General features: G+C 47.2%; 4 protein-coding genes across 13 annotated transcripts; 1 reads left to right on the top strand and 3 right to left on the bottom strand.

Annotated features, from left to right (window-relative positions):
- The first annotated feature begins 11,217 nt into the window (after nucleotides 1-11,217).
- Nucleotides 11,218-12,116, top strand: GTSF1L (gametocyte specific factor 1 like). The gene has a single exon (NM_001079601.2). The coding sequence runs from the start codon at nucleotides 11,562-11,564 to the stop codon at nucleotides 12,069-12,071; it is 510 nt and encodes a 169-aa protein (NP_001073069.1). The 5' UTR covers nucleotides 11,218-11,561; the 3' UTR covers nucleotides 12,072-12,116.
- An 18,038-nt stretch (nucleotides 12,117-30,154) lies between these two features.
- Nucleotides 30,155-56,708, bottom strand: MYBL2 (MYB proto-oncogene like 2). 2 transcript variants are annotated; one of them, NM_001075448.2, is given in 14 exon segments: nucleotides 30,155-30,668; nucleotides 31,260-31,409; nucleotides 32,674-32,766; nucleotides 34,148-34,261; nucleotides 35,591-35,690; nucleotides 36,993-37,132; nucleotides 37,543-37,953; nucleotides 40,764-41,051; nucleotides 45,109-45,271; nucleotides 47,601-47,821; nucleotides 47,963-48,055; nucleotides 48,872-48,943; nucleotides 52,817-52,910; nucleotides 56,441-56,708. In NM_001075448.2, coding segments are annotated over 14 exon segments (2,088 nt in total). In that variant the 5' UTR covers nucleotides 56,461-56,708; the 3' UTR covers nucleotides 30,155-30,539.
- Nucleotides 56,709-71,654: 14,946 nt separating this feature from the next.
- On the bottom strand, nucleotides 71,655-109,565 carry IFT52 (intraflagellar transport 52). 6 transcript variants are annotated; one of them, NM_001038101.2, is made up of 14 exons: nucleotides 109,505-109,565; nucleotides 107,187-107,314; nucleotides 106,432-106,519; nucleotides 105,362-105,491; nucleotides 104,993-105,068; nucleotides 103,860-103,931; nucleotides 97,411-97,537; nucleotides 93,979-94,065; nucleotides 92,804-92,872; nucleotides 88,635-88,789; nucleotides 76,872-76,959; nucleotides 75,625-75,733; nucleotides 73,624-73,769; nucleotides 71,655-71,907 (listed from the first exon to the last, which is right to left on the bottom strand). In NM_001038101.2, the coding sequence occupies exons 2-14, from the start codon at nucleotides 107,303-107,305 to the stop codon at nucleotides 71,851-71,853; spliced, it is 1,323 nt and encodes a 440-aa protein (NP_001033190.1). In that variant the 5' UTR covers nucleotides 107,306-107,314; nucleotides 109,505-109,565; the 3' UTR covers nucleotides 71,655-71,850. The 6 variants fall into 6 exon arrangements, with proteins under 6 accessions (NP_001033190.1, XP_059748543.1, XP_059748544.1 ...); XM_059892560.1 differs by lacking the exon at nucleotides 109,505-109,565 and adding an exon at nucleotides 109,203-109,438 and having other exon boundaries at nucleotides 93,979-94,068; XM_059892561.1 differs by lacking the exon at nucleotides 109,505-109,565 and adding an exon at nucleotides 109,203-109,434.
- Nucleotides 109,566-112,777: 3,212 nt separating this feature from the next.
- SGK2 (serum/glucocorticoid regulated kinase 2) lies at nucleotides 112,778-138,091 on the bottom strand. Of its 4 annotated transcripts, XM_005214702.4 has the most exons (16): nucleotides 137,878-138,091; nucleotides 132,098-132,341; nucleotides 130,718-130,777; nucleotides 130,115-130,164; nucleotides 129,589-129,646; nucleotides 129,297-129,380; nucleotides 128,065-128,196; nucleotides 126,917-127,029; nucleotides 126,710-126,746; nucleotides 125,565-125,651; nucleotides 122,637-122,699; nucleotides 121,540-121,635; nucleotides 120,646-120,801; nucleotides 117,763-117,852; nucleotides 115,381-115,587; nucleotides 112,778-113,205 (listed from the first exon to the last, which is right to left on the bottom strand). In XM_005214702.4, the coding sequence occupies exons 3-15, from the start codon at nucleotides 130,751-130,753 to the stop codon at nucleotides 115,423-115,425; spliced, it is 1,167 nt and encodes a 388-aa protein (XP_005214759.1). In that variant the 5' UTR covers nucleotides 130,754-130,777; nucleotides 132,098-132,341; nucleotides 137,878-138,091; the 3' UTR covers nucleotides 112,778-113,205; nucleotides 115,381-115,422.
- Between the last annotated feature and the right edge of the window lie 4,590 nt (nucleotides 138,092-142,681).

Here is a 142,681-nt window from a genome sequence, read left to right as displayed (position 1 = left end):
ATTGGTTGTATTCCCTGTGCTGTTCAATATGTCCTTGCAGATTATTTACTTTATACATAGCAGCTTGTACCCCTTAATTCTCGACCCCTCTCTTGCCCCTCCCCAATATCTTAATCGCAGTGGGAAGCAGAAGAGGGGCAGTGTATCTGGATTTCTGGATGTCCCCTCTGGGTCTGGTCCAGAAAGAGGCCAGAGGGGTGGTGGGGAGGCCAGTTAGGAGACTTCAGACCAGACCAGAGACAGTCGTCCCTAGAATTAGAGCACCGGTGATGGGATGAGGAAAACTGGATAGATTCAAGAGTTGCCCCAAAGTTAAGAGCGGCAGGACGTGGCGATAGATTCGACGTGGGGGTGGAAGTGAGGGAAAGGAAGGATCAGAACCGCTGTGCTGCTGAGTGGATGGAAGTGGACAGGCGGCGGTATGGTCAGTTGAGACAGAAGCTTCAACACGGGGCCTGGTAGGGCGGAAGGTGGTTTTCAGACAGTTCGGGCAGTCTAGGTGTGAGGTCCCATGAGACGTCCAAGGGGAGGCATCAGTTGGCAAAGTGGCTTCGTGGGTTTGCACTCAGCGGTGGTTTGGATCTTGAGCTGCTTATGGTGAGTTGTCCACAATACAGACAGGAAGAGAGAAGAGAAAACAGCCCAGGGGACTCGAGTTCAGTGGCCCAGTGGCAGAGAATAAGACTGAAGAATCCAGGACTTCCCTGGTGGTGCAGTGGCTAGGAATCCACCAACCGTTGCAGGGGACACGGGTTCGATCCCTGGTCTGGGAAGATCCCACATGCCTCGGCGCAACTCAGCCTGTGCACCCCAAGGACAGCACCTGTACCCTAGCGCCCACGCTCTGCAGCATGAGAAGCCACAACAATAAGAAGCACACACACCACAACGAAGAGTGGCCCCTGCTCACCACAATGAGAGAAAACCCGCATGCAGCAACACGCACTCAGTGCAACCAAAAACATATACGTGATTAAACAAAAAAAAGACTGAAGAATCCAAACAGCAGATTCAAGGGTAGGATAAAGACAGTCCAAAGAAAATAGAAACTAACAACCACAATGCAAAGATGACTATAAATATTGCTATGTTTATAGTAGGCTATAAATATGCTGACTATAAATAGTGATGCATGCAACTTATTCCCAATTATCAGAAATAAGTATTAAAGCTTAAGATATATAATATGTTAAAATAATTTATTTTGAATAACCATGATCATAATCATCTGCCTGTAAAAATCCCAAATGATTTCCCCAGAAAGTATGATATATGAGAGGAAGAAAAAGCATATGATGGGAGATCTAGATTGTTGTATTTAGAATAATGTCTTGTATTATAAAAATAAGAGGTATGACTTCTAAACCACCAAAGAAAACTAACCAGAGAAAACATGGCTCATTAGAAACAAAATGACAGAACTAAGCCAAACAAAGTAGGTGAGACATTAAATGTTCACAGGTTATATTCATCAGAGACTTAAGCTGAATCCCAAATGCAAATCCAAATTATTAGACTTCAAAGTAAGGTTTTCATGATGTTTGATGGTGCTTTGCTGGAGGACCCAGGAATACTAATTCCTATTCTGCCAACCAGCCCGTCTCATGAAGTTCCCAAGAGACAGACTCTCCAAACAAGAAAATACAAACCCAAAGTTTCCACACTATTATGATTAGGCTTGGACTGGGACAAGGGCAAGGTCACCAGTTCATGGGGTGTCAGATAGAGCAAGTAAAAATACAGGATGCCCCTGTACATTTGAATTTTAGATAAACACCAAAGAACTTCTTGTTTCTTAATTTTTTAATAAAAATATTTACTTAGCTTTGGAGAAATATGTCATGTAATAAATGACCGAAAAAATTAAAAAAATAAACCTCCCCAAACTGACATGTTATATGATAGATCATCTCCAGGCACAATAGCATTTATTAATGAATATAAAAAATTAATTTTATTATTTTTATCTGCTCTTGCATCAGCTTTAACTACTTGTTGTTGGAAGCTTGCATGTCTAAGCTTCCAGAATCTCACAGCTACCTCAGCCCCTGTGGTGTGACTGAGGCTAACATCCCATTCCCATTGTGGGGTAATAAATTTCTATCCTTGGGGATTCTGAGCTACACCTCGAAGACCTTAAAAAAAAAAAAAAAAAAAAAAAGATCCTCTCATTAGGATCCTTCTAACATGGGGAAAATTCAGCCACCATGCATTGAAACATGATCCAATTTGGACACATAAGTATATATTTTCAGCATAAGTATGTCCCATGCAATATTTGGGACTTGAAGCGAAAGTGTTAGTCGTTCAGTCGTGTCCAACTCTTCGTGACCCCACTGATTGTAGCCTGCCAGGCTTCTCTGTCTGTGGATTTCTCCAGCCAAGAATACTGGAGTGTATTGCCATTTCCTTCTCCACGGGATCTTCCCAACCTGGGGATCAAACCCAAGTCTCCTGTATTACAGGCAGATTCTTTATTGTCTGAGCCACCAGGGGAGCCCAACTTGAGCTTAAAAAGTATCATTGTTTAATTGAAATTCAGGTTTAACTGGGTGTCCTGTATTTTACTTGGCAACCCAGCACACCAGAGCAGGTGTATTAGAAAATGAGATCCAGGGACTTCCCTGGGGATCCAGTGGTTAAGAATCCACACTTCCATTGCAGGGGGCACAGGTTCCATCCCTGGTCAGGGAACTAAGATCCAGCATGCCTCACAACAAGGCCAAAAAATAAATTAAAATAAATTAAAAAGAAAATGAGGTCCAGGAAAGAGGAGATGGCATTCACCCAGTCACATGAAAGGGCACGTGGAAGAGCCGGTGACCTTCCCACTAGTAGAAGTGGACTCACCAATCTGCGGTCTCGCCAGTGAAGTTGGCATTTCCTTCTGAGAAGTCAGAGAGAGCCTTGGGCAGCAGCAACTTTTCCTCCCTGTCCTCACATCAATGCAGTTTACGAAAAGTCCACATCCATGAAATGCCACCTAAAGGTTGAAAGTGAAGAGACTTCCAGGTGACTGACAGTGGTATTCAGATGCTCACTGAAGTGATCAAAGAGAAAACCCAGGAAAATCTGTATGAGCACATAAACCAGGAAGGAACCCAAACCACATGCTCACAACCTTGCGGTGAAATGTAATACGGGAAGGAAGAACTGACGGCTGGTGAGCTGGGTGACGCTCACAAGAGCTGAAATTTGGGAGCTGGTTATTAAACCATTGGTAGCTTGAAACTGGCCTTAGCAGGAGTGTTTACACCATGGAAATTGGCAGATGCTACAAATCAGAAAAAAAATTGAGTTTGGTGGGGACCACCAGCTTACCAAGTAAGAAATAAGTCACCGAATAAGAAGAAATAAATTCCTGTGTAGGAAGTGATCACTGCCTCTTGTATATCCATGGGACTTTTCAGTGTTTTGGCCAGCTTCCACCTCAGTCTCTGCATTTACAGAGGGGAGTGGGGGACCTGGGTGTCTCTTGCTCCCAAAACTGCCCACACTTGGCAGATTGGAAGTGTCAAGGAACTTACAGTCCCTCAACAAATGAGAGTTTTGGAAGTTGGTGTACACACGTTCCAGACTCCTTACCCCTTGGCTGGGGTAATTCTGAGTTCTGTGCTTTATACCTTTTCCCATAAGTTTCCCCAAAGGCCGTCAGAGGGAGGGAGATGGCTTGATTACCCATACCGTTACTGAATGCAAGTCCATGTGCCTGACACACGGTGAGGCCAAGCAATACCAAAACGTCAGAGTTTGGAGCACAAAAACGTGTACTGCAGGACCACGCAAGGAGATTAGGGTGGCTCACGCCTTAAAAAAAAAAAAAAAAAAAAACCCCAAATCTCTGAAAACTTTCAGCAAAGCCCTTTCATAGGAAAGGTGATGGAGGGGTGTGGTTAGTTGTTGCAAACTTCTTGGTGTCAGATTCTTTGTTCTTGGAGGTCAGATCCCTATGTTCCTGGAAGCCTCCACCAAACAAATGTTATTCTCTAATCTCACAAGAAAGGGCACAGTCCCAAAGTTCAACTCTCATCCTTCAAGGTCCAGGCCTGGGCTAAAAAGACGGGGCTCCTGCGAGGGTCAATTACCCTGCCCACGAGGCTTCGTCCAGCATCCTGTCTGCATCCTCCCGTCGGTGCTCAGACATCAAGTGAGGTGACCGATCTCAGCTGACGGTGCCCTTAGGATTAGGTTCTCCAGACCCCACCCAGCCGTCATCACCGAGGAAGCCAGGCGCCCAGGACCCCACCTGCCCTCGGGCTTGCCATTTAACCTGGAGAGAGTCATTTGTACGGGACCCAGAGAAATACATGTAACAGATACCAAGCAGATTCATTCCCCACTCAGCTCATCACAATTGTCCTCCTTTGAGAACAGCCCCGACCACAGAGGTGGACCTTAAGTAATTCTGTACAGTGTCCTTGCAACTTAACCGTGACCTCTGGCCACCTCCTAGGAGTAGGCAACTGATCTATGCTGGGCCAAGTTTGGAAACTTGAGTGGAGAGACTGAAGCTGGTTGAAGCTAGTACCTTAATGGTGGTGTCCATATACTCCAACTGATGAGGCCTCTATGGACCGTGACCCACAGATACAGCCACCGCCATAAGGTCACAGAGGTGGGGATGTAGGAGGGGTTCCCTCCTGCTTCAGGGTCTGGGGGCCTGGCTGGTGGGCGGCAGTGGTGAGGTGAGGATGCAGGAGATCTGGGGGACACAACCCTCAGCGTGGCCCTGAGACCCCAGCTCATCTGCTGCCCTGAGGTTGAAGGACCTGGAGGGACCCGGGAGAAGGCTCTGATCCATCCCTCATGCATTCTGCCTCGAGGACCCATGCAAGCTGACCATTGGCAGAGCGGGACCCCGAAACTTGCACTCAGGGTCTGGCGCTAAAGGTCTCGCGATAACTCTAACTAGCAAACAGGCGCGCTGATGAGCGAATGCTAAAGATCTCACGCTAACAGCTGTGCGCTCGCCTAACCCTATTACAATACTTGTTAAAGTATTTGCAAATCTCCAGTCGTTTACATAAATGTTTTTCTAAGTATGATTTTTGCTTGGTCTCTTCTTGTTATGAAAAAAATATACTCAATGGAAGTTTTTAAAAAGTACAGAGAATAAACTGCTGTCATTTTTGTCTCAGTCTTTTATTTATATATATATATATTAATTTATTTGTTTGGCTACACTGGGTCTTAGCTGGGGCACGCAGGATCTTCAGTATTCCTTGCAGCATGCAGGATCTGTCGTCGTGGCTTGGAGGATCTGGGCTTCCCATGTGGCGCCTGCCAATCCGGGAGACTTAAGAGGGGAGACTTCAATCCCTGGGTGGGGAAGATCCCCTAGAGGAAGGGCGTGGCAACCCACTCCAGTATTCTTTCCTGGAGAATCCCACGGACGGAGGAGCCTGGTGGGCTACAGTCTGTGGGGTTGCAAAGAGTTGGACATGACTGAAGCGACTTAGCGCACATGGGGGATCTGGTTCCCTGAGTGGGGATCAGACCCCTGCATTAGGCCCCCCTGTATCAGTAGTGCAGAGTCTTACCACTGGACTGCCAGAGAAGTCCCTGTCTCATTCCGTTTTACTATCTGTAAGTGAGCATACATACAAAGGTGTCTGACTTCCCCAACCTTACCTGCACTTCCAGAGTAAACAACTTGAACTTGAATCCTTGCTTCAGGCTCTGCTTCTGGAAGAAGCCAGATGAAGACAGAGTCACATCCCTGGGAGGAAACCATAAAACTGGGGAGCTCCAAGCAGCAGGGAGCAGGGAAGCAAATCCACAGGGCAGCTGTCCTCGACTCACACTCAGAGTTGATGTGACCCCTGGGGAGCGTCAGGAGGGCTGGCTCCTAGCACCTCGGCCCCAGCCCCGTGTCACACCGATGATGGAATGAGGTCTGAGTTGTTTCTGTGTCCAGGTGTAGGAAGGGGTCTGGCTGACTTCAGGCTGCTTGAGCAAACAGAGACCCCCTTAAGCATAGAGCTTGGATGTCTCGGCTCCAGAATTATGAGAAAATGAACTTGGGCTTTTTCAGCCACCCATACATCCCTTTGTATGTATGCTCACTTACAGATAGTAAAACGGAATGAGACAGGGACTTCTCTGGCAGTCCAGTGGTAAGACTCTGCACTACTGATACAGGGGGGCCTAATGCAGGGGTCTGATCCCCACTCAGGGAACCAGATCCCCCATGTGCGCTAAGTCGCTTCAGTCATGTCCAACTCTGTGGTATTTTATTATGGCAGCCTGAGTTGACATGCATTCTCCATTGAATGCTCCAAATTAACTAGTATTATGTATTTAGTATTTATTAAATTTAGTATTTAGTAATATGTATTTAGTATTCTCTTCTAATGTGAAAACTCTTCTCTGCATCTTTGGCTACATTTCCTTTCTTTCTTCCCTTCTTCCTGTCTTTCTTTCCTCCCTTTATTCTTTCTTTCTTTCCTTCCTTCTTCTCTCCCTCTCTCCTTTTTTAATTTCCTCCCTTCCCCTCTCCCTTCTTTCTTCCTTTCTCTTTCTCCTTTCATGTTCTCTCTCTCACTTGCTTCCACCCCCTCCCTTTAGGAAGCTCTTATAAGTCTAGGGGTCTTATACCAGTTTGTAAGTAGCTGAGTCTTAGATTTACCAGTTGTACTGATTTTTATGTTTTCTGTCTCATTAATTTTTACCCTTACTTTTAATTCTCTCCCTAGGTTTATCTTGTGGCATATTTTCTAGCTTCTTGAGTTGGACGCTTCATTAACTTTCAGTCTTCCCCATGTAATAACACAAGTATTTGCGCCCTGGGACTCTTTTGTTACATTCTACGAGTTTTGCTATGCGGCGTTCCAATTGTTGTGTTCTGAATGGCCTATAATTGCAGTTTTGTTCCATTGTTTGAATTATTTAGGAATCAATTTCCAAGTGGTTTAATTTTTTTCTGTTTGTCCCTTTGTTTTTAATTTCTGTTTTGTGGTCAGATAATGTGGCCAGAAAAAGGCAGCTTGTCAGCACCTCAGAGGTTGTCTCTGTGGCCTAGGATGGTGTGTTTCTCTCAGTTCCTCACAGATGCTTGAATGAAATGTCTTTTCCGTTTGTGTTAATTTATGACACAGAGCTTGTTCTTTCCAAGCTGACATTCCTTGATGCATGGATCCTGCGAGTAGCTCCGGGGATTCTGGTGCCACCATCGGGGACCCAGGAAGCCCTCAGGCAGAGTCACTGTGGACCTTGCATCGGCTCAGTGTCTCCAGAGTGCAGCCGTTGCTCCCAACTCCTCATACAGCCTCGAGCAGCTAGTTTTCCATGGACCATGTTTCAGGAAATCCCATTTTAATGTTTTCTCTTATTTCTTGAGGGTCAACTATTTATGAAGTGTCCTGGTACAGGCATGCTTCACTTTTACGGCACTTTGCTTTATTGTGTTGTTTTGTTTGTGTTTTGGCTGTGCTGGGTCTTCCAGGTGTGCAAGGGCTTTCTCTATATAAGTGTGCAGACTTCTCATTGTGGTGGCTTCTCTTGTAGTGGGCTCAGAAGTTGTACGGACTTATTTGCCCCGAGGCATGTGGAATCTTCCTAGACAGGATCAAACTCGTGTCCCCTGCGTTGGCAGGCCTAACCACTGGGATTCCTAACCACTGGACCACCAGGGGAGCCCTTATTGTGTTTTTCACCAATTGAAAGCTTTTGGCAACCCTGCACCAAGCAAGTCTTTTGGAGTCATTTTTCCAACAGCATTTGCTCACTTCATGTCCCTGTGTCACATTTTGGCAATTCTTGCAGTGTTTTGAATTTTTAAGTTATTATTAAATATCCTTTGGTGATCTGTGTAATCAGTGATCTTTGATGTTACTGTTGTAAAGAGATTACAGTTCGCTGAAGGCTGAGATAACGATTAGAAATGTTTTAGCCGTAAAGTAATTTTAAAGTGTGTAGATTGTTGCTTTAGACATAATCGTGTAACTATTGCACATTTAGTAGACTACTGTGTGTACGTGTACTCAGTCGTGTCGAACTCTTTGCAACCCCATGGACTGTATGTCGCTACAGTGCATAGGATTGCAAAGAGTCAGACACGACTGAGTAAGTGAACACGCATGCAGGATAAAGCTAACTAGGGAATGTTTGGGCTGGGAAGGTCACAAGGAGCTCCCTGTCACTATGTGATCATCCTTCAGGGATGCCTGGGAGGGGGTGTTAGCCCTGAGAGAGAAGCTGACCTGAAGTCTCTCTGAGGCTGAAGGATTCGGATTTATGGTGACTCTGATCCTCCATCCCACCTCATAATGATGATTGCTGACTTGGCTGCCCAGGACACATAGTTTTTCTTTCTCAGGAACCACTGTTTCTGCACATTCTGTGACCTTCTCCATGCCTGCATCTCCAGCTGTCGGCAGCATCTCTCAAGATGATCAGAGTGGGGAGGGAGGGAGCAGAAGGCAGATCTGACCTCACTTGCATTATTGGTCTCTGACATGTACAGGCCTGAGAAGTGCCTGAGAAGTGCAGACAGGTGGATCTGCATCCCTCTCCCCCATCCGGTTGCTATGGTGAGTGACCTGTCAGATCCCGGACATGAAGTAGATGCTTCGAGAAGGCTGAAAGCTGGAGGACCATTCAAGAGGTCCATTAGAAGCATTAATGAGCTTGGTCTTCCCTCTCTCCGTAATGGATTAACATTAGCCTGCCCCACTAATGCGTTCTTGGCCACAAAGAAACCTACAACAGCTAATGCCCTGTTCCCTATTATGTGGATTTCAGTGACAGAAGAAATGCTTTCATTATCAATTCCATTCACAGACTTATAGATGCTTAAATCACTCGAGCCTCAGCCACCTCTGGTTTGGGCATGAAAGAGGCTATGGGAATGGGAAAAAAAAAAAAAAAACATTGTCAGCATCATCAACAAACACCATGCTGGGCTTTGGGGACACATCAGAGCATATGCTGAACCACCTGTTAACTCCCCATGGGCCCGATAGCTCCTTCAACGCTGGGTTTCAGGCTTAGAGAAAATGGACTCTCTGTTGCATAAATGGTATGGAAGTTAGTTTTCCAAGGACCCTTTCTCAGCAAAATATACCAGGAGCTGTCCTTGTGTAGAGGACGTTCCAGTGGGTGGCAGGGGTACAGTGAACAAAACTCTGCAAGCCTCTCATTCCTCACAGGGGACAGCTTAGCTGGAGGCACTAGAATTCCCACCCATGCAGTGTGAGGTCCTGCATGGAACCCGGGAAGGTCCCGGTGGGCACTGGCTGAGCATCTTCTCCCAGTCTGGGGGTTTTCTCCCTTGGGGAGGAGGTAGCATACTCTGCATGTGTAGAGAAAAGGGGGAAAAATTACTGGTGACAAAAAAAGACAGAATGGGGACATTGTCACGACTCTTGCCAAAGTTCCTATTCTCCCCCTCCTATGCATGCGAGAAGCCTGGACTTCCTTGATCCCTGAAGTTAGGTGTGGCCACGAAACTCACTTTAGACATGAAATGTCAGTAGAATGAAAATGTTGTCATTTCAGTGGAAGTAAAAGCATAAAGTAGAAGAGCTATTTGAAGAGACAATGACTGAGCATTTTCCAAACCGAATGAAAGACACTTAACCCAGAAGTGCGGCCAATAAATATAAGGAGAGAATAAGTATAAAGAAATCCACAGGTCGACAACCTAGTGAAACCGTAGGAAAATCAAAGGTAAAAGTTCTTTGAAACAGACCTATGAAAAGACACAGATGGGTTTCAAAAGAAGTGAGGTAACTGGGATTCTGAATTCTCAAACACGGAAGTTAGAAGAAATTGGGCTCTGATTCAACACGAAGAAAGAAAATAGCACCACTACCGTCAGCAAAAACACCTTCCAAGAATGAGAGTGCGAGCTTCCATGATAGCTTAGTGGTCAAGAATCTGCCTGCCAGTGCAGGAGACACAGGGTCAATCCCTGGTCTGGGAAGATCCCCCATGCTGGGGAGCAACTAAGCCCAAGCACCCCAACTACTGAGCCTGTGCTCTGGAGCCCGGGAGCTGCAGCTACTGAAGCCTGAGCACCTTAGAGCCCGTGCTTCCCAACAGGAGAAGCCTCCACAGTGAGATGGCCACGTGCTGCAACTAGAGCGTGGTCCTGGCTCTCGGCAACTAGAGAAAAGCCCGTGCAGCAGTGAAGACTCAGCAGAGTCAAAATAAATACAAAGGCAAAAAAGAATGAGGGTGAGATAAAGATGGTTTCAGACAAATGAAATCAGAAGAGTGTGTCAAGAGGAAATTCTAAAAATAGAAAACTTCCAGCAGAAACAAAGTGATCCCACATAGTGAGTCGAGGTGCAAAAGGAGAGAGAAATAAATGTGAACACAAGTGTAATCAAACTTTGATAATAGCAATACTGTCTTGCGAAGTTTTTTAAAAAATTAGGCTTAAAATACAGGCAACAGGGACTTCCCTGGTGGTGCAGAGGTTAAAGACTCTGTGCTTCCACTGCCGGGGGCACAGGTTTGATCTCTGGTCAGGGAAGGAAGATCCCACATGCCATGTGGTACGGCCACAAAAAAAAAAAAAAAAAAAAAAAACGGGGAACAAAACATAATAAATCACGACGGAAGTAAATGAAGAAAAAGCTCTGTATTACCCAGAAAGAAGCTAATACTTATTAACTTTAAGCCTTGATAAATTATCTTTGTTTTCACTTGTAGAGTAACCATGAAACGATTAGTTCTACAATGTATAACTTACAAACTAGTGAAAGAAATGGAGCTTTTAAAAGTCTATTTAAAGGAAGATAGAAGAAAATGAACCAAGCATAAAAGACGGTAGATTTAAACCCAACTATATCACAAATGATATTAAACATGTACGTTTAAAGACAGGTAAATGATAAATTAGGAGTTTGGGATTAGCAGAAACAAACTATTCTATGTAAAATAAACAACAAGGTTCTACTTTACAGCACAGGGAACTATATTCATCACCTTGTAATAAGCCATAATGATAAAGAATATGAAAAAGGATATATGTGTGTGTATAGCTGAATCACTTGGCTGTATGCCAGAAACTAACATAAACTTCAATTGAAAAAAAAAACAAACAGAAAGACAGGTAAATGATGACGGGTCACCAGTAGTTGCGCATGGCAGCTTTCCCCAAGCCCAGCTCATGCCTTGAAAATAAAGGACAACAAGACTTCGGCTGATGACTCACAAGCCCATTGTGACCGTCCACAGCTGCCTGGCAGCATCACATAAGTGAGAGTTAAAGGCAAGGGCTGGCTGGCACGTCCCTTCTTCAGCTCCCTGCGGGGCCACTGTGGTTTGGGCTCTGGCATCTGCTTTGTGTGGTCCTTCCGTCTCACATGCCGCTTGATGACCGCCTGTTGTCTGTACAGATGCTCCTATCAGCCCCTTGTCCCTCCTCCGACCCACCGCTCGTGGTCCTGAGAATAGGCAGCCCGAGTTGTTCAGACCTGCGGCTCCAGAGTTCCAAGGGGCAGCACTGGCACGGAGGACCGCTCCATCCTTCTCGCCAAAGGCCTTTTCCATGAAGGGCATTTCATCGTGACTCTGGGCAGCAGGCTACCCTGCTTCAACAACTAGTTCCCATGGAGCCAGAAGCCTTAGAAACTTGCCCTTACAACCCTCACCACCGAATCCCACTCAGCAGATTTCAGTACCACCTGGCATCATGTCGGAGAAAGAACCCCAAGAAAGCCAAAAAGATGGCCAGCTGTAAATACAACGCCTGCCACGTGGTCCCCATCAAGAAGCTGGAGGAGCACGAGGCTGCCTGTGTCAACAAAAGCACCATGGAGGAAGAGGACAGCCTGAGTCCCCTGAAGGTCAGCCTCCCAAATGCAGGGCAGAAGGGCAACAGAAACGCCTCTCCAGTGTCCCCCCGTCTCCCCAACCCCGACCTCTGGAATGTTGATAGCACAAATTGCCACCCCATGTTTGTCCTTAAGTCTTTCATTCCCCAGAAGCTTGTTTGTGAAAGCGACACCAGAGAGTCAGAGACCGACGACCACAACCCCATCCCTGACTGCCCCCGCAGAAGATCATCAGACCGGGAGAGTGAACCGCCAGCAGAAGATACAAGCCTCTTAAAAGCATGACGGGAGATGCAATTCACCGGAATAAAAGGCATACAAAGCAAACTACACTGGGGTGCTTTTTTTGTTTGTTTTTAACCTACCTAACAGATTCACTTTATTTTTTGGCTGCACTGGGTCTTCCTTGTTGGACACGGGCTTTTTCTAGTTGCGGCGAGCCGGGGCTACTTTTCATTGCTGTGCCCAGCCTTCTCACTGCAGTGGCTTTTCTCGTGGAGCACAGGCTCTAGGGGCTTCAGCAGTTGTGGTGCACAGGCTTATTTGCTCTACGGCATGTGTGATCTTCTGGGACCAGGGATCAAACATGCAGCCCCTGCACTGGCAGGTGGATTCTTAACCACTGGCCCACCAGGGAAGTACAAGACTTTAAATGTGCATACAAACTACACAATATTAAAACGGCTTTAAAATATACTATGTAATGGCATCCTCACAAGAATTCAATGAGGTAGATTAAGTATCCACACTTTGTAAATTAGGAGATTGGGGTTTAAACCAAAGAAATGGCATGGCCAGGGGAACTTGACCAAAAGCAAAGGACACAGATGAGTCAGTCCCCAGGCCACGTGTCCTAACCTATGGTGCTAAATTGTTTTCATTTTTTTTAAGTACTTGTAACTTTGCCACCCCTGGCCCCTTCAACTGTTTATACAAAGTGTTATGTAAAGATTTCTTTTTGGAAAAAAAAGAGAAATTCCCAGTGTTGGCCCTAGAAACTCTATGGTTAATAAAATACTTGGACTAGAGAATTGCCACATAAGAAGTAGGTAAAATAAGAAAGTGGTGTGTAAGGCATACATCTATGAAATTCAGGTCGACAAGATCAGGAAAAAAAAATTGGTTTGGAGTATGAAACAAATTGGTCATGAGTTAGTTATTCTTGAAGCTGAGTAAAGGATAAATTTTAATTCTCTCTACTTTTATTTAAATGTTTATTTTACTATTTTATTATTCTCTATTTTTGTATAAACTTGAAATCTTACATAATAAAAATAGTTTAAATGTATTTTAATATATTCACAATATATTTTAACATAAATATATTATACAATCATATATTTTATATAAATTAGATGTCATATTTTAATAAAAATGGTTTTTAAAATATGTATTATATATAAATTTGAAGGCTTCCATAATAAAAATAGCTTTAAATATATTTTATGATATACTTAATATATTATAAATATATATATTAGTGGGTGAAGTGAAGGTCACTCAGTCGTGTCTACTCTTTGCAACCCCATGGACTATACAGTCCGTGGAATTCTCCAGGCCAGAATACTGGAGTGGGTAGCCTTTCCCTTCTCCAGGGGAGTCTTCCCAACCCAGGGATCAAACCCAGGTCTCCCACATCACAGGCAGATTCTTTACCAGCTGAGCCACAAGGGAAGGCTAAAGTCAATTGCCCTCTCTGAGGTAGCAGGGATAAATTAGAGACTTGGAATTAGCATATACAAGCCGCTATATATAAAATAGGTAAACAATAAGGTCCTATTAGTGCAGGGAACTATATTTGATATCTTGTACTAATATATATATAAATACATTAGTGATATAAATATAATAGTGTTATTCAATATCTTATAATAATATATATAATATATACAATAATATAAATATATAATAATGTAAGTAATATAATTATATACTATATAACAATCAATTTGCTGTTACAACAGAAATTAACACAATATTGCAATTTAACTATACTTCAATTTTTTAATTTAAAAACTATTATATATTACATATAAATGTGTATTATATATTACATTTTTAATTAAAAAGTTTAAATATATAAATAAATTTATATGCACTATTTTAAGTATATATTATGAATATTTCAAGTTTGTATAAAAATAGAGAATAAGATAGAGATATATATACACACACATCAAATGCAATATAGTATTTTGGGTTGGCTTCTGGAACAGAAAAAGATATTAGTGGAAACATGGTGAAATACAATTAAAGTCTGTAGTTTAGTTAACAGCATTCTGCTGACGTGAATTTTCATTTTATTGAGTGCACCATGGTCTTTCAAGATGTTAACATTAGGGAAAGCTGGTTGGAGGGTATAGGGTAACTCTTTGTACCACCCATGCAAATTTTCTGTAAACCTAAAATGATTTCAAAATAATAAAATTTAAAGACAGAGCAAAGAGCAACACCATGAGCAGAACTCTGGACTCTCCTCTACCCCGTCGGCCTTGGGCAGCTGCCTTGCTGTGGTCGTGTTAGTCGCTCAGTCATGTCCAACTCCTGCCTGCCTCTGTGCTTGCTCATCCGCAGAGCAGAGATGATAAGCTCATAGGATGTTGTGGAGGACTAGGACTTAACACACACAGGATTACCAGGACAGTGTCTGGTACAAAGGAAGCCCTGCATTAATGTTAACCGCTAGTACTGGTAATGGTGGAGGTATTCAGCAAAAAGAAAATGTCATGTGGTAAGGGAAAAAATGATGAGCAAGTCAATTTATAAAATATATAAACAAATTTAATCAACTCAGAAAAATCATCAATGTTGCATTTAACATGATAAAAATCAGCTAGGAAAGGGCATTGTTCAGAAGGAAAGAAACACTGAATAGCAAATACGTATATTAAAAATGTTTGCTGCTGCTGCTAAGTCGTTTCAGTCATGTCCAACTCTGTGCGACCCCATAGACGGCAGCCCACCAGGCTCCCCCGTCACTAAGATTCTCCAGGCAAGAACACTGGAGTGGGTTGCCCTTTCCTTTGTTTATGTAGTCCCCAAAACAAGTTTTATATGTTACAAACCAGCCAAGAGGAGGAAAGAGACCAGGATATTACAGAAACTTCACAAATTCAATGAAGAAAAGAAAAGGAAAAAAGGTATAGATGGTAAAGAGAAAACACAACTTTAAATGGCAGAAATTAACCCAAATATATCAATATTCATATAAATGTAAAGGGATTTAACTTACCTATTTAAAAGTCCTATTTATCTTTCTAAATCAAATATATGTCCATTTTGATCATACTAACAGACTGTAGGAAATACATGCCGCCACCACCTCCCATCCCCTGGAGAAGGAAATGGAAACCCACTCCAGTATTCTTGCCTGGAGAAGCCCATGGCCAGAGGAGCCTGGCAGGCTACAGTCCATGGGCTCACAAAGAGTCGGACACGACTTAGTGACTAAACCACCACCACCTCCACCACCTCCCATACACGTAACAGACATAACCATCGATCATGGCATTCTTTCCTGAGCCTGGACAATTCTTTCGGAATCCTCAACACAAGGCTCCAGGCAGAGGAGGTCACACAGAGGTCGGCTCTGTCTTGACAGCGTCCACCCCTAGGCAGGTTCCCCACTTGATCCTTTCTGACCCTCACGTCCCAACTCATGTTCCAGAAGGAACAAAGAAATACAGGAACCTAAGAAAACATCCTAGCTGGAAATCTAGAGGAAAGACCAGGCAAGAGAGGGATGCCTGTTCTAAACACCAGAGTTACATCTCAGCCAACTCTTCCGTCTTCTCCTCATCCCTTACCTCTGCTGGGCCTATCTCTGGGGAGACATCCCGGCAAGCCAGCCTCTAGCAGGGACCATCATTAAAACACATGTTAGCAGTGACAGTGAGCACAGTAAGCCAGTGCTGGGCTGGGTGCCAGCAACTGGATCACAGAGGAGAATGGGCTGGGGGTAATGGCAGCCCCAGGACCCCTGGGCAGCAGGTGAACTTCCGAAGTTCCTGGAGAGGATTCCTGGCAGAGGAGGAGCCTGGCATGAAAAGCCATATGCTCAGGCAGAGGGGGTTCTGGCATAACAGAGGAAGGAAAAAAGAAAGGGGCGCTAGAGATTTCCCTGGTGGTCTAGTGGTTAAGAATCCACCTTCCACTATAGGGAATGTGGGTTCGATCCCTGGTCAGGGAATTAAGGTCTCACATGCAGTGAGGCAGCCAAGTCCACACACCATAACTAGAGAGGCCTGTGTGAGGTAACAAGGACTCAGCATAGCTGGAGAAAAAAAGTGGGGGGAGCTACCTTGGGGCCAGTTGCCTTGCAGATACCAAGCCCCAGCCACAATCCTGAGGGGAAAGTATTTTTGTTTCCAATATACAGATATGAAAAGTGAGTCTTAGAGAAGCTAAATAATTTGCCTTGGTTCATAAAGTTAATAAGTGATGAGTAGCCTAATGAATCCATCTCCAGAAATTCCACTCCTAAATTTGTACAAACCAGAAATGTGTACATGAGTTTGCCAAAAGATGAGGACAGCTATTCTCAACAGCACTATTTGTAATGTTGTTGTTCAGTCACTAAGTCGTGTTTGACTCTGTGATCCCATGGTCTACAGCACGCCAGGCTTCCTTGAGCAAATTCCTGGAGTTTGCTCAAGTTCATGTCCATTGAGTCGGTGATGCTATCCAACCATTTCATCCTCTGCTGCCATCTTTTGCTTTAGCCTTCAATCTTTCCCAGCATCAGGGTCTTTTCAAATGAGTTGGCTCTTCTCATCAGGTGGCCAAAATATTGGAGCTTCAGCTTCAGCATCAGTCCTCCAACAAATATTCAATGAATGTTACTATTAATAAACCTTATTTTTTTTCTTTTCTTTTTTTTAAATTTTATTTTATTTTTAAACTTTACAATATTGTATTAGTTTTGCCAAATGTTGAAATGAATCCACCACAGGTATACATGTGTTCCCCATCCTGAAACCTCCTCCCTCCCCATACCATCCCTCTGGGTCGTCCCAGCGCACCAGCCCCAAGCATCCAGCATCGTGCATTGAACCTGGACTGGCGACTTGTTTCATACATGATATTATACATGTTTCAATGCCATTCTCTCAAATCTTCCCACCCTCTCCCTCTTCCACAGAGTCCATAAGACTGATCTATACATCAGTGTCTCTTTTGCTATCTCGTACACAGGGTTATTGTTACCATCTTTCTAAATTCCATATATATGTGTTAGTATACTGTATTGGTGTTTTTCTTTCTGGCTTACTTCACTCTGTATAATAGGCTCCAGTTTCATCCATCTCATTAGAACTGATTCAAATGTATTCTTTTTAATGGCTGAGTAATACTCCATTGTGTATATGTACCACAGCTTTCTTATCCATTCATCTGCTGATGGGCATCTAGGTTGCTTCCATGTCCTGGCTATTATAAACAGTGCTGCGATGAACATTGGGGTACACGTGTCTCTTTCCCTTCTGGTTTCCTCAGTGTGTATGCCCAGCAGTGGGATTGCTGGATCATAAGGCAGTTCTATTTCCAGTTTTTTAAGGAATCTCCACACTGTTCTCCATAGTGGCTGTACTAGTTTGCATTCCCACCAACAGTGTAAGAGGGTTCCCTTTTCTCCATACCCTCTCCAGCATTTATTTCTTGTAGACTTTTGGATCGCAGCCATTCTGACTGGTGTGAAATGGTACCTCATAGTGGTTTTGATTTGCATTTCTCTGATAATGAGTGATGTTGAGCATCTTTTCATGTGTTTGTTAGCCATCTGTATGTCTTCTTTGGAGAAATGTCTATTTAGTTCTTTGGCCCATTTTTTGATTGGGTCATTTATTTTTCTGGAGTTGAGCTGTAGGAGTTGCTTGTATATTTTTGAGATTAGTTCTTTGTCAGTTGCTTCATTTGTTATTATTTTCTCCCATTCTGAAGGCTGCCTTTTCACCTTGCTAATAGTTTCCTTTGATGTGCAGAAGCTTTTAAGTTTAATTAGGTCCCATTTGTTTATTTTTGCTTTTACTTCCAATATTCTGGGAGGTGGGTCATAGAGGATCCTGTTGTGATGCATGTCGGAGAGTGTTTTGCTTGTGTTCTCCTCTAGGAGTTTTATAGTTTCTGGTCTTACATTGAGATCTTTAATCCATTTTGAGTTTATTTTTGTGTATGGTGTTAGAAAGTTTTCTAGTTTCATTTTTTTATAAGTGGTTGGCCAGTTTTCCCAGCACCACTTGTTAAAGAGATTGTCTTTAATCCATTGTATATTCTTGCCTCCTTTGTCAAAGATAAGGTGTCCATATGTGCATGGATTTATCTCTGGGCTTTCTATTTTGTTCCATTGATCCATATTTCTGTCTTTGTGCCAGTACCATACTGTCTTGATAAATGTGGCTTTGTAGTAGAGCCTGAAGTCAGGTAGGTTGATTCCTCCAGTTCCATTCTTCTTTCTCAAGATAGCTTTGGCTATTTGAGGTTTTTTGTATTTCCATACAAATTGTGAAATTATTTGTTCTAGCTCTGTGAAGAATACCGTTGGTAGCTTGATAGGGATTGCATTGAATCTATAAATTGTTTTGGGTAGTATACTCATTTTCACTATACTGATTCTTCCAATCCATGAACATGGTATATTTCTCCATCTATTAGTGTCCTCTTTGATTTCTTTCACCAGTGTTTTATAGTTTTCTATATATAGGTCTTTAGTTTCTTTAGGTAGATATATTCCTAAGTATTTTATTCTTTCCATTGCAATGGTGAATGGAATTGTTTCCTTAATTTCTCTTTCTGTTTTCTCATTATTAGTGTATAGGAATGCAAGGGATTTCTGTGTGTTGATTTTATATCCTGCAACTTTACTATAATCATTGATTAGTTCTAGTAATTTTCTGGTGGAGTCTTTAGGGTTTTCTATGTAGAGGATCATGTCATCTGCAAACAGTGAGAGTTTTACTTCTTCTTTTCCAATTTGGATTCCTTTTATTTCTTTTTCTGCTCTGATTGCTGTGGCCAAAACTTCCAAAACTATGTTGAATAGTAATGGTGAAAGTGGGCACCCTTGTCTTGTTCCTGACTTTAGAGGAAATGCTTTCAATTTTTCACCATTGAGGATAATGTTTGCTGTGGGTTTGTCATATATAGCTTTTATTATGTTGAGGTATGTTCCTTCTATTCCTGCTTTCTGGAGAGTTTTTTATCATAAATGGATGTTGAATTTTGTCAAAGGCTTTCTCTGCATCTATTGAGATAATCATATGGTTTTTATTTTTCAATTTGTTAATGTGGTGTATTACATTGATTGATTTGTGGATATTGAAGAATCCTTGCATCCCTGGGATAAAGCCCACTTGGTCATGGTCTATGATCTTTTTAATGTGTTGTTGGATTCTGATTGCTAGAATTTTGTTAAGGATTTTTGCATCTATGTTCATCAGTGATATTGGCCTGTAGTTTTCTTTTTTTGTGGGATCTTTGTCAGGTTTTGGTATTAGGGTGATGGTGGCCTCATAGAATGAGTTTGGAAATTTACCTTCCTCCGCAATTTTCTGGAAGAGTTTGAGCAGGATAGGTGTTAGCTCTTCTCTAAATTTTTGGTAGAATTCAGCTGTGAAGCCATCTGAACCTGGGCTTTTGTTTGCTGGAAGAGTTTTGATTACAGTTTCAATTTCCATGCTTGTGATGGGTCTGTTAAGATTTTCTATTTCTTCCTGGTCCAGTTTTGGAAAGTTGTACTTTTCTAAGAATTTGTCCATTTCTTCCACGTTGTCCATTTTATTGGCATATAATTGTTGATAGTAGTCTCTTATGATCCTTTGTATTTCTGTGTTGTCTGTTGTGATCTCTCCATTTTCATTTCTAATTTTATTGATTTGATTTTTCTCCCTTTGTTTCTTGATGAGTCTGGCTAATGGTTTGTCAATTTTATTTATCCTTTCAAAGAACCAGCTTTTGGCTTTGTTGATTTTTGCTATGGTCTCTTTTGTTTCTTTTGCATTTATTTCTGCCCTAATTTTTAAGATTTCTTTCCTTCTACTAACCCTGGGGTTCTTCATTTCTTCCTTTTCTAGTTGCTTTAGGTGTAGAGTTAGGTTATTTATTTGACTTTTTTCTTGTTTCTTGAGGTATGCCTGTATTGCTATGAACTTTCCCCTTAGCACTGCTTTTAAAGTGTCCCACAGGTTTTGGGTTGTTGTGTTTTCATTTTCATTCATTTCTATGCAAATTTTGATTTCTTTTTTGATTTCTTCTGTGATTTGTTGGTTATTCAGCAGCGTGTTGTTCAGCCTCCATATGTTGGAATTTTTAATAGTTTTTCTCCTGTAATTGAGATCTAATCTTACTGCATTGTGGTCAGAAAAGATGCTTGGAATGATTTCTATTTTTTTGAATTTACCAAGGCTAGATTTATGGCCCAGGATGTGATCTATCCTGGAGAGGGTTCCATGTGCGCTTGAGAAAAAGGTGAAATTCGTTGTTTTGGGATGAAATGTCCTATAGATATCAATTAGGTCTAACTGGTCTATTGTATTGTTTAAAGTTTGTGTTTCCTTGTTAATTTTCTGTTTAGGTGATCTATCCATAGGTGTGAGTGGGGTATTAAAGTCTCCCACTATTATTGTGTTATTGTTAATTTCTCCTTTCATACTTGTTAGCATTTGTCTTACATACTGCAGTGCTCCTGTGTTGGGTGCATATATATTTATAATTGTTATATCTTCTTCTTGGATTGATCCTTTGATCATTAGCTAGTGACCATCTTTGTCTCTTTTCACAGCCTTTGTTTTAAAGTCTATTTTATCTGATATGAGTATTGCTACTCCTGCTTTCTTTTGGTCCCTATTTGCATGGAAAATCTTTTTCCAGCCCTTCACTTTCAGTCTGTATGTGTCCCCTGTTTTGAGGTGGGTCTCTTGTAGACAACATATGTAGGGGTCTTGTTTTTGTATCCATTCAGCCAGTCTTTGTCTTTTGGTTGGGGCATTCAACCCATTTACGTTTAAGGTAATTACTGATAAGTATGATCCCGTTGCCATTTACTTTATTGTTTTGGGTTCGAATTTATACACGGTTTTTGTGTTTCCTGTCTAGAGAATATCCTTTAGTATTTGTTGGAGAGCTGGTTTGATGGTGCTGAATTCTCTCAGCTTTTGCTTGTCTGAGAAGCTTTTGGTTTCTCCTTCATATTTGAATGAGATCCTTGCTGGGTACAATAATCTGGGCTGTAGGTTATTTTCTTTCATCATTTTAAGTATGTCTTGCCATTCCCTCCTGGCTTGAAGAGTTTCTATTGAAAGATCAGCTGTTATCCTTATGGGAATTCCCTTGTGTGTTATTTGTTGTTTTTCCCTTGCTGCTTTTAATATTTGTTCTTTGTGTTTGATCTTTGTTAATTTGATTAATATGTGTCTTGGGGTGTTTTGCCTTGGGTTTATCCTGTTTGGGACTCTCTGGGTTTCTTGGACTTGGGTGATTATTTCCTTCCCCATTTTAGGGAAGTTTTCAACTATTATCTCCTCAAGTATTTTCTCATGGTCTTTCTTTTTGTCTTCTTCTTCTGGGACCCCTATGATTCGAATGTTGTAGCGTTTAATATTGTCCTGGAGGTCTCTGAGATTGTCCTCATTTCTTTTAATTCGTTTTTCTTTTATCCTCTCTGATTCATTTTTTTCTACCATTCTATCTTCTAATTCACTAATCCTATCTTCTGCCTCTGTTATTCTACTATTTGTTGCCTCCAGAGTGTTTTTGATCTCATTTATTGCATTATTCATTATATATTGACTCTTTTTTATTTCTTCTAGGTCCTTGTTAAACCTTTCTTGCATCTTCTCAATCCTTGTCTCCAGGCTATTTATCTGTGATTCCATTTTGATTTCAAGATTTTGGATCAATTTCACTATCATTATTCGGAATTCTTTATCAGGTAGATTCCCTATCTCTTCCTCTTTTGTTTGGTTTGGTGGGCATTTATCCTGTTCCTTTACCTGCTGGGTATTCCTCTGTCTCTTCATCTTGTTTAAATTGCTGAGTTTGGGGTGTCCTTTCTGTATTCTGGCAGTTTGTGGAGTTCTCTTTATTGTGGTGTTTCCTCGCTTTGTGTGGGTTTGTACAGGTGGCTTGTCAAGGTTTCTTGGTTAGGGAAGCTTGTGTCGGTGTTCTGGTGGGTGGAGCTGTATTTCTTCTTTCTGGAGTGCAATGAAGTGTCCAGTAATGAGTTATGAGATGTCTATGGTTTTGGGGTGACTTTGGGCAGCCTGTATCTTGGAGCTCAGGGCTGTGTTCCTTTGTTGCTGGAGAATTTGCTTGGTATGTCTTGCCCTGGAACTTGTTGGCCCTTGTGTGGTGCTTGGTTTCAGTGTAGGTATGGAGGCATTTGATGAGCTCCTGTCAATTAATGTTCCTTGGAGTCAGGAGTTCCCTGGAGTCAGGGTTTGGACTTAAGCCTCCTGCTTCCAGTTATCGGTCTTATTTTTACAGTAGTTTCAAAACTTCTCCTTCTATACAGCACCATTGATAAAACATCTACGTTAAAGATGAAAAGTTTCTCTACCGTGAGGGTCACCCAGAGAGGTTCACAGCATTACATGGAGAAGAGAAGAGGGAGGAGGGAGTTAGACGTGACCCGAATGAGATGAGGTGGGATCAATAGAGGAGAGAGTGGGCTAGCCAGTAATCACTTCCTTATGTGCACTCCACAACTGGACCGCTCAGAGATGTTCACCGAGTTATACAGAGAAGAGAAGGAGGAGGAAGGAGACAGAGGTGGCCAGGAGGATAAAAGGGGGGAATGAAAAGGAGGGAGACAGATCCAGCCAGTAATCAGTTCCCTAAGTGTTCTCCACCGTCTGGAACACACAGAAATTCACAGAGTTGGGTAGAGTAGAGAGGGGTTAGGGAGGAGACACAGGAGACCTGATGGAGAAAAAGGAGAGTCCAAAGGGAGAGAGAGCAGTCAAGCCAGTAATCTCGCTCCCTAGTGAAAAATGGGTACTGAAGATTGGGTTCTTAAAGGTACAAAATTGGTAACAAATACATAAAAGCAAAAATTAAAAATCTAGAGTAGAGTTTGGGATTTCAAAAATACTATGTTAAAGAAGGAAAAGAAAGAGAGAAAAAACGAACAAACAAAAACAAACAAGGTCGCGAAAATTATAAAGAAAATATAGGTACAAAATTGGTAACTAATACCAAAAAGCAAAAGTTAAAAATCTAGAGTAGAGTTTGGAATTTCAAAAATACAATGTTAAAAAATAGAAGAGGAAAAAGAAAGAGAGAGAGAAAAAAACAAACAAAAACAAACAAAGTCACAAAAATTATAAAGAAAATACAAGTACAAAATTGATAACAAATACCAAAAAGCATAAATTAAAAATCTAGAGTAGAATTTGGAATTTCAGATACACAATGTTATATAAAAGAAGAAGAGAAAGAAACAGAAAAAAAAAAAGTCACAGAAATTATAAAAAAAACTATAGGTACAAAATTGATTACAAATACCAAAAAGCTAAAATTAAAAATCTAGAGTAGAGTTTGGAATTTCAAAAATACAATGTTAAAGAAAAGAAGAAGAAGAAAAAAAAAACAAGGTAAAAAAATTATAAAAAATATATATATGAAGTTTGCTTTAAAAAAATAGGGTCTTTTTTTTGCAAAGTAATAGGTTATAAAAGTGAAAATTAAAGGAATAATAGAGGACTTAAAATTTTTTTAATTAAAAAAAAAAAGAATGATAGTAAAAATAGTAAAAATATATCTAGGACTTTCTCTGGTTTTGTTGTGAGTATTGTGGGTTCAGTTCATTTTTGGCTAGTTCCTTGGTCCAACTTATGTTTCTCAAGATCTATAGGCCCCTTCCTATGTAGTTGGTATTAACCACAGGGTTTTAATCTATTGCCTGTAGCTTCCAAGGCGGTTCCCTCTGTTATAGCTTCTTCTGTTTGCTGGTCTCTTCAGTGTCTGGTTTCCGCCCTGACACAAAGGGGACGGTGGAGGACACTTTTTTTTTTTTAGGCTCACTTGTTCAGTTGGGCTGTGGGGAGGGAGGGAGGGATGCTGCAAACAAATAACACTGGCGTGTGCTTGCTGTGCCTCAGCCACACTGGGTCTGCCCCAGCTCAGGGCGCGTGTAGCCTCCCTGCCCACACTGCTCAGGCTCTAGGTTGCTCTGCCGGGAACCATCCGTGGCCGGCCCTGGGCTGCCTGCACCTCCCAGGTCCAAGCCACTCAGGTTCAGGCACTTGGGTAGTCCTCAGAGGCACAGACTCGGTTGGGCCTGCGTTTTGTGCCCTTCCCAGGTCCGAGCAGCTCAGGTGATGAGGTGTTTGGCGAGCGCGATTGCTGCGACTTATCGCCTCCCCGCCACTCCGTTATCTAGGTGTACAACCGGCGCACCTTCTCAGGCAGATGCTGACCGTCCAGACCCCCAAGAAGTTTTAGTTAGCAAAGAAGCCTGCTTACAGTTTTGTAGATAATGTCTCTCTGGGGCTGCGATTGCCCCCTTCCGGCTCTGGCTGCCTGTCACCGGAGGGGGAAGGTCTGCAGCCGGCTATCTCTGTTCAGTCCTTTGTTCTGTGCGCAGGCCTGGCAGTGTCTTAGGTTAGGAGGGCTGGCTTTTCGCGTGGTAGATATCCCACAGTCTGGTTTGCTAGCCCAAGTTATTTTGCTCAGATAGCGCTCAGGGTATTCAGGCCAGATTCTTACTCTCAGCGATGCAGCCCGCGCCGCGCCTCCCTGCCCAGCCCCCGCTTGCTAATGGCGGGTGCAGGCGTCTGCGCTGCTTCTCCGCTGGGGGAGTTACCCTAGGGCTCGCAATCTGCGGGGTTTAATTGTTTATTTATTTTTCCTCCCTGTTATGTTGCCCTCTGTGCTTCCAAGGTTCGGCACAGATTTGGCAGTTAGAAGGTTTCCTGGTGTTTGGAAACTTCTCTCTTTTTAAGACTCCCTTCCCGGGACGGAACTCCGTCCCTCCCTCTTTTGTCTCTTTTTTTGTCTTTTGTATTTTTTCCTACCTCCTTTCGAAGACTTGGGTTGCTTTCCTGGGTGCCTGATGTCCTCTGCCGGCATTCAGAAGTTGTTTTGTGGAATTTACTCGGCGTTTAAATGTTCTTTTGATGAATTTGTGGGGGAGAAAGTGTTCTCCCCGTCCTACTCCTCCGCCATATTAGCTAATAATAAACCTTATTAATTACTATTAATATTCAATGAATATTACTATATGTAATGCCAGTCCCCAAATATTCCACCTGTCCTGCAGGAGAAATGGGTATAGTATAGAAAAAATCCATGATGGAACGCGATGCAGTCCTGAGAACGAACTGACTGTAACTACCTGGTCAACAAGGGTAAATCTTACATAAAGTGAAATTCAGTTTACACAGACTTTTTTTAAAAAAGCAAGATAAATCAATGATGTGTGGATTCAGGATGGTAGTTACCTTTGGCGGGGAGGAGGAGGGGTTTCCGGGGTGCTGGTCATGGTCTATCTCTTGACCTGGGTACTGTGTGGCCTGGGTACTGTGTGACCCGGGTACTGTGTGACCCGGGTAGTGTGTTCACTTTGTGAAAAATCCATCCAGCTATTCACTTGGGATCTGTGTATTGTCCTGTAGGTTGGACTTCCATGAAAAGTCCTGAAAAACTGAACTTATACCTAATGCAGATGCTTTCTCTACTGTTTCTCTCTGATTCCCTGGCTAGTCACTGAAGTGCTGGCCTTGACTGGGCTCAAGTCCTGACTCGACCACTTTCTAGTAACTTCTACTCAGAACAGTCAGCTGAAACTTGGACACTAACTTCTCCTTTGCAGGGTTCTTGCACACAAGAAAGAAATGAACAAGCGTGTTGTAATAACATCACAAGAGCCTGTGTCTTCTGAGCCCCCACGTGTGTGCCAGCGTTCTATTCAACTTCTTCAACCACTCTGGAAGGTTAAAGCTTCTCCCATTTTATAGCCAAGGACTCCAAGGCTCAGAGACAAGCTGGGATTCACATCTGGGTCTGTCTGATGCAAAGTCAGAGCTTTATCCGTGGCTACCAGGAGAGCCCTGGAAGGTTTGCCAGATGTCCTGACAATGGGTGACAATCAAGACTCAAGCATCCTCACAGGAGCTTTGGATTCCAGAATCCTTCCTCCCACTCATTTCCGCAAAGTTCTGAGTCTCCTAAGTTCCTCTTCCACCTCGTTGAGCCCACCATGAATTGTTCATTTTCCTCGGAGTTCTTCAGCAGACCTTCCTATGAGCTAGTTATTGCTGCATTAATGCTGTTTAAAAAACATCCCAGTGTTCAGTGGCTTCAAACAACATTCTTTTTCTAAAAGAGAATTATTTATTTATTTGGCTGCAGTGGGTTTTAGTTGCGGTACTTGGGATTTTTAGTTGCAGCATTCAGGCTCTTATTTGCACATGTGGGATCCAGTTCCCTGACCAGGGATTGAACCTGGGCCCCCTGCATTAGGAGCATGGAGTCTTAGCCACTGGACCACCAGGCAAGTCCCAGCAACATTTGTATCACGTGTCGTTTGGGGGTTGGCTAATCCAGGCCCACAAAAAAAAGAGCAGACAAAAATAAAAAAAGAATACTGCTGCCCATGCAAGCAAACCTCACATTTTTTCCCAATGCATAGGAAACACTGACAGAATCAATCCTATGCTTGACCAAATATCAACAAATTTCAAAGATTTAAAGTCACATGGACTATGCTCCCTGACAACAGGAGGATACAGCTAAGAATTAACACTAAAAATGATGAAGCCTTCCCTACCCTTCTAGTTCTAGCTTCCCTCGGCTTCTCTCTGTGCCACATCCCATCATGGCAGGATGAGATATTAATTAACAGCTACTGGTACCAAGCCTGCTACACTCAGAAGAACATCCCCCAACCATGCCTTTCTGCAGGGCATTTGAGACTCAGGGTCTGCACCTGTCCTTGTCAGACTGTCCCATTCATCATGGACTATAACCTTACTGCTACTGCTAAGTCGCTTCAGTCATATCCAACTCTGTGTGACCCCATAGACAGCAGCCCACCAGGCTCCACCATCCCTGGGATTCTCCAGGCAAGAACACTGGAGTGGGTTGCCATTTCCTTCTCCAGTACATGAAAGTGAAAAGTGAAAGTGAAGTCGCTCAGTCATGTCCGACTCTTAGCAACCCCATGGACTGCAGCCCACCAGGCTCCTCCGTCCATGGGATTTTCCAGGCAAGAGTACTGGAGTGGGGTGCTATTGCCTTCTCCGGGACTACTACCTAAATACCTATTAACTAGGTCAGCCCTAGTCAATATACAAGTAAAACACCTTCATCCTGCGCAGCTGAGACCATGGTCTGTATCAGTGAAAAGTTCGATTTTCCACTCATTTAGAAATTCAACTTAATTGCTTTCCAGCATATCCAGCCAAGGGTGGAAACATAAAATCCATCTTAAAGGGAGTTAAATCACTGCCATCACTATTCATCAGAGCTTTGGTGATCTCTGGAAATAGCTGGAATATAGAAATGATTCACACTGGGGTCTGCTGAGAAAGTGGCTCATTTAGACAATCTCAGTCCCAAGCTAATATGGCCCATCAATTACCTGTTCTGAGAGCCTGATTTCCCCACCACTTTTCTTTCTTTTTTAAAAGAATTAATTTATTTGGCTGCATGTGGGACATTTAGTTATGGCATGCAAGCTCTTAGTTGTGGCCTATGGGATTGTTTCCTGACCAAAGATGGAGTCCGGGTCCCTCTGCATTGGGAGCACGGAGTCTTAGCCACTGGACCACCAAGAAGTGCTCCAATCAGCTTTCCTATTACTTTGGTATTACAAGGGAGAAAATTTTTTCTCTGGATAAAGAATCATTTTCTTCACAACTGCTGTCCACCATGGAACTGACTGTTGAATAATAGAGTCACATCTCCTCATCAGTGGGAGTGTTCAAGCAAAGGCCAGACAACTGCTTGATGTAGATGTTGAAGAAAGGGTCTGAAAAATCAGAAAAATGCTTCAAGGACTTACCTATGGGCGCCCTTTGCCTGCTGCCGCAAACACATCAATGGCCACCAGGTGGCGATAGAGTTGCATCATCGTTGCAAAAGTGTTACTAACCCAGAAGTTTTTTTCAAAGTACCAAAAACCTAATTTGAACAAAATATAATTTAAAATAGGAAAAAATAGGAATACCATACTTCCAACATTCCCACTTCTGGGTATATAGATTAGCAGCTCGGCCTCTGCAGGCTTGTTCCTTCCTGGCTTGTTACTCCAGCCTGGAAAACACCAGGCTCTGGAGCAGCTGGAATAGTCAAGATCTCCAAAGCCGCAGGCCTCGCTGGAGCACTGTGGCCCAAACCTCACGGTCAAACTTCAACAGGGCCCTCAGCCTCCTTTCAGTGGAACCCAATACCCCTATTCCCGAGTGGGCTGTTTCCTCCCTGTCTACACAGTGGACACACATCTCAATCCTCCCCCTACCTTGCAGCAGACAGCCCAGCCCCCGTGCTAACACTCCTTTGCTATTTTTCCTCAAAGCCCCTATTGGCTCCAGCATGTAGCGTGTAGATTTGTCTGCCCTTGGTAGGATCTAAGACCCAGGAGAGTGAGGTTGCTTGAGGGTAGGGTCAGGTGGGGGTACTTTTTTTTTTTTTTTGCTAAGCAGCAGAACCATGCCTCACCAGGGGGTTGGTGGGAGGAGTTGAAAAGACTCCTGTGAAAACTCCATGTGTATTTCATGCAGCCGAACAACTCCTGGGCAAGCTAACAGGTCTGCAGTTACTCTGGCCACCTCCTTCAGGGGAAAGGGAAGAACCTCAGGATAAGCCAGAGTGGGTGAGTAGGACTGCGGGGAGGGGGCGCTGGGCAGAAGCCCCTGCCATGTTGCAGGCCAGGCCACTGTGAAACGCCCCCCGGGAGCTTATGATGAACCTGTGCGTGCGTGTTGTCGCTTCGGTTGTGTCCCGACTCTGTGACCCAATGGACCATAGCCCACCAGCCTCTTCTGTCCGTAAGATTCTCCAGGAAAGAATACTAGAGTGGGTTGCCATGCCCTCCTCCAGGGGATCTTCCTGACTCGGGGGTCAAACCTGCGCCTCTTACATCCGCTCCACTGGCAGGTGGGTTCTTTACCACTGGCACCACCTCCATTCCCCCCGTGATGCGCCTGGAGTAGGGGAGACGGTGTGCAAATTGTCCGAAGGCACGCCGGGTCTGCTATGGGTGTTCCAGTCACAGTAGAGATAAAGACACCCCACCCTCACCTCACTGCAGGGCAGGTCGCCCATCGAAGCCAGCAGCCCTGCTTGGGGCAGTCAGTGACTGTGCTTGGGTCCCGCAGGTCACCAGGGGCAAGAATTTGGTAGTGGGCAGAGTGGCGATCCAAGCCAAGAAAGCAGCAAAGTCACAGACGGCGTGGAAAGCAGGCATGGCCCAGCCACCGCACTGGCTGGTGTCCAGTTTAGCCATGTGAGACTGTGGGAAGCAGGTGGGAAGAGTGAAGGCCGGTCCCAGGTCTCAAACAGGGACCAGGTGCAGCTGGTCAGGGTTCCAGCCAGGCTCGACTATGTGTGAGCACATGGGGGCCACCTGGGGAAGGCTGCCAGTACCGACTGGGTGACAAGTGAGCAGCCTCGATGGAGATGGCGTGTCAGTCGGACTTGAACCCCGGTAACTCCCAATACTCCTCTTTAGAGGATGGCGACCCCAGGCAAGACGACCTGCCCTCAAGTCTCCCTGGGGAACCAGAGGCACTGAAGCAGGTTGTGGATACCAGCCTGCCCCCAACAGATTGTCCTGTGGTGAACTGAGGTCCCAGCCCCCAGGGATGGCCAAAGGCCCCATCCGAGGGATCCCACTGCTGGAAACATTGCTCCTCAATTTAGACCTTCTCAGACCTGGGACCTGCCCCTTGTCTACCCAGCCCAGGACTCTTCCCAGCTTACAAGCCAAGGGCCACAGTCTGCGCGCTGGGCCATGACGAGGGAGGGCCAGAGCCCAGGCTGGAGCTGCTACCATGGTCTTGCGAAGTTAGGACCACTGTGGCCAGGTTCCACCCAGCTGATGGTTACTCCTGCTTTACCAGCCCGATCTGGAGGTGGGGCTCATCATAGGCCAGTCCAGCCCCCTACAGCAGAGGCCCACCACTGTCCCACCTTCCCCCAACCCCACCCAACAGCCAAGAGACCTCGGAGCCTTCAGTCGCTTGGATGCAGAGAAAACTGCCTCTTGGCACCCTGGCTTCCCAGGGGCAATAGGGTCCAGAGCACCAGGCCTGGGCTGTGCAGACAAGGTGGCACTCTTAGGATGGGGGTCAGGTCCCCCCATCCCTCAGGGCCCTAAGGACAGTCACCAGGGAACCACAAGCGGGATCCAGGAGGAAGGTGGAGACCAGAGCCCAGGAAAAAGACAACTTTTATTCTTTCAAGAAAATGCACCAACAAGTTGAAGGAAGGAGCACGCTGGCAAGGTAGGTCCCCTGTCCTAAACAGAGGTCTGAGATGAGGCCAGGCCTGACCAGGGCTCAGGACTGTGGCACTCAGGGAGGGCCAGGCCAGCTCAGAGGTGGGACTTTGTTCTGTTAGCACCAGGAACTGCCCGCAGCTGCAGCCGGGCTCGGAGACAGGACAGCAGGTGGGCCTGCCTGTCCCCCCTGAGCAGTCTGGGAGGGGCTGGTGGCAGCAGGCTCCCTGCAGGCGGTCTGAGTGTGATTCTCACTCACAGCCCAGAATCGGCCCCCAGCCCCCTGTAAACATGAGAACGGGCTCGTGACTGCCAAGCCCCTAAGACAAGATGAGGGTCCGAGACGTGTGGCTGGGCTTCAGGCGACCCAGGAGCTGCCGGGCTTTCTCCTGCATGAAGAGCTGGTCCCTGGTGCCCCCGCAGGCCACCGTCTTCCAGGCGCTGGTCATCTGGGAGGAGGAAAGGGGGTTACCATCAAGGCAGCGGCCAGGGCTCCTAGGGAAGCCTGGAGACCCTGGTTGGGGAGGGGTGGGGACGTTTTCTATCATGCTCCCTGCCTGTAGAAGTCACAATCTGTGCTCACTGCACCTTCCTGGTGGACCTGGGGAGTTAGTGCCATCCCTAGGCATCCTCAGGGATAGAGCAAGGAGACTGGACCAGAGCATGAGCCCCCACCCTCCCCTGTGCCCACCATGTGGACAGCACCCGCGGGAGGAAAAAAGCTATAACTCTGCAGGCTGGAGAGCAGCAGAGAGGGGCTGACACCTGCAGATGGCTGGGGAAACAGGCAGGGGATCCCTGCCTTCAAAGACAAAGTCACGGAGATCTGTCTTAATTACGAGTGAGACCACATCATGAAGGAGCGGCTTTGCGGAGCGGGATCCCTGGTACCCAGGTCCCCCGCGGGAGCGGCATCTGGACAGAGACGTGAAGCCCATGTTCATCAGTCAGCAGAGCCACTGGAGGGCATCAGGCAGAAGCCGGTGCAAGGCCCTGGGGTGTGGAGGGTGCGGAGCGAGGCCCCGAGGGGCAGCACTCACGGGGGCAGGGGTAGCAAAGTGGCCCCGGGGCTTCGGGGCCGCTGGCTTCTCGGGCTTGGCCTGCAGGAAGCCCTCGTTCAGCAGGCTGCTGTCCTCTCTGCTGCCCGATGGGGTGAGGCCCGAGGAGCCCGCTGCGAGGATGCTGGTTGGCTGAAAGCAAAACCAAGTCAGAGGCTCAGCGTTTTGCCACAGGCTTTCTGTGGGAGGGAGAACACAGAAGAGCAGGCACATCCCAGCACCACCACCTCCAGGAGATCTGGGCAGGAGGTGATACTTCTCTGAGCCTCAGCTTCCGCTTCATTTAAAGATGAAGTAGGAAAACAGCTGGCAAGTGCCTGTTTCAGAGCCTGGCACCTGATGAACACTCAGGAACCCGGGTTCCTTTTACATGAAGCTGGTTCTTCCCCATCTCAGGTGGAGATGAAGGTGTTCCGGCTTCTCCAGGGACCAGAAGCACCCATGGGGACACAGGTGCCTGAGTCAACCAGCACTCACGGGGGACCTAGTCAAGGCAGCCCCAGGCCTGGGCAGCCTCCCAGACAGGCCTTTACTCTCGAAACAGCCTGCTGGGCTCAGCGTCCTTGTTATAGGCAAGAACCTGAGGCACAGGCAGCTCAAGAGACGCCAGAGACTAGGCCCTCCGCTCCACATCCTCTGCATTTAACCACTTGACCTGGTTTTTTTCCTTCCCGCTAGTTATTTCACTCGCCCAAGGGTCTGTCTGGAGGGCACCAAGTTTCCAGCCTGGCGTGGATGCCTCATTAGATGGAGCTTTCTCTGCCAGGACTTGAGAGTGGCAGGTGGTCCTGTAGGAGCTGCCAGGCAATTATCTGTCTCGTGGGCCTTTCCACAGCCCTCACTGTCTGCTACCAGCCACCAGCGAAAAAAGAGCTCACCTCACTGCCTGCTGCAAGGGATCGACTGCCTGGCATGGTTTTTGGGGCCCAGGCTCTGTGGAAGCAGCAGCCCCCTCTGGAGGTTGGCCTGGGAATAGGGCAGCATCCATGCCAGGGTAGAGGTGCCCCGATCACCTGGCAGGGCCCCAAGGCACCTCATTGATCGTCTCCGGGGTCTTCCCTAGCAGTTCAATACAAGGGAAGGTGCTGGGGACTCAGAAAACACACATGCCCAACAAGTTCTAGCAATCAGCTCTTGCCAACCGAACCTTCTGTGAAGGACCAGAGCAGGGCCGCCTGGATCGACCAGTGGGGAATGCCCAGTGCCACCTGCCCCCTTCCTCCCCGCTGAGCCCTGCACAGGGAAGCCCTGCTGACTCCACCCCCAGGGCTCCCCAGGCTGAAGGGCTCCAGAGGCGCAGGCCCCCCAGGGAGACTCCATACTCTCAGCCTCCTGCAGCTGGATGGGGCGTAGGGGCTGGCCTCACAGGATGGCTTCTCTCCCAGACCCGACCAACCTTGGGCAGCGTGGACATCATCAGCTTCACGTCCTCATCCACAATGTCGAGAGCCAGGGACTTGCGAACTTTCTTAATGGGGCTTCGCCGCATCTGGGGGAGGTGGTGGTCAGGGCACACGCCTGAATTCCCGTCACCCCAGTGCCCGATGACCCTGGCCTCGGCTGCCCTGGGCCAGAGCCAGGCCCTGGTGCAGGGAGCCCTTGAGCAGGCCCGGCAGGAGAGAATCTTCTGGGGGAGCCGCGGGGCCCAGGACACTGGCCCCGTCGTAGACTCTGTCCCCAGGGCAGACTGTCCTGCCAGATGCTCACCAGGTATGGAGGATACCAATGCCACCTCCACCCAACCTCACCCCCAAGGGGACCAAGCGCAGCCCAAGTCTCTACCACACTAAACACTCACCCACACAGCCAAGTCACAACTAGAACACCCACCAGCCGGGGAGCTACACACAACCCCGTGGGACACAGGCTGTTATGGGCATGTCCAGCCCCCAAGTCCTGTGCCCTGCGCCTCCTATAAGCAGATCAGGGGGCGGCTCCGACCCCAAGGAGGGCCTCTGAGACTGACACCTGTCCCCCAACTCAGCCCTGTGCCCCCAACAGGTGACACCCCTGCTGGGAACCACCCTGAGACACAGAGAGGCGGGGAGGGCCCCAGTCACACGCTGCCCACACACCCGGGGCCCAGCTGGAGGGTCCCCTCCCAGCCTTGCCGCCCACCCTCCCCACCCACCACCACTCTGGCCCACTCCCGCCTTCCCTTCTCCCTAGAGGAGAGCCCCTGGGAAGAAAGGGGCTTCAAAACAGGGGACACAGAGCCGCCTGCGGTCAGGAAACCACGTGGGCTGGGGGCGGGACGGGCTGTCCAGCGCAGCCCGGCCTCCGCACCCGGGCGTCGAGCAGTATCCCCACCCGCTCCCCACCTCACCTGAGCCGGCTGACCCCACCTCCTCACGCTGCACCAACATCCGGATGGTGAAATCCTCTTTGCCTTTTCTGTCCCCAAATGCTGCCTGTACTGAGTCACTGGGGGTGCCTGCCATTTCCGCCCACTGAACTCCAGGAGTGAGCCCTCTGGGTCTTAACCACCACTCTACACACCCCGCCTGGCCCAGAGCCCGCTTCAGGAGGGTCCAAACAACGCGGAATAACTGAGGCACCAGTTCAAGGGGACAGGGAAGGGTGGCAGGCAGCTGCGCCGGCCAGTTTCATGGACGCCCAGGCTACAGGAATGGACGGCCGCCCCTGCCCTGCTGCCCCCTGGTGCCTGTTCCCCAGCAGCCCCCTGCCCGCTGCCTGTTCCCCGGCCACCCCCCATCCCACTGCCTGTTCCCCGGCTGCCCCCCGCTCCCCTGTGCCTGTTCCCTGGCCGCCCCCCACCCCGCTGCCTGTTCCCTGGCCGCCCCCGCCCCCCTGCCCCTAGTGCCTGTTCCCCAGCCCTGCCACCCGCAGTGCGTTCCCCAGCTGCTCACCCCGGCCTTCCTCTTCTGCTTCTCGGGCCTCACTTCATCCTCAATGATGAGCTCGATGCCAGCCTCGGAGCGCAGCACCTCCTTCAAGTCCTCCTCCAGGTGGGGGGTCTGGGGCTGCGGGTGGGGATGGCTAGGGTGAGGCTCCGCGCCCAGGCCAGAGGAGTCGCACTGAGCCTGCTCATGGGGGCGGCGGGGCAGACCCGGCTGCACCTCTGCTGCCCTGGGTGATGCAGGAGGCGGCCTGGAGCCGGGACGCTGGCCTCACACACGGTGTTCATGGCCATTAACCGTCCTGCCTGGGACACTGGCCTCAGCTCCCTGAGGGCTGAGGGCACTCCACTTCATCACAGCCACCCTCACTCAGCCCGAGGAACCAGCTGGCATCCTCCACTGGGTACAAACGGAGGCTGAGAGCACGAGAGCCCAGCCCAGGGCCACACAGCTGTGAGCTTAGAACCTGGACGCACTCAGAGCCCAAACTCCTCCACGCCTTGGCCCCACACTAACAGAGGTGTTGGTTCCACGTCCCTTTCTTGGGCCTGGGCGCTCAGGTGGCAGAGGCCAGAGGGTGTAGGGCACAGTGAACCCAGAGAAGTCACTCTAAAAGCCCCCGTGTACTTGAACTGTCGCTGCCAAGGTCGGACTTGCCCTCTTGGATGTCCCAAGAGCACACAGGCGTTTCAGTATCTGGGAGCTGAGTCCAAGTCAGGAAAGGGCCGGGCTGACTGTGCCTGGCCTGGGGCAACTCCGCCAGCTCCAAGCGAGGATGGGGAGACCACGGCCCCCCACCTGTGCCCCACGTGGTGAGCCAGGAGGGGAGCTCACTGCAGGGATTCTTCTCCATGGCCTGCCTTTCTCCCACCTGTGGCTGGGTTCTCAGAAACAGCCTGCTTCAGAAAACCCGGGGTGCCAGCCCTCTCTTTTGCCCTGGGGTAAAGCAGGATCTTTTCACGAACTAGGAGTTGGGGGAAAAGGGCCGTCCTCACACTGTGGGGAAAGCAACCCAGGAGATGTCTCCATACTGCCCAGCTGCCTCCAGCCCACCGATGGGCAGCTAGTCAACAGGCTTAGGCGTGACGAGCAATTCGCCACTTTCCTCAACCAGCTTGCAGCGCCCCCGTAAGTCCTTCTCCATCCCAACGCCTGCCCGCGTTCTGCCTGGTACAGCCACGAGCTGAGTATTCGGTCACTTTGGACGTCAGCCTCCACCACCCCCGGTTCCACCAGGACGCCGCCATGGCTCCAGCACCAGCCAGGACCGCCCGCATGGTGGTTGCTCTGGAGACATCTGGCAAGCTGGTAACTCACTGTAACAGGGGGCCCTGTTTATCAAACTAGGGAATTGCAACTTCTCAGGGCAGTCGGGAGACGCTAATGGGATCTCAGAAGGACAGGGCGAGTGATCATAAACAGCTGGAGGGCTGGCCCGGCCACACCACCTACCAGGGGCTTTAGTGGTCCGTACTTCTCGAGGGCGTTCTTGAACGGGGTGGGCGTGTGGGGAGTGTTGTCCATGGAGTACTTCTGATCTGGGGTTACAAACCTGCCAGGCATGGAGAAGGAGACTGGGCGATGGCACTGGGGGGCTCTGCCGTGGGCTGCCCCTGACTCCCATACCCCCAACTGACCTTTGGCCTCAGCGGCAGAAAGGCAGCCCCCAGACGTGGTCTCTTCCCATCCCATCTGCCCACCCGCCCACCCACCTCCCCATCTGCAAGGGGAGTTCCGGGGGCAGAGAGGAAGGGCCATCCTCAAAAATAGCAAAGAACAGGAAGAGCCTGAGGGAGTCCAAGAGACCCGAATGGGTGGAAGAATGGCTGAAGATGTTGCCGTCACTAGGATTTTCCATAAAACAAGGCGGCCTGTGGCCAGACCGCAACCCCAGCGGGAGAAGAGGCAGGCGAGGAAGACGAGGGGCCAGGAAGACCACACCCCTCCCGGTCTCTCCGGAGAAGCAGCTACTCCATTTGCGGTGCCAGCTGTCTGTTTAAGAGCTTAGATTTGAAGACCAAGACTTTTACTTGACTGGAGAATCATTTCTCATGAAACCTATCTATGTTAAATTTTAGATCCATTGTTGAAAGACTGATTTCTGACCAAGGGATCCATACAGCTTATCTGAAATTACCTATCATTATGAGAACTAAAATTCCTGAGCAGATCCCTGAATTACAGCTTGACTCCTGAAATATAAATAGCAATGCTTCTCCCCCACCCAGCAAATGTAATGAGCTGAAGACCAGTTAAGCAACTCTACCTGGAATTCAAGAGTCATGATGATACAAGGAAGAAAACTTATTGTGAAAGCACCTCCACAGAAGCAGGGAAGCCACCTGTACAGGCCTGAAGGTGGAACACAGCCGTCCCTCCTGAGCACCAGAAAATGGAGAGAACTGGGGGGCCTTGTGTCCTTCCCGCAGAGCTGCTCAAGCACAGTGGATCTGCACTCGGAACTTACAGAAATGATGCAAACATTACATTTTTCATGGCAAGGTGGACTCTCCACATTTCTAATCTCTGAATTTAGAAAACCATCAAATAAAAAAAATAAAAAAGAGGAATTCCCTGGTGGCCAGTGGTTAGGACTCTGCACTTTGCGGAAGGCACAGGTTTAATCCCTGGTTGGGGACTATGTTCCCGCAAGCCATGTGGCCAAAAGAACAAAATAAGAAAAAAAAAAAAAGAATTAAAACAAAAATGAAGCCCCAGACTACACTGATGAAGGAGGTGTGATGACCAGGAGGAGGCTGCCTTCATGAAACAAGAGTCCCAGGTGTTTTCCCAAGGCGTCCCTCGCCCAGGGAGCCGGTCTCTGCTGGGGGTGCAGGGGCAGGCCCGCACTCACGCAGCGTGTTTCTGGTGCAGGGGCGTCTTGTCCCGGTGCAGCGGCGTGGTGACCACCACCTTCTGGCTGCACACAGGGGTGGATGTCAGCGAAGGGCTCTCCAGTTCCAGTGTGTCCTGTTTATTCCAGAAGTTCAAAAACTGCCAGGAAGACAAAGGAAACCAGACGAGGCGATGAGCTCAGGGCCGGAGAGCAAAGGCCAGGACAGATACGCAAGTCCATGTGGACCCTTGGCTTGGCATCGCCCAATCCTCCCTTTACCAGCCTGACGGGAGGTCCATCTCCCACCCCCATGTGCTGCTGGCCGTGAACTTAAGGCAAAGCAAGCTGGCTGTCTGAGGGCAGCTTCTTTTCAGAAGGAAAAAAAAAAAGTAGCTCTGAAATGGTCTTCCTAAGCTTCATGAGGGCAGGGCCAGACCTGGTTTGGGGTCCCATGTCCCCAGCACTGGGCACACGGCCTTGCACACAGCAGACACCCAGAGGATGGCCTGTACTGGGCAGGGGGGCCGACACCCGCCCCCAGTGAGCAGTCGGGGTGGGATGCACACACCTGGGAGGGAGAGAAGGGCAGGGTCTTGACGGGGGTGCTCTTCGGGGTGAGGCTGTTGCAGGAGTCCAGGAAGGACAGGCTGGCGCTGTTCTCCGTGACGGGGGACAGGGCGACACGCCGCTTCCTCTGCCGCTTGAGCACAGAGGGCGGTGTGCCCATGCCCGAGCCCCCCACGTCAGTGCTGGGGGAGATGGGGATCAGCTCGCCCCGGCTGCTGCGGCTCAGGTCGGAGATGGTGTGGCCGTCGAGGCGGTACTCGGTCACGCTGGGCGCGGCAGCAGCAGCCGGCCGGGGCGGTGCGGGCTGCTGCTGCCAGGCTTGGGGCTGCCCCGGGCTGCCCACGAGGCTGCCCTCGGCTGACGGCTCCTCGGGGAGGTCAAACTTACTCAGGTCACACCACGCGTCAGGGTCCTGCCCGGAGACGGGGGTGGGGTTAGGAGTAACTGGCTTTCCCAGTGGTCGATAAACCACAGGGCTCATGTGCCACTGGAAAATATCAGAGTGTCAAGGATGATCCCACAGGGACCCCCTGGCGGCCCCATGGTTAAAACTCCACGCTTCCACTGCAGGGGCCACAGGTTCGATCCCTGGTCAGGGAACCAAGATCCCACATGCCATGCGGCACAACCAACAACAAAAAAACCCGATTCCACAGCCCAGGAACAATCACCCGTAACTCTTCCTTGCCTTTCCTCAAAGATTCTTCTATGTCTGCATATCTGTATTTGTAAACATAACTGAAATCCTATCATGCACACGGCTGCTTGCTGTTATTAAAAAAAAAAAAAAAATGTGCTAAGCATTTTTAAGATACACAAAAAACACCAAGAAAAATACAAAGAAAATTCATATGCCCATCAAGAAGCCTAAGAAATAAAACCTTACCACTAAAGCTCCAGGTCTATCTGGCAAACCTCTGCCTGTAGGTAGGAAACCACTGCCGAAATTAAGTACTGATCATCTTTACGCATTTCTTTATCAATTAACACGTGTCCCTAAATAGTTAGTATTTTCAATGTTCCTAACTTTAATACAAATAATTTCTACTTTGCTTCTTTTTCCATTTAAATTTTCTGTAGAGCTGGAACAATGCAGGCACCTCATTCTATTCCCAAAGTTTAGTGTTTACCATCAGTAGACTTTAGTTGTTGTTATAGCAAAAACATTAACTTTTATAATAATTCTTTACAGCCAAAAACTGTTCTATCATTTGAATATATGTTACTCAGTCCCCTTCTGTTGGACATTTGGGTTCTTCCTCTTAATTCTTAAAGATTAAAAACAGATGTTCTTTATGAACATCTTGGACATAAACCTTCTGTTTCTTGACAGACACCTGGAAGTGAAGACCTGGGCCCAAGGCCATGAGTAGGATGAAGGGTCTCCATCTGCCAGGCACGTTCCCAGACAGGAGGCAGCCCTGGGCTCCATGAGCCTGTACATCACGGCACCTCACTGGGTGCTTCAGCTAAATTGTGTCCACCCTCTAGCCACCCTGCTGAGGGAGTATGACCCTCTCCCTCTCAACCCAAGGCAGCAAACTCAGAGAGGGTAAGGTCACTAAGTTCCCAGAGTAATTCTGGGAGGAACGCTTAGGTCCTTTCTGCCTTTGCCCTAGGGCTTCTGGAGACAAAAGTCTCCACTTTGGTCCCTGGGCATCTGGCCCTGAATGGACATGGACCCCAGTGGTGATTTCTGGTCCCTAGGGCTCGCAGGAGCCTGGCAAGTTCATTCCTGAAGGTGGAGGGCAGCTCAGGGAAGTGCTGACTCCAGGGCCACCGCCCAGCATGGAACGCCAACCTTTCAGGGGCCCCTGGAATTCACGGCATCCAACAGGCCCGAGCACACGCGCCGAGGACTGGCCTGGGGGACGGATGGCAGTGTTTCTGCAGCTACTCTGACCACCCATTAGTCACTGAAGGTCATCGTGGAGACAGCCCAAGCTCAGCACTCACCAGCTGTGTCACTCTGGATAAGCCTCCTAACCTGTCTGAGTTGAGCTGAGTCCACCACCCAACCCCCTTCACAGGCTGTTAAAGGACCGAGAGCGCAGACAGGCAGGAAGTAGCGAGCCTGGCACGTGGCAGGCGTGTAGGGTTAGAAACCAGCCTCCCAGAAGGAGCCCCAGGACCGGGACGTGACAGGTGCCTGAGAGGAGTCTGAGGATGGCCCGAGGCAAGCCGGTGAGGCTCCAGCAGGGCGGGCAGCGCTCTCAGCTGGCCCTCGGTGGCCCCGGGCAGTCTGCTGAACAGACTGCCACACACAGCTAACTCTGAGATCCATTCTGGTAGAGGAGACACCAGAGATCCTGCCACTGTGGCAAGAGGGGAAACCCAGAGCCAGAGGGTCTGAGCAGGAAGCCCCCTGAGACCGACTTCACAGTCTAAGCCCTCAGTGGGCAGGCCACTGGGCAGGCCACTGGGCACGATGGTTAAGACCTCAGCACCTTACTCGCTGTACCTTGGGTACACTATCTGATCTCTCTGAGCCTCATCTACAAAAACACAGAAAAGACACCCCTCCCAAGATACCATGTGGACCACACGTGAAGCCCACAGCCTGACATTTAGCAGATGTTCAATGAACAGCATCATTATTCTCAGCTAATAAGAGGAAGCCTAAGTGGGAAGGCTTGTGTGGGCACTGCCCACTGAACCCCTCTGCCCCCCAGTCACCAGCCTCTTGCCCACCACCTCCTGAAATCCACTCCACACCTCAGGCCTGGCGGACAGAGCTGTGAAGTCACACCAAGAAGCACAGCCCCCCCAAGAGCCCCTCCCCAAGGGGCATAGCCCACAGCCAGTGTGGCTCAGGGGCGGCTCTCCCTGAGTAACCAGGACATACACACCGCCGCAGCCCCAAACCCCCGCCCTTCCCGGAGTCCTCTCCAGGAAACCCGACCGTCAGCGCTACCATGAACACCAGTGCTCTGCGGTGCTGCTGTGGACTCCACACCCTCCCCATCCCCCGAGGACTCTGTCCCTCACTTCCGCTGGGGAGCATGCCCTACCACCCCGGGCTTTACGAGTGAGTCAGGAGCTCCCTGAAGACAGGGATGTCAGCCACTCTCTTGGGGCTGCCAGACCCTGGCCAGGCGCTCAGCATTGGCTCAGCCACGTCAGCGAGACGATAAGCAGACAGAAGGACGTCTGTCTAGGGGGACAAGTGCTCCCTGACAGGGGTGCTCAGGGCCCACTGGGAAGTCCCGTGACCAACATTACCGACTCGATCAAGTCCAGGGCTTCTGAGAGGCCGGACTCTACAGCCGGGATGAGGAGGTTGGCAGCCTCCACCACCCACTTGTAGGGCAGGCTGGTCTCTGGCGAGGAGCCTTCCTGGTCTTCACGCTTGGGGAAGTCCTCCAGGGGCTCTGGGGTCCGCACTCCATCCGGCTCCGCGGGGACTGGCTCCTGCTCCTGGGCGGGGGCGGCTGCTGTGACCTCCTCCTCGCTGCTCTCCTCTTCCTTCAGGGCAGGGAATGCCGGGGGCCAGCTGGTCACGACACTTCCCTGGGGACACAGGGCATGCAGTTTGGGTTTCCCATTATGAGATACAAACTGTGTCATGTTTCAGCAAAAATGTACCACCTGAACCTTTTCGGAAGCCTATCAACCTTAGCACTTGGTAAGGAAACTCAAGTGAACCCAAACTGAAAGACGGTCTACAACACAACTAAGCAGAGACATCACTTTTCCGACAAAAGTCCGCTTAGTCAAAAACTATAGTTTTTCCAGCAGTCAGGTATGGATGTGAGAGTTGGACCATAAAGAAGGCTGAGTGCTGAAGAATTGATGCTTTTGAACTGTGGAGTTAGAGAAGACTCTTGGGAGTCCTCTGGACAGCAAGGAGATCATACTAGTCAATCCTAAAGGAAAGCAACCCTGAATTTACATTGGAAGGACTGATAGAGAAGCTGAAGCTCCAATACTTTGCCCACCTGATGCGAAGAGACAATTCACTGATGCTGGGGAAGACTGAGGGCAAGAAGAGAAGAGGGCGGCAGAGGATGAGATGGTTGGATGGCATCACCGACTCAACAGACATGAACTTGAGCAAATTCTGGGATAGTGAAGGGCAGGGAAGCCTGGCGTGCTACAGTCCATGGGGGTGTAGATTCAGATACAACTTAGCAGCTCAACAACAACAAAGCCTAACCTTGTACTTCAAAAGTATCAGTACCATGAAAGGCTAAAGGGAATGAAAGAGACAGGACAAAACAGTGTCTAATCCTTGACTGGATCATGGGCAGGAAAAAAATGGAATCTGGATGGAAGATTAGTTAAAATTCCAAGTAGTTAAATTCCAAGTGTGTACTGAAGGTACACTGGTGAATGTCCTTATTCTTAGGAAATACAACTCAGGTATTAAGGGATGAAAGGCACAATGTATGGAACCGACTCTCACATAGCTCAGGTTGAAAAATACATATGCACATAGAGAAAGATAAAGCAAATCTGACCAATGTTAAAAATTAATGAACCCAGTAAAGGGTACAGGAGAGCACTCTTCTCGCAACTTTTTTGTATGTTTAGTATTATTTCAAAACGAAGGTTTGAAAAAGGAATGGATACTAATTTTGTGACAGGAAAAGAAAAAAGAAATAGAGGAAGATCGTTTGTGGCAATAGCTCTCCTGGCAGAATCTGGAAACAAGCTTTGACATGTTGACCTGACAGCCCGAGGAGCCTTGAACACAGCACACATGAGGCTCCAGTGACTAAGACTACACTCCCAACGCAGGGGCAGAAGTTCAATTCCTGGTTGGGGAACTAAGATCTTGCAGGCTGCACAGTGTGGCTAAAATAGAATAAATAAAATAAAATATTAATTAAAAAAAGAGAAAATGGTCAACCTCACTAGTAAAAGAAATGTAAGTGAAGCAATGGTACTGCACAATTGCTCATAAAACTGGCAAAGACATTCTGTAAAATCTTAGCCAGCTGTGACCCAGTGTGGGAAAACAGGCAGCTCCACTTATTGCTACAGCAGAATGACATTGCCCTTTGAGTGGGAATTTGGCAATGCCTTATGAAAATTTGCTTCCCTTGTGGCTCAGCTGGTAAAGAATCCACTTGTAATGCAGGAGACTTGAGTTCAATCCCTGGGTTGGGAAGATCCCCTGGAGAAGGGAGAGGCTACCCACTGCAGTATTCTGGTCTGGAGAAGTCCACGGACTGTATAGTCCATGGGGTTGCAAAGAGTCGGACACGGTTGAGTGACTTTCACTTTTCACTTTATGAAAATTTCAAACGTCTACACTGTTCGACTAAGCATTCCACACACATAAAAAGGCACATGTACAAGGAATGTGAACAATGATGTTCACTGCAGCATACATGGTGACAAGACGCTCATCGATACAAGATATGACAGGTGGCATGACAGACTCAAGAATGAGGCAAAGGTCTGTACACACATGACGACAGGGGAAGATATAAGGGGGAAAAGATGTTTGTAAAACTGGTGGTTTAGTTGCTAAGTTATGTCTGATTCTGTGACCCCATGGGCTGGAGTTCACCAGGCTCCTTTGTTCATGGGATTTCCCAGGCAAGAATATTGGAGTGGGTTGCCATTTCCTCCTCCAGGGGTACCTCCTGACCCAGGGATCAAACCTACATTTCCTATGTCTCCTGTATTGCAGGTAGATTCTTTATCCACCGAGCCATCAGGGAAGCCCATTTGTAAGACACCAAGGAGATCCAACCAGTCCATCCTAAAGGAAATTAGTCCCGAATATTCAATGGAAGGACTGATGCTGAAGCTGAAACTCCAATACTTTGGCCACCGGATGCGAAGTACTGACTCATTTGAAAAGACCCTGATGCTGGGAAAGACTGAGGCAGAAGGAGAAGGGGATGACAGAGGATGAGATGGTTGGATGGCATCACTGACTCAATGGACATGAGTTTGAATAAGCTCCGGGAGCTGGTGATGGACAGGGAAGCCTGGTGTGCTGCAGTCCATGGGGTTGCAAAGAATTGGACAGGACTGAGCAACTGAACTAAACTGAAGGTCTAATCTTACACAAAACACCCCCTGATGTTTTGTGTCTGAGGGGCTGGCCCTACTGGCCCAAGGGGGTGCCTAGACCTGGATCTGGACCTCACAGGTCCAGCCTCAGCCATTCCTCTCCACTGTCATTTTAATGATTCTATTGTGCTGGTAATTTATTTAACTAAAGTTAACATCCGACTTTTTGTTGTTAGAAACAACTTTAATGACTGTCTTTGTAGCTAAAATCACTGCTCATTTGCTCACTTCTTTCTTAAGAAGTTCCTTGAGGTAGGTAGACACATTCTTTAAAAACTTGAATGCATTTTGTTAGACTGCCTGCCAGAAAATGCTCACCTTTTTCTGTGTGTATGGGATTTACCTCACTGGACAATGCTTGCAATTATAAATTTTTTCTGTGCTTCAAAAATAATACAATGATCATTGCAGGGTTAGAAACAAGCCTCTAAGGCGCAAGGCTGAGCCTATAAATCCCAACTTCTAGAGAGAACGGATATACTGTTTAATGCATATGCCAACATTTACTACCAAGGCAGGAGAAGAAGGGGGCAACAGAGGATCAGACAGTTGGATGGCATCACTGACACGATGGATATGACCCTGAGTAAACTCCAGGAGTTGGTGATGGACAGGGAGGCCTGGCGTGCTGCAGTCCATGGGGTCGCAAAGAGTTGGACACGACTGAGCAACCGAACTGAACTGAAACTTTAATTTTTTTAAAAAGTGTGCCCTAGGGTGTAGGATGTGAAAGTCGCTTAGTCGTGTCCAACTCTTTGTGACCCCACAGATCACACAGTCCATGGAATTCTCCAGGCCAGAACACTGAAGTGGGTAGCCTTTCTCCAGGGGATCTTCCCAACCCAGGGATCCAACCCAGGTCTCCCGCACTGCAGGCAGATTCTTTACCAGCTGAGCCACAAGGGATGTGAGATGTTAACAATTATAAAAGTGATACCGTATGATTTCATTTATATGACTTTTTAGAAAATTACAGATTAAAAAATCTGATGAAGGGTGCCAGGGACTAAGGATGGGAGATTCTGGGCTGAAAGGGGCACAGGAGCCTGGGGGTGATGGGGACATTCTGCATTCTGACTGTGGTGGTGGCGACATGACCTGGTGGTTTTGGTCCTGACCTCCACAAGAAATGATGAATTTTACTGTGATTGCACCCTTGACACATCTGATAGTACACATATGTTTTTACCATGAAAAAGCTGGAGAGAGTAACAGGTGGGAAGGAAGCCATTGATGACGAGAAGGAGGCTGAAGACCTCCCCGCCTGACCCTCCCTGACGCTGGCTTCTGCATCCTCTATCTGTGGGGAGGTGAGTGCCAAGCGTGGACACAGGTGTCACAGGGAAAAGGCCCTCATGAGAGACATGTGGCCACAGAGACCCTCCTGCAGGATCAAAGAACAGCCGAAGGAATGGGTGAAAAGGGAGGAGCAGGTGTTGGTGGGATAGCATCGGATATACGTGAAAACAAGCTGACCCACCCAAGCGCCCCAAGCGCAGTGGCCAAGCCCTCCCAAGCTCCACTCCCCACTGCTCACCTGGCCTTCCGAGGAGGGGGCACTCTGGCGGCCGTCCTTGTCCTCCAGCTCCAGCAGCAAGTACATGGAGGGCTTGCTGTCTCTGGACTCACTCAGGAAGCCTCCCGTGTCCACCTTCCTCTTGATAGTGGAGTTCCAGTGATTCTTCACAGCATTGTCCGTCCTGCAGGGGCCAACGGGACCTTTGACCCTAGCCCGGTGGCCCGCGCCCCACCGGGTGCATAATTAGCCTCCCTAAGCTCAGCTCCGGCTTCTGTCAAGGAGGGTTCAACCTGAGGACCTCTAAGGGCTCTCAGCTCTAAGATGAAGTCTGACATGCCTGCGGCCTGGCATGATTTACAGAGTATTTCCACACAGCTTTTCGAAGTAAGCAAACATCTTATTCAGCTGACAGGATAAAAATCCTAACACTGAAGTGTTCTGGCAACACTCAGTCCCTTCCCAGCTCACTGGGCATCTGTAGAAACTGGAAGCAAGCTGCTGGCTGCTGGCCCTGGTCCTCAAACACGAGCCCTGATCACCTCCCATAGATAGAAAACGGCCAGAGAGGGCAGAGCAAGAGGACACAGGGTCCCCTGCTGACCACTCTGAGCCTTGGCTTTTTAATCTGGAGAATCAGATCGCTTCCTCCTCCATCACTTGTTAAAGATTAAAGAGGAAACACGTATAGTCGCTTAAGTCAGAGCAGTGACACGTAGAAGCAGGGAGGGCAGCACAGCGGTACAGGAGCTCAGGAGGTGTGGACGGAGAGAGGCTGGTGGGTGCGCGGTAGAGAAGGACAGAGCAGCAGAGAAGCAGGAGTGGAGAGCAGCACAAGGCACAGAGCAGCACGGACTGTGGAAGCACACATCGGTGTCGCGTGAGCAGCCCCAGTGCACACGGGTCACAGCAGTGCACAAGCGTGGACAGAGACAGTGCCTTCTTTGGGGCTCTGAGCTGAGCGCTTTTCCACCAGAATAACAGTTTGACTAAGCCACCAGTCTCAGAGGCGGGTCTGGGCACTACGGGGAGGTGGCCAGGGACTCACCATGGTCGGGAAGGACAGACCAACCTTCCCCGAGTAAAGAACATTCCCCATCAAAAACCAAAGGATGAGAGCGAGCTGGCTACACAGTGGGCACAAGGCAGGGGGGCATCCAGGCTCCGTGTCTGTGGGTGGGAGGAGAGCTGCTGCTAAGTCGCTTCAGTTGTGTCCGACTCTGTGCGACCCCATAGACGGCAGCCCCCCTGGCTCCCCTGTCCCTGGGATTCTCCAGGCAAGAACACTGGAGTGGGCTGCCATTTTTAGTGCAAAGCCCGACGGGTGAGTGAGGGTGACTGCGGATCAAGGTGAAGCTGGTGGCATCGGCCAGGTCAGGCTGGCCACACGGGGAAGAGTCTCCAATCCAAGGGTTAGAGGAAGCACCAAAAAGGATTAACACACTTAGGTCTGACTTTGGAAACAGATGATTTCAGACTCCAGGGAAAACAGGCCATCTGGTATTCTATCTCCTTTCCCTCTGAGCCATTTACCATGGCACCACAATGCCATCGTAAAGAAAAGATTAAAAATAAAGCAAAGTAAAAATGCACATGGACAGGGCTAGTGATTAGGATGCAGCACTCCTAAGGCAGGGGGCATGGGTTTAATCCCTGGTCAGGGAACGATGATCTCGCATGCTATACGGGGTGGTCAACACACACACACACACACTAAAGTATACAGACAAGAGAGCAGGGGAGACGGTAGTGGTGAATAAGAGATTTTTATGGTTTCCAGAAGATGGAAAGGAATTGTGGGAAACAACTCGGGAGACTGGAGTTGACCCTGGAAGATCTGGCAAGATTGCAGCCCAAGTCCCAAGTTGTTCCAGTTCTCCCTGCAGAACCCCAAGAGGCCCAGTTCTTGGAGCGGCCAGGCCCAGTGAAGAGTAGAGTGAAAACAGAGCAGTGCTTTGGACATCCAGATCCTGGCCCTGATCTCACAGGCAGGAGGAAAGAGACATATTCTCTTTTATAAAAAAAAAGACCAGGCAACCCAGATCTCAGGTGTCGCCAGTGGTAAAGAACTTGCCTGCCAATGCAGGAGATCCAAGAGACATGGGTTTGATCCCTGGGTCGGGAAGATCCCCTGGAGGAGGGCATGGCAGCCCACTCCAGTATTCTTGCCTAGAGAATTCCATGGACAGAGAAACATGGTGGGCTACAGTCCATGGGCTCGTAAAGAGTCAGGACAGGACTTAAGCAACTTAGCACACATGCAACCATGGCCAGGGCACGAAGCCAAAAGTGGGACCAGATGAGAACCTGCGCAGTAAACAGGAGGCCCCCAGGCCCGCCCCACCCCGCTCCAGTCTCCCAGTAGCCAGGTCCCTGCACCGCCCGAGGCAAGAATCTGAAGGACTCTTCTTCTGGGGAAAGTGAACAACGCCAGAGAAATCGGACTAGGCCTTGAACATGCCCACAAAGGCCAGGGGACGCCCTGACCGGCCCCGGCCCAGCGGGCGGCTCACCTCCCCGGCAGCATCTTGGCGATCTCGGCCCAGCGATTGCCCAGCACCTTGTGGGCCTCGCAGATGATGCGGTCCTCCTCCTCCGTCCAGCAGGACTTCTTCACCTCGGGGTTGAGGTGGTTGTGCCAGCGCTCACGGCACTGCTTGCCCAGCCGGCCCTTCAGGTGCTTGGCAATCAGCGTCCACTGCTTCGTGCCGTACTTCTTGACCAGCTCGATGACCTTGGGGTAAAGACGCCGTGAGGCCAGCGGGACCCTCTCCACCCCGTTTCCCACCCTAGCACCCACCAGTGGGATGTCCCCTGACCCCTTCCCCGGGGTGCGTGAATGCCACGGTGTGGCAGGCCCAGGCCCAGGTGTTACCTTCTGGTCCTCCTCTTTGGTCCATGGCCCTTTGACGAGGTCTGGATTCAAGACCCTCAGCCACCGGTACTGGCACTGCTGGTCAGTGCGGTTCTGGGAAGAGGACAGGCTTCCTTGAGAACTCCTGGCCTACGGCCCTGCCTCGTTTCCAGAACCACCACACACTACACACCCACGGGCCAGGACACTGTGCTTCCCTTTGCTACAAGCGGGCCTGGATGGAAGCAGGCAAACTCAGAACCCTGTGCAGGGCCACTGCACACAACCGCCCTGTGCCAGCCTGCGGGCTACATCAGGGATTCTCGCTTGCTTCTGAGAGGGGCTACTTCCCTGAAGGTTTCAGACCCTGTAGAGGACAGGGAGTGAGGAATGCGGCCATTCACTCCTGGTCCCCGAGCTGCCCGATGAGCCAGGAAAGCCAACAGCAGCTCCTGACACATCCCCTCCCTGTCGGCCACCTGCAGAGCTGGGGGTGGGGGACCCTAGGGGGACCCGCATCACCAGGAGGCTCTAGATGCTGGACAGGGTGGCTCCGGTCAGCTCTGCGGGGGCCTCACCATGAAGCCTGCTCAAGTATCGTTTCCTCTCAGGTTCAGTTTCATGGTTGAGAAATCGAGCAGCAACTCGTCAATGACTTGCAGGAAGAAATGCAAATATGCCACTGATGTGACGCATGATCATGGAGCCTAAGGCCCCCAGGCACCCAGAGGCTGCCACGTGGGGACACTTACATCAGGGTGCCCCTGATTTCAGTTTGGGTAGAAAGGGCCTCAGGAGGCTGGAAGGTTGTTTTGTTGGGAGAGCTGGAGGGGCGCTTGGTAAGGAATTCGCCTTTCTTCTCCCTGATACCAAGTCTCTCCTCCCAGGCCCCCTGTCTGGGGGAGCGGGCGGCAGAGGGGCTGCACTCACGGGAAAGTGGCTGGCCAGGAACTTCCAGTCTTGCTGTCCAAACTGCTTCACCAGGGCCCTCAGCTGCTCGTCCTGCCAAAGCCAGGAAGACAGAGGGCTCAGCTCACACGTGTGCAGAAGGTGGCTGCTCTGGACCGAGACCCACCCTCCCTCCAACAAAGGGAGCAGCCTCCTTCATCCAGTCACGTTACGAAGTGATCATCTAACTACGCACCAGGTATGCCAGCATCAGAGCTGCTCAACTTTTGGGGACTTAAAGTCTAGAGGGAAGCACCTGCTAATCAAAGGCTCCTGCAAACAAAAGGAGGGCCACTCTGTGCTGCACGGACGGAGAAATGGACAGTGAGGCCTATGGGGGATCCAAGGGACAGGCTCCAAGGAACTCTAGTGAGGCTAGGCTGCAGGAAGCAGGAGAGAAGGAGGCAAGAGGATTTGGGGGTGGGGGCGGCGGGGACCAGACCACGCGCAGGGTTGACTCGGGCCTCTGCATCATGCAAAGCCACCGATGCACTGAAGCATCACCACTGACAGGTGGTCACAGTCCAACGTGCTTGTTGTGAACTTCACTTTGGCAGCTGCAGGAGAAAGGGCTGCAGGAGGGCAGAAGGGAGGATAGGAGGCCGTTACGGGCATCCAGGCCACAGTGACCCAGCCCTGGAGACAGGGAAACGTGGGCACTTGGAAGGGAAAAACAGTATTTGTTAGAACATTCTCCTGAACATAAACTCGTTCTCCTGAATATAAACTATTGATTCACGCAACAACATTAAAATCACAGTATCATTAGGATGAGAGAAAGAAGCCAGACATAAGAAGAGTACACATTGCTTAATATTGTGCAGAGGAACTTCTAGAAAAGGTAAACTAAGCTATAGGGACAAAAAGATCGTCGGTGGTGTCCGAGGTCAGGGTTGGTTGGGGGGGTGGGAGAAAAGAGCAGCAGGGAGCAAGAGACGCCTGGGGCGATGGAAGCGCCCTGCAGGGTGGTGTGCTCCGAGTTTCACGGCAGCACATCCACTGAAACTCACTGGATGGTACGTCAACAGTTGTATCTGATTGTGTGTAAAATAGTCCTCCAGCAAACTGACCGTTTTTACCCCCTGCAACTTGTAGGTTCTCAGTTCCCCGATCAGGGATTGAACCGAGCAAGGCCTTCACATTGAAAGCTTGGGGTCCTAACCACTAGATGGCCAGGGAATCCCCCAAACTTATTTTTTAAAACTTTATATATATAAATAAAATGTAGTATTATCCATACAGTGGAATATTATTCAGCCTTAAAACAAGGAAATTCTGTTACAAGCTACAACATGGATGAACCTTGAGGACATTATGCTAAGCAAAATAAGCCAGACACAAAAGGACAAAGACAGTCTAAGCCCACTCATATGAAGAATCGAAAGTAGTCAAAAATAAAAACCAGGACTTCTCTGGTGGTCCAGTGGCTAAGACTTTGTGCTCCCGATGCAGGGGGCCTGAGTTCAATCCCTGATCAGGAAACTAGATTCCAAATGCTGCCACTAATGATCCTGCATGTGGCACCTAAAAACTGACCCCAAGTGCTACAGCGAAGACCAGTGCAGCCAAACAAAAAAAGAAACCAAAAGCAGCAAGTCAAACAAGGTGGTTGCCAAGGGCTGGGGGGAGGGGATGGGGAAAATTAGTGTTTCATGATTCAGCTTTTTTTTTTTTGCAAGATGACAGTTCCAAAGATCTGCTGCACAGTGAGAATACACTTCATGTACTCAACATACACTTAAAAACAGTTACAATGGTTTAACATTAGGTGTTTTTTCACTCTCTCTCTCCTGGGCAGGAAAAAAAAAAAAGGCCACCAGACATCCAGACCCTCAACTGCAGCTTGGCCACCACCCAGTACCAGCTGGACAAAGTCCCCATAAATCCTCTTGCAGGGCCAGCCCACGTCCACACAGTCAGCTCCGGACACCATGCCCTCCTTTGCTGCCCATCCCATCTGGTCAGGCCAACCCCTGCCTTCTGCCCATGTCCCCTGGGTCCATCTGCAGCACCACCATCCTCCCTGACAACCAGGGTGGACAATTTCCCCCCTCTCCAAGTCCTCCTGGACCCCATGGGCCCCTCCACCTGTCGACTCCTACCTGCACTGCCCTTGTCCCGCCACAACCATCTTCTATCTGAACGAATCAGCGCCTTTCCCTGCTTGCTCAGCCTCAGGCTGCCCCCAGATCTCTTATCCACCCCACATCCAGTAGACCAGCTCCCTGAAGCCGGGCTATGGTCACATCATTCATCTGCTTTAAAAATCGTCACTGGATCCTCTCTGCCAGCTGAGCAAGCCTGTCTCTGAGCCCAACCTTCAAGGCCTTCCTGCTTGGACCCTGTTCCATCTTTCCGTCTAAATCAACCTTTTCAGAAACTCTTCAAGGACCCTTCCCTCCAGGCACACCAGGGCCCTTCTACTTGCCTTTTCCCACCTACAACCCCTTTCCTGTTCTGACTCACCCACCACTTTGCATATTTCCCTGATCACTGAATTTCCAAATCCTCACCCATGAAACGTTCCTTAACCTCTCAGACAACAGTAAACTCAACTTCTAAAGGCATTTAAGACAATGACTGGCACCTCTTAGGTCCAGGAGGCTTAGTGTAAGACAGGAGACACCATGGTGGGCATAAAGAACATCGGTCCTGCCAGCACCATGATGGCCACAGCATGTCCAAAGGACTTGCGTGGTCTTATTTCTCCATCCCAGGCAGAGAGATGCTCTGGGGTAGGGGCCCCATCTTGTCTGGTCTCCTAAGACCACAAGAGCAGAATATAGTCCCTGGTTTACAGTGGGATGAACAGAAAAGGCTGGCCTAGCACTCCTGTAAAGAAACATCTTTTATGATTTAAGAGTGTTTCATAACTCAAACAGTAAGTTAAGAGGGGGTGGGGGGGAGAGACTCACACCTAAACACATCTAGGCAAACAGAGGTAGAATGAAAAGATAAGGCCAACAGACGTTTGACATGGTATAGTCAAGTTACAAAAAGACCTGACCGTCTATAAAACTAAACATATACCTACCCCATGAGCATCCCTAAGTATCCCGCCTAGAGAAATGAAACATAATCCTCAAAAATGCTTAGGCAAGAATGTTCACAGCAGCTCGAGCCACAATAGGCAAATTCTGTAAACAGCGAAAATGCCCACCAACAAGTGAAACATACCATGGTCTATCCAAACAATGGAATACTATTCAGCAAGAAAAAATGAACAAAGTACTGAACCATGCAACATTACGTGGAACAAAAGAAGCCAGAAAGAAAAGGAGTACAGCTCTATGAATTCATTTACAGTAGAGAGCAGGCAAAAAGATCAAACAGAGACACTGACTGGATGGGCCACTGCCCGGAGCTGGGAAAGATGAACCACAAAGGGAACTTCCAGGGATAATCAAGATGGCACTTATGTAAGTAACACACACTTATTAGAAGTGATGGAACTGTCCTTTTAAATGCCTTTTAAAAGGCATTTGACTACATATATATATATATACACACACACACACACATACACACTCCATAAACACTATTAAAGAATAAAAAGAAAATCAATTCAGAGCTTGGTATTACAGACACAATACATTTATTATTTTTTTAAATGATAATAAAGTAGGGGTTGGCAGATTTGGCTAAACCTCCCAGCAGTTACAGGACAAGCAGCACAATTAAAGTTCAGGATACAGAACACACCAGCTTCTCAGAGACACATCCCTCCCAGAGTCCTCAATACTGAGAGGGTCCAGGAATGCTCTAAGAAGCATCAGAGAGAAACAGAGGGCCCACTGGCTTGTTCAACAGCGCCTCCCCTTCATCATACTGGTCGGGGCAGACATACCCCAGGTTCAGTTCTGTCTGCCCCCCGCCCCACACTGCCATCACTTCCATCTCCCGCAACTGCCCCTCAGTGTCACTCACCTCCTCCTGGGTCCATTTGACCTTGCACTTGCTGTCTCTCTGCTCTGGCACGTCTGAATCTGTGTCCTGGTAGTGCAGCTCATCCAGCTCCTCACTGCAGGGAAAAAAGCCAAAGGTCAAGGACATGCGTCTCTAAGGGCTGCCACCCGATGGACGGACAGTGTGGACAGAGGCCAGTGACCTCGAGGGAAAGGTTTCAGGGAAGCGGGCTTCTACTGTAGGCACAAATGTAGGTACTTCCACCCTCCCCCTTTCTAAAAAGTTTTTGATGAAATGGGGTTACGGGGATCTCCCTGGTGGTCCAGTGTCTAAGATTCTGAGCTCCCAATGCAGGGGGCCCAGGTTCGGTCCCTTGTCAGGGAACTAAATCCCACATGTGGCAACTAAGACCAACCACAGCCAAGGAAATAAATTAAAATAAATATTAAAAGAAGAAATAGAGTTATGGTCTATTTTTTTCTTTATTCTTGTCTTTTCACTAACACCCTTATGACTTCAAAAGCTACAAGAAAAAAGATTTCACCAAGAATATTAGGATATTCAACACCAGATACCCATTTCATGTTTCCTTTTCAGTAACAAAACTTTAACTTGCATGGGTATTTTAAGGATTAAAGCCAAAGATGTATGTAATCATTACGCACCAGGATTTTAAGAAAGATTGGTTATCTGAGAAAACCATTTAAAATACATTATCTCAGGAACTTCCTTGGTTGTCCAGTGGCTAAGGCTCCATGTTCCCAATGCAGTGAGTCTGGTTGGAGCCCTGGTCAGGGAACTAGATCTCACATACTCCAAGTGAGAGTTCTAGAGATTCCGCGTGCCACAACCAAGACCCAGGATAGCCAAATAAATATATATTAAAAAAGAAAATATATTACCTCAGTAACTATGTGCATTTTTGCATACCCCTTCTCAATCCTTGCCTTCACACAGGCCTAATTTATGGAGCAAAAAAATCAGAGTACAAGCAACTTTGAATTCTCAATGTTTTTATTTTCTAATAAGTAATTTTCCAAGTCACTCCAAAATCTTCCTATTTGCATGGTTTAATGTTAACAAAAATGAAGATGACGCTATCCACACCCAGGGATGTCGGGGACTCACTGGAGCACCCTCCCAACTCAGGTGGACCTGTCAGGGATATTCCTCATTCATGCATTTTTACGTAGGAAAAGTCTGAGTCTCCAAGCACAGGTCAGGTATCAAAAGAAGGAAGAGGACGTCCTTCTGCAGCCACACTCCTTTCCCCTTCTCAGCATCTCCCTAGTCACTCCCACATTCCCTATAGCACCTTGGAAATCCTTCTGTCTCATAACAGAGGCCCTTAGGTTGCAAATGCATATCTCCTTGACAACCGGGACAGAGGTCACCTCCACCTCTGTATCTGCCTTTGGAGGATGGCACCAAAATGCCTTAAGAAATGTTTGCTCTGGAAATGGCCAGATTTGGAATGAATGACTAATAAACATGCAAAGCTGCTGCCTCTTAGTTGATCAGAGAATGCTAACATAAGTCAACTTTTAGAATGAGGTAAGGAAGGGACAGATGCTATCTAAACCCAGCAACACCAGTCACGGGAGCTGGAATTCAACCTTGTCTCATCATTCCCAACCCAATCCATGGAGTACTCCACCATCTCAAAACAGGAGGAAAAAATGCTACAAGATACTAATAACAGAAAGAAGCTGGCTTTAACATCAACTGACCCTGGCCTCTGTTCTAACAGAAACTATCTGTGGTTCTCTGACATCCAGCTTCTAACAGAAGCTCAGCAAATGTTCCTTCAAGGACAAAGTGATTTCTGTGTGAACACTCTCTGGAGCTCCAATACTCTATTTAATGGGGACAGTACTTCAGACGGCTGGGACAATTCCGTGAGGTTTAATATATTTATATCACCATCACGGTAATGATTGTCTACTTCACATGCATTCTCATTATTCCCATTTAATAGATGTGAAAACTGAGCTCCCTGGTGGCACTAGCAATAAAGAACCCGCCTGCCAATGCAGGAGACATAAAAGACACAGGTTCAATCCCTGGGTCAGGCAGATCCCCTGGAGGGCGTGGCAACCCACTCTAGTATTCTTGCCTGGAAAATCTCATGGACAGAGGAATCTGGCAGGCTACAGCCCATAAGGTTGCAAAGAGTCAGACACAACTGAAGTGACTTAGCACGCACACACAAAGCTCACAGGGGTTAACCTGCACCTGCAGGTCCTCATCTGATAATCCCAGCAGCAAAAGCAGAGGCTAAGTCAGTAGTGGCAACCACGTGGAGGTCTCACACACCCTTTCTATGCCCTTCCATGTGCTGGGCTCTGCTCCAGTTGGGGTGAGTCAGAAGCTGAGCAGGAAGTAGGGCACTGGTGCAGAAGAGAGTTACAGCAAGTGGCCATGAATTAAACTGAATGCTGTGGGGTTCCAGGGTGCAGAACCCATCCCTCACTGGGAGCTGGGATTCCTCCACTGAGCCCCAGGGCATAGATGGTAGAAGACCTGGGGGCTGTCAGGGGCTTTGGGTTTGTTGCCTGGAGTGAACACTTCCTGAACCAGAAATTCAGGGCCTGACCAGCGCCTGCCCAGAAAATGACTCCTGGGAATTGGAGTTGCCCTGAGAAACCATGGCCTGAGGAAGACACACCCTGTGCCTGATGACTGCCCCGGGATCAGATGTTTCCTTGCTGAGAAGCCTGTGAAGGCAACCACCACCTGAAGCGGGATTTCAGGCTATCTGGGATGGATACATGAATCCTAGGAGGGAACAGGTCAGAACCCCTTGTGGTTCTGTACTGTGACTCCCAGACTGGTTGAAAAGCCTAGAACTCAGACACTGAAGGAACAGGTGTAAGACAGGGACATGGAACCCACAGACCTGATTTCTGGCTTGTCTCTGCCACTCTGGGGGGATAAGTAAAATGGAGACTGCAGTTCTTGCCTCCGCCCCAGGGGTTGCTGCCACAGATCAGTCTCTCTTCCCCTAGCATTCAACCCCAGCTGCCCCAACCCCCGCATGTAGAACAGGAAGAAGGTCTCCGGAGCGAGACCGACCTAAGGCCCCGAGCCCAGGTGGTGGGGGACCAAAATGTCCCTCCCGGCCCCAGCAGCCCTCCTAGGTCAGGGGAGAGAGCCGGGAGTGCTCCGTGCTTCCCCGAACGCTAAGAAATGCCCACCGGCAAAACCAGACCCCCCAAAGGTTCGAAAGACAAGCGTCTTCCAGGCTTTGGCCTCCCACCCACCGCGACTCCGAAAATCATTTTTCTTCTCCAGGGGTCGCCTCCCTCCCCGGTAAAGGCCCTTCCAGCTGACACCACCGTCCCACCCCCACCCCGCAATTAGGCGGGAGACAAAATGACATCATACAAGGCTTGGCCCGGGCCCCAGGAGACCCGCCCGCTCCAGCTCCGAGGCCCAGCAGGCCCGGGGGTGCCAAGTGAGGGGCTCCCGGGAGCCCCCCGGCTTCGCGCGCACCGGGACACCTGAGTTTTCCGCCGACCCCAACCGCGCCCGGCCGGGCTCGGAAGGGTCTCGGCGAGGGTGGCGGTGGGGGCAGGGGTCAGGGCTGAGGAGGATGGCGCCTGGGGAGGGGGGAAGGGCCCTCCGCCGGCCGGCTCCGCTCACCCGCGCGTCCGCCGCGACATCCCCCCGGCCCGGGCCGCGCCGCGCTCGCCCGCCCGCCGGCCGAGCCCGGAGCGGGAGCCGGGCCGGGGTCAGCGTGCGAGCTGCTCTGGCCGCTCCGGGCCCCGGGGCCGCGTGGCGAGGCGTCAGCGTGACCGCAGGTCCGGCCGCTGCTCACGGAGACTGCGGCCGCCGCCGGCGCTCGCAGAAACACTTTTCTATCTCCCGCCAAGCGCTTCGGCGCCGCCCGGGCCAGGCGCGCGGGCGGGCTGGAGCGCGGGGGCGGGGCCAGCGGGAGGGCCGTGCTCGGGGCGGGGCCTGCGCGGGGCGGGGCCTGCGGGCCCGAGGGCACCTCCCCGAAGCTCCCAGGGCAGGGAGCTTAGTGGGCGCGGCGTTGACCCCGCCACCCGGTGACTGAGGAATGGCCCCAAGAGCCTTGGGGCAGGCCTGGAAGAGGGAAGACTGAGAAAAGGGAATGAGCCGCAAGGGTGGGAGAGTGAGGCCGGGTGAAACTGCCTATGCAAAGAGCCCGGCGCTAGTCCAAGCAGCTCCTGTGTCCCTACACCGACCCCCCCCCCCCCCCCGCCACCCCAAAGCGGCCTCCTCACCTACACCTAGGCCAGGGCTGAGACTTGGAACTCACTCCCTTCTTCCTTTCCAGCCTCGAACTCAAGTGGCTCCAGCTCCTCAGCTGGACTCCTGGCAGCCCAAAGCAAGCCTCCTAAAAAGCAAACCTGATGTTGCCTCTCCAGAACTTAAAATCTCTGTCCTCTCCCTCAGGGTAAAATATTCTGCAATCAGGTTTACAGCACTCTGCTAGATCACCACCCCGCCCCTAGCGAGAGGAAACTCTTCAGCCTCCTGGCCGTTGCTGGGGCGGATACACATCCCACCTCTCCCACCGGAACTAGTTCCTGTTGATCCTTAAGAGCCCACAGCCCACAATCTACTTGCTGACTTATGCACGTCCTGATTTGAACTATTATTGGCTTACTAAAGTCCAAGGGGCCCCTCAGTTCACAGCAGTATCCCCAAGGCCCAGAATTCATCGGTTGCACTAAATTCAGTTTCAGTTCTGTCGCTCAGTCGTGTCCGACTCTCCGCGACCCCATGTATCGCAGCACGCCAGGCCTCCCTGTCCATCACCAACTCCTGGAGTTATCTGAGACTCACGTCCATCGAGTCAGTGATGCCATCCAGCCATCTCATCCTCTGTCGTCCCCTTCTCCTCCTGCTCCCAATCCCTCCCAGCATCAGAGACTTTTCCAACGGGTCCACTCTTCGCATGAGGTGGCCAAGTACTGGAGTTTCAGCTTTAGCATCATTCCTTCCAAAGAAATCCCAGGGCTGATCTCCTTCAGAATGGACTGGTTGGATCTCCTTGCAGTCCAAGGGACTCTCAAGAGTCTTCTCCAACACCACAGTTCAAAAGCATCAATTCTTCGGCACTCAGCTTTCTTCACAGTCCAACTCCCACATCCCTACATGACCACTGGAAAAACCATAGCCTTGACTGGACGGACCTTTGTTGGCAAAGTCATGTGTCTGCTTTTCAATATGCTATCTAGATTGGTCATAACTTTTCTTCCAAGGAATAAGCGTCTTTTAATTTCATGGCTGCAGTCACCATCTGCAGTGATTTTGGAGCCCCAGAAAATAAAGTCTGACACTGTTTCCCCATCTATTTCCCATGAAGTCATGGGACCAGATGCCATGATCTTTGTTTTCTGAATGTTGAGTTTAAAGCCAACTTTTTCACTCTCCTCTTTCACTTTCATCAAGAGGCTTTTTAGTTCCTCTTCACTTTCTGCCATAAGGGTGGTGTCATCTGCATATCTGAGGTTATTGATATTTCTCCCGGCAATCTTGATTCCAGCTTGTGCTTCTTCCAGCCCAGCGTTTCTCATGATGTACTCCGCATAGAAGTTAAATAAGCAGGCTGACAATATACAGCCTTGACATACTCCTTTTCCTATTTGGAACCAGTCTGTTGTTCCATGTCCAGTTCTAACTGTTGCTTCCTGACCTGCATACAGGTTTCTCAAGAGGCAGATCAGGTGATCTGGTATTCCCATCTCTTTCAGAATTTTCCACAGTTCATTGTGATCCACACAGTCAAAGGCTTTGGGATAGTCAATAAAGCAGAAATAGATGTTTTTCTGGAACTCTTGCTTTTTCCATGATCCAGCAGATATTGGCAATTTGATCTCTGGTTCCTCTGCCTTTTCTAAAACCAGCTTGAACATCAGAAAGTTCACGGTTCACATATTGCTGAAGCCTGGCTTGGAAAATTTTGAGCATTACTTTACTAGCGTGTGAGATGAGTGCAATTGTGTGGTAGTTTGAGCATTCTTTGGCATTGCCTTTCTTTGGGATTGGAATGAAAACTGACTTTTCCAGTCCTGTGGCCACTGCTGAGTTTTCCAAATTTGCTGGCATATTGAGTGCAGCACTTTCACAGCATCATCTTTCAGGATTTGAAATAGCACATAGTATTTAAGAGTCCAGGCTCTGAAGCCACACTGCCCAGGATTTGATTCCCAACTCTGTGTTTACTAATTATGGGATCACAGGAAAGTAGCTTCTCTGTGCCTCTGTTTTCTCATCTATAAAAGTGATATATTTTATCAGGTCTTGATATTTACCAAGAACTTAGACAGCTTTTACTATGTGCTAGCCACTGGTTTGTGCTTCCCTCAGCTCAGTTGGTAAAGAATCTGCCTGCAATGCAGGAGACCTGGGTTTGATCCCTGAGTTGGGAAGATCCCCTGGAGAAGGGAAAGGCTACCCATTCCAGTATTCTGGCCTGAAAAATTCCATGGACTCGCAGTCCATGGTGTCCCAAAGAGTTGGGCATGACTGAATGACTTTTCACTTTCACCTTCAGCCACTTTGTAAGACTCTTTGGACAGCAAGTTCAAACCAGTCAATTCTAAAGGAAATCAACTCTGAATATTCAATTGGAAGGACTGATGCTGAAGCCGAAGCTCCAATACTTTTGGCCCACTCACTGGAAAAGACCCTGATGCTGGGCAAGATTGAGGGCAGGAGGAGAAGGGGGCGACAGAGAATGAGATGGTTGAATGGCATTACCAAATCAATGGACATGAGTTTGAGGTAACTCTGGGAGATGGTGAAGGACAGGGAAGCCTGGTGTGCTGCAGTCCATGGGGTCACAAAAGTCAGATGTGACTTAGCGACTGAACAACAATGGATTTTAATTCATTTATTCCTATGAGCTAGTAATAGCAGTCTCTTCTTTTGGCAGATGGGGACAGACCCACAGGCCTCCCCCAGGTCACACTGCTAGTAAATGGCAAAGCAGGGAGCCAAACCTGGGCTGTCTAGTTCTAGAGTCTATGCTCTTAATCACTACACTGGTTATCTACTTTGTGAGGTGGTTGTAGGATTAAATACATTGATATATGTAAACCTCTGAGAACAATCCCTGGCATGTGATAAGCTCTACATTACTTATTGTATTATTATTATTATTACTCTTCAGCTGCTCTCATGCTTGTCCTTTCAGGTCTAGGAAGCTGCACTGCACACAGCACATTCTCTCACATGGCTAATTAGTCTCATTTTAGGAAAAAGATAGAACCTGGTGTTCTCGGTTAAAGTTCTTTGTCTCAAGAGAATTTAGAAAGGAAGCAAGGAGATTAGGAAAGTAAAGTGAGAATTTATTTAAGCAAGAATACTCCCTCAGAACCAGAGCAGGCAGACAGGTGGGGAGGTGCTGCCCTGATTTCTCTGGCAAGCTGGCTCTGAGGGGGATACAAATGAAAGGGTGGAAGATTCTCTGAGGAAGGAGGAGTATGGGGGTCATATTCCCGGATTTTCATCCCAGCTCCATTTTCCGAAGGGGAAGAGGGATTTTTGTCCTTATCTAACTTAGATCCAAAGAGTCATGGCGTTGGTGCGTGATGGGAACATTGTATCTGCCAACTTAATAAGGCTAATTTTATTGTAATGCGAGCTTAATGAGCAACAGGTTACACTCTGACCCAGGAGATTCCCGCCTTTAGTCACCCTTCTTTGCTTCCAGGACACACATCATTTAAAATGTGTGGTTTCCTGTCAGTCTGGAGGTTCCTGCTTTTCCTTGTCTGTCCATGGACCCCCACTGTTTACAACCTGCGCGATTTCCTGCCACTTGGTCCCTGGCCCGTTTCTCTGCACTTACCTACCTGCTGTAACACTGGCACCCTGGGCAAGGTATTTGCCCAATGCCAGAGATAGGAAGCAGCTGTCTCCAGTTGCCAGTTGACCAATACATTTACTGAATGAAAAACACATGTACAACCTAAAAGTCGAGAATCACATTTTATTCAGCAGACTTACTGAGGACTTAAGACTGGCATACAGCCTCTCAGATAGCTCCGAGGGGACTGTTCTGAAGAAGTAAGGGAGGAGCCAAGAAACTGTTCGCTTTTTGTTTTTGGCTACTCTTCGTGGCTTGTGGAATCTTATTTCTCCACCGAGGATTGAACCAGGGCCATGACAGTGAAAGTGCCAAGTTCTAACCACTGGACTGCCAAGGAATTTCCTATACAGGAGTTTTTATAAAACAAAAAATAAAAACAAGGGGTCAGAACATCAAATGATTATTGCTAATTAAAGAAAACATCTCAAGTTAATGAATTTAGCACTTTTCTATGTACAGCAAGATTCCAGGGTCTAGGTGTATTGAAATCATTCACCTGATTTGCACCTTAACTATCTAGGGCCAGTATCCTATTTTTCTCCACCCTGAATCTTCTCAGGGTACACTGTCAGGGGCAGCTGTAGTGGCTGAGGGCCACAACATCCTTTGTTTACTGAAGTGACTCGGGTGGCATTCTTTGTCTACACCAGAGCCTAAGAAGCCTGGAGTCAGTGAGCAGGGAGGTCACTCTGGTACCAGATGGAATCTGGTTATCTGAACAAGTGTGTCTTCTCCAGTTATCATCACGCCAACAGACACCCCTGGAGAGAGGACTCCGAGTGTCCTGGGTGCAGCCACAGCTGGGAGTGGTCCCTGGGCCCAGGACTGATAACATACAGATTACACTCTATCAGGAAACTTTTTCTGCACATGCCTCTTTGGACAGGGAGACTTCAGTCATTTGGTCATTTCACAATCTGCCCCACCTCAGGCTCCAGACCCAGAGCTTGCCCCTGCTTGGGAAGACAGCATCAAATCTACTTATCAAATGCTCCGGGTGCAGCATCAGGCTAGACACAAATCAAACACTGATTGATAATAAGTCAGTGATAAGTGGGCTTCCCTGGTGGCTTAGATGGTAAAGAATCTGCCTGCAGTACAGGAGACCTGGTTTGATCTCTGAGTCAGAAAGAGCCTCTGAAAATTCACTCCAGTATTCTTGCCTGGAGAATTCCATGGTTGGAGGAACCTGGCAGGCTACAGTCCACGGGGTCACAAATGGTAAGTAGGATCACAGTCCCTTTGCCAGGCGTCTCCCCTCCATCTACTATGTGTGTGCTAAATCGCCCCAGTCATGTTGGACTCTTTGCAATCCTACGGACTATCCAGGGAGCACCTCCTTATCGTCCTTGTCCTCCCACCCATACTTCCTCTGTCCATGATTTTACTGCTCTCCTAAGATCAGGGACAACCCCATATTCACATTTTTTTTGGCTGCACAGCAAAGCATGCCTGTGAGATCTTAGTTCCCGGACCAGGGATCAAATGTGCACCCTCTGCAGCGGAAGCTCAGTCTTAACCACTGGCCACTGGGGAAGTTCCTGCATTCACTTTTTTAGCTTTGGAGGTTGACCACGTTTGGCTCTTGGCAGGTACTCACATTAGGGCTTTTACACATTCTTAACTGAATGAATGAATGAAATATTAAAGCTAACATTTGGGCTGGAGAGTTGTTAGGAAGGCACAGAAGAGAATTGGGAGAACTTGGAATGTTAGAGTTTGAATTGTCTTATAAGGACCATCAAAAGAGATTTCGAAACAAAGTATGTTTTCCCGATACTTCTGCTCATGGAATTCCCTGACCGTGTCCAGTGGATAGGACTCTGTGCTCTCAAGGCCAAGGATCAGTGTTCAATCCCTGGTCAGGAAGGTAAGATCTCGAAAGCCTTGCGGTATGGCTAAAAAAGACAAAAATACTTCTGCCTCACCCCCAAGGGTATCACTGTAGATCACAGCAGCAGGTGGCCAGAGGCATGAGAGGTCCGGGACCAGCACTGGAAATGGGAGACTTTCCCATTTCAAGGCAGGGAAGCAATTCAATTATCTGATTCAACAAACCAGACTTCAACAGTGAAATTTCCCCATCCACTTTTCAAATTATTGAGATTTTATGGATAACTATTTGCAAAGCATCTATATTTGAGTTCTAGCAAAGGACTGGCAAAATATTCAGGTCAGAAAATAATAGCTAGATTTTACTGGGGAAGACACCATGGGCCAGGCAACATAGTAAAGGCTTTGCATCCATTTTGCATTTAATACTCATCACTATGAGAAGCAGGTGTCAATCAACAGGTCCCCATTTTAAAGATGAGGAAATTGAGGCACACAGATGTTAAGCTGCCATGATCACACAGCTTGATGCAGATAACTTGAAGCAAAGCACCCATACTTTGAAATGCAAATTTGAAGACTAGAGTTTGTGAAAACATGCCAAAACGATTGGGCTAGGCTACACCAGGGGCTAGTCATCTGGAGACAATCCAACCATCCATCTTCTCCAGAAGCTCACCAGCTGACAGAGGAGACAATGAGTAAACAAAAAATTAGATTTCTAAGGGTGAAAATAAAGGCAAAGGCTGTGGGTACCAAACGAACATGTCACTGAAGACTCTTCAAAGTTGGGTGATTTAGAAATTTGCAAGGCGGTCTGCAGGAACAGCCAGTGCATGTTAGGGACAGAACTATTAGGAAGTACTCAGGGACTGACCAGAGTTGAAGATATTTTTGACTCTTCTCTCACATCACTTATCTGATCTACCTGCAAATCCTATTGGCTTTCCCCTCCAACTTCACCTTCAAAATATATGAAGTGGCAAAGCACATGAAAGGATGCTCAATACTATTTCATTAGGGAAATGCAAATTAAAACTACAATGAGATTTACACACCTATTAGAATCCCTGACTGAGAAGACTAATCACGTCAAATGTTGATGAAAATGGGGAGTCATCAGACATCTCAAATACTGTTGGTGGAACATGAAATTGTACAATCACTTTAGAAACAGCTCAGCAGTTTCTTAAAAATATACACACCTGTTAATGCCATATGGAGCCAAGAAAAGTGAACGCACATGTCCACACAGAGCCTTTCACATAGTTTTATTTGTAAGAGCCCAAACTGGAGGCAACCTCAATGTCCACCAACAGGTAACTGGGAAAACAAATTACAGATATAAAACAAATATATCCACTCTGACAATAAAAAGGGATTACTTCTTCAATATCAATCTCAAAATAATTATGCTGAAAGAAGACAAAGGGTACAGACTGTCTGATTCCATTTACGCACAACTCTAGAAACTGCAAACCAATCAGCAGTAAGAGAACCAATCTAACGTGACAACGGTTGTAGAAAAGGGGTAACAAAGGGACACGAGTAGTTTTGGAGGAGTGATGGATATGTTCCTTCAGCGTGACTCTAGAGGTCCCTCTTCAATCACTGGGAGAAGTGTGGGGTCACTACCACAGAACACAGCAATCAATCCTGCCTGGGTTTGTCCAGGTTCATGCCAGCCCTAGCTGTGTCATTTATGCAACTGCAAAGGGTGAGAATTTGTTATTTTTAAAAAACTTTTTGTATTGGGGTATAGCTGATCAGCAAACAATGTTGGGGCAGTTTCAGGTGAACAGCTAATGGACTCAGCCACACACATGCATGCATCCATTCTCCCCCAAACTCCCCTCCCATTCAAGGTGCTACATAACATTAAGCAGAGTTCCCAGTGCTATACAGTAGGTCCAAACGGTGACAATTTGGTCTCTTAGAAACCATTTACTGCAAATCTCTCGCATGCCTGATGAGGAGGATGAGACTGAGACGAGTGCCAGGACCTGGGCTGCTTTTATACACACACGAAGTCCAGCCCACACCTCTGATCTCTTACCCTGTGCCTTCTGGGGCATCAGCTTTCGCAAACACTTAGTTCTTCCTTTTGTAACGTGGCCACTTGCAGTTCAGCAATCAAGCAGGAAGAAGTCACCGACTACGGAGCTAGAGCACACAGTCAGGGAGGGAAGGGACGACGAACACCAAGGCCTAGTCCAGAGGCACCGGCTAGCCCTGCCAGGATCCGGGGCCGCACTGGGAGGCAACATCGCTCTTCTCTGTGAAGACAGGGAAAATCAGGCCTTGGAGTCCACCTGGCAGTCCCTGGCGTCCCCGAGTGACAGGGAATTAGAAACGTGACCAGTTTTGAAGCGCCCCACCTAGTAAACAAAGGCGGAAGGCGGCAGGCAGGGTAAACCTCGCAGCCGGCGCCTGAGTCTCAGCCCGCCGGCTTTCAGGGACGCGCCCCAGATACGGCGCCGCGCGAGGCAGGGCGGGAGTCGCGCCGCTTGACGTCACTAAAGGGCGCGGGCGCTCAGGGGCCGCTTGGAGTCTGGCTGCTGGGTTGTGGGTCTTCACCGTCTTTTCTCGGCTTTCCGTTGTCGCCCGCCGATCCCTCCGGTCCTGCCCCTTCCAGAGCCGTGCTCGCTGAGAGCCTGCTGTTTCAGATCGTGGGAGGACGATGACAGAAATGCTCAGGAGGGAGCGGGAGCAAGGCAGGTACATCGCCGGCCCCCGACGCCGTGGCGGTCACGACCGAGAGCCCGGTTGATCCCCTTCTGTGGCTCAGCAAGCAGCCCTGAACGAGCCCCTAACGCTGCAGATTTCCTTCGTGTTGTTTGTCACCGTTTGCCACGTAAGAGATTAATTTCTTTCACCGTTTACATTGTGAGCTACAGGAGCACAGCCTTAGGATGAAAACTTAGTAGGCTTCAGTTCAGTTCAGTTCAGTTCAGTCGCTCAGTCGTGTCCGACTCTGCGATCCCATGAATAGCAGCACGCCAGGCCCCCCTGTCCATCACCAACTCCCGGAGTTCACTCAAACTCACGTCCATCGAGTCGGTGATGCCATCCAGCCATCTCATCCTCTGTCGTCCCCTTCTCCTCCTGTCCCCAATCCCTCCCAGCATCAGGGTCTTTTCCAGTGAGTCAACTCTTCGCATGAGGTGGCCAAAGTATTGGATTTTCGGCTTCAGCATCAGTCCTTCCAATGAACACCCAGGACTGATTTCCCTTAGGATGGACAGGTTGGATCTCCTTGCAGTCCAAGGGACTCTCAAGAGTCTTCTCCAACACCACAGTTCAAAAGCATCAATTCTTCGGCGCTCAGCCTTCTTCACAGTCCAACTCTCACATCCCTACATGACCACTGGAAAAACCATAGCCTTGACTAGACGGACCTTTGTTGGCAAAGTAATATCTCTGCTTTTTAATATGCTATCTAGGTTGCTCATAACTTTCCTTCCAAGGAGTAAGCATCTTTTAATTTCATGGCTGCAATCACCATCTGCAGTGATTTTGGAGCCCCCCAAAATAAAGTCTGACACTGTTTCCACTGTTTCCCTATCTATTTCCCATGAAGTGATGGGACGAGATACCATGATCTTCGTTTTCTGAATGTTGAGCTTTAAGCCAACTTTTTCACTCCCCTCTTTCACTTTCATCAAGAGGCTTTTTAGTTTCTCTTCACTTTCTGCCGTAAGGGTGGTGTCATCTGCATGTTAAAATTTGGTATGAGCAAGATTTATTATTCTTTTTAAAGTGTATATATTTCTTCCTGTCTCTTGAAGGCAGCGGAAGAAATTAATAGCCTTGGTTGCAGAAAGGGGAACTGAATGGCTGAAGAGGTTGAAACTCTCTCCAATATCCTTCAGTTTCATTGAGGCATAAGTAGTGTACTAGGACTTTTTACAGAAGAGTTTGAAAAGCTGTCTTACTTGATTTTATAAGTAAACAGTAACTTAGCAAAAGCCACATAGTAGATCTGTGATCTGTCATAAGATAGCACAGATTTTAATTTTCCGCCTTGCTCTTTGGGAGGGAGAGAACTTTTGTCACCCATGGGTAACTCTTTCTATGTTAACTCCTTCAGAGATGTATTTGAGTTCACTAAATAAAATCTCCAACAATTTTTTGTTGTTGTTGCTATTACCTACCAGGCCAAGTTCTATCACTTTTTTGTGGTTGCTTTGTTGTTTTGTTTTTTTAAGTGTGAAATTGAAACAACATTTATTCAAGTTAACTTTTTCATCTCAAGCGCCTTATGTGCCAGAAAAAAGTTTGTGTACATAGGTGAACAGCAATGGGGATAAAGGGCTCATGTTTGCTAGGTCGTATAGTAGCCTCTTGAGAAACCTATATGAAGGTCAGGAAGCAACAGTTAGAACTGCACATGGAACAACAGACTGGTTCCAAATAGGAAAAGGAGTTCGTCAAGGCTGTATATTGTCACCCTGCTTATTTAACTTCTATGCAGAGTACATCATGAGAAACACTGGGCTGGAAGAAGCACAAGCTGGAATCAAGATTGCCCTGAGAAATACCAATAACCTCAGATATGCAGATGACACCCTTATAGCAGAAAGTGAAGAGGAACTAAAAAGCCTCTTGATGAAAGTGAAAGAGGAGAGTGAAAAAGTTGGCTTAAAGCTCAACATTCAGAAAACAAAGATCATGGCATCCGGTCCCATCACTTCACGGGAAATAGATGGGGAAACAGTGGAAACAGTGTCAGACTTTATTTTTGGGGGGCTCCCAAATCACTGCAGATGGTGACTGCAGCCATGAAATTAAGACGCTTACTCCTTGGAAGGAAAGTTATGACCAACCTAGATAGCATATTCAAAAGCAGAGACATTACTTTGCCAACAAAGGTCCATCCAGTCAAGGCTATGGTTTTTCCAGTAGTCATGTATGGATGTGAGAGTTGGACTGTGAAGAAGGCTGAGCGCCGAAGAATTGATGCTTTTGAACTGTGGTGTTGGAGAAGACTCTTGAGAGTCCCTTGGACTGCAAGGAGATCCAACCAGTCCATCCTAAAGGAGATCAGTCCTGGGTGTTCATTGGAAGGACTGATGTTGAAGCCGAAACTCCAATCCTTTGGCCACCTCATGCTAAGAGCTGACTCATTGAAAAAGACCCTGATGCTGGGAGGGATTGGGGGCAGGAGGAGAAGGGGACGATAGAAGATGAGATGGCTGGATGGCATCACCGACTCGATGGACATGAGTTTGGGTAAACTCCGGGAGTTGGTGATGGACAAGGAGGCTTGGTGTGCTGTGATTCATGGGGTCGCAAAGAGTCGGACGTAACTGAACTGAACTGCACTGATGGTAGTTTTATTCCTAGTTTTTAAATATATCTCCATACTGTTTTCCACAGTGGCTGTAACAGTTTGCATTCACACCAACAGTGCAAGGGCGTTCCCTTTTCTCCACATCCTTTCCAGCATTTGTAGATTTTTTTGATGGTGGCCTTTCTAATTGCTGTGAAGATGATACCTCATTATAGCTTTGATTTGCATTTTCTCTAATGATGAGCATGTTGAGCCTCTTTTCATGTGTTTAAGAGCTCATGTTTCAGTTTAAAAACACCCCTACTCATACTCATTCTCTTAACCAGTTGATTAAATTTAATTTCATTAATAGGGGACCTGACATCATACATAGCATCACCTGTGAAACAGTCTCACCAAAAAAGTTTCGTTCAAAGCTAGCCTCTGTGCCTAACTTTCAGCTTGCAGGAAATAAAGGAGATAAAGGGACAATAGACATCATGGTGAAACCATCAGATTTCTAGAATGTATGACACCTAGTTTAGTCTTTTCAAAAATCCAATGTGGGGGCAACCCTGGTGGTCCAGTGCTTAAGACTCTGCACTTACTGGTTGGGGAATTTCCGTATGCTGAGAGGCATGACAAAAAAAAAAAAGAAAAAACAATGTCACTTAAAAAAGGGAAAGAGGAACACGAAGAGGTAAGGAAAGATTTTAAGAGACTAGAGACAATGAAATCCAATATGTGAAATTTGACTGGATCCTAGCTTGAAAAGATATAAAACACATTTGAATAAGTATTAAATACTCAGTTCAGTCAGTTCAGTTCAGTCACTCAGTTGTGTCTGAATCCTTGTGACCCCATGGACTGCAGCATGCCAGGCCTCCCTGTCCATCACCAACTCCTGGAGTTTACTCAAACTCATGTCCATTGTGTCAGTGATGCCATCCAGCCATCTTATCCTCTGTCATCCCTTTTTCTCCTGCCTTCAATCTTTCCCAGCATCAGGGTCTTTCCAAATGAGTCAGTTGTTCATTTCAGGTGGCCAAAGTATTGGTTTCAGCTTCAGCATCAGTTCTTCCAATGAATATTCAGGACTGATTTCCTTTAGATGGACTGGTTGTATCTTCATCTGAGTAAGTATTACATACTAGATATGATAATGGTATACTGTAGTTACACAGTGATGTATATTAAGGAGTAAAGTGTTAGAAAGACTGAAACTTAATTTCAGATGTTCAGTAAGAAAAATTATACACATACATTTAGTATATATGGCAATATGTTCACTTTAGAAAAGTAGGTTCATTGTACTTCTCTTTGCACTTTTCTGTTCCAAATTTTTCGTAAGAAGTTGGGGGAAAGCATACATTATTGCCATAAGTCATCCATAGATTAAGGGGAAAAGCCAGCTCATGGCAAGACAGGCCGTGCCCCGTCCAAGGAAACTTCTTGAGTCAGGAGTGTGATGGGAGAAGCTCCAGGTTAGCAGGCAGGCAGGTAGTCACTGCTCCTCTGCCCCTTGGTCTACAAGGCCCCTGTGTCTCTGCTGGAAAGTGAACTTGGATATGATCCAAAAAGTTCCTTCTAAAACTGTAGATATGAGCATATAGGTACAAAGCAGTGGTTACCAGAGAGAAAGGGCCTGGGGGCAGCGGGGGAAACCCTGTAGGAAATACAGAAGAAGAAATGTACACACGAAACTTACAAACCAAGGTTACCTCAAAAATAAAATTGTCGTTATCTATTGCTGCATAATAAACCACTCCAAATCAGTGGCTTAAGCTGCTCTTTTATAACGTTTATAGATTGTGTGGGTCAGGAATTCAGAAAGGTCAGAGCAGGGACAGTTTGCTGCACAGCATCTGGGACTTCAGCAAGGACAACTAGAAGGCTCGGGTGACTTGAGGTCAAGGGCAGGAAGCATTTGGAGGCCTCTTCACTCACGAGTTTAGCAGGCGATGCTCATACGGGCTGGCTGTTGGCCAGAACATCTATTCGAGGCCTATCCACATAGCCATCCAGGTAACCGCATGCTTCTTGCATGGAGGCTTGTGGCTCTAAAGATGAGTGTCCCAAGAGAACCAGGCAGAAGCTGCATAGCCTTTTATGACCTAGCCTCAGAACTCACAGTGTCACTTCCATAGTGCCAGATTCAGAGGCATGGATCACAGACCTCACCTCTCAGTGGCAGGAGCACCAGACCCAGAGTGTAAGAGCACATGGGTTGGGAGGTAATTTTTGAGCACATTTTTGGAATTCCAAATATATTTCCACAATACTCTATGCTGTTCCCTAGCTGCTTGTCCCCAGCAGGCTCCCAGATTCTGCCCTTTCATCAAAGTGGTCTCCCCCGTCCCCAACACAGTGCTCTGGCTGGGTCACTCGAGGAGGCCCTGCACAAGGGCTTGAGTGTGTGAGAGAATGGAAGCCTACAAACACAGCTTTAACATGAATAAATAAGTCTTGAAATTCAGGATGTGACTTGAGTCTCATCCCAAGGTTTTAAATTAAAAATAAAGTTCATTCCTTGACAGTGTATTCTGGCTTCAATGATCAACTCCATGTGAAAAAACTAAGGTACTGGACATCTTTTCTAAGCCTCATTTAGGGACTTCTAGCTATTGACTCGGAGAAGGGAATGGCACCCCACTCCAGTACTCTTGCCTGCAAAATCCCATGGACGGAGGAGCCTGGTAGGCTGCAGTCCATGGGGTCACTAAGAGTCAGACATGACTGAGTGACTTCATTTTCACTTTTCACTTTGATGCATTGGAGAAGGAAATGGCAACCTACTCCAGTGTTCTTGCCTGGAGAATCCCAGGGACGGGGGAGCCTGGTAGCAGAGAGTCGGACATGACTGAAGTGACAGCAGCAGCAGCAGCTATTGACTGGTTATTTATCACTTCCATGAATTACCATTGTCTCAGCCGGTTCTTACACTCCAAACAAGCTCACCCTTTAGAATCCCCATCTTCCATTAGCTTCACCACTGTTCCAGGCAGTGACACTCAAAATGTTGCCAACCTGACCTTCAACACCTGGACCAAATCTATTTCAGAATGCCAGTTTTCTTACAACAGCATCTTAGGAATCTTTTTTTTTTTTTTTGGTTGTACCACAAAGGCCTGTGATCTTAGCTTACTGGATTAGGCCTAGGGATCTTAGCTTACTGACCAGGGATCAAAGCTGTGCCTCCTGCATTGGAAGTGCCGAGTCTTTTTAATCACTGGTCGGCCAGGGAAGTCCCTACAACAGCATCTTAAATCTCTGCCCTTGTTATTTCCTCCTGGAGTTATATGACGCCCCCTAAGGGGCTTCCTTGCACGCTTCCTACCTTTACAGAACTCACCAGCTAAGCTACTCCCACTGAACCACATCCCTTACATACATGGTTGTGGATCTGCAATCTTTGTCTTTCAGGCTTTCCCTAAAGCTGGTTCCTAGTGTACCCAGCACATTGTGCATTTCTGTATTGACTGTCATGCTCAAGCAAGTACAATCTCTCCCATTGTCCGTGGGACAGATGATCACCTTTTGTCCTACAGTCTAACCTAAAATGATAAAACTGAGTGGTTCAGGAGCTCAAAGGAAGGGGACAAACTGTGGGCTAAGACAACAGCCTCCAAATGGTTGAGCCTGTGGGCAGCTGGGAGGTGAAGGAGTGAGTCATCCATGTAAGGAAGATACCTACCAACTCTTTTACCTTCCACTAGTGCCCCCTGGGAGGCCTATTCATAGGTATAGTGGGGCACACAGACTGTGGGTTAAGTTTATTTTCTATCCTTTTGAACTAGAAAAGCTGTACAGTACTCATAGGTTTGAGAATTATTTATGCTTTTGATAAAAGAAAATCACATCTAGAACTGGAAAGGAAAGATTTCAATGAAAGACTGATGCATCAATTATCAAAGTACAGACTCAAACATTTAATTTAAAAAATGGAACATATCTTACATAAGAAATGTTGTCCCTCTCTGGGAACTACAGAAGATGCACAGATCTTCCCACAGGTCAGAGAGGAAGGACTGTATAGACAGTTTTCATAAAAAACAGGGATAATTCAAAAAGTTTACAAAAAATCGGGAGGCAGAAAATGCTTCAAGAGGCTTGGTCCTCAGAAGCTGTTCTGGAATGCCGTGTGTCAATGTCATGTTCCTGGAGGAGGGAACAAGACAGAATGTTAGTATTTCAGTTCAAAACCTAAAATGTGAACTCTTTGATGAGCGGTTCTGATTGGGACACGGGTAATCTCTGGCTTTAAGGCTACATCCAGGCCAGGGATCAAGCTTTCATGACCAGATAGGGCTCTGACCACAACCCACTACCCACCATGAGTGGGGAGCAAATACAGTTGAAGGTACTGATGGAAACACCACACCAGACTTCTTACCTTGGCCCTGGGGGCCTGACCCTGCCTTGCCACCAGCGTAAGTACTGCTGGGAATTTACTTGCCTCGCCCCTGCCCCACATGTCAGTGCTGAGCAGGTTTTCAACACCTTGCCTCTGAGGTGCCTTCCCGGCACTTATCTGAAGAGCACTGTAAATGCCCATATATTCCTGCCTTGCCCACTGCATGGAGCTCAGACAGCAAGGACTGCATTCACTGCCACAACCCTGACGTCTAGCGCCATGCTAGCACACCTGAGGCCTGCAGTATGAATACCAGCACTGCCAGTGCCCACCAGCAGTGGCTCAGATCCTAATCAGTCTTTCTATTCAGCATTAGAATCTGCGTGTGTGTGAAAAACAGACTCTCTTCTACTGTTTTATAGCCCTCTCCCCCCATCCCACTGCTGTATCATGAATGTCTTCCCAAGTGCTTGAACATCCTTCTAAACATTCTTAATCTTATGCATGCACCCTAGGTACTTAACTAGTTCCCTACTGATGGTTTTCTTCTATGAAAACAATGCTTCGCTGAGCGTTCTGACTGGTAAATCTACATATATTCAGAATTGTATTATTTTTTTATTTTTTGGCTGTGTGGTGTGGTACTTGGGATGTTAGTTCCCCGACCAGGGATTGAACCTGTGCCCCCTGCAGTGGAAGTGTGGAGTCTTAACCACTGAACTGCCAGCGAAGTCCCAGGATTGTATTATTAAGACAAATTCTGAGGATTAAAATTGCTGGGTCAGAGGTATCCATGTATTTCAAGGCTTCTGAATATCCTAAAAAATATGTCCATAAAAATGGAACCAGCTTATTCTCCAATCAGTAGTATATAAATGAATATCCATTTACCAGCAGTGGTTGGGCATTTAATTTTAGAAATCCTGTCCGGGGACAGATAAGATGAAGGCCTGGCATAATAAATGTTAAGTCCTTAGTCCAGGGCAAGATGGTTTCTGTCCTCACACCCTGCTGCTCTGTCCTTGGCTAAGTTCTCGTCTGCCACACAGGCATCACTGCTGTTCCTCAAACGAGCCAAGCAGAGTCCCGCCTTAGGGACTCTGCACAGGTCTTCTCTCTGCCCGGGACACTCATCTCCCAGCTATCTCCATGGCCAGCCCCTGGACACCTTCAAGTCCTGGCTCCCATGCCAGCTCTGCAGTGTGTGTGGCCCACCCTGACCACCCCTGAATCTTGCCACGTTCAGTACACTGACCCCTCTGAGCCTGCTCTGGTTTATACCACGTTTCATCTCCTGGCATCCCGTGTGGTTTAATACTTAAGATACTGTGTTGTCTGTCTACTGTCAGTCTCCTCCAGCTAGAATACACATCCCATAAGCGCAGGGACCGTCACCTGTGTGTCCACCTAGTAGACAGTGAAATACCGACAGAATGAATGAATGGTACAGACCATGGGAAGTCTAGTTTGTGGATGATATCCCCACTTGACCACTTGAGTGGGCCTTCTGGGCTCTGTACCTGGTTCAACTTCTTGAACTCCACCACTTGGAAGAAGATGTGCTCAAGGATATGTTTGGCATCTTGCCGGTCCTTTGGGAGTTTATTGGTGACTCCAAGGATGTCACCACACTTCCTGACATAGAATTCCAGGTCTTCTTCAGTACCTGAGCACAGTTGCAGTGGTTAGATTCATCCTTGATTCTGCCCTGCCCCAAGTACAGACTTATTGTGGTCTGGGTATCCCTGTAGGGTTCCTACATCTCTCAAGATCACTCACCTCTCCCTTGGGTAATGTGACCAAAGGACTCAAACAGTGATAGACTGTAGAGATCTCTGATGTGCTGTTTTTGTAAATTAGTAGGCCAGAAGTGTGACACTCCTAGACAGAATAAAGCTGCACTGGTTCTGGCTCACTATTCCCAGATCTGGCATTCCTACATTACAAAGAGGAGGAGCAGCCAGCAGGAAATGAAATTACCATCCTCTGAATGCCGCAGGGACCATTATGAGAAGGACATATGGGTATTTTAAAGAGCATTTATTATAGCAATGTTATAGAAAAGGAATGAAAGAAAAAATCACCCATAATTCTCTGAAACGATTTCTGGCTGTATATCAAGAATGGACAGTCATTACTGCCCTTGTTATACTAGACTGTAACTTCTTTTCTTTTTCCCCTCTGACTTGCATTTTTAAAGCTATGGTATAAATGATATCTCACTCTAACCCTCACCAATATTATCTAGGATAAATAATGCTATGTATGCCTGCATATCTACATGTGTAAAAAAAATCCCTCCATGTGTAAGGATCAGACTACAATAGTTCTCTAAGTTGTCTTTATCATTTAATGGTGTAACATCATCTTTCAACAGTTTGGTCCATACTGTTTTAACCAGTCTTCCTCCTGATAGGCTGTTAGACTGTTGTCAATTTTCTGAATGATACAGTTAATAGCTCTATAGCTGTACCTTTTTTTTCGCATTTCTACAAGAAATTCTGGAAGATAGACTGCTAGAATCAGAAATGCTGCGTCAAAGCATCTAATCCTTCACAGGTCTGTTATTCCTACAGGGTACTTACTGGGTCTTACTAATATCTGATTGCCCAGCACCTGCCACAATATCTGGACTGGAACAGAAATGCAATGTCTGACATTTAACTATGTTCATTTTTGCATACTCCTTTCTGGTCTCTGAGCATATATAGATGTTTGCATAGTTGAGATCCTACCACAAGTACAGTTTTATATTTTGCTTTCTTCATTTAGGAATCTCCAATTCACTCAGTGTCACCCCCCGGGCTTTGTAAAGCTCTTTTATAATGAGTATGTTTTATCCCACTGACTGAATATGGCACAGTTTACTACCATTCCCCTATGACTGAACACTAAGGCTATTCCCAACTGTATTTTATTTATTAAATAAATAATGTAGTAGTCTCATCTGTATACCTTCATTTGTCTCCCTAGGTTAGATTCCCAGGAGTGGGGTCACTGCCTCAAAATGGACGGTTACTTTTATGTCTCTGAGCACACGTGTGCAGGCCCACGTGCTGTGCTGGAGGCAGGGCACGTCAGGAGGAGCCCAGGGCTGAGAGTCGGGAGCACCACTCACCGAGCAGCTGTGTAGCCCGGGGCCTTTCCTCACGCATGGGTCAGGGTGGGCGCACTGGACTCTCCAGGACCCCTTCCAATCTGAAGCCTCTGTAATTGGCCCTAACCGAATCTTCTTATTCAAGTGCTCCTATGACCACTGGCCTAGATTTGCTATGCGGTAGCCAAGGTCAGGATTCATCCTGGGGTCACTCAACAGGTCAGAGATAAAGACGCGCAGGAATTAAAGCTGAGCTCTTACAGTCAACATCATTTACATGAAATAAACAAAACTGTCATTTTAAATACTCCCATTCCTATTTTCTTCTCCCTAAACAAACTGTAAACTTTCTCTCATGGCAAATCTCAGAAATTCACAATTTAGTAAAACTCAGAAAAGAAAAAAAAATGTTGACCAAACTCACACTTATTGGTAATCTGAGCAAGCCGGGCCTTCTCAGAGGAGAACGTCTCATCTAAGTCAAATAGCTCCAGCGGAGGAGGTGGTAATTCCCTGAAACTAGGAGGGAAAACCTAAAAGGCAATGAGGTCTTTTATGAAAGAGCGTATCCAGAGCCATAACTGACCGGAAGGAGACAGGAGGAAAACAAGAGGATGAGACGCCCAGCGCCTGTCGCCCCTCCGCCTGTGAGGCCATAGGAAGCACGATGGCGGCCCACTGGAAGCAACCCAGCAGAGCCAGCTCCAACCGCACCACCGAACTGACCAAGCTGGGGTCCCAGCGCCCATTAACTTGTTCAAAGACACAAAGCTTGGCGCTTCTCAGGCTTTTATTTGTGTTGACCTTTTGACTTTCTCATCTAACCGTGACAGAAATTGGGGGAACGGATGTAGATTAATATAGAAAGTGCTGAACTTACAGCCAGAAATCACAGGTGTGAACCAGTAGTGTGCTGCTAAATGCTGAGCTATCATTTAAAACAAGAGGCCTGATCTGTAGCACTTGTCATTTTCTGTTCTATAAACACCTCCACCATGGCCGATTTTCAAGCTACCAAGCTGTAGCCAGTTAACTGCCTTGTAACATTCCAGAAGGTAGGAGGATAAGACCAATTTTTAAAATATTCATTTATTTATTTAGCTGCACTGGGTGTTAGTTGTGGGATTTTATTTGCAGCCTGTGAGATCTAGTTCCCTGACCAGGGATCGGACCCGGGCCCCCTGCCTTGGGAGCGTGGCGTCTTAGCCACTAAACCACCAGGGACAAGTCCAGCATAAGACAGTTCCAAAGGCAGGTGGAGCGCATGTTGAGCTGGGGTGTTTATGACCTAGAGACACATGGTTGGCCCCTGGGCTATGAGAGCTGTGCTGTGAATCTCAGTGCCTGCTGCCTGGAAAGCTCAAAGCTTTCTAGCACAAAGCTCTTCCTCCTCTTCACCCAGGAATTCTCACATATGCCCTCTAACCCAACAGGATGGGAAATGTTTAATAGCCAGAGAGGCTATTAAGCAGAATCACGCCCTTGATTCCTCAGTTGAGGACCACATCAAATGGAAGTCCCTGCAGAATACTAACAGGCTTGGTCTCTGTGCATATTTAGAGCCAGAGACACGTGACTCCACGAGGAGGCCTGTTCCACATGAGGCCAGCTAGCAAGGGAAGGGCAGACGTCGAGGCTCTGCAGCCAGATGCTCCACCCACACCTACTCACTGCTGGCTGAAGGGCTGGCAGCGGCGTCTCAAACTGAGGCTGGATGAGCTGGAGGGGTTCATGTTTCACGTTGAGCTGTTCATAAGCCCTGTGTAGAGAAGAAGATAAAAACGTGGGAATCAGGATGAGACACCAAGGCAAAGCACGTCTAATTGATCACACGATGCTCTTCTCCACAGAATCAGGCAGCGTAGCATCTTGGCAAAAAAAATTAAAATCACACAAAATGTGCTGTTACATGCAATGGAATGAGCCTTTCAGACATCTCTATTGTAGTAAGTGCAACTTTATTGAGCATTGAGAGGGAAAGTTCTGTCAACTTTCCTATCTGTCAACTTTCCTATCAGGCTTCTCCTGAACAGGCTTCTAATTTTTACCCATCGGACACTGTGAATTCTACAACTCATTGTGTTTCCTTATTTGTTTTCATCATTAAGAGACAGGAATCAAACGGGAAGTCTCAACAGAGCCGCAGGATATGCACTTCTGCGCGTTCGTTCACTCCATTTACTGAACACCTACTATGTGCCAGACAGTTTTATCCGCCAGGAGTCCAGCAGCAGGGGAAAAAAAAGAGACCAAGGCACACCCTCATGGGACTGACACTGTAGCAGAAGAGAGACACCCAATAAACAAAAGCCATGATGCTGGGGATTAATAAGCATTAGGAAGAAAAGCAGATCAGGAGAGAGACAGGGCAGGGGTGGGAGTGCCGCTGGTCCCAGCCGCCCCGAGTGAAGGCAGGGCCAGGGCGTGCGGCCACCCTCAGCGCCGTCCCGGGCAGAGGTCAGTAAGGAGAATGGGGAAGGGGGCGAGACATTTTCAGAGAACGGCAGGGCAGCCAGCGAGGCTGCAGTGCAAGGAGAGCAGTAGGAAGGGGTTTATGGAGTCGCATGCTGACCTTTCCCCAGAGATCATTTTTTTTTACTGCACTTCCCCTTTCCCTCCGTTCTCTCGAACATTCAGTTGACCTTTTGCATCATGTACAGGCTGCCAACTGGCTGACCTCCTCTGGAAACGAGGCAAATTAAAATAAACCAACTGAAACTGTATGCTTGTGTGTAGCCTTTCAAAATTCATCTAAACAAGCAAACACCAACAAGTGTGGATGAAGGTCATGCCTGTTTCTCCGCACGGGTGCTTGCAGAAAGCACACCGATCTGTGACTGCAGAAAGGAGAGTGGCTGAGCTTACTGCTGTCACCTCCTCTACTAGTCCCAGGTGTTCGGGGAGCCTCTTTCCTAGCAGTGAGCAGAAGACCCCATGGAGAGAAGAGAAATAAGGATTCTCGAGCAGGCACTGATTTCACTGAATCCTCAAAACAATCCTGGGCAGTGGGTATAATCTCATAGGAAGAGGAAACAGGTACAGAGAAGAAGTAGCTTCCCAAGGTAACAAGATTAAAAAGCCTCGGAGGCAAGATTAGAACTCAGATCCCTGCTAATCAGAAGCCCCATGACTCAGTCTACCCAGAAGGCAAAATGAAAGGCAGTTCTAAGATAAAAGTCCTACTATCCACACACAAAGAACCCTGCTACCAGTCCTCACTTTGGTCATCCTAGCCATGACATTCTGTTTTCTGTCCCCAGACAGAGCTGACGACTGAAGCCCCGTATTACTAATAAAACAAGTTCCACTAAGTCTTCCCTTTCACCACCTGCCCCAATCTTCCTCCTACAATGAGCCAACATGTACCGGTCGGAGGGCAGGGGCGGGGGGCGGCGTGTGGCGGGTGTGATTAGTGGAGAAGCTCATCTTAAAACCAAGCAAAACCTAATTCAGAAAACTGATCAGGACTTCCCTGGTGGTCCAGTGTCTGAGACTCCAAGCTCCTCATGCAGAGGGCCCATGTTGCATCCTGGTGACTGAACTAGATCCCACAGGCCTGCAACTAAAGATCTTGTGTGCCACAACTAAGACCAAAGGAATCCATTTGTATCCATTCTAATGAGGTGGGTGAAACTAGAGCCTATTATATAGAGTGAAGTAAGTCAGAAAGAGAAATATAAATATCCATATACTGACGCACATATAAATATCCATATACTGACGCATATATATGGAATCTAAAGAGATAGCTGATGAATTTATTTTCAGGGAAGCAATGGAGAAACAGACAAGAGAACAGACCTATGGACGTGGTACGAGAGGAGGGAGAAGGGGAAATGTATGGACAGAGTAACACAGACATTTATATTACCATATGTAAAATAGATAGCCAATGGGAGTTTGCTGTATGACTCAGGGAACTCAAACAGGGGCTCTGTGACAGGCTGAAGGCTGGGATGGGGAGGGAGGTAGGAGGGAGGGGACATGGGTGTGCCTACAGCTGATTCTTGTTGATGTATGACAGAAAACCACAAAATTCTGTAAGGCAATCATCCTTCAATTAAAAATTTTTTTAAAGGAATAATCTTAAAAAAACAAAGACCAGAAGGACAAATGAAGTCACCTCAGAGCAATACCAACAGTTGATATAAATATTTAACAATTAATAGAACTGTTACTCAAAAAGAGTAAAAAACTGTTCTTTTTGAATAATGCAACTTTTGAGCTGCATTCAAAAGTTGTTACGTGCAAATGAAAATACGTATGTGCTCCACAGAGAAACCATAAACCAGGAACGCCTGCCCTCTGCTGTGGTGGGAAGACAAACAATGAAAAGAGCCGTCCAGGCCTCTGAAACATCCACCGCCGGGCCCTGCAGACACTAAATGCGCAGACGGTTCCAGTGAACCCCTCACTCAACACTCAAGAGTGGCTATGACGGCCCAGTCCTCCCCGATGAGGAGAAAAGCAGGTCAAAACTGCAGAGGCCGCTTGGACTGGAAGCAGCTAGTGAGGCAGGGTGACAAACTTTTCTTCAAAGAGAAGCCCTGAGTGAGAGAGCAAACACTGGAGCTCAAAACCAAGCAAGTAAAGAGCCAGATGTGCAGCCAGAATGTCTGACTGGCTGTCAGCTGCAGGTGGCGAGGGATGCCAGAGAGGCCTGGGCAGCTCTGGGAACGTTGCTGCTGGGTTTTGTTGTTGCTCTTTGTTTTAGTTTTGGTCACACCGCATGGCATGTGAGATCTTAGTTCCCTGACCAGGGACTGAACCCATGCCCTCTGCAGTCGAAGAGCAGTCTTAACCACTGGATGACTATTTTGCTTTTTGAGAAACAATCTAATCTATGCTAACAAATCCCCAGATAATTTCTTCCTGGGTTCAGCGTTAAGATTGGCTGGATTCAATTTCAGGCCCCACCTTAGGCAAACCTCTTAACTTCTCTGTGCCTCAGTGTCCTCACAGTGTACAACAAGGAGAATGAACTACATTCTGATTTTACGTGATAAAGCAACGTACATAGAAAACTTAACATGATACTTGTTAGAAGTCAAGGCTAAATGCAGTTCAAACGGCAACTAAGGATAAGCTTCCTTGCCTGGGCACACCCTGCCTTTCCTCATAGTGACCTCCCTGCAGAAGGCTCTCTTCCAGCACCCCCAACCCTCTCCTGAAGTCCTCTCACCCCGTAAAATGCAGCATCCAGAAGACGGCCAAGCAGACTCAGGTCACCAAGAAATGTTTTTGGAAATCATCAACAGCTGGCTCAAAGGGCCCCTCTTTCTTAAAGCCTTCCTGGCGACCCCAGTCAGAATGGAATTCTCTTCCTCATTATGCCACGGCCTCTAGTTTTATGTTTCACACTTTGATAACCTTGTGGGAGAAGGCAATGGCAACTGTTAGGTAGGTAGACTAGGGAAAAGGAGTCCAAAATGGCGGTGGCTAAAAGACAAGGAAGGTCAAAGGAAGGTCCGAGGACCAGAGTGAAAACTTCAGGCAGAACAAACAGCACTCCTGGCTAAGCCCAATTTGCATAGGGCAAGCCCAGGTGGAGGAAAAAATATATAAAAGGAGGAGCCAAAGCGCTTTCTCTCGGACTCTCTCCCCCGTGTGCATGTGCGAGCTCTCTCTTTCTCTTTCTCTCTCTCTCTTTCTCCCTCCCCACGCACTCCTCCACTCTCTTCAAGTCTTGGATTCTCCTGCTATCTTATAAATAAAAATGGAGCTGTAACACTGATTTGCCTAAGAGCTGTAGCATGGTTTGTCCAAGACCCAAGAGCTGTGACGTGCAGAGGGCTTTAATGTCCGTAGCTCCAAATCTTTGTTGTGAGGAGACAAAGAACCGAGGAACATACGCTCACGTGACATCTATGGTGCCATGACTCGGATATAACCTGGCTGAAACAACCTCTGCGCAGAAGAGGCCAAGCACAGCAGGAGCCCAACTCAGGGAAGCTCCCGCGCTAGAAGCGGAAGGCGAGGAAACCCAGTGCAGGGGAAGGCCCATCGTGCTGGAAACCGGGACAGTGAAAAATGAACTCAGCAGAAAGCTCACGCAGCCCAGTCTCAGATTCCAGAAGACCTCCGGTTAAGGAAAGAGGTCCTTGCTCCTATGGCTGGAGGGACCTTTACAATCTCTCGTTTCTTGTTTCCTCAAACCTCCCACAAACAGGCAGGCGGCAGGGGCACAACTGAGGGACTCTGGAGAGGCTGCTCCTCAGCATGTCCCAAGGGCACTATCTGCTGAGCCCCAGTAGCTGTTACACAAGCCGGTGGGGGTTCTGTCCTTTCTCTTCTCTGTGCCAAAGATCAGACCAATGAAACTGAGCACCGGTCAGATATTTAGCAAATCTTCCAGTGGGCTATGAAGGGGATTCCTTGGCATGTTTTTCCCACTGCTTTTTCCTCCTGTCCTTCAGCTCTCTCCCGGGACTCAAGCCTGGCCAAAACTAACGAAACTCAGGCTCTTGATGTCTCATTGCAAAAATTCATTGTAGATTTGTTAGGATCCAGAGAGAAGCCACCCTTCAGGGTGTGAACCATTGCCGAGGGCCATATTAGGCCTGGCTAGGTTTTGTGAGGGGATGGAATTCATATGCTAATGAGTGAGAGGATCATCCCAGCCATTGGGGAACCACCTACTCCTCCCTCTTCTGACCTTGTGCCTTGGAGCTGTCCTGCCACCTCTGGGTGTGTCTGTTGGCTTATAGATTGGGGTTTACTTGAATTTGACTTGTCATCTTGGACCCAATTGATTTTAATTGGTTTACATTATTCCCTTGTGCTAATGTCATTCTTTCAAAGTTTGTGCTCTGCCCCTTCCCTCCTGTTTCATGCTCTTTTCCTGAGCCCCATCCAGACCCACAAGGTTGCCTCTACAATCTTCTGGAGAGACAACCAGAAAATAGCTGGCCTTGGGAAGGAAATACTCTATAATATCCAACCCCTAATCCTACCCAATACTGGTCACACTGGAGATCTTGGGGACGCCCAAACTCCAGTCCAGGGGGTCCCAGGAGGTCATCACACCTTGACCTGCCTAGGGATCGGTCTTCGAAAGGTTGTCACGCCTCAACCTGTTCGGGGATCCTTTAGTCCCAGGGGTCCCAGGAGGTCGTCATGCCTCGACCTGCCCAGGGACCCAATCCTCGGGAGGCCGTCACGCCTTGACCTGCCCAGGGATTCGATCTCTAGGAGGCTGTCACACCTCAGTCTGCCTGGGGATCTGCACCCTGACCCGGGGACGCCTGGCTCTCAGGTTATAACAGTTCTGGGTAGGATAAGCTTTAGAAAGACTTCACCCCTAAGGAAGTCCACCCATGGAAACATAAAGAAGCCTATTACTTGTCGGACTTTGCCCAGTCTCAGCAATAACTCAGGAGCCCAGTGAGAACCCTACTGCCTTTCTGGAGAGGCTAAAAGAGGCACTCCAAAAGTTTACCAACCTGGACTTAGACTCTTATGAGGGACGGGTGATTTTAAAGGACAAATTCCTGTCCCAATGTGCATTAGATATCAGAATTAAGTTACAGCAGCTACAACAGCAGGACCCTGCTGCCTCTTAGATGAGATGGTCCAGACAGCCACCAATACCTTTTATAACAGAGAACAGGAGGAGGAGGCCAAGGCCCAGGAGAAGGAGAGAAACAAACAGACAAGGCATGCCTAGATGCTGGCCGCCCTCCAGAGAAGCCCTATGGCAAACCCCGAGTCCTTGAAGGACAAGGCACAAGACAGATGCCTGATCTGTAGACAGGCGGGGCATTAGGCCAAAGAGTGTCCAAACCGTGACAAGTCTAGAACGGCTTGCCACAAATGCCATCAACTGGGACATTGGGCGGCACTCTGCCCTCGGGACCCAAGAGCCTCAAGGTCAAGCGCCAAGCCTACCCTCACGATGTTTCAAGAGGACTGAAGCAGCCTGCTCCCGCCAGCCCACCTGTCACAGATAACCATCACGGGGCTGGAGCCAAGGGTGCAACTGGATGTGGCAGGTAGGTCCGAGAATTTATTGGTTGACACAGGGGCTACCTACTCTGTCTTGATCTCCTACTCCGGAGTCTTCTCCTCCCAAACCTGTACCATTTTGGGTGCTACAGGAAAAGCAACTACTAAAAGATTCACCCGAGCACTTCTTTGTTGCTGGGATGGACAAATATTTTCCCACCAGTTTTTGGTGGTCCCTGAGTGTCCTACCCCCTTATTGGGAAGAGATATACTCACTAAACTGGGGACCACCCTTGTGATGGGAAGTTTTTCAGCCCCTAGAGCTCTACAGCTCCTGGCTACTACTGAAGAACCCATTACACCTTCAATAGAGAGGGACCAAAAACTATGGGAAGACAAAATTAACCCCCAAGTGTGGGATCAGGGGATTCCTGGACGAGCCCACCAAGCTGAACCATCATTGTCCTCCGAGATCCCACTTGGTTTCCTGACTGGAAACAATATCCTCTCAAAAGAGAGGCTCGGGAGGGACTACAGCCTTTAATAAATAAATTCCTTGCTTGTAGGCTACCTACCAGTTCACCATGTAACAGCCCAATCCTCTCAGTAAAGAAAAAAGATGGGACCTGGTGAATGGTTCAAGATCTCCAGATTATAAATGAAGCTGTAGTCCCCCTCCATCCCACAGTACCCAATCCCTATGTAATCTTGGGAGAAATCCCACCCAGTGCCAAGTGGTTTACTGTCTTGGGTCTCAAAGATGCATTTTTTTGCATACCACTGGCTAAAGAATCCCAATACCTTTTTGCTTTTGAGTGGGAGGCCCCAGGAGAAAAACACCAACAGATGACTTGGACAGTATTACCTCAGGGGTTCAGAGATAGCCCCCACCTGTTTGGACAGGCCCTTAGCCAGGATCTCCTAGATCTGGACCTGGGACCTAATGGGAAAATATTACAATATGTAGATGACCTACTAATCTGCTCACAAGATGAGAAAAGCGCCCAACAACATGCAATTCAGGTTCTAAACTTCTTGGCAAAAAGGGGATATAAAGTCTCCCGTACTAAGGCACAGATGGTCGAGACAAAGGTCACTTACCTGGGAATTCAGATTACACACGGGTCCAGGAGGCTGTCCTCTGATCGGGTACAAGGAATCCTCCAGTTGCCCTCCCCCACGACTCGAAAACAATTGCGAGCTTTCCTGGGGCTAACTGGTTATTGTGGAATCTGGATACCCAACTATGGTCTAATTGAAAGCTTATATGAAAGTTTATATGAAAGCTTAAAGGGACGAGATGATTCAATCCCACTGATGTGGGGAACTCCTCAAAAGGAGGCAGAGGCTACACTAAAACAGGCCTTAACTCAGGCACCTGCCTTGAGGTTGCCAGACCCAGAAAAAGCATTCCAACTTTATGTCCATGAAAGAGAGGGAATAGCCTTGGGAGTGTTAACTCAAAGGTTGGGATCTGAGCCCCAGCCTGTAGCTTACTTATCCAAGAGGCTCGATCCAACTTCCCAAGGTTGGCCCCCCTGCCTTCGAAATCTTGCAGCTATTGCAATCATGATAGAAGATGCTTTAAAACTCTCCTTTGGGGCAAACTATTTTTACCAGCCACCAAGTAAAACAACTCCTAAATGGGAGAGGCCATTTATGGATGTCTGATCAAAGAATCCTCAGACATCAAGTAATGCTGATGGAAAATCCAGGCCTCACTATATCCCCTTGTGAGGTTCTTAACCAGGCCACCCTCCTCCCTACCCCTGAGGGCTCTCTCCTCTTTCACTCTTGTCTAGAAACCTTGGACCACTAGACAAAACCCCGAGAGGGATTGTCAGAAGATCCTCTGACCAATCCTGAGGAAATCTGGTACACTGATGGAAGCAGCTTTGTCTTGAATGGAAAAAGAAGAGCCAGGTATGCAGTAATCTCCAATTTTGAGACCATAGAGGCTAAGCCTCTGCCACCAGGTACTTCAGCCCAATTAGCTGAGCTCATAGCCCTGACTCGAGCTTTAGAGCTGGGAAAAGGAAAAAGAATAGCCATTTACACTGACTCCAAGTATGCCTTTCTGGTGCTACATGCACATGCGGCTGTTTGGAAAGAAAGGGGCCACTTGATCACCCAAGGGTCCCCAATCAAATATGGTGATCAGATTCTTCGACTCTTGGAGGCAGTCCACCTGCCCACTGAGGTTTCAGTCTCCCACTGTAAAGGACACCAAAAAGGGAACATGGAAGTGGCACGAGGGAACCAAGCAGCTGATCAGGCAGCTAGGACAGCAGCATTAGAGAACCATAACCTAATAGGGATTTCCACCTTAGTTCCACAGACTAATTTGCCAGAAACTCCTTCATATACTGAAGGTAAGACTCTTAAAGCTAAGAGTGACAGCTTTCAAGAAGATCATATGGGATGGTTCCAAAAGGAAGGACTCCTTTTTCTGCCTGGAAACCTCCAATGGAAGTTGGTTAACTCCTTACATGCCACTACTCATTTAGGAGAAAAGGCCCTCCAAAGATTACTAGAAAGGTCCTTCAGAGGAACAGGCCTCCAAACAACTATAAGACAGGTTGTCTCCTCTTGTCCCACTTGCCTATTAAACAACCCGCAAGGAGCTCGAAGACCCCAGTTGGCCCAGCCCGTCCAACGACATGGGGCCTACCCAGGAGAGGACTTGCAGATGAACTTCACCCAGATGCCAGTTTCTCAAGGGTATAAATACCTATTAGTTATGATAGATACATTCACAGGATGGATTGAAGGCTTTCCCACACGGACCAAGAAGGCTGAGGCTGCCCAGGTCATTACAAAGTGACAATGGGACATCATTTACTTCTAAGGTCACCCGAGGAGTCTCGAAAGCATTGGGCATTACTTATTATCTCCATTGTGCCTGGAGGCCTCAATCTTCAGGAAAAGTATAAAGCCAATCAATTCTTAAAATCAGCAGTAAAAAAGATAACCCAGGGGACCTCCCTGGGATGGAAGGAGGCTTTACCAATAGCTCTCCTCTGCACCTGCATTGCCCCTAAGGAACAGGTTGGTCTTAGTCCTTATGAGATGCTATATGGGAGACCTTTTGTTTATGTCAATGACCTCTTCCTAGATCCAGAGGTTTAGACCCTCCAGTCTTATACCATAGCCATTGGGCAATTCCAACAGGATATACGCTTGTGGGGTATGAACCAGGACCCAAAAGATTCTAAAGAGTCACCACTATACGCTCCAGGAACTCAAGTCCTAATTAAAGTCTGGAAAGATGGGTCCCCAAAGGCTCAACTCCAACCCACATGGAAGGGCCCCTACCCTGTAATACTTTCTACCCCCACAGCAGTCAAGGTACCAGGACATGACTCCTGGATTCACTACTCACGAGTCAAGCTGTAGAAGAAAACAGAAGAGGACACTCGATACACCTGTGAGCCCCTGGGAGATCTCAAATACCTATTCAGAACTACCAGTGAGTGCCATTCTAATGAAGACCCTCGAAATCTGGTTTCTGGGGATAAGATTTCTCAGGATAACTCTAAGGAGCCAACACAGCTTGACAGAGAATGTACTCCAAGACAGGAGATAGATCTTCTGATCTCTGAACAAGGAGGGACTTGAGCTATCCTGGCGATGTGAGTTTAAAATTGACCAATGTCCCTACTAGTCCTTGTTGTGCTATATTGATGATGCCTATGATTATTCCATGTACTGTCCATTGTCTAACCTGTTTTGTCTCTGCCCAGGTCAACCAGCTACAACATGCAGTGCCAGTTCAACAAAGATATAAGACTACAGCTGACCACGGAAAATATCACACACCCTTGGACACTGCTATAAGGACTCTGAGGATTGAGACTATAGCAAGATGGGGAGGCCCAATACCCCTCGCCACCCCAGTTCAGCAGGAAGTAGCCAGAAAGACCTCAATGCCCCTATTCCCAAAGAATTGGGCCTCCCATCTCTTGAGGGGGGAATGTTAGGTAGGTAGACTAGGGAAAAGGAGTCCAAAATGGTGGTGGCTAAAAGACAAGGAAGGTCAAAGGAAGGTCCGAGGACCAGAGTGAAAACTTCAGGCAGAACAAACAGCACTCCTGGCTAAGCCCAATTTGCATAGGGCAGGCCCAGGTGGAGGAAAAAACATATAAAAGGAGGAGCCAAAGCACTTTCTCTCGGACTCTCTCTTCCATGTGCATGCGCGAGCTCTCTCTCTCTCTCTCTCTCTCTCTTTCTCCCTCCCCACGCACTCCTCCACTCTCTTCTCTTCAAGTCTTGGATTCTCCTGCTATCTTATAAATAAAAATGGAGCTGTAACACTGATTTGCCTAAGAGCTGTAGCACGGTTTGTCCAAGACCCAAGAGCTGTGACGCACCTAGGGCTTTAATGTCCGTCGCTCCAAATCTTTGTTGTGAGGAGACAAAGAACCGAGGAACATACACTTGCATGACAGCAACCCACTCCAGTACTCTTGCCTGGAAAATCCCATGGGCAGAGGAGCCTGGTAGGCTGCCGTGTATGGGGTTGCTAAGAGTCCGATATGACTGAGCAACTTCACTTTCACTTTTCACTTTCATGGATTGGAGAAGGAAATGGCAACCCACTCCAGTGTTCTTGCCTGGAGAATTCCAGGGACGGGGGAGCCTGGTGGGCTGCCGTCTATGGGGTTGCACAGAGTCGCACATGACTGAAGCGACTTAGCAGATAACCCTGCATCACAGCTTCTGTCCGTCTCCTCCATAAAACCCTACACTTGAGGTACAATGTTCAGCACAGTCGGAGCTCTAGAAGTACTTGGTGACCTTGTACCTAAGTACAGGGGACAGGACATTAGACAGGCATCTGTAGCTGTGCCTTCAGCCTTTGGTTTATTATTAGAGATGTATTGATAGATCCTGTGCCAGGCCCAAGATGCTCAAAAACGTTAGTCTCTGCCTCTGTCCTTAGGGATCCAACAGAGAAGGCAAAAAACAACAGCACAGGCAATGATATGGGGTCCAGCACTGGCCTGAAGGTCACTCGGGCCTGGCTTGAAATCCCTGCTCCCAATGTGGGAGAATCCTTCCCCAAGAAACCTCAGACTCCTCGACCAAAAATGAGGCAGGTAACTCAGAGGACCACCGAAAGCATTAAAAGAAGGCACAACGCGGTGTGCTTACAGGATGACTAACCATCTTGATTCACTGAGTGGGTCCCTGGGACGTGGGGCTCTCTGTCCTAAGACCAGGAAAGTCTCGGGCAAAGCAGGCCAAGCTGGTTCCTCTAAATGCCTGATACAGAGCCTGGAACACAGCAGAGGCTGATAACTGCAGGCAGTTTCCTCTGCATCAAGTCCCGCCCCAATCCCCCGGCTGTCCCGGCTGACCTCATCACAGGTCTGAGAACACGTTTTGTACACCACACTTATTGTGACCCTATCTCCTGGCCCCAGGCTCATGTTTGCAGACCGAACACTCAGAATGGAGTGCAGAGCAGTGGAGAGCCACAGTACTGACTTGATGACCTTCGGGAGGGAGGTCGTATCCAGCTGGTAAAGGGACAGGTCGAAGAGGCTGGTGAAGTCCCGTGGGTTCTCATCGCCCTCCTGGAGACACACTCTCAGCCGCTCGGACAGGGCGGCTGTGTCGGGTAGCATCATGTAGTCGGAAATCTGAAAGTGATAAGACGGTTCCTTTCAGCAGAGCAGGGGCTAGGATTTACTGTCTGGTCTCCAACGCCTCAGGTCTGAATCTGCAATATTTCTCTTCTCTTGCTAAAACATCTTGCTGATTACACTTACTGACAGCCAAACCTTAAATATGCCCATTTCTGTGGAAAGAAGGACCAAGGTCACCTGGGTAAACGCCAGCGCTGGAGAAATCCACGATGCAGGCTGGCACGCACACAGCTGGACACGGCTGGAGAAATGCGTGACCCTGCTGGATGGCTCTCCTCCTTTTTGTGATCTTGAGGGCTCAGTCATCAACCCAATTCTCAAGTTCATCCCCTGTTCCCATTCTCCTAGGCAGTTCTGTCTGCTACTTCCACCAACTAAAATGATTTTCCCTTTCTTAATTTTGGTGACCTTATTTTCTAGTTCAGTGAGAAATCAGAAGCAACCATAAAAGAAAATCCACAAGCTCCCATTTCAAAGTCTATCTTCTCTCCAGCCACCAGCGTATGTGCTGTATACTCTGCTTTCTCTCCTGTCCTATATATGAACCACGTGTGACCCCGGCACAGACTACCCCTCCCTGGACACTAGGCCCTAATTCTTCTCGCCTAGCTGCGGACATGCCTGCAGCCCTGCTGAGAACCTTCAGTGATGACACCTTGGTTACAGCAGAAGACCAGGAAAACCTATGTCCCTCAATAGGTATACCACAGTCAGTACACCGCAGTACAAACAATGGACAGTACAGCTTCCAAAACACAATCAAAAGAAAGCTTTTTATGAACAATATGGAAAAATCTCCCAGACATAATATTTAAAAAGCGAGGTGCTAGGCAGTATATACACATAGCATACATATAGGACCGTCTGGTAAAACAAGGGGGAAGGAGAGTATACACACACACGTTTGCTTATCTCTGTATAAACTGTCTCTGGAATAACATATGAGTAACTGCTAAGATTGTTGTCACTGGGGAGGAGAACCAGGTGGCTGGGCAAAGGCAGAAGGGAGAGCCTTCAGTGTGCCTGCTCTTGAATTTCAAATGATGGGAAGACATTACCTAGCCAGGCAATAAATTTAAGTTTAAATGAATGCATGCTGGCAACCGGAAGTTTGTGTGTTCCTAATTTCCCTTTGAACTGCGTTTAACCTGGACTTCTAACAAGGCTAACTTGGTAACAGTTTGAAAAACTGCTCTCTGAACTCACAACAAACGGCTACACATTCTCCACTGCCAGCGCTTGGGGAGAGGTGTCTGAGCTTGATGTCAGTGAGACTCTGAGTCAAACAGGAGCACTTTTTTCTATATCCCAAGCATCATAAACTTCCCCAATCCTTAAACTTTTTAGACCAGAAACAAGGGGAAGCATCAACAAATAAATGTGCTTCCTGGCCTGATCTGGCCGATGCAGAGGCTTCAACCCTCTACCAGGGAAGAGATGAAGGCAAGAGCAGGACACAGACGCGTGCCCAGCACAGGGAGGAATGCGGGCCACGCCGCCCCAGAGGGTGCTCAGTGGCGCCCCACTCTACAGCCCCACGGACCTCAGCCCGCCAGGCTCCTCTGGCCATGGGATTCTCCAGGCAAGAATACTGGAGTGGGGTGCTGTGCCCTCTTCCAGGGATCTTCCCAGGGATTGAACCCATGTTTCCGATGGCCCGCGAGTTCTTTACCACTAGCGCCACCTGGAAGATTTTCAGTATTTCTCACTGTGTCATGTTACTGGATTCAGTGTCTTACTTTTCAAAGCCTTACAAGACAAAGGACATCTTCCACCAGGTCTCCCACCTGGAAGGTATGTGAAACTGCACCGTTTTAGAGCTAAGAAGGCCTTAACAACACTCCCCTCCTCTGGCTTTGTACTGAGGCTTTGCTTTGGAACCAGCCCAGTGTCTCACACGGTAGAGAGAGAAGAACAGAACAGCAGAAAGGCACAGGCTCTGAAATCAGACTGAAGCAGGTACTAACAATGGCTTAAGTACGTGTTAGTCACTCGGTCGTGTCTGACTCTGTGACTCCATGGACTGTAGCCCACCAGGCTCCTCTGTCCATGGGATTCTCCAGGCAAGCATACTGGAGTGGGTAGCCATTCCCTTCTCCAGGGGATCTCCCAACCCAGGAACAATGGCTCGGCCAGGGATTAATCTAAGTGGGAACCTTGAAGACTTTACTCACTTCCGTTTCCTCGGTTAGAAAACAGGACTGACAGAAACTGAGCAAGAGCAAGGCGGCCACACGGAACTGGAGCAGACACAACACCTCTTAGCACTGCTTCCCTCGGCACACAACACTCTAACTAGGGCTGGCGGCTGCCAAACACATCATCCACTCAGAGCTGGGTCCTCTGAAACCTGAAAAGCCAATTCCTGGTTGGCTTTACCCCAATTCTTTGGTTTTGGGGCTTACATTACTTTTAAGGAGAAATTTAAGCACAACAGCCCCACACTTCATGTTTCCATCTGAAGCGATATTTTAGATGTGAGGCTCTCATGTTTCCGAACCTGAGTCAGCCCGAGGTTTCCCAGCCAAATCAGTCCTCAGCCAAGGGCACAGGCCATCGGTGATGGTCTCTGGCTACCTTGTGCTGCCTGCCAAGTCGCTTCAGTCGTGTCCGACCCTGTGCGACCCCATAGACGGCAGCCCACCAGGCTCCCCCATCCCTGGGATTCTCCAGGCAAGAACACTGGAGTGGGTCGCCACTTCCTTCTCTGATGCACGAAAGAGAAAAGTGAAAGTGAAGTCGCTCAGTCGTGTCCGACTCCCAGTGACCCCATGGACTACAGCCCACCAGGCTCCCCCATCCATGGGATTTTCCAGGCAAGAGTACTGGAGTGGGGTGCCATTGCCTTCTCCAGTTACCTTGTGCTACCCATAGCCAAAAAATCATTTTCCTGACAGGTCAGCAGTTAGGAAACACAGAGGTAAATGAAGAAGGAGTAGACTTTTGAGTCAGCAGCCCTGGGTTTGGTTCCTGGCTCTGTAACTGTTGGCTGGCTCTTTGGGCATATTACAGTCTTGCAGAATTTCAGTTTCATTGATAAAAAGAGAATAAGACCATCTACTTGCCAGGGCTGTAGTGCGGTTTAAACAATGATTTATGTGGACGTATATGATATATAGGGCCTGGTATTAATATATAACCAATACAAGAGGTTTTTAAAACAGTCTTGATAGATGTATAGCCCTTTTATACACTTCAGTTTAACAAGTAAATTTATGTTGATTCACTTATTATTATGATTCTCATAATTACCCTGTGAGAAAGGTACTGGTAGCCCCAAAACTAATGAGAAAATGAAGATGAAAAAAGGTCAGAAATAACCCACTTAAGGTTTCAAGGCTCATGGTGGAGTGGGACCGAGAATGCAGTTACTGGTTCCCAGTCCAGAGCTGGCCTTTTATTTATTTATTTTTTTAATATTTATTTGGCTCCACTGGGTCTTAGTTCCACACGAGGAAACTTCATTTGCGGCGTGTGGGATCTAGTTCCCTGACTGTGGACTGAACCCAGGCCCCCTGCGATAGGAGCACAGAGTCTTAGCCACCAGACTACTAGGGAAGTGGTCTTTCCACTCTCCCATGTCTGATGAAGTATTATCATAATGCCTTTAGGATTGTTCTTCCTAAAGGCAACCAAATTGGAGCTTAAAACTTAAATTCTGATGATCTTTGTTTCTTTATGAAAAAGTACTTTTATATCCTTCATAGTTTTGAAGACGTATTTCTCTACAGATACTGATTCTGAAAGTTTCAGCCAGAGAGCATATATTAAGTTCCAGTTACTACATATACAGACAGAGGCTCCCACCCCACTGAATTCTATGACTAATAATTTACTGATTTTTTTTTTAACAGCATAGGCTTCGTCTTGCCAAAAAGCATCATTTCTTGCTATCTGTCTTACAGATAAGGTAAGAGATAGATAGGTTTTTGGAACTCTTAGAAGTGGTGCTGAGAAGCTGGACCCATTTTTCATTTCAAAGTTGTTAAGTAATTTACCGCCTCCTACCTCTGGGTCCTCGGCGTCAATCTGGTTTAGGTGGATGTCTTCTGTTGTGAGCCACCGGAAAACAACATCCTAAATTAAAAAAAAAAAACACAGACTTACACACTGTGTATTTGAGAAAGCTGTAGGCAGGACTAGAGAATTTAATCAATCAAGAAAAATGATGGCAGGAAAGAGACTATACAGCAGTGATTTGAAAAAGGGCAGTCGCCCCTGTCTTGGTGAAATCATATAAAAACTTGAAAGTCTTTCTCACTCTAGTGCCATTTTTATTGTTAGAAATTTACCATTTATCTTTGGGCACTCAAGCCTTTAACCACAAGCCCAAATCTATTAAAATGTGTTCACAATTCTGAAACAATCCCTGTATAATGTGCTGATGACAGTCTGGACTTAAAAAGTAGAATACAGCAAGATGTCCCAGAATGTGACTAAAGACAATGGAACTTCATGTGGATTCTATAAAAACAAGATCTTCAATCAATCTCTCAACACAACAACAATCCTTAAGGCTGAAGGAACATCTTCTCCCTCTGGTCAGAGAGCCACCAGCATCACGCCAAAGTCCAGCTCTGGCCAGCACCCTGCCATCCTTCCCAGGGCATGTTCCCCTCACACTTGCCATGCCTTTCCTTCATTTCCCACCTCAGTCAGCAGCCAGTCCCATCACAGTCTCCTCGTGCTGGCCAGTGCCTCCCCCACTCACCCCTTCCCTGCCTTCATTCACGTCCTTGCCCCTCCTTGCCCATATGTTTCCCTCTCCCTTCCCTCTTCCACACCCAAAGACCTGACTATGCCCAAAGCTGCTGGACTCTCTACAAGGGCTCGCCGTGGCTTTTCAAAGAGAGTTTGAGTTCCAAGGCTCCACGCACGAGGCCCTGGATGGGCTTGCTCCTCCCTGCTTCCCCAGGGAGGCTCCCAGCCCGGGCAGCAAGTTTGGAGACACGCGCCGCATCCCTCTGCACTGACCTCCCTCATCTCTCAGTCTCCCTCAATGTCCTGTGCACTTGTGCAGAGCAGAGACTGTGCCTGACTCACCTTCGTGTCCTTAGTGCCTGGAACAGAATGGGCTCTGAAGAGCTGGTTTTAAATGAATAGATGAACTCAGCAGTACATTTTTTAAATGACATGAAAATCGTGTACAATATTCATTAATATGACAAAAGAAAAGAGCTTACCATGATTTTGCTGTTCTCTTCTTTATCCAAATATTGGTCACTGAACATGTGACATGAGCCAAGCACTGCCAGCTTCCCACCTTGGTTCTGCTGATGACAAAGCAGGGTCAGTGATTCAGATCCCAAATGGACCACGCGCATCCTAGTCACCAAACACTTATCCTCACAATCACATGAGCAAATGTCTTCTACACCAACATGTGTCAGTTTACATGGGTATTTTAATGGTCTAGAAATGTCAATTATGACAACAACTAAATTCCAACCTGCCTCTCAATTTAGACGCTTCTGTACCCTTCTATCTGACTTAAACAGAAAGTAATGTAAATTTGTTCGACAGTATTTTCCCAGTTAGTGAAATTATAAATGAAAATCATAATCTTAAAGGGAAATAAAAAAAAACAAATTGAAAAACAATCTGTAAAGATTTAGACATTTTAGGAGTACCATAAAAAGTGTTTAAGAGACAGAAAACTAACCCACAAGCATGAAAAATTCACAAAAGAAATGACTAGCTAATAATAAAAAACTTTAAGATTAGTAATTTAAACAAAAAACAAAGTACTTTTCCTTATAAGATTAATAAGTAAGAAAAAGTGACTGTAAACTATTGGTCAGGTTTCAGTGACAGTCTCTGACACGGTGCTGAAACTGCCAACAAAAGCAGCAACGCAGTATAAAATACAGCAGACACTCTGCACACCTCTACAGTAATAGTTACAGAAGATCAGAAATAAATCCAAACATTCACCCAGAAATACGGTTAAGAACAATGGAACCTCCCAGTTGTTAAGTTATATATCAGAAAGCATTTTCACTAACTTGGAAAAATGCATCTGCCACAACATTAGGTTAAAAAAAAAAAGTATACCATCAATTGTAGAGAGTTTAAAGCCTGTGAGGCAAACAAAAATGCAGCACCAGCAGAAGCAGGAGAAAATGACCACGATGTCCACCTGGCCTGCCTCAGAACAGTGCGAGAGCAGCATGTTTTCCCTCCATCTCTGTGTGTATTTTGTGGCTGCGCTCAGTCTTCCGTGTGGCGCATGAGCTCTGGATCAGGCGGGCTTCATTGCCCCACAGCATGTGGGATCTTAGTTCCCTCACCAGGGATCACACCCACATCCCTTGCACTGGAAGGCAGATTCTTAACCACTGAACCACCAGGGAAATCCTTCCATAGCTGTATTTTAAATTACCGAGTATATATTATTTTGTCATAAGAAAAAAAGAGTACAGAATTAAAAATACAAAATGAAATCAGACTTTCTAGCAAAGTCACATACAAGGAAGACACAGTTGTAATGGTACTGAAAAAGAATGACACCTAAGCCACAGATGTTGGGAGACAAATATACAAATTCTGCAAATAAAACAAAATTTGCAAAACAAACTCTGAAAGGTCCCACATGAAAAGCAAATGCTTCATAAGAAAAATAAAATGATTTCTACACCATAACCACTGCAAACAGATCGGTTACTGAGAATAGGAAATTAACTGGGTGGAATTCTAGAAAAAGAATGGGGAAATGACTGGATGAACTGGGTTGTGATTTGAATCCCCACAGGCTAAGTCAATACATAAACCTCTATTCACAGATTTATCTTTTCCTTAATATACAGTTGACCTTTGAATGAACATGGGTTTCAACTGCATGGTTTCACTTACAAGTGAACTTTTTCAACAGTGAATACTATTGTACAACACAGTCCACGGTCGATTGAATTCACAGAAGCAGACTGCACAGATGGAGGCCTGGCTCTATTACACACGATTTTCCACCATGCAGACGACCGGCACCTCTAACCCCCACACTGTTCATGGGTCGACTGTATTTTCTTTTCCCTACTTCATTTATTTCAAATAGACTGTAGATTGTTCTTTAATCCTTTTATTCTGTCCTGACAGATTATACCATTGTCTTCAGTGGCCTTTTCCAGCATCTGTCTATAACTTGTTCCAATTAAATAGGCATATGTTTACTCAAGGACCATTTGCTCCCTCAGTGTTAATGAGTCTGTCCCAGTAAACTGAAGACCTAGAAAGTCTTGTGATGAGCCCAGAGAAGGCAACGGCCCTGGGCAAGCAGGCAGAACCCTCCAGTGCTGGCCTGACCTTGCTCATGGGTCCAGGTGGAGCTCCTCCCTGAGATCACTGCCTCATCTCACCAACAAGAGTGACAGGCAGCAACCTCTCTGAAAGACTGTTTACAAGGCAGGACTGAAAGCCTATTAGGAGGAGAAAATGGGCTTTAAATAGCTAGGCAATGAACAGATGATAATCTCATGAGTTCCAGAGGAAACGCCGCACTTAGCACAGAACGGTATACCCACCAGATACTCCATAAAGTCCACTGATTAAGCCAGGTAACATCTCTATGCCTGGTTAAAAACAATCAAAGCTCTGGTATTACATACAATACCAGGGGCCCCTTAAGATGGTGTCTCATGACTTTTGTGTCTCTGAATAGACATTTCATGTAAACTGGTCATTTCCGCATCTTGAATCATTTAATAACACTTTAATTCTAAAACAATATTTCTCTCTGCTTAGGAGAGACTAAACTGCCATAATAGCTATACCAATTTTGTCTAAACATCATCTTTCAAGCACAGCATAGACATTTATTTACTTCCTAATAAAATGATGTCAGAAATTTTAAATATGAGAAGGAAAAGTAATACCTAGGTCCCATAAAGAAAAATAGGATCCTGCTAAACTACAGACATGTGGGTCTCTGGACAAAAACTGGGAGGTCACTGGTGAATTCCACGTCTTGGTAGACAGATGAAGGTGGGTTCAACAGACATGAATTAAAAGGCAGTGGATACATGGGGTGATGAGGACGACGACGATGCCCTCTCGAGCCACCTGAACCTGTATCTTGCATGTACTCCAGGATGATAACATTCCAGGATGAGTCTCCTGGAATGTTTTCCTGGGATGCACTAAAATACAAGCAGCACAATTCTGTGGTGCAGTTTGCTTAATCAACCTTCCTCTAAATGGATTCTCTTACAGTGAGGGTGAGAGCTGGTCAGAGGCAGCTGTACTACACGCAGCCTCATGCTGCACTGGAAAAGCTTTGGATTTATAATAAGAGCTACGTTTAGGTCTTGACTCCAAAAATGACCACTGTTTCCCCATAAGTAAAATGTAATTCAGTGCAATTCTACTTCACAGGACTATTGTGAAGACCAATGAGAAAATATAGGCATTTCCTGGTGGACCAGAGTTAGGACTCTACTGCAAGGGACCCGGGTTCAATCTCTGGTTGGGGAACTCAGATCCTGCATAGTGGTGCAGCGTTCCCCCGACCCGCCCCCCCCAAAAAAGAGACAGACAGTATATGAAACCCCTATAGAAACAGTAGTGTTCACAATTTCAGTAATAAAAATTACATACCCACCCATATCTAAGAAAGGCTGTACCTTCGAGTGATAGAAAGCCAGGATGGGCCTGTTAAGCGGGAAACAGACAGAGCCTGTGGACAGGACAGCCACTGCGGGCTTCGTGACACTCAACGTGGCACCAAAAGGATAGACAAAGGTGAGAGCCCTGAAAGAAAGAAACGTTCAAGGTGTTCAATAGCAAAGTTTTTGAAGATAATCTCAGTGTTTCTTGAGAAAGTTATGATCAAAATCTTCTATAAGCTTTGGTTTATTACCTCAAAATCAGTATAGCTCTAAGTTTAATGAAGCATTTTAGGAAATGTGAATATAAATGAAAAATGTACAATCGTATGCGTAAATGATTATAACAGAAAGAAATAAAGTAGTCCCTATGGAAGAAGTGGAAGAAGAGGAGGCTTCATCTAAGAACTGAACCAGAACTACACATGAGCCTGCTCTGGGGAACCACGTTGCAGACATAGTTTTCTCCCCCTCATAAACCTGACTGGTGTTATCGCCAGGTACGAATGTCTGCCACTGGAGGGGTGTGGAGCGGCTGAGGGCTTATACGAATACAGGCGTATATTTATCCCACGTTGGACACTTCTACACAGACCAGTCTTGGAGTACCCCCTCTACTCTACACTGTTCTAGCAAAGACTGTGAGTACCTAGAGTGAATCAGTAGTTGGGCAATGTACTCCTGGAAAAGGTGTGGGACTGAGGGGCTAAGGGTGGCGTGCACACCTGGGTGAGGCCAGGCCCTGCAGGAGGAGCTAGGGTTTCAGTGAAAGAAAAATGGAGCGAGTTCCCTGGTGATCCAGTGGTAAAAATTCTGCGTTTCCAATTCAGGGGGTGAGGGTTCCACCCCTGGTCGGGGAACTAGGATCTTGCATGCTATGTGGCCAAAAAGAAAAACGAGCTCTCCAAAGTATTTGTTTGAAAGAAGTGTTCTCAGAATGGAGAGAAACAGGAATCTTAAAAGCAGAGCATATAATTAGAAACTGGGGCAGGAGGTGGGAGGAACGGGCAGAGGGAATACCCAGGAAGAGCTGCCTATGAAGATTTTAATTTTTCTTTCTTTTAGACCACTCTTTTTAGCTTAAGTTTTCAATTATTTCCTTCCTGTGTCAGTTCTCCCTGTCCCTTCAGTAAAGCCTCACCTACAGCTATGACTTCTATGTCTCATCGTGGTTGAGAAGAGGTACCTGCCCCACATTGCCCATTCTCTTCCTTCTACCCCGAACCTAACAGTATCCCAGTAAGGGGGCTACAGCCCAGGATTTCCAGAGCAGGAGCAGAAGGAAGTGAACAGTTGCCAAGGAGGAAGAAAAGGGAGAAACAGTTGTGTGTATGTCAGGGCCCACCCTTTCCCACACTTTCCCAAGTGCACTCAAGGGAGATAATTCTTAAGAAAGCAAAGAGAATGGTCGCTTATAAGATGAAAACTGTCAAGCTATTTATATGCCTCTATTTCTTTTATTATTACTAAGAAATCAATCAGACTGACATTTTGATGAGACTTTAAGTGTTAGGTCCATGAATCAAGGCAAATTGGAAGTGGTCAAACAAGAGATGGCAAGAGTGAATGTCGACATTCTAGGAATTAGTGAACTGAAATGGACTGGAATGGGTGGATTTAACTCTGATGACCATTATATCTACTACTGTGGGCAGGAATCCCTGAGAAGAAATGGAGTGGCCATCATGGTCAACAAAGGAGTCCAAAATGCAGTACTTGGATGCAATCTCAAAAACGACAGAATGATTTCTGTTCATTTCCAAGGCAAACCATTCAATATTACAGTAATCCAAGTCTATGCCCCAACCAGTAACGCTGAAGAAGCTGAAGTTGAACGGTTCTATGAAGACCTACAAGACCTTTTAGAACACTCAAAAAAGATGTCCTTTTCATTATAGGGGACTGGAATGCAAAAGTAGGAAGTCAAGAAACACCTGGAGTAACAGGCAAATTTGGCCTTGGAATACGGAATGAAGCAGGGCAAAGACTAATAGAGTTTTGCCAAGAAAATGCACTGGTCATAAAAAACACCCTCTTCCAACAACACAAGAGAAGACTCTATACACGGACATCACCAGATGGTCAACACCAAAATCAGATTGATTATATTCTTTGCAGCCAAAGATGGAGAAGCTCTATACACTCAGCAAAAACAAGACCAGGAGCTGACTGTGGCTCAGATCATGAACTCCTTATTGCCAAATTCAGACTTAAACTGAAGAAAGTAGGGAAAACCACTAGACCATTCAGGTATGACTTAAGTCAAATCCCTTATGACTACACAGTGGAACTGAGAAATAGATTTAAGGGCCTAGATCTGATAGATAGAGTGCCTGATGAACTATGGAATGAGGTTCGTGACATTGTACAGAAGACAGGGATCAAGACCATTCCCATGGAAAAGAAATGCAAAAAAGAAAAATGGCTGTCTGGGGAAGCCTTACAAATAGCTGTGAAAAGAAGAGAAGTGAAAAGCAAAGGAGAAAAGGAAAGATATAAACATCTGAATGCAGAGTTCCAAAGAATAGCAAAAAGAGATAAGAAAGCCTTCTTCAGCGATTAATGCAAAGAAATAGAGGAAAACAACAGAATGGGAAAGACTAGGGATCTCTTCAAGAAAATCAGAGATACCAAAGGAACATTTCATGCAAAGATGGGCTCGATAAAGGACAGAAATGGTATGGACCTAACAGAAGAAGATATTAAGAAGAGATGGCAAGAATACACAGAAGAACTGTACAAAAAAGACCTTCATGACCCAGATAATCACGATGGTGTGATCACTGACCTAGAGCCAGACATCCTGGAATGTGAAGTCAAGTGGGCCTTAGAAAGCATCACTACGAACAAAGCTAGTGGAGGTGATGGAATTCCAGTCGAGCTATTCCAAATCCTGAAAGATGATGCTGTGAAAGTGCTGCACTCAATATGCCAGCAAATTTGGAAAACTCAGCAGTGGCCACAGGACTGGAAAAGATCAGTTTTCACTCCAATCCCAAAGAAAGGCAATGCCAAAGAATGCTCAAACTACCGCACAATTGCACTCATCTCACACGCTAGTAAAGTAATGCTCAAAATTCTCCAAGCCAGGCTTCAGCAATATGTGAACCGTGAACTTCCAGATGTTCAAGCTGGTTTTAGGAAAGGCAGAGGAACCAGAGATCAAATTGCCAACATCCATTGGATCATGGAAAAAGCAAGAGAGTTCCAGAAAAACATCTATTTCTGCTTTACTGACTATGCCAAAGCCTTTGACTGCATGGAGCACAATAAACTGTGGAAAATTCTGAAAGAGATGGGAATACCAGATCACCTGATCTGCCTCTTGAGAAATCTGTATGCAGGTCAGGAAGCAACAGTTAGAACTGGACATGGAACAACAGACTGGTTCCAAATAGGAAAAGGAGTTCGTCAAGGCTGTATATTGTCACCCTGTTTATTTAACTTATATGCAGAGTACATCATGAGAAACGCTGGACTGGAAGAAGCACAAGCTGGAATCAAGATTGCCGGGAGAAATATCAATAACCTCAGATATGCAGATGACACCACCCTTATGGCAGAAAGTGAAGAGGAACTAAAAAGCCTCTTGATGAAAGTGAAAAAGCTGGCTTAAAGCTCAACATTCAGAAAACAAAGATCATGGCATCCGGTCCCATCACTTCATGGGAAATAGATGGGGAAACAGTGGAAACAGTGTCAGACTTTATTTTTCTGGGCTCCAAAATCACTACAGATGGTGACTGCAGCCATGAAATTAAAAGACACTTACTCCTTGGAAGAAAGTTATGACCAACCTAGATAGCATATTCAAAAGCAGAGACATGACTTTGCCAACAAAGGTTCGTCTAGTCAAGGCTATGGTTTTTCCAGTGGTCATGTATGGATGTGAGAGTTGGACTGTGAAGAAGGCTGAGCGCCGAAGAATTGATGCTTTTGAACTGTGGTGTTGGAGAAGACTCTTGAGAGTCCCTTGGACTGCAAAGAGATCCAACCAGTCCATTCTGAAGGAGATCAGCCCTGGGATTTCTTTGGAAAGAATGATGCTAAAGCTGAAACTCCAGTACTTTGGCCACCTCATGCGAAGAGTTGACTCATTGGAAAAGACTCTGATGCTGGGAGGGATTGGGGGCAAGAGGAGAAGATGAGATGGCTGGATGGCATCACTGACTCGATGGACGTGAGTCTCAGTGAACTCCAGGAGTTGGTGATGGACAGGGAGGCCTGGCGTGCTGGGATTCATGGGGTCGCAAAGAGTCAGACACGACTGAGTGACTGAGCTGATCTGATCTCATCTAAGTGTTAAAGCTAAACACCCACCCCCAAAACTAATACAGGACTTCCTAAGATGTGTGAATGAGTAAGATTAGCTGGGAAAGTGTATTCCTGGAAGAGGAAGCAGACATGTAAAGGTCCTAAGGTGAGAGAGAGCTTAGCATACTTAAGGAATTCAAACAAAGTCAGGGTGGCTACAGCAGAGTAAGAGAAGGAAAAAGAGAAGTGATAAAATACACGGGGCTAAAGGACAGCCTGAGACTCCAACAGCTAAGAGACTTCAAAGCACGAAGCAGGGCTGCTTATCCACACCTCAGAGCCTCTCAAGACACGGTTCTGCTTCCGAGATAACCCAGGAAAGGAACAATCTGCCATCTGCCCTTCACGAGACTGAGGAAGTGAGACTCTGACAGCAGGTAAGGTACACGCCTCATACCTTACAAGCACTCCTGCAAGTATGCCTCGCTGGAGTTTCCCAACAGCTAAGATTCATATCGTCCCCAGTACACAGATATAGCAACTACAGCTAAGAGTCACTCTGTGCTGGGCCACCCTGCAAGGAAGGCATGAAATTGGAAACTTCTAAATCCTTCTAAATCCAAGTCCACAGTTCTTTTACTTCTTTACCAAGAATCAGATTGTGATTCTTAAATGTCCAAAAATGTTAACTTATATGTTGCTACTTATTTTTATCCTTTATGACTTTACTGTGGTTTCATACTAAGAAAGATTTTTTTTTACTCTAAGATTATAAAACATTCACTTATCGTTTCTTTCAGTACTGTTGTGGTCTGATTTTTAATATTTATAAATTTAACCCATCTGAAATACATTTTGAGATGTGGCATGAAAATAGAAATGTTTTTCCAAGTGAAAAACATTTTAGCCAAAATTATACCATTCATTCCCCAATAATCTGAAATGTCACTTTTACTATAAAATAACCCTTATCTTCCATATATTTTGGGTCTAATTTTTTGTTTTTCACTAGTTTGGAATTAGTATCACAGTATTTTAACTACTAGAGGTTTGTAATATGCATTAATGATATAAAAACATTCAACTTTTATGGGGCAGAATATCCCAAAGTAAAATGATAAACTGGGAAAAATACTTGCAACAAATGGAGGTCTTGTAAATGGATAAGATATACCATCAACAAGAAAACAGATCAAATGCAGTGAATAGGAAATACACAGGATAAACACAATCAGTCAATAAACTTTGAAGGCCATCCTATTCATAATCCAAGAACTACACCTGAAAATAAAGTGGTATCATTTCTCAGTAGAATATTCTATGCTGGCAAGAGAGGAAAGGGATGTTCGTAGGGACCGTAAACGCTACACGTGCCTGGAGCGTGATTTGGCAATGCACCACATTTGGCAATGCATCAACTGGAACATCTGTGACCCCGAAATTTAAACGCCAAGAATCTGGCCTACTAAGATACTAGCATAAGTGCTCAAAAACTGTGCCTACAAAGATGTTCACTTTGTGCTTTGTTATTTATGACAATTAATATAAAATGGTGGAGGACAGGGAAGCCTGGCATGCTGCAGTCCCTGGGGTTGCAAAGAGTTGGACACGACTTGGGGGCTGAACAACAACATCAAACTGTGTATAATAAAAATAAGGAAAAGAAGTTAAGAGTCTGCCTTGGAGCAGACTGCCTAGCACCGAAACTCAGTTCCGACACTAGTCAAGTGAGCCTGGGCAACTACACTCTCTGTTAACTCGTCAATAACCTTAGAGGCTGCTGTGAAGATTAACTGAAGTAATAATACATGCCATGCCTACGACACAATAAGTGCTCATTAAATGTTAGGTGGTATTATTAATGAAAATGTTATAAAATTACCTAAATGTCCAGTAAGAGGAGACTGGCTAGATTAGGATACATCCAACTGAATCCAGTCATTATTAAAAGGATAAAGTACCTATCCCTATTTTTATATATGAAAAAAAAGATTTTTAAATCTAAATGTTGTTTAGAAGGATTATCTCTGGGGAGAAGGGCATGGATTTAGTTAGAGTGGAGGGTTCTATTTTCTTCCTTTTGAACTGATCAAACTGGTTTTTTGATGAGAACTACTTTTGTAATCAAGAACGAAAATGGTTTCATTTTGAAAAAGGAAACTCTTCAAATGACAATTCTGCCCTCTTCAGGTGGCCTTGGGGAACACACTCACTGCGCGTTGTTTCCACTGCTCTCCTCATCAAGGATTCCAGGCACCGCCTTCCCTGCAGCCCGGCTAATCTCCCTTGAAGAAAAACGAATTAAAATCTAGTAAACAACAACAAAATGTAGGGATTTCACACTCCATTCATTAATATAACTTTCAATCAGATACGAGGACTGTGCAGTCAAAATACAATTCTTAAAAAAATTAAAAGTACTCCTACACACTTCTATCTCTTCTGGAAGTTTGCAAAAGTTAATATGAAAATGTAAGAGTTAGTTGCTCTTTCTTGAGTCCTGAGGAAAGGGCTCAAATATGTGTTAGACCCACATTCTTGCCTTGTATTCTAGACTCTGGATCTTCAGACCCTACGTACCTGGCAAGTGAAGTGTGGAATGAATTGTTCTGGACACGGGGACCAGAGGGTCCTTGATGTTGCCCCTCACGCACTCAGTTCCTGCTTTCTCAAAGCTCTTATGGTTTAGGATTCAATGGATGAGAAAAAAACGAGTTTCATCTTTGGTTCCAGGGGTGAATATGACCCCGGGCCTTCGATGCCCTCTGCCACAGCGACCAGTTCATGATGAGCCCGTGGCCTAGGTCAGCTCAAAGAGACCACACCTCAGGTCTACTTTTGTTAAGCAGGTTGGAACCAAGGCCTGCACTCTTGCCCTAACTCACGTAGCATGAAGATACCAATTTGGGAACCGTTAGAAGGATTCAGTCCACACACACCGGAGAGCAGAGCCAAGAGAGCTGCAGAGAAATGGGACTGGAGTCCTGATGACATTGTGATCTGTCGGTCCATATCCAAAGCACGCCCAACTTCTCAGCTTTTCAATTACATGAATCAATACAATCTCCCCGTTGCTTAATCCCATTTGAACAGGGTTTTCTGTTACTTGAAATTGAATATATTCTGTCAAAAGGTGATGTGGAGTCGGGTTTCAAAAGATGGGAGTAGTATTATTTGATGGATGAGAAGTGATATAATACAATAAACTATCATTTAATAAAATAAAACAAAAAGGCAAGAAAGGAAAACGGCTGGAGAAAACAATGTGTGAGAAGATAGAAGGGAAGAGTCACGGAGGAAAGAGGAGAGTCATCGGCAAAGTCATTTCCACTTTTGATATGCTTACCTATTCAAGACTCCATTGGAAACTAGAGCTTCTTTAGGATGGAAATACTTGTAATACACATTTCTAACCACAGCATCTTTAGGGAGAAAAGAGAAAGTGGTGCATCTTAGATTAGAAGTAAGTTTGATATTATAGACACGTACAAATTTTGACCTGAAGGGAATCCTGGAACTGTATTCCAATCACTCTCATTTCATACATGGAAGAAGCTAAGCACCAAAAAAGTGAGACTGCTGGGGAGGTCAGAATGCAGGACCGTGCACCCTCACAGCCCAGGGCTTTCTCCATTGTACTATCAGGCCCAGAGGACTACGATATAAATAATAAATAGGAAGTTACTGCCTCTAATAAAATAGTAATAATAATTACCATTATTAACCATGATTCCATATTCTTCTAGGAGAAAGTTAATGTTGGTATCAAATCTGGATTCCCCACCCTCTCCTAGCATCACAAGGATGTCTCCACCACCATCAAGGTATTTCTTTAGGATTTCAAACTACACAAAGAAAAAAAAAAACAATCTATAAATTTATGCCAAAGACCTTTGTCAAAAACACTGTGAATAAGATCTTAACTAGCTGAAAAAGAAACACTTCCAATCTGTAAAGGCACTTAAATATAAGTTTATATTAAGAAAACATAAAACTTATTATGTTTCAATAGGATTTCCATATTTGTCATTAGCATAAAGCTCCAAAATACTCAAACTGAAATGACATTTTCCCAGTTGACTATCTGGACAGCACAAGTGGAAAACTACTAGCTAAAGGAAGATTACAAGTCACTGTTGTATAGATCCCATATGGTTTATCCATTCAACTGGTGGTGGACACCTGGGTTGCTTCTGTCTTTTGGCTGCTGGGAATGGTGCTCTCGATTAACGTGGGTGTACAAACCCCTTTGAGATCCTGCTTTCAATTCTCTGCATATATCCCAGAAGTGGGAATGCGGAATCACAGAATTCTGTTTGTCATTTTTTAGGAACCACCATCCTGTTTTCCACAGTGGCTGCACCACTTCACCTCTCCACCAATGGTACACAAGGGGTCCAATTTCTTTACATCTTCACTCATTTATGTTTGGGTTTCACATTTCTCATTCTTTGCCTAGCCATGAAACAGAGTTTAAAAATAGCTAAGAAATAGTTTAATTTTAAATGGAATTTCCTATTTTTAAAGCAAAAATATGGCAAAGAGGTATGGCTGATACTGAACTCGCCTGCACTGTCTGTCTGGCACTTTTCATGCAAAAACTCAGCCACACCACACCATAGCTGTTGTGCTGCATGAATCATCACAACTCCACGATGGAGAGAGAGATGAAGTGACCACCTTGAGGCCTCATAGGTAAGTGGCGAAGAGGAATTTACGTTCAAGATTTCAGAGCCCATTCTCCTAGCTATCTCACTACCAGTCTTCTTTACGAATATTTCTTACCTCAGCTGCGGTAAATTTTTCCCTCGGCCCAGCTGTAATCCATAGTTTCACCCCAATGAGCTTCTCAGGTGTGATTTCATCTTTTAAGCTAGAAATATGATTTTAAAAGCAAGTGTCAGATCCATGATTTAAACCAATTTATGAGCTATTTTAGCATCTAAACTGTATGGAATCAGAGGCTACAGAGGCCCAGAGATGAAGGATTTAGAGGTACCTAGTCTAGCTTCTCTCTCAAAAGTGAGACTCCTCTCTAATAGGCCTGCCCCAGAGTCATCAGCCTCTGTTCAAATATACCTATAAGCCAAAATTCTAGGTATCTTAGATTAGACTAGACCACACTAGAGCATAAAGAAGTCCCCCAACTACTAATTCAATCAGCTCTACCATTAGCTCACATGACTACATATCCTTACCCATTAAGAAAAACCATGCATACACACTCAGAGATATTTTTGGTTTTTCCTTTCCCTAAACTGAAGTACTGACCTGAGTTAAAATATGGAGAAAGCCTTTAACCTCTGAAAAACGCATATATGTATAATTAGAATAATTTTTGACTTGTAATTTGGGGGGACAACTTAATAAATATGCTAATTGCCAATTTTCAAGAGAGATGGTTTAATAATTTACTTCTGAACAATGTTTAGTGGAACCCCTCCCACCGCAAATGCCATTCTTATATAAGATGGATACTTCCCAGTATTACCAGCAAGCTGTTTTTACCGCTCAGAAGGGAAAACAATATACTCGGTCACCTCTGAATTTTCCAATGACTCCGAAGTCTTTTCTGCATGGATTTATAGCCATTGCTCGTGGTGAAGACTTCCTTTTTGTATGCATTGAAAAGAATGGTGCTCCGAAGCTCTTTTTCCATGGTCACCTCCTTATGGGAAAAAGAAGGCAGAAAAGGGAAACAATAAACAATATTTCAAAAGAAAGATCCTAAAAGGAATAAATGTCTATTTCCTATAATTCATTAAGAAAAGGAGTACAGCTGCAACTTACCTACAATTCCGAAAGGCTGAAAGTGAAATAAATAATCATGGCGGCAGAAACCCAAGGCAAACCCTGGGTTTCCTATCAGCCCACTCTCATGGCCCTGCCCTGCCATCACCCTGCCACATGGGGAACCATGTTTCCAACCTGATTCCTCACCCTTAACTACTGTGAAATGTGGAGTATAGTTTTCTAAATTCTTTTTACACACACAGAGTTACAGTTTTATTCACAAAATAGAACCATATGCACTATTCTGCAACACACTTTTTTCATCTAACCTGTATCTTTCACATCTTTCCATGTCACTATATACCACTTTTTTTTTCAGTGCTGCACAGTATTCCATTTTATGGATGTACCAAGATGTATGACATCAGTCATATACCAATGGACATCTATTTTTCTCCCCAATTTTTTGCTAGTAAAACAGTACTAAGAACATCATTGAACATGACATTTTGGTGCACTTTGCATATCTTCAGAATAAATTCCTATTGAATGGCTAAGTAAATTATTTCTAAATTGCCCTACAAAAAACTAATTTTTACTTTCACTAACACTAATACATTTCTGTTTCCACACTACTCTTTTTAACTTTTTCATCTTTGCAAATAAGATAGGCAAAAAAAACCTTATTGTTTTAATCTGCACTCTGAAATTAGTAAGAAGACCATCCTTCACTGTGTATATTAGCCACTTGTATTTCTTCTGATTTTTGTGTTCACATATGTGGATCATTTTTCTATTAGGTTTAATACTTTTTAGTTGATCATGAAACAAATATTTTCAGAAGTTTGTTTTTAGACTTAGTTACTGGTAGTTTTTTTGGTTTAGCTTGGATGAATTTTGCAGGCTCTACAGATAGTTTTAAATTTAATAGAATCAAAAGTATTAACATTTTCCTTTTTGGCTTCTGAATTGCACCGTGTATTTAGAAGAGTTTTTGCCATGCTAAGGTTATAAATACATCTCACAATGCTTTCTTCTAGTACTTTTATGATGTTATAATTTTTAAGATTTAAACTTTAGTCCATTTGGAATTTATTTTGGTGTTTAAAATTACTTTTGTTATTGTTTTAATTACTAAAAAGCTGCCTGACACTAATCTATCTTTTCAATGCTGATTTAAAATACACCTTGCCTATATAATAAATCCCTAAAAATTGAATTTTATTATATATTCTATATAATCTATCTGCCTGTAAGTTCCTGCTCAGTCTCAATTATTTTAATTACTATAGTTTTATAATAGGTATGTTGGTGTTGCTGATAAAAGCTAGTCCCTCTATTACTAAGAATTTTTAGAATTTTCCTGGCTAGTCCCACATCTTCCTTCTTCAAACTTAACTTTAAAATGATTTTGACGGGTTAAAAAAAAAAAAATCCCCCCATGATCTTTTCATGTTCTATTTATCCACGCCCATGCTTATTTTCAGTGTGTACAAACAAAATTATATCCTGCCTTCTGATTACGTTAGTGGTTGCATGGCTGCCATAATAAACTCAATATTCATAAGCATCTTTTCTATTTCTGGCCTACTGCAATTTACATATTTCTGCTTCTGTCACAATTTTTGTCCCAGAACAAATTCCTAAGAGCAGGATTCCTGGGAAAAGGGGATGGGACTAGGATGTTACGGCACGGTTTCATGTCAGTGTTCCTTCCCACTTGGTAGGATGACCAAAAACCTTCCAGCAGGAGGCGAGTCAGATTCGAGCCCCGTCTGAGGTCTGGGATCCGGGCCTCTATCTGCGCTCCTTTTTTACTTTACCCTGCTGCTGCTGCTGCTGCTAAGTCGATTCAGTCGTATCGGACTCTGTGCCATTTTCTTCTCCAAAGCATGAAAATGAAAGTGAAGTCGCTCAGTCGTGTCCGACTCTTCGCGACCCCATGGACTGCAGCCTGCCAGGCTCCTCCGTCCATGGGATTTTCCAGGCAAGAGGACTGGACCCTAGTGGACCTCAGTTTTCCCTAGGATATGCCCAGCATCCTCCAGGACACCTGGCCGAGGCCCTCGCCAACTCCCAGGCCTCAGCGCCCTGGCCGGCCCACCGCAGCAGGAATCCGCCTTACCTGAGGCCCGGTGACCACCGTCTGCAACCGCCGCCGCCCAGCACCGCGCGGCCAGGTAACCGCCGCTTAGCAACGGCGGTTGGGAAACTGCCCGCTGGGAAGGCGTGGACCAGGGCGTAGCCCCACCTCGAGAGCGACGTGCCAACGACCTGGCGGAAGACGCCGCTACCACTAACTCTTCTAGGAGGCAGAGCCCCGGGTGGGCAGGGGCGGGGCTTATGCGGGACTGTACCATTATTTTGGATAGAGGGGAAATCCAGACAGAACGTGGATTAACTTTAGGCCAAAGACAAACTCACTGGATTTTCTCCTTTAATATCTAGTTTCATTAAGGGCTTATAAAAACGACTAAGATCATGGCATCTAGTTCCAACACTTCATGGCAAATAGATGGGGAAACAGTAGAAACAGTGACAGACTTTATTTTGGGGGGGCTCCAAAATCACTGCAGATGGTGACTGTAGCCATGAAATTAAAAAGATGCTTGCTCCTTGGAAGAAAAATTATGACCAACCTAGACAGCATATTATAAAGCAGAGACATCACTTTGCCAACAAAGGTCCGTCTAGTCAAAGCTATGGTTTTTCCAGTAGTCACGTATGGATGTGAGAGTTAGACCATAAAGGAAACTGAGCGCCGAAGAATTGATGCTTTTTAACTGTAGTGCTGAAGAAGACTCTTTGAGAGTCCCTTGGGACTGCAAGGCAAGTCAAGTGGTTTGGTATTCCCATCTCTTGAAGAATTTTCCAGTTTATTGTGATCCACACAGTCAAAGGCTTTGGCATAGTCAATAAAGCAGAAATAGATGTTTTTTGGAACTCTCCTGCTTTTTCCATGATCCAGCGGATGTTGGCAATTTGATCTCTGGTTCCTCTGCCTTTTCGAAAACCAGCTTGAATATCTGGAAGTTCATTTACGTATTGCTGAAGCCTGGCTTGGAGAATTTGAGCATTACTTTACTAGCGTGTGAGATGAATGCAATTGTGTGGTAGTTTGAGCATTCTTTGGCATTGCCTTTCTTTGGGATTGGAATGAAAACTGACTTTTTCCAGTCCTGTGGCCACTGCTGAGTTTTCCAAATTTGCTGGCATATTGAGTGCAGCACTTCCACAGCATCATCTTTCAGAATTTGAAAGAGCTCAACTGGAATTCCATCACCTCCACTAGCTTTGTTCATAGTGATGCTTTCTAAGGCCCACTTGACTTTACATTCCAGGATGTCTGGCTCTAGGTCAGTGATCACACCATCGTGATTATCTGGGTCGTGAAGATCTTTTTTGTATAGTTCTTCTGTGTATTCTTACCACCTCTTCTTAATATCTTCTGCTTCTGTTAGGTCCATACCATTTCTGTCCTTTATCGAGCCCATCTTTGCATGAAATGTTCCCTTGGTATCTCTAATTTTGTTGACAAGATCTCTAGTCTTTCCCATTCTGTTGTTTTCCTCTATTTCTTTGCATTGATCGCTGAGGAAGGCTGAGAGTTGGACTGTAAAGAAAGCTGAGCGCCAAAGAATTGATACTTTTGAACTGTGGTGTTGGAGAAGACTCTTGAGAGTCCCTTGGACTGCAAGGAGATCCAACCAGTCCATTCTAAAGGAGATCAGTCCTGGGTGTTCTTTGGAAGGAATGATGCTAAAGCTGAAACTCCAGTACTTTGGCCAGCTCATGTGAAGAGTTGACTCATTGGAAAAGACTCTGATGCTGGGAGGGATTGGGGGCAGGAGGAGAAGGGGACGACAGAGGATGAGATGGTTGGATGGCATCACCGACTCGATGCACTTGAGTTTGAGTGAACTCTGGGAGTTGGTGATGGACAGGGAGGCCTGGTGTGCTGCAGTCCATGGGGTTGCAAAGAGTCGGATACGACTGAGCGACTGAACTTAACTGAAAAATGAGAGACTCCCCTCGCCCCGCCCCTCCCACCAAGGGCCGAAACTTCGCTCCACCTGGACTGACGAGGCTAGTGGAGTCTTCCGGCGGGGAGTGCGGAAAGCCTAGCCTAGATCCCAAGGGCGCAGGCGCAGAGCGGCGGCCCGCTGGAGGGCGGAGGTTTGCTCCAGCGAGCTTCAGTAAGGGTCGCGGTACTGGGAACGCGGGACTGGAGGGTCGGCGCTGTTTTATATGAGAGTTTCTGTCTCCTGGGAGACCAGAGGGGACATCCAGCTGCAGGGCGGGCAGGTTTAATGATGAGAACGGGAATACGACTTAGTTCTTTCTGTTTGATAAGCCCCGCATCTATGAGCGCCACAGTGCCAGACTCAGGATGGGGCGTGATCCTTTAGGGATGTTGGACCTTGTCAATCCAACCAAAAAATAAAAAATATAGGACTTCTCTAGTGATCCATTGGTTAAGAATCCTCCTTGCAAGGGAGGGGAGGCAGGTTTGATCCCTGGTAGGGGAGCTAAGTTCGCACTTACCAGGCAGCAACTGAGCCTGCAAGCCGCAATGAAAGATCCCCATTGGCGGAAACTAAGATCCTCTGCAGCCAAAACAAATTTAAAAATAAAAAATATAGACCGTTTTGAGGGAGCTCTGAGGGGCTGGAGCTGGGTAGACAGGCATCCTCGTTGAGCAGAGAAGAGAAAAAAGAATAGATCATTAAGGCCAGGGCTGGAGAAGGGCTTTTGAGCCGAAGGAATTGCGTTTGGAAAGAGCCGTCGCGAAAATGAGAAACTAGAGGGCGGTGACCACAAACGGGCCAGGCTTCTCCCCAGGGGAGCACTTGGTGGCTGCCTGAGGGAGCATGGATGTGTGTGCAATGCACCTGTCTCGCTGGCTCAAACTGATGAATGCAGAGACTTAAAGATTTTTGTTACAGTCTTCAGCAGGTGCAGAGTTTTAGGGTCTTAAAACACACACACACACACACTCTTTCTTGTTGCCTTTTCTCAGCTACTGTCCCTACAAAGTTAAAGAGTAGAAAAGAGGGTGCTTGTGATTTCTCTTCCTGAGGATGCTGTCTTTCCGTACAAAATTGCGTAAATCCTGTTTGCAGTCAGTGTTCGCTAGAAAACAAAAAAAGTACGTGCCCGAAGAACTGCGCGCTCTACTGGAGACTGTAGAGAGAGCAAGGGCCCGAGAATCAGCGGCTTCCAAGTTCAATTCCTGGCTGTGCCTCGTACAGCTAGGTGACCTTGGGCAAGTCGCTTACTATCTCTGAGTGAGTGTTTATCTGTAAAATGAGATTAATAATTTCTAAATACTGGCGTAATGCATATGGTAGATAATGCATATGAAGCTCTGTGCTCAATAAACAGGTGTGAACAAATCTGATATTAAACAGATATTCATTTTTAATGAATATTCATAATTTTTTCATTTTTATTTTCTCTCCTGGTGAACATTTTGTGATTTTGCAGTCTTAGAACAGATAGAACCTTTGGGTGTTTCACAACTCATAGCAAGTTGTGTACTTTGACAATACTATTTCCATTTCTGATGATTAGCGCTCTTACTCTTGGCTCTGGGAAGTTGGGGGAATTTGGGCCTCTCTCTCATCACGTTCGACACTTGTCTCTTAGCGGACACTCTTAAGATGTAAATCAAATCAGAATGTTTCTTTCAGAATTCTCAGCACATGTCAAAGGGTAACTAGCTCTCCTTGACCCAGATTTGATTCCCAGTAGGTCATTGTGGTGTCATCGATGTGTTTTCCATGGTCTTCCAGCTTCATCCTCCATAATTCCTGGGGCAGGGCGCTGGGCAAACAAAAATGTAAGGCGAAGAGTGGGACTGAGTTAAAAGGAAAAGCCAATAAAATCACTAGCACACACTGATGTTGAAAAGAATGAAAGTTCTCCTCTTGTCCCCAGCTAATAGGACCACCCTGAAGCAGGTGATGAACTACAGTGAAAAGATTTCTTCACCGAAATAAGGCAGTATAAAATCCATCAAACAAGTGCGGAGTGTCCTGGACTCGTGTGTGTTATATGCTCACATTCTGTCCGGTCAGAATTGCTTTTAGAAATGGCTAATCACTAGGCCTGTACAGACCCTGCCTGGGCTCCCTATGGCCCTAGACTTGACAAGCATACAGAGGTATATGAGGTAGAGGTGTGTAAAAAGTGTTAGGTGCTCCATGCTACCTGACTCTGCAACTGCATGGACTGTACCCGCTAGGCTCCTCTGTCCATGGAATTCTCCAGGCAAGAATACTGGAGTGGGTAGCCATTCCCTTCTCCAGGGGATCTTCCCAACCCAGGGATCAAACCCAGATCTGCATTGCAGGCAGATTCTTTTCCATCTGAGACAGAAAAGGGAACAGAGAATTAACTTGGCAGCCAGGCTCAGACCGTGAGCATCCAATTGAATGCCTCCTCTTGGAAGACCCCGTTTCCCATTACCTGGCTTCTTCCAGCCAGTTCCTGGCTTGGCTCTGCTTAGAGATTTTGACAGCTACTCTGCTTGGACCTAACAGCCAGAGTGAGAGGCAGACCAGCACAAAGGTTACATGTGAGAGCCCCAGAGTAAGTTTATAGGGCTCCAAGTCCCAACTCTGGCCCTTATTAGCTCTGTGACCTCTAGGAAAGGTACAGCTTCTCTGTGTTTCTTCATGGGTAAAAAGGAGATTCCTACCTTAGGGTCATTTGGATGAAAGCTGGTAACAGACATGAAAAAGTCTAGCACAGAAACTGGATCAGTGTAGGCAGGTGTTCTGAAGCTGAGTTTGAGCAGTTAACTCTATTGACCACAGGATTTTTGCAGAAACTAACACCTGTGGCTGGCGATTTGTTTTGTAACTGATACTGATACGTCTCCTATTAATAACACGCAGGTGACAAAAGATATACTAACACGTCTCTGGTCAAAAATGGGTTAAGCAAAAGAAGGAGTGATTAACAGTATCAGAAGCTCTCAAAATCATTGGGAAAACTAGAGAGGGAGAACCCAGGATTCCCAGGGATGACACTGCAGCACGGATGTGATAAGGAAACTGGTGTTGCCAATAAGAGCATCGCTGCCACTTCTACACCAGGAACTCAGTCTTGTGGGCTTTGTTATCACAGCAGCCACATGAAAGAGAGCTCCCAGTTCCTTCCTTGAGCCAAAAATCTCATAACAGGTGCATCCTGAGGCCACATGCCTGGCCCGAGCTCCAGGGGAGGCTGGGAAAGTTAGTGTCTAGCATTTTCAGCTACGGTTAACTGGAGGAAGTGAATTGCCTCCCATCATGGCTCATAAAATAGGAGATTCCCTGACCGGGGAATAGATGCCAGGGGAATAGGCCGGGGTTCAGATGCCAGGCAGACAAACCTAATAAATGTGCAATACCACCCATTGACATAGGGAAGAAAAGTGGATGTTGGGTGATACCTTATAGGCTTGTTGCACCTTGGTCATTTTACACATTGAGATCAAAATCCAAACACCAAGAGATCCTCTGGTTAAGAGGTGCTGGTTGCCTACCCAACATTTTCCCTTCTCCCTTAGTGTCAGAACCCCTGCGTTATTGTGGGGAGTCATGTGCCCAGTTAATTGGACATATATCCCATCCTCCAGTGCAGGTAAGGTGGCTGGCTAGTGAGATGCAAGCAGAAGTCATTGGGTGGGGCTTCTCGGGAAGCTCTGTAAAGGTGCCCTTTTGCTCTTTCCTCCTTTTTTTCCTGCCCAGGACCCAGAAACAGTAGCTAGAGCTCCAGTACCATCTTAGGATAATATAATAATCCTAATAGTAGAAGCCACTTGCCAAGAATGACAGAGTGGAAATACAGAAAGCCTCTGATGACCTGTCGTACCAGCTCTGGATCACCTAACACCATCCTTCTTTTATGTGCTGGCGGGCGGGTGGGGGGTGGGGGGAGGTGGGCGGAAATCTTATTTAAGCCATTGTTAGTTTGGGCTTCTGTGACCAACAGCTGAAGGTAATTCCTTACAGATTTCAGGCTGGCTTTGGTGGTTTCACGGGAGCTTCTCTTCTAGCAATCCAAGATAGCATCATCGTCCGGCGCATAGGAGAATCCCAGGAAGGCACTTGAGGCCCCAGAGCTGCTCGCCATGGTGTCAGGAGTGCAGCCAATGGACTTTGACACAGCTTCTTGCGTGAACTCTGGGTCAAAGTGTTTCAAGTCAGCAGGTCCTGCCTGTGAATATAAGCCAACGATGAGAAGGGAACACTGGGTCAGAGCTGCCAAAGGAGCCCAGAGCCCTGAGAGAGCTGTTAGATCTCCCCTCTGAGTGCTCCAGGGGCATCCTTCTTTAAGTGTCATTTTTTCATGCATTTACACTAGTCATCATGTTACACAAGGTCCAGTAACCATTTACCAATTCCTCTACCTGCCTGGCACCCTGCCTGCTCTACATCAACCCTCAAAATGCTGCCGGTAGATTGTGACATGATGAAAGTATGAATCAAGAACCTAAAAATGTGCACAACAGATTCAGAGAACAAATGAGTGGTTACCAGAGAGGAGAGGGGCGGGAGGAAGGGCAAAACAGGTGAAGGGGATTAAGACGTGCAAACCACTAGGTATAAAATAAGTTACAAGGATGTAATGGACAGCACAGGGAACATAGTGAATAGTTTATAGTAACTCTGTATGGAGTATAATATGTACAAATATCGAATTACTATGCTGTACACCTGAAACTAAAATAATACTGCAAGTCAACTAACTGTGGTGGTGGAGGTGGTTTAGTCGCTAAGTCGTGTCCAACTCTTGTGACCCCACCAGGCTCCTCTGTCCATGGGATTCTCCAGACAAGAATACTGGAGTGGGTTGCCATTTCCTTCTCCAGAGGATCTTCCCAACCCAGGAATCGAACCTGGGATTCCTGGATTTCAGGCAGATTCTTTACCAACCAAGCAATGAGGGAAGCCCCAACTAACTATACCTCAACAATAAAAAATAAAATATATTCACATTCTTTGACTTGGTAATTCCCCATCTGGAATCCATCCTGAAATAATCGGAACTCTGGACAATTTGCAGCAACATGATGGACCTCGAGATTGTCATACTGAGTGAAGTCAGAAAGACAAATATATGGTATCGCTTATATGTGCAATCTAAAAAAATGATAGAAATGAACTTATTTACAAAACAGAAAAGACTCACAGACATAGAAAACAAACTTTTGGTTACCAAGGGGAACAGGGGAGGGATAAATTAGGAGACTGGGATTGACATAGACACACTATTATATGAAAGGTAACTAATAAGAACCTACTGTACAGCCCAGGGAACTTTATTCGGTGCTCTGTAATGACCTATATGGGAATGGAGTCTAGAAGAGAGTGGATCTATGTATGACTGTTTCACTTTACAGCAGAAACTAGCCTAACATTATAAATCAACTATACTCCAATTAAAAATTTAATTAAAAAATAACTGGACAAAGACATGAACTTAAAGTTATTAATCCATTATGATAAAGAAAAAATGGTAATAACCTAAAGTTCACCGTTAGGAACATGGTGGAATAAATTATGTTACCGACATAGGGTTGAAATATTATACAGCCACTTAAAATCATAGTCTTCTGTGACTTAGGAAAATGATGACATAGTTTTAGCAAAAAGAGGGAGGAGATGAGATCTATCTATATACATGAATTGTGATCTCTGTTGGGGGAGATGATATCTGTATCTGTGTATGAACTATGACCTACATAAAAAACAGAAAAAAATATCTGAAACATGCCACTGGTGCATGCTTTCTCTTGGGTGGTGAGATAATACACTCTTTCTTCTTAATGCTTTAAATTTATTTTATTTCTTGGTCGTGCTGTGCAGCACACAGGATCTTAAGTTCCCTGACCAGGGATCAGACCTGTGCCTGCTGCAGCGGAAGCTTAAAGTCTTAACCAGTGGACTGCCAAGGAAGTCCCTCTCCGTGATGATTTAAATGTCTCTGTTTTACACACTTTCTACAATAAATACATGTCATTTATTACCAGGAAGAAAGCTAAACATAGGAAAAAAAATCGTCACAGGACTCGGCTCTGTCTGGGTGTGCTCCATGACACAGAACACTTTAAAAGCTGTAAAGCGCTTTGCCATGAGGGTTATTGGTATTGAAAGTAAAGGGAGGCAACCTGGCTCCTCATACAGAGCTGAACTGGCAGTCAGGACTTCCGGGTTCCGGACCCAATTCTGCCTCTGGCTTACAGGGTAGCCTTGAACAAATCACTGAGCTTCTTGGACCCTCGGTTCTCCCATCTGTAGGAAGAGGCCAGGCCAGGATACCCTCCCCAGGTACCCTCCAAGCTTCCACCAGTCCTGGGAACCCAGAAGCCAGAATGTGATGGCCTCTTACCACATTTGGGTTGAAGGGTGGAGTCAGCCTCTTGTGGTACAAGTCATCCCAGTTTATGGGGCTGAAGAACACATGGCTCTTTATCTCAAGCTGTGGGAAGAAGGTAATCAGTAGCAGTCCTCTCCATTGGCGCTCCCACCCCACCCCACATGCCTCGGAGCTCTAACTGTATTGGCAACCGGTTGTCTAGCCCCAAAATCTTTACTAGGAAGGTAACTTGCTGGCTAGTTTCCTGGAACAAAGGAGTGTCTGCAATAAGACCTCTCCCCTTAGCCATTATCTCAAGCCCAGACCTTTTCCCTGTAGCATCTGTTTATTCCACAGCTATTTATAGAGCACCTACCCTGTGCCATACTAGGCTGTAGAAGTATGTCAGTGAGAAAGAGAGCAGACCCTGCTCTTGGAGGGTCCTGGGGAATCTTACTCCACTCTCTCAGTGCATCCGGACTCTTCCAGAATTCTTTTTTTTAAATACACTCTTTTTTTAAAAGTCTTTATTGAATTTATTACAATATTACTTCTGTTTTATGTTTTGGTTTTTTTGGCTGCAAGGAATGTGGGATGTCAGCTCCCCAACCAGAGACTGAGCCCACATTCCCTGCATTGGAAGAGGAAGTCCCAACCATTGGGCCACCAGGGAGATCCCTCTTCCAGAATTCTAGACAGAGAAATAGACGAAATCAACTCACTAAGGAAGATTTGAGAAATAAAGCCCCAAGAAAAGCTGCAGTTTCGCAAAGATCCAGAATTAAGGATTCAGCCTTGGGCATGATTCATCTCTTCTTTCCTAATCCAAACTAATGTTGACAAAAACTTCCGCCTTTTCCAGCAGAGCCCTCCCTCTCTCTATGTCTCTCAAAGAATGATTCTCTAACTCTGTGTATCTGAACTTCCTGGGGAATTGTTAACAAGCCAGATCCAAACTATTTCTAGAATACCCACAAAACTGGTAACGCTTGTTACCTCAAAATTTTAAAAACTAGGTAGCTGAAGGGACTTTTTCTGAATATCCTTTGAATCTTGATCTATGGGAAAGTACACCTTATTTTAAAAATCACATTTTTTTAGGATGCAAATTTCCTCTGGGAAGGAGGGACCTGTCTTCATGAAAGCCTTTTCTTTAAACTGTCCAGGGATGGGTAGGCAAAAGCCTTAAATGTTGTTAAACTTCACGGTATCTGGCATATAGGATAGTTTGTACACTTAAAAAGCACTTTCTACATGGCAGGCACTAACCTAAGTGTTTGCTTATGTTATTTGACCTTCATAAGAGCTACGAACTGGGTGCTGTTACTATACATGGGAAGAAACGTTAAAGCAGGGGCTTCCCGGGAGGCTCAAACAGTAAAGAATCTGCCTGCCAAGAAGGAGACGTGAGAGATCCCCTGGAGAAGGGAATGGCAATCCACTCCAGCATTCTTGCTTGGGAAATTCCACGGGCAGAGGAGCCTGGCAGGCTACATTCTCTGGGGTTGCAAAAGACTTGAAGGTGACTTACCAACTAAACAACAACAAAGAGGGCTTAAGCCATTTATCCTGCCTCTAGTGCTTGGTGGAGAAAGGATCTGAATCCAGGCAGTCTGTCTCACTGTTCATGCAATCCCAACTACTTCGCTAGAAGAACAAACTTCTATGGAGAAAAGTACTGTGATCTTCTTATAAATCCAAATGATCTTTTGTTGAGTAGAGAATGTATGATTATTTTTTAAATTTTGCTCTATTTTTTTTTTTTTTTTTAAGCCATGAACTTATTTGGAGAACAGACTGTGAATTCTTCATCTCTCTATTCAGATGTCCAGCCTGGGTCCTGGCAAGGGGGAAGTGCTCAGATATTTGTGAAAAGCAGTTTAGTTTGCTCTCTGTACAGAAGCCAGAGGAATTTGTCAAAACTTAACCGGGAGCCTCCACTCTCCTGCTCAGCATATACTGATTAATCAATCGTCTAATTATCTCTCTCTGCCTTGCTCCTCCTGCAGGACTTTTGCACACGCTGTGCCCTGTGTCTGGGATGCCTCCTCCCAGTTCTTTCCCATCCTTCAAATCTCAGCTCAATTGTCACCTCCTCATAGAGGACCTCCCTGACCGTGCCAGTGTGAATTTCCCCCATTATTATCTATCTCTGCTCATAGTTCATGTCTTTCTGAAACAGGCTGGAACCTGGGACCCTTTACCGGAGTGTCTCCACTTGAACTTAGACAGACACCCAGAGAACTGTCTCATCCAGCAACAGAATACAAAGAAACGATAAGGGATGAAAAAGAACTGCACGCATGCGCAGTTGGGACAAATTAAGAGCTGTAAGATACAAAAAAGCCAAAAACCAACTGCCCCTTCTGGGGTGCTGGGAGAAAAAGCAGGGTACTGTGCGTGAACCCTGCACACAACACCACCAAGGGGGTGGGCAGACCACCTAAGCCACTTCTGCCTGACCCCTAGATCTGCCCTTACCCTCACCCCATATAATGAATCAGTCCGCCCTCCTTGGAGAGCCAACAAGGGCATGTGTTACTTATTTCTGCTCCCTCATCCTACCGCACAAGTCCCAGTAAAGACTTGCCTGCATTCCTGTCCAGCCTCTTAGCATAGTCACACTCTATAATAATTTATGTTTGTTCGTCTACCTTTCCCTCATAAACTTAAGGGCAGAGACCCAGTATAACAAATCCTAGCATTTAGCTCAAAGCCCAGCACATAGTAGGTGCTCCATAAATATTGGTTGACTAGAAGCGTTAGATTGAAGGAAATAAACAGCAGCAGCTGTGAATCTCTGAACGGGTGAACTAGCAGTGCCTGGCTTTAGGGAACTGCTAGATGTGTGACACTGCTTCTGGGCTGCCTCAGCAGGAGGCTGAGAGCCCAGCACTCCGCTGGCAGGTCACCTACAAAATCTGTTTTGGAGCCCAGCCGCTGCCTCTGGTCTTTGTGGAGCAGGGCTTGCAGGAGGTCGCAGGCAGCCACCGTCCGGCCCCCGGGAATCCGTAGAGGCTGATGCAGAATATTCTCATACATCTGCGATACGTCTTGGCTGTAAAAGGGCGGCTGGTGAGAGAGAGGCAGAGAGATGGGAGGATCATCCATGCTAAAGTGGGCACAGTTCTCAGAGACACTTGGAGCAAAGCAGGGGGGGCAGCTGGAAGGATTCAGCCAGACTTGTGTCTTGTGCCATGGCTCACGTGGCAGAGTGGAGAGAGACAGAGACCTCTGGGCGTCCAGCACAGTGGAGAGGCTCCAGGGAAGGCTGAGAAGTCTCTCCCCTCCAGCGTGAGGCTTGTGGACCTCTCCAGGTGCCCCCTCTATCCCACGTCTCTTAATCAAGCTTGTGCACCAACTTCGCATTTTGCAAAGTTAACAGTTTCTCATCATCATTTTATTCCAGCCTTATGATGGTTATGAGACATATTGTCATTTTTCAGACGAGAAGCACAGGCAGTCTAGGATTGGATCCAGGGGCTAGTTCTACCACCTCCCAGGACTGTGACCTCTTTGAGCCTAAGTTTCCCTCTTAGTAAAATAAGAACAACCTCATTTCCTGCAGTGCCCGCGTCCAAAGGCTGTTTTGAGGCACCAAAGGAGTAACAGATGAGATAGTATATTATAAAGTGTGGAACTGACTTTATTGGAAAAAAATATACTTTATCCTCGTATTCATGTTTGCATCACCCTTTTTGAGCTTGTAGAGAAGAGGTGGCTCATTCAACAACTTGAGGAGCCTGAGGAGGCCACACAAGGGAGAGATCCACCCCCCATCTCTTCCAGAATCAGCCCTACCCCACTCACCAGGCCATGTAGCATCTCGTAGAGCACCGCTCCCAAGCACCACCAATCCACTGCCCGATCGTAAGGCTCCTTACGGAGCACTTCTGGAGCCAAGTACTGTTGAGAGAAAACACACTTATTTGAAAGACACTCAGCTTCCATCTCCCCGTTTGTAAACAAGGTACTTGGAGGAAAAGATCACCAGCAGCTGATTCTGCTGTGATATTTACTTAACTGTGCATGTGTTCATTCAGCATCAGTTCATCAAAGACCTGCTTTGTGCAGGACCCTTTGCCAGGGTGCTGAGGACGTAGAGGAAATCTGGCTGGACTGCCCTGTACAGATGTATATGTTGTGTACCACACAAGAGCACCAGCCAAAGGGGTAAAGAGGGTTGCAAGCCTGGCTGTGATCAACTCACCAAACCATAACCCCTAGTACAAGGCTGTATCTGGCAACTTGTGTGCACGTGTGCTAAGTTGCTTCAGTCATGTCTGACTCTTTGCGACCCTATGGACTGTAGCCCGCCAGGCTCCTCTGTTCATGGGATTCTCCAGGCAAGAATACTGGAGTGGGTTGCCATTTCCTTCTCCAGGAGATCTTCCTGACCGAGGGATCAAACCACATCTCTTATGTCTCCTGCATTGGCAGGCAGGTTGTTTACCACTAGCTGCACTTAGGAATCCCCATCCAGCAACTCACATATGTTTAAAGGGAAAACTTGGGGCTTCCCTGGTGATCCAGTGATTAAGAATTCACCTGCCAGTGCAGAGGACACAGGTTCAATCCCTGGTCCAGGAACTAAGATCCTACATGCCACAGGGCAACTAAAACTGTATGCCACAACTCCTGAGCCCATGTGCCCTAGGGCCAGGGCTCTGCAACAAGAGAAATCACCCCAATGAGAAGCCCAAGCACCACAACAAAGAGTAGCCCCTGCTTGCTGCAACTAGAGAAAGCCCATGCGCAGTAATGAGCAGCAGCCAAAAATAAAATAAAATACAAAATAAATAAACAGGAAACATTTTATAATTAGTCTGCCCAAAGGGAGTGCCTTTAATATGCTCAAAAGCATCCAAGTGATGTCTTGGAACTAGGAAAGCCCTGGGGATACTCACAGGGCAGTTGGAAGACTCACAGATGAAGTATAAGTCAGTGTGGCCCATATTTGCACAGGTGACCTTAGTAACGGAGGGATGGAAAGGAGTCAGGAAAGAGGAGGTGGCATTTGAGTTCCTACTGACAGCTGAATGCATGCTATATATCTGCACCTCGCACAAGTAGAGAACCTTAGGCAGAATTGTGCTTCCTGCAGACCCAAGGGCTTGGGAACCTCTTAGGCTGGGGTCTCTACCACCAAGGAAAGAGGCCTCAGTAACAGACCAAGCCACGCTGAGACTGCATGGGTGTGGAGAGGGGCAGGGAGTTACCCAGACCTAGTCCCATGAAATTAAAAGACGCTTACCCCTTGGAAGGAAAGTCATGACCAACCTAGACCCATATTAAAAAGCAGAGACATCACTTTGCCAACAAAGGTCCGTCTAGTCAGGCTATGGTTTTTCCAGTGGTCATGTATGGATGTGAGAGTTGGACTATAAAGAAAGCTGAGCGCCGAAGAATTGATGGTTTTGAACTATGATGTTGGGAGTCCTCTTGAGAGTCCCTTGGACTGCAAGGAGAACCAATCAGTCCATCCTAAAGGAGACCAGTCTTGGGTGTTCATTGGAAGGACTGATGTTGAAGCTGAAACTCCAGTACTTTGGCCATCTGATGTGAAGAGCTGACTCATTTGAAAAGACCCTTATGTTGGGAAAGATTGAGGGCCGGAGGAGAAGGGGACGACAGAGGATGAGATGGTTGGATGGCATCACTGACTCAATGGACACGAGTTTGGCTGGACTCTGGGAGTTGGTGATGAACAGGGAGGCCTGGCGTGCTGCACCTCATGGGGTTGCAAAGAGTCGGACACAACTGAGTGACTGAACTGAACTGAACTGAACTGAGTCCCACTGAATGTGTGTCCCCAAGCAGGTCGCTGAACCTCCAAGAATGTTGGTGTGCTTATCCCACATAATGGAACTGCAGAATCTCTCCCTAGGGGCTGTGTTAAGGACATAGGCGAGGGACTTTCTTGATGGCCCAGTGGCTAAGAGTTCTCCTTCCAATGCAGAGGACGTGGGTTTGATCCCTGGTGGGGGAACTAAGATCCTACATGCTGCAGGGCAACTGAGCCTATGTGCTGCAGCAAGAGAAGCCCCCTCACTGCAACTAGACAAAGCCCGTATGCTGCAACAAAGAACCAGCGCAGCCACACACACATAAAAAAGACACCTGCTAATATATGTGCTGGCCCTTAAACAACTGTGAACAACTGAGCAACTGTGGCGTCTCTTGTCTGTGCTCCCCGGCACCACGGCAGTGCCTGAGTCATGGAAGAGATGACCTGTTAGAGCCACATGTCTCCTACATGATCCATCTGCTCCTGGCAGTAGCCAAGGAAGGGATGGTTGGGCTGGCAGGGCTTTGGGAGGCCAGTTCTGTCCAGCGAACACCCTCCCAGACCCAAACACAGACAACTACTCCTGGTTAGAGAGGTTATCTCCTAAACCCAAACAGAGAAGGCTCAGCTGAAATCTGAGACCCAGATTCTTAAGCTTATGGGAAAAAAACAAAAGCTGAAGTCTTGGGCCATGCCAGCTCGAGAGGGCTCGCCAGCCCTGCAGCCTCAGACCCCCACCCCTGACCCAGACATCCATCCAAGCAGCTGGAAACCCCTTTGGGTTCAAGGTCCAAGGTTCAACGCTGGTAGAAGTTTAAGGAACGGCTTTTAACCCCAAAGTTGCAGGGAGGCCTTGGCAGGACAAAGAGACATGTATGAATGATTGCTGAGATTCACAAATTTTAACCCTCCAGGCTCTTAGTGGCTGGAAGAAAGAGGGAGATCGGTATCTTTACACTTGATCTTAACTGTCAGGTCAGGCCAGGGCCTCCTATGCACATGGACTTCATGCTGCAGGGCAGTGCTATCTAACACAGTAACCACTAGCCACGTGTGACTACCAAACATTTGAAATGTGGCCGAGCTAAGCTGAGAGGGACAGTAAGTGCAAAACGCATACCGGATCAAAGGCTAAGTTAGAAAAAATAAAACAAACTATTTCAACAATTTTACGTTGACTGTATATTGGCATGATACTATTTTGTATTGCTGTTGTTTAGTCACCAAGTCATGTCTGACTTTTTTTTTTTACATGTTGGGGTTTTTTTTTTTGGCTGCATTGGGTGCATTTGGCTGCACTAGGTCCCTAAGGGATCTAGTTCCCTAACCAGGGATCGAACCCATGCCCACTGTTTTGGGAGCCCACAGTCTTAGCCACTGGACCACTGGGGAAGTCCCACATGCTGGTTTTTTTGTTTGTTTTGTTTTAAATTATCAAAGATTACAATTGTACAATATGGAGAAGTATAGAATAAAATACAATTATTGGAGGACAATTGCTCTACAATATCGTGTCCGACTCTTGCTATCCCATGCACTGTAGCCCACCAGGCTCCTCTGTCCATGGGATTTTCCAGGCAAGAATACTGGAGTGGGTTTCCATTTCCTCCTCCAGGGGATCTTCCCGACCCAGGGTTCGAACCCGTGTTTCCTGCATTGGCAGGTGGATTCTTGACCACTAAGCCCCCTGGGAAACCCACTATTTTGTATGTGTTGGGTTAAATAAAATTCATTATTAAAATTGATTTCATCTTTTTCTTTGTGAGTGTGGATTGCTGGAAATTTTAAAACTGCATATATGATTTGCATTTCTGTTTCTATTTCTGTTAGACAGCCCTGTTGCAGAGGTTCACAAGCCAGGTCCCAGAAGCCCCCAGAGCTGGTCCGCCCATGACACAGATGAGGAAACCAAGGCTCTGTGTGCAGTCAGCTCAGGGGAAGTGCTTGGGGGAAGGAGTGAGCCCCTCTGCTGTAACCTGGTGGCTCCAGTCAGGAGCCATGGCCTCACCCATTTCCTGCCTCACCCCTCCCAGGAGGTTTAGCTTACCTCGGGGGTACCACAGAACGTGGATGTGGTCTCCTCGGGTTCTACACCCTCCTTGCAGAGGCCAAAGTCTGTCAGCACCACGTGTCCCTGTAGAGGAGGGAGGGCAGGCATGGGAGGGTGATCTGAGCCAAAAGGATGACCAGGTCTAACCCTAAAGCCCAGATGCCACATCTGGGGCATGGCTGTGGGGTCTGTGTCCCTGGCACAAGCCCGAGCTGGAGGCTTCACTCACTCCATGCTTCTAACTTGGATGCCAAGAACAGCACAGGGATGGGGAGACGGCATCGTACTGTCTGCCCTCAGCTCATCACCAACTCACGTCCACACCCAGCAGTTCCAGAATGTCCCTGCTGGAGGGGCCTGGTGGCAGCAGCCCCCTTAATGGAGTAGGGGGTACCCAGAGAACAGAGAGTGAACACACTCTGTGGCTGAGCAAGAGGGTAGCTGGTGGAGGTCATGATGTGAGTGGATACTGCCAGGCTCTGCCCAGATCCCCTCTTTAGGATGTCCTGCCCATCCCCAATGCTGGACCAGTGCCCTCATCCAAAGTCATGCCCCTCTCAGGGGGCAATCCCCATCAGATGACTGGCTAGTACAGTGGCGCAGACGCCCGCATCCTTGCCTCAGTTTGGAACAGTTCTAGAGAGCCATCCCAGCTGGGGTGCACCCCACCCTTGGAAGACCAGCTGAGGTCTCACTTGCAACTGCAGAGCAAGTGTGTGCAGTGCAGATGTGCTGTTTCCTCTGCCCAAACCTGCCCGTCACCCCTTAAATATGTTCCCCAATAACCTTTGGCATCCTACACTCCATTCCAGAGCCTATTTCCAGGGAACTCAGTCTAAGACATGGAAGCACTACAAAATCCTCGAGCCTCTGTGTAACACTACCCCTGCCCCACCACAGGCCTCGTATACACACTCATGAACACAAGTACATGCACATCCATGTACACACAGCAAACATTTACATGCATGTACACAGTCATAGGCACACATGCACACATACACCTGAATGTGTCCCTAGCCGTATGCACGCATGCACAATGCATGCACATGCACATATATTCATGGGCACACAGCACACACGTGCAACTATGTGCATGCACACACACACACACACACACACACACACACACACACACTAACCTGGCAGTCCAAGAGAATGTTTTCTGGTTTCAGGTCCCTGCAGACATTGAAAGAAAAGGGCACTATGATGCTGAAGCCACACCAGCCCTCCTCCTCAGGCAGAGGACCAAGTTCACTGGGATTTCATCAGGATCTAGGGATCCACACACCCCCTGGCTGTTGGGGCGGAAGGGCCAGGCCTGGCTCTGTGCCACAGGCAGGCCTCACCTGTAAATGATGTTGAGGGAGTGCAGGTAGCCAATGGCGCTGGCCACCTCGGCGGCGTAGAACCGGGCCCGGGGCTCCAGGAACCGGCGCTCCCGCTGCAGGTGGAAGAAGAGCTGGAGGGGGAGGAGGTGTGTGAGAGGGTTCCTGGGGGGCTCCAGCTCCACAGATGCAGGGTTGGAGGCAGCTGGGCAAGTCACCCCCTCTTAAAGCTACAACACCATCATACAAGGAAGGGCATGCCAGCCATCCTACAGAGCTGGCAAAGCGTCAGCAGGAAAGGTGAATTAACAAAAATGGAGCCCCTACTGTGTGCCAGGCTCCAGCCGCACCCTAATACACCTCTACTTTTCTTTTATTCTCCTGACTACCTTCCAGGTTTCAAGTAGGAGGCCAGTTTCACGGAAAAGGAAACTGGAAGTATCAGAGCAGCCAGGTGACTTGCCCAAGGTCACGGACTATAATTGGCAGAGCCATGATTTGAACCTGAGTGGGTCAGACATGTGCTTTTCCTCTATCCCATGTGATAAAATGATTATGATGGTCAAACTGAGCCCAGGTTAGACCTGCCCCTGGGCCAGTTGCTTCTGTCTAATTTACTGGCAAAGAAAAGTCCTTCACACCTCCACCAGGGAATTTAGGGATGGAGGACACAAAACTTCCCTCTTGGCATCAGGCTAAAGAGCATGAGGTCACACAGGTTAAATCTGGGGTCACTGAGAAGGGCCATCTTGCTCAGAGAGACAGAGGAGGGAGCCTAGCTTTTCCCAGCTGTGCTTCTGGGTCACCAGGTGGCCCCAGATCACAACCACAAGGACTGCTCATTCCCATGCAGTGGTCTATGGTGTAAAATGGGTAAAATTAGAACCACTGACCACAGAGCTCCTCCAACGTTGACCTTTCCCAGGTCCACTGAAGGGATTCTGGGCAGCTTTGCGTGGGAGTCAAGAAATGAAAATGGCTGGGAGTCAGACAGACCTGCCTTCAAATCCTGGCTCTGCCAAGTGCATGCAGGGTAGCCTTGAGCCAGTGAGTTACCTCCCCGAGCCTTGGTCTTTTCAGCTGCAAAATGGGTCTGTGGTAAGGGTGAGGGGAGATCATTCCAGAACCTGGTGCACCGTGGGTACATGGGATGCGCTCGGGTCACCCACCTCTCCCCCGTTGACGTAGTCCAGCACGAAGTAGAGCTTCTCGGGTGTCTGGAAGGAGTAGCGCAGGCCCACAAGGAAGGGGTGGCGCACATTCTTCAGGAGCACGCTGCGCTCTGCCATGATGTGGCTCTGCTGCAGAGTTACGAACACACACACACACACGCATGCGCACGCACACACACACACACACACACACACACACACGGGTCGTGTTACCACCCACGCGCCCACCCTGCTCAAATCCCCACCATGGCTCCTCACTGCCCTCAGGCCCAAGCCCGGGGGGCCTTGCCCAGCATTCAGGGCTCGAGTGGTCCACCTCATCCCCCGCCAGTGCAGCTGGGTGCAGCTCCAGCCCTGGGTCCAAATTCCCTGCCCCCTCACCCCAGTGCAAGTGTTAGTTGCTCAGTCTTTTCTGATTCTTTCACCAAACCCCACGGACTATAGCCCTCTCGGGCACCTCTGTCCATGGAATTCTCCACTCAAGAATACCGGAGTGGCTTGCCATTCCCTTCTCCAGGGGATCTTCCTGACCCAGGGACTGAACCCAGTCTCCTGGCATTGCAGGCAGATTCTTTACCATCTGAGCCACCAGGGAAGCCTCAACAAAGCTGCAAGATGACTGAATAGATGAGTTCCAAGGACAAGCTCTCAGAGAAAAGAAGGCAGGCACTATGCACATCCAGGCCTCTGTTCCTGTTCCCCTGCCTGGACGCCTCTTTTCAGATCATCAAAAGCCTATCTTCGAGGCTGCCTCCTTCACCAAGACCTGCCCCGTGAGCTCCTTTTTAACCTTAGTTCCCTCTCCTGAGTCCTCTGACTTAACATTCCATCCTTCCTCGGGGCCTGTTCTGTCCTTCTCATGGAGTTGGCGTTAGAGAGACTCAAATCAGTGGAAGCATCTAGAACTCCTGGAAGGCTGTGGCCTGAAGGGCCTTTGGCGAGCCTGAAGTGCGACCCCCACAGGTGGGGAGGCTGGCACTAACAGGGCTGAAGACTGGTTCGCCATGGAGCCCTGGATCTTCAGGGGAAGGCAGAGGGCCGGGCCGGGGCCACCTGCAGGCCCACCAGGCGAGGCAGTTAGCCTGCCTTCCTGGAGAGGGGCCAGCATCCCACCCAGCCCCCCTGACCTGGACCACCTCTATGCTCAGAGTTGGACCCATCATTGGAAGCCACCTGAGGCTGGGGGTCAAGAGGCAGAAGAGGAGATGCCTGGGCCCAAGCCCTGGTACCTCTTTCTTCTTTAAGATGGACTTTTTCTGCAGCACCTTCACTGCGTAGAACATCCCGTCGGACTTGTGCTTGGCCAGGAGGACCTGAGCAGGAGGACAAATGCAGAACCCGCAGGTGACTACTCCTCTGGGCTTTGGGTTTCTTGATGGTGGTGCAGACCTCCAGTTCCAGCCGTGTGCCCATGATTCTGCAGGTTGTAAGCTCCCACTTTGCACACGCGAGTGACAGCAGGGGGTGGAAGGGGCCGGAAAGGGGGGAAACCCAGGCTTCCCGTGCTCGCAGGTCACTCACCTTCCCATAGTTTCCTTTGCCAATGACTTTGAGGAAGTCAAAGTCCGTGGGCCGGGCACTGGGGCAAGAGGAAGGGACACGGGTCAGCATTTGCCAGCTCGGGAAACCGGGTACATTAGTTCAAATCAGGGCTTCTCTTTAACTTTGAAGCTGGAGAAGGCCATGTTTTTCCAGCCAAGAGGGTCTTCTCAGACTGGCCCCTGCCTCTGGGGATCTCACGATGGAGTAAAAAAAGGGCAAGAAATGGAAAAAACCAAACACAACCACATAGAAGGCAAGGACTCTGGCCTCCAAAGACAGAGAAGCGCCTGGAGGGTGGGGGGCTGCTAATAATTAAGGCTTCAGGGGGATATTCCAGCCACAGGGCTCAGCATGAGAAGAGGCTGGGGAATCAGTGGGAGATAAAGCTGGGGGCTGGTCCTGGGCTCAGATGGCAGAGGGTCTTGATGCTGAATCAGAGAACTTGGGTTGTATTCCCAAGGCAAGGGGAGCCAGGCAAGAAAGGGATTGAGAGACTGGAACTCACTTTGGGTTGGCAGAAGGCCCCAGGTTGATATTCCCGTTGGCCCTCAGGGGCTAAAGACATTTAAAGAAAGAGGTGATTAAGATCAGAGGGTCCCTGACTCCTTGGCCTCCTCCCTTCCCCCTGGCCCAAGCCCTGCTCCCTTTTCCAACATCTCTGCTAGCGTGCCTGCCTTCTTTCCTGCGTCCCTTTCTCCTTTCCTTCTTTCCATCCATCTACCAACCCACCCAACCATCCACATCTCACCTGCTTCTCATGATAGCCTTGGGAGGCCACTGGCTGTTGTACCAAATGTGAAGGTAAGAAAACTGAGACCCAGCAGAGAGCCGTCAGAGGACTTACAGGCAGCCCCACTGGCACAAGAATACAGGTGGCCTTGGGGCCAATCCCATAATTTTCCCACCTCACTTACTTTTTGAAGCTCTTGACCAAGTGTCTTTTCTCTTTACCCTGCAAATGGCCTGATTCCATGGGCTCACAGTGATATCGGTGGGCATCCCAGTACTGGGACCATTCACCTGGCTGACGAGGATCTCCCTGGGTTTCCTCGGCCTTGGGAGGAAGGAAGCCCCCTGGTGGTGGCTGGGGGAACCAAGACCCACCTACCTGCGGACTGGGGGTCCCAGCTGGGCTCGAGTCCATGCTGTAGCAATGATCAGGCACGCTCTGGGGACGCAAGGAGGAGCAGGATGAAGGGAGGTGCTGCTGGGGAATTAGTGTCGCCTGTATAGGGTGTTAGGCACTGCTGTTCTGTCCTCCCCTGCCTGACTCCCTGCACCTGCCCTAGGCCAGCAATCCCTGTCTGGGACAAGAAATGATGTCCTCTGGGCCCAGCCTCTCTAGTCAGACATCTCAGGAGGGAAGGAGGGAGAATGGTCAGGGGTGGCCCTTCCCAGGCTGAGTCTTTTCAAGCACTGGGGATGGCCAGGGCAGCTCTGATGTCTGGGAAGGCCAAGGCTGGAAGGACTCTTGCAGGGCATAAAGTCTGGACTCTTCCTCCCATTTCAGAGGCGGGGAGCCTGAGGCCTTGAAAGGGACTTGCCTAGGGTCCCACAGCTTGCGAGGGGCAGGCTGGGCTCCCCTGGACCCTATACAGGCATGTTGCCACCCTGGATCCCTAGAGAGAGCCCTGGGTTGGATGCTGTGTTGACTATCATGTCTCAGCCACAAGGACTTCTGCCTAATGTCCCTGGAGGGGCAGCTGCCTTGGGGACCTTGGGCCAGAATCATGAACAGACCCATGAGCAAGGAGCTAAGACACTTCAGTCGTGTCTGGTTCTTTGCGACCCTATGGACTGTAGCCCTCCAGGCTCCTCTGTCCATGGAACTGTCTAGGCAAGAATACTGGAGTGGGTTGCCATGCCCTCCTCCAGGGGATCTTCCTGACCTGGGGATAGAACTCGCATCTCTCACATCTCCTGCATTGGCAGACGTGTTCTTTACCACTAATGCCAGCTGGGAAGCCCCTGGCTGTGTCTGTTTGAGATAAAACAGTGGAGAGTGTGAACAGCAGTCTGTGTTACCAGGAGCAGGTGGAGGACGCTTACATGTCCAGGCCCTGGCTTGGCAGGCCCAGGACCCCACAGCCCCACCCTAGACTGGAAAGTCAAGAGCAGAAACTGAGATTGCTCTTGGGGATTGCTGGGTACTGCGCCTCCTGAGATCACAGCTTTGGCCTGCAGTGGGGCCCGGGCTGCTGTACAGACCACTCATCTTTACAAGGGGGCCCTGGAGCAACCACCCCCTGGTCTTCTCGGGAGCTGAGAAAGTGACCACAGGGGAAGCGAGGGAATTTTACCTGTCCAGGCTGCTCTGGGAGGCCCAGCCCCATGGAGCTCTGAGAAGGCGAGCTGCAGAGCTGCCCAAATACGGAGCATAGCCTGGCTTCAGCCAGTGCCCCGAGTCCGTGCTCCTGCAGCCCACACCCCTCCTGGCCGGGCCCTGACAGCCGCTCTGCCAGGCCCTTGCCTCCCCGGCCCCACGTACCTGCACAGCCTGCGGAGAGGCCGCTGGGAGAAGCCGTGGTGGGAGCCGGAGGGTGGACAGTGGACAAGAAGCCCTCTCTGTTCTCCCAACAAGGGCCGAAGTGTCTGTGCCTGGCGCTGGCCCGGCCCCGGCACTCAGCTTGGAACTCCCGGCCGCGGCGAGGGAGCTGTTGATGTCACGCGGGAGCCAGCAGGGCTTAAGAAGGGACCGAAGTCCTCTGTTCCCTCGGGGACATCGCCTCCCCCTGGGGGGTGTGGGTAGAAGGGCGTGAGCAACAGCTGCAGGAAAGCTGGGGTGATGCTGGGGCTTGTTGGAATGCACATGAGCGTGTGGGGTGCGGGTGTGTGTGCAGGTGTTCCATGCAGAGATGTGTGTCTGTCTGTCTATCTGGTGTATCAGTGTGTCCCTGCGTGTCAAGGTGTTTGTGCAGCAGTGTGACCACGTTTGTGTGATTTTGTCGGTGCGTCTGTACATTGGTGACTGGTCTGTGTGTCTATGTGCTTCAATGAGTCTCTGTGTAGTGTAGTGTGTGGACACGGCAGTGTGTACCTCTATACATGTTAACATGTTGTGTCCATGTGTGTGTCTATGAATACATATGTGTGACAGTGGTTTTTGTGGATTGTGTTCGTATTGGTGTTTATCAGTAAATCTGTGTGTGTGTGTGTGTGTAGGGGGCCTGTCTGGGAGGAGATATGCTCCCTGGGGCCTACCCTGGCCCACTACAGACCATCTGGGGCTGAAGATGAAGTTCAGAGACCTGGGAGCACTTTGGCTCCCAAGAACTTGCAGGTGCTTCAGGTTTGGGTGTCTGGTTCGATCAGCCTGGCCTGGTCTTTGCTGAACACTTGGACTTTGGGGTCCTTCCCGATGGCCCTCCAGGTTCTGACTGCTGTCTCCAGAGCAGGACTGGGAGCTGGCACTCTTTGCTGCAGTGCTGCAATGCTTGCACCTGGACACACCTCTCCTCTAGCAGCAAAATACAAAGAAACTGTATGGGGCTAAAAATAACTGTGTGCATGGGCAGATGGGGCAAATATCTGAACCCAAAGGATACAAAGAAACCAAAAAATCCAACTGCCACTGTTGAGGAGCAGGGTGCTGTGCATGCCTCCTTCACTCAATACCACTTAAGGGTGGGGGCAAGATACCTAAAGCTACTCTTTCGGCCTGACCCTTGGACACACCCCTGTGCTGTGCTTAGTCACCCCCTTACATCCGATTCTTTGCGATTCCATGGACTGTAGCCCACCAGACTCCTCTGTTCATGGGGATTCTCCAGGCAAGAATACTGGAGTGGGTTGCCGTGCCCTCCTCCAGGGGATCTTCCCAACCCAGGGATCAAATCCAGGTTTCCCGCATTTCAAGTGGATTCTTTACTGTCTGAGCCACCAGGGAAGCCCAAGGATACTACAGTGGGTAGCCTATCCCCTCTTCAGGGGATCTGGCCAACCCAGGAATCGAATTGGGGTCTCCTGCATTGCAGGCATATTCTTTACCAACTGAGCTACCACGAAAGCCCCAGACACACCCCTACTCTCACCCATACAAGGAACAAGCTTGTCCCCCACTCAGGGAGTGAGCAAGCAAGAGGATCTATTGTTTGTTCTTGCTCCCCCTGCTGCAACAGGGGCCCCTGTCTGAATTTCTTGCCTGGTCTCTGGTCAATTTCTATCATTGTGAAGATCAAGAACCCTGGTCGGTATCACCAGGAAGCAGGGTCCCAGCGGCACCCTGGTGCATGATGGCCTGGTGCAATAATCAGGTACTCACAGGGTATCTCTCAAGGAGGTTATACGGGGTGTTCTGGGGAATGAAGGAGTTGACAGGGCCTGACACGGCCCCTGTTCTTCTGGAACTTTCTGTGTGGCTACCACATGCCACACTCAGACCTCTGTAATTCACCACAGTGTGGGGATCTATGGAGCTGGGGCCAAGGGGGCTCATCAGAAAGGGACCTGAGCCCATTGGCCTTGGTGGGGGGGTTCTCTGTAGGATTTGATGTAGGTGGGGGCAGTTATCCAAGAAAAGCCCAAGTGAACAGTATCAGAGCCTTTCATTTTTAAAGAAAATGGAAATGTTGAACCAACACACAGATGGGCAGGATATTATGTTGACAAAACATAACACCCAGAACAAGGTCATTTCTTTTCAATGACAAGACCCTGATGCAGCCTTCATTTAGGAGCACTGCTTAGAACAGGAAAACAATAATGAAAATAATAGTAACCTCAAGGGCCAAGCGTAGGGTACATCAGAATACTCGCTGACCGTAATAGTCCCCTCTCTGGGACTTACATCCTGAGAGACTGTCCCATTGATAAGTTCCCTTTTCAGCTAAACTCCTTGGAATAGTTGTCTGGACTCAGTTCCTATTCCCTCTTCCTTTCCTCTCTTGGAGCCGTTCCAAAGAGGCTGTTATCCCAACATGCCCCCAAAAGAATAGACCAGTAACCTCCACGTGCCAGAGCCTGCGATGAACTCTTTGTTCTCATGTCATTCAGTGTCCTGAGGATATGACCCCCTCTTCCCACTTGGCATTAGAATCTGCTGGTTTTCCTCCTACTTCACCAACTGCTTTTTCTCCATCTTTTCCACTGCATTCCCTCTTTTTTTACCCTGAAACACTGGCCTGGCCTTTCTCTATACTTGTTCCCCAGTTGACAGCAACCAGTTTAACAGATTTAAGTGTCGACTAAACTCCACAATTCCCAAACTCATCTCTCTAGTTCTGATGCACTCCTGACTCTGGATTCTCTGACACTTCACCAGTTAGAGGTCTAGAGGCACCTAACTCTTAACGTGTCCAAAATGAAAGTCCTGACTTGCATTCTTTCCACTCTCCCCAGCCTGCTCCTCCATTGGCATCTATCCCCGAAACGGTACTTCCTCCTACTCAAAGGTTCGAACCAGCAACTAAAATTCATCCTAGAAACTTTGCTCCTTCACCCTGCATCCACCACTACACCATAAAATCACCTTAGACTTAACCTTCAAAATCCCACATATATGTGGAATCTAGAAAAATGGTACAGATGAGCCTATTCGCAGGGCAGGAATAGAGACACAGATGTAGAAAATGGACATGTGGACACAGTGGGGGAAGGGGAAGCTGAGATGAATTGGAAGATTGGGATTGACATATATACACTGCCATGTGTAAAACAGAAAACTAGTGGGAACGGGCTATAAAAAAGCATAGGAAGCCCAGCTTGCTGCTCTGTGATGACTCAGATGGGTGGGATGGGGGTAGGTAGGAGGGAGGTCCAACAGGGAGGGGATGTATGTACGCATATGGCTGATTCACTTCATCATACAGCAGAAACTAACATGACACTGCAAAGCAATTGTATGCTAAATAAGTAAATAAATGAAACTAAATATATCCAGACACCACTGCTGCAACCAGCTGGCCCTGAGCCACCATCATCACTTGCATGGATTATCCCACTCACTTTCCCACTGTGTTCCTATTTCTTACTTGACCCTCTACAGTCTTTCTTCACCAAAAACCAGAGTGACCCTTTAAAACTGGAAGTCAGATCATGTGACTTTGTTGCTCAAAAACTCCAGTGTACTTGCCACCAAATTTAGGATTAAAATCCAGTCTTTACCACAGTCTAGGAGATTCCACGTGACCTGGCTCCCACTCCCTCTGCTCCTTGGTCTCCAGGCGCTTCCTTTCTCTATGCTCCAGCTCCTTCTTTGCTGTCCCTCAGAAACACGGAGCACCCTCTGACCTCCTGCCCCTTGCCCTTACATTTCCCTGTGCTTAGAATACCCTTCCTCCAGACATCTGCATGATCGCCTTCCACTCATATCACAGAGCTCTCTGCTCAAACATCACCTCCCAGAGAGGCCCTTTCCATGACCGATTGTCCTGGTTAGGGGTCTCCCGGGATGTGAGACTTTCCGTGTTTCAACCCGTACAATCCTGGGCAAACCAGGATGGTTGAACACTCTGCAATACCAGTCCCACCCGTTCCTCATCCACATTTTTTTGCTTTATATTTTACTGTATAACACATCACTCTCTGACACCTTATCTTACAACGCTTTGTTTATTTTTTGTCTTGAACTTGAACATTGGCTCTGCAAGAGCAAAGACTACTCTCATTCACTCTGAATCTCTATCATCCAGATCGGAGCCTGGGATAGGGCTGGAGCTCAGTACATATGTGACTAATGAATCAAGGGATGAATTGATAAGATAAACTAGAGTACATCTATAATTTGGAAAATCACTCACTTAAAAAATGACATATTGGCCTATGTAAACAGAAATGGGAACATATACGCGAAACAATGTCAAGGCAAAAAAGCAGGTTTCCAAATGGTAGGTGACCAATGGTAGGTGACTTTGTTAAGGAAATAAAGACCTAATGCACATAACCACCAAAGAAAGGCTGGAGAGACATGACCCAAGGTGACAGTGGGGGTAGGTTATCGTAGTTATCTTTTTATCTCTGTACCATTATGTAAAAATTCTCAAGGTGTTGCTGTTCATTTACTACTTGGGTACTAAGTCCTGGTGGGAACTTTGGCTCATTGCCCACCACCACACTGTCCCATGACCTTGACTGTGGTGCCCACACCTGAGCAGTTCTCAGCCTCTTTCTCTCCCGCACCACTGCCTTCTGATTTTCCGACCAGAGGTTGAATGAGCATCAGCATTTTCTCCCAGCTCTTTAGACCTACAGAGACCCCTGCAAACTCTCAGGAGGTGGTCCAAGTTCCTCTGAGAGCCCTCAAGCCTGTTTCTTCCTCTACCTTGCCCCAGCCTAGACGTGCACCCTTCTGCCCCATCACTCCATGTTCCTGCCCTCATCTTCCTGGACATGTTGGATGCAGTGGGAATGGGGTGGTGGTGGTCACACAGTTCCCTCTTTTTGGAACACTCTCTCAACCAACCGATCAGGTCTGCTCCGCTAACCCTTTGCATCTGTCCTCACCAGCCTTTCCCATAAGCTTCACCGGACCACCCCCAACCCCATGAACCCTAGCTCCCTTCCTTGTGCCCACTTCTGTTACTACACTGTCTTCACTTTACTGTCGTTTATTCATTTGTAAGCCTGCTTGCCCAGTGCCTTGCAATGACATATGTGACATTACATACCACTTTGGCCTTATTTTGTTTCTGCAGTGCCATGGGTTAAGAACTATCATCATTCTTGTTTTGAAAAGGAGGAAACAGGCACAGAGAGGTGAAGTGATGTGACTCAGACATCTAGGCAGCAAATGATATAACTGGGATTTGAACCCAGCCAGTCTGACGCCAAAGCCCATGGCCTGGAATTTCAGGGAGAAGTTAGGAATTTAGAAAAGGAAGGAAGGGGGACTTCCCTGGCGGTCCAGTGGTTAAGACTCTGCACTTCCAATGCAGGGGGTGCAGGTTCAAGCTCTGGTTGGGGAACCAAGTTCCCACATACTGCGTGGCACCGACAAGAAATTAAACAAACATTAATTTTTTTAATTAAAATAAGGAAGGAATGAAGTTATTTGGAAGGAAGCAAGGATGAAATGGATTGGTTAGGAAGGAAGAAAGTTAGGCAGCACAGGTAGATGATTAGTTGAGAGGGAAGGAAGGAAAGAAGGGAAGAAGGAAGGGAGGGAAGTGATAGGAAGAAGAAATGAAGGAAAGGAGTTAGGGAGGAGGGTGTCAGAAAGGAAAGGAAGTCAATACGGTAGTTAGGAAGGAAATTAGCTAGGTAACTAGTTTCCCGTTTTGGCAGACGAACACGTTGGCAGGCAGGTGTCCTGCTCACGGTGGAGTCACTCACCTGAAAAAAACTAGGTCCCAGCTCAGGTCCTGGGCTCCAGCCCCATACCCAGCTCTGCCTTCCAGTCTCTCTGCATGGTCCCTCTGACCCACAACCCAATCCTGACTGCCCGAACAACCTTCCCAGGCAGTAGCGACCTGTCACCCACTCTCTCAGGCTCCCAAACCAGCTGAAGTTCAACCTTCAGCCGTGCTGGCTGGGCACTGGCTACCGGGCTTTCCGGTTACTAATTAACCGCTGGACCTGAATCACAATGCTGGCAGTGCTCACTGGCTCCTCCACTGGGCCCTGCCCTGGGGACCGTCTTTTAAAAGGTACAGCACAGCTTACGTTATGTGACCTCGGGCAAGTGACTCCAGCTCCCGGAACGTCGTGTGAATCTGTGATGATGCCCAACAGGGAGGGGCTCTGAAGTCCCTTTAATGCTGTCACATTTCACTCTCTGAAATCTTGCCCCCACCAACCCCACCTCCAAGCCCTGCTGAAATCTCAGCCTTCCCTGATTCCATTAGCAGAGTCACTATCCCTTTTGCTTAGAGTCTGAGAAATTGACCAAGGAAGGCGCTTGTTCTGCACAGTTCTCACTAATGGGGACCACCAGCCTCTTTGATTAGCCCAATCGTGGATCCGTCTGGGGAGGAGCAGCTCATTTGCCCACCGTGCCAGCCTGACCACCTGATACTCCTGGCACTCTGTTGTGTTGAGCCAAATCCTGGGCCCAGAGCTCACTTGCCCCGGCACTGCCTGGGCACCCATGTGGGAGGAGCACCCTGTCTGAGTGGAGACCCGTGCTCCACTTTTCCCTTTGGAGAACTGAGATTCAGGAACCAGGGCTCAGCTCACCCCAGGCTTTGTCCTGTTTGATCTGTAGCTGCCCAGACCAAGTGTTCTAACTCAGGGCAGGGGTGGAGCTTGGATTGCTGGACAGGTGAACAAAGCTTTGCCCTGTGTCCCTCTTCTTAGCAGGGAACTCAGAGCTGACTGCCATGCTGCCTCCTTTGCTGCCTTTTTTTTTTTTTTTAATTAAAATGTCAACAGGCCTTCCCTGGTGGCGCAGTGGTTAAGAATCCGCCTGCCAATGCAGGGGACATTGGTTCGATTCCTGGTCTGAGAAGATCCCATATGCTTTGGGGCAACTAAGTCCTTTGCCACAACTACTGAGCCCAAATGCCTAGAGCCTGTGCTCCACAATAAGAGAAACCCGCACACAGCAACAAAGACCCAGTGCAGCCAAAAATAAATTTTTAAAAATGTCAACAACTTCCCAGTCATTCCAGTGCCTTAGAAACTGGTGAATGTGCTCTCGACAGCTCTGCATGCCTCGCTCTTCCACCAGCACACACGGCAGCAGTTGCCTGGCTTTGGCCCAGAGAGGGGCAGCAGCCGGCTCTAGGGCACTGAGCAAATCAGGGCAGAGCCCAGGGTCCTGCCCCTTTCCTGGGCTGAGCTGCTCCTCCTCTGCCAACCTCCTCCTCTCTTCCAGCCAGTTTGAAAAAATCCCACAAGATGGTATTGCATAATCAGTATGGAAGCATTCCAACACACTGAAGACCTTGAAATAAAAAGTGAAAACTTCTCCTCCAGCCTATCTTCAATCTCATTTCCAGAGATAACTGCTATTAACTCAAAGGTGACTTTTCTTCCAGACTTTTGCCTACACCTTCATTTGCATATCTCATCCATCCCACCCCCAAAAATGGACTATACTGTACATATTGTTCAGCAACTCGCTTTTCCCCCTCACACACAGCTCTCTGTGTCAACACATGTGTGCGTGCTGCATGCTAAGTCACTTCAGTCATGTCCAATTCTGTGTGATCCCATGGACTGCAGCCTGCCAGGCTTCTCTGTCCATGGGATTCCCCAGGAAGGAATACTGGAGTGGGTTGCCATGCCCTCCTCCAAGGGATCTTCACCCACCCAGGGATGGAACTCTCCTAAGTCTACCTGCATTGGCAGGTGGGTTCTTTACCACTAGCACCATCTGGGAAGCCCGTGTCAACACATACAACATTTTAAAAATATCTGTATCAGGGACTCCACACTCCTCCTGCAGGGAGCACGGGCTTGTCGGGGAACTAAAGATCCCGCATGCCTCGCTGTGTCACACTCCTAAAGGTGGGATTAATTTCCCCACTACTATTTTCCGTCCTCTGTTCCTTTGCTGATGGACACTCAGACTGTTAACCAAAATCACAGTAATTTTAAGGAGGCTGCAGAGAATATCTCTGTTAATATCATGTGACCTTGGCAAGTGTTTCTCCCTGGTAACTCCTGCAAGTGGGAGTTCTGGGTTCATTTTGACCTACCTACCAAGTTACTCTAAAAAGTTGTACCAACTGACACACTATCAGCGGTGGTGCTTAAACTTGCCCTTTCCTCTCAAAGATGCTGCAGAAAATGGCCAAGGACACTCCTGCCCTGAGGCCATGGCAGGAAGGCATCCCCCGTCCCCCCTTCATTTTCCTTTTTCTTTCCCCTCCCAACCTCCCTGTATCCTCTCTTTCAGCTGGCTGGCTTCTGTAGCTTGGATGTGATGGTCAAAGATTTGTTCTCAGGGATGAGAAGGGGAAACAGTCTGAACCAATGGGAATCCACCTCTGTGAACACTCCCTCCACCTTGGAATCCCTCGGCCCACTTTTCCCTGCTTTATCTGTCCCGCCCCATCCCTACTCCCGCCAATACCCCCACCTACACATACTCTCTCACACCTGCAGATTCATCCATAGGCAGAGGGAACTCAGGGGTCAGAACTGAGAAGCCTGTTACCCATGTGGATTGAGTGCAAGACCCTTGGGTCAACAGAATTCACACACAGGCTAGAGATGAGGCCCCCCAGCTCCCGCCCCACTTACTTTTCTTTTAGAAGAAAAAGATTTTCAGAAAGTGATAAATGTACAGAATTTTAAAAGTGGAGCTGGACTATGAGGCAGATAATGAGAAAGGTCTGTTCCCCATCTCCTTCCTCATGGACAAGGAATGCACTTTAACTGCTTCCTTTGGTATTTTTAAAATGTATTTATTTTTAATTGAAGGATAATTGCTTTACAATATTGTGTTGGTTTCTGCCACACATCAACATGAATCAGCCATAGGTATACATACATCCCCTCCCTCTTGAACCTCCCTCCCACCTCCCACCCGATCCCACCCCTCTAGGCTGTCACAGAGCTTCCTTTGGTGTTTGCTAATACTTCCATGTATCTAAATAGCATGATTATACTGAGATTCCCTCCATCTGTCATTTTTTAGAAGTTCTCAAGTGGTTTCCTTACAATATTTCCATCTCGCCCCTTCAAACATTCACCTCTGCTTTTTCTAAAATTAATTGGTCATTGTCTCATTTGATTGTTTGAAATATTCAATGAACACGTCTGCATATATTGTACACCTGTACAAACACACATGCAAATCATTCTCAAACTCTTTGATAAAGCTTAAAATAGCCTCCTAATGCAATAATATTGGGTTAGCCTAAAAAATTCAATTGAGTTTTTCTGTAATATCTTAGGGAAAAACCTGAATGAACTTTTTGGCCAATTTCATTGGGTTTGTTTGTTTTTTTTTTCTCATCCTTCCTGGAGATTTTCATCCTTCTCTTTTCATCTGGACAACGGCTCAGTTGTCAGCCTGGCCCTTCTTTTTCCATCACTCTGGAAATCCCCTTTGTCTTTCTCCTTTTAAAAAATTAAAAAAAAATTTTTTTGAGTGTGCCATGTGGCATGCAGAATTTTATTAATACTTCCACGTGCCTAAATAGCATGAATTAGATGAACCCATGCCCCCTGCAGGGGACATGTGGAATCTTAACCACTGAACCATCGGAGAAGCCCTTTCTTTGTCCCTCTTCTTGTTGGATGTCCTATTTCCTGGATCCTATGGGAGTCCTCTTTTTTATTCTTAACTTTTAAAACTGTGGTTAAATCTATGTTGCCATTTTAATCATTAAGAAGTGGACAATTCAGTGTCATTAAGTACGTTCAGTGTTGTGCAATCATCATCAGTATCTCTTTCCAAAACTTTTTCATCACCCCTAAGCACAGCTCTGTGGCCATTAAGCAATAACTCCCAATTCCCCCTTCACCCAGCCCCTGGTAACCTCCAGTCTACTTTCTGTCTCTATAAATTTGCCTATTCTAGATATTTCATGTAAGTGGAATCATACAATATTTGTCTTTTTGTGCCTGCCTTATTTCACTTAGTGTAATATTTTCAAGATTCATCCATGTTGCTTAGTCCATTTAATGGTTGAATAATATTCCACTGTATGGATAGATTTACCACATTTTGTCTATCTATTCAAGGATTCCCAGATGGCACCAGTCAATGCAGGAGACATAAGAGATGTGGGTTCAATCCCTGGGCAGGGAAGATCCCCTGGAAGAGGGCATGGCAACCCATTCCAGTATTCTTGCCTGGAGAATCCCCATGGACAGAAGAGCCTGGCGAGCTAGAGTCCACAGGGTCGAAAAGAGTCAGACACGAATAAAGGGACTTAGCACACACGTCTATCTATTCATCTATATTTTGTCTACCTATTCATCTATTAATGGACTTTTGGGTTGCTTCCACCTTTTGAACACGGTGAATAATGCTTAAATGAACACTGGCATAAAAATAATCTGTTTTCAAATCTTTTAGATGTATGAAAAGTGAAAGTGAAGTGTCCGACTCTTTGTGACCCCATGAACTGTAGCCTACGAGGCTCCTCCACCCATGGAATTTTCCAGGCAAGGGTACTGGAGTGGGTTGCCATTTCCTTCTCCATTTTATATACACACTTAGGAGTAAAATTGCTGGGTA

Source organism: Bos taurus, chromosome 13 (assembly GCF_002263795.3).
Source record: "Bos taurus isolate L1 Dominette 01449 registration number 42190680 breed Hereford chromosome 13, ARS-UCD2.0, whole genome shotgun sequence".
NCBI lineage: Eukaryota > Metazoa > Chordata > Mammalia > Artiodactyla > Bovidae > Bos > Bos taurus.
The sequence above is the reverse complement of the archived record's forward strand: the minus strand, read 5'-3'. Positions and strand labels throughout refer to the sequence as shown.

What these genes read in the sequence shown, in the direction of transcription:
- GTSF1L (NM_001079601.2), top strand. Translation starts at nt 11,562, where the DNA reads ATGGAGCCAGAAGCCTTAGAAACTTGCCCTTACAACCCTCACCACCGA.
- MYBL2 (XM_059892512.1), bottom strand. Translation starts at nt 56,460, where the DNA reads ATGTCGCGGCGGACGCGCGG. An exon ending in ATGTCGCGGCGGACGCGCGG is followed by an intron (nt 52,911 to 56,440) that starts GTGAGCGGAGCC and finishes TTTTCCCTGCAG; the next exon opens with TGAGGAGCTGGATGAGCTGC. An exon ending in CTGCACCAGAAACACGCTGC is followed by an intron (nt 36,601 to 36,992) that starts GTGAGTGCGGGC and finishes CATTTCTGTAAG; the next exon opens with TTCCGAGTGCAGATCCACTG.
- IFT52 (XM_059892560.1), bottom strand. Translation starts at nt 109,256, where the DNA reads ATGGCACAGAGTCCGATACGACTGAATCGACTTAGCAGCAGCAGCAGC. An exon ending in TGGAATCATGGTTAATAATG is followed by an intron (nt 105,069 to 105,361) that starts GTAATTATTATT and finishes TTCTCCCTAAAG; the next exon opens with ATGCTGTGGTTAGAAATGTG. An exon ending in TTGACGCCGAGGACCCAGAG is followed by an intron (nt 88,790 to 92,803) that starts GTAGGAGGCGGT and finishes TATCACTTTCAG; the next exon opens with ATTTCCGACTACATGATGCT.
- SGK2 (XM_059892601.1), bottom strand. Translation starts at nt 132,664, where the DNA reads ATGTTAACATGTATAGAGGTACACACTGCCGTGTCCACACACTACACT. An exon ending in ACGAGATGCTACATGGCCTG is followed by an intron (nt 120,802 to 121,539) that starts GTGAGTGGGGTA and finishes CTCTCTCACCAG; the next exon opens with CCGCCCTTTTACAGCCAAGA. An exon ending in TGGGCTCCAAAACAGATTTT is followed by an intron (nt 117,853 to 120,645) that starts GTAGGTGACCTG and finishes TTCTTCCCACAG; the next exon opens with CTTGAGATAAAGAGCCATGT.